At 44.2% G+C, this 127,500-nt stretch overlaps 3 protein-coding genes across 4 annotated transcripts in view; 2 read left to right on the forward strand and 1 right to left on the reverse strand.

The window, feature by feature from the left end:
* The window catches only part of LOC311245662 (CD81 antigen-like), a 30,953-nt gene extending 4,473 nt beyond the window's left edge, over window positions 1–26,480 (forward strand). Inside the window, exons 3-8 of the mRNA XM_084335596.1 lie at window positions 20,851–20,948; window positions 21,191–21,265; window positions 21,394–21,507; window positions 21,932–22,024; window positions 22,219–22,308; window positions 23,909–26,480. Coding sequence (XP_084191722.1) covers window positions 20,851–20,948; window positions 21,191–21,265; window positions 21,394–21,507; window positions 21,932–22,024; window positions 22,219–22,308; window positions 23,909–23,974 — 536 coding nt within the window. The 3' untranslated portion in view covers window positions 23,975–26,480. The remainder of the gene's footprint in view (window positions 1–20,850; window positions 20,949–21,190; window positions 21,266–21,393; window positions 21,508–21,931; window positions 22,025–22,218; window positions 22,309–23,908) is intronic.
* Window positions 26,481–40,738: 14,258 nt separating this feature from the next.
* Window positions 40,739–101,350, forward strand: pkp3a (plakophilin 3a). Its single transcript, XM_084335545.1, has 13 exons — window positions 40,739–41,223; window positions 59,565–59,659; window positions 67,353–68,101; window positions 69,190–69,313; window positions 69,982–70,186; window positions 82,336–82,507; window positions 83,091–83,208; window positions 83,570–83,734; window positions 83,944–84,126; window positions 90,216–90,369; window positions 91,093–91,288; window positions 96,421–96,508; window positions 98,180–101,350. Exons 1-13 carry the CDS (start codon window positions 40,992–40,994, stop codon window positions 98,219–98,221), a joined length of 2,523 nt encoding a protein of 840 aa, XP_084191671.1. The 5' UTR covers window positions 40,739–40,991; the 3' UTR covers window positions 98,222–101,350.
* A 7,284-nt stretch (window positions 101,351–108,634) lies between these two features.
* Window positions 108,635–127,500, reverse strand: part of sigirr (single immunoglobulin and toll-interleukin 1 receptor (TIR) domain) — a 44,528-nt gene continuing 25,662 nt past the window's right edge. For both annotated transcript variants that reach the window (XM_084334598.1, XM_084334597.1), the window contains exons 9-10: window positions 119,501–119,678; window positions 108,635–110,274 (exon numbers count right to left, since the gene is read on the reverse strand). In XM_084334598.1, the coding sequence (XP_084190724.1) occupies window positions 110,102–110,274; window positions 119,501–119,678 (351 nt within the window). In that variant the 3' untranslated portion in view covers window positions 108,635–110,101. The remainder of the gene's footprint in view (window positions 110,275–119,500; window positions 119,679–127,500) is intronic.

The following is a 127,500-nucleotide window of genomic DNA, read 5'->3' on the forward strand; positions in this document are numbered from 1 at the left end:
GTAATCCCCCTTATCCAGAGTGCCACAGTATCTAACCATCCACATTGTTGTGGTGTGATTTGCTTCGTTTTGGAGATATCTGCCGTAGAGAGATATCTACTGTCCCAATTTGAGCATGACATAAGAGCAAAATGGCCACCGTGTGAATATGGTCAATGGGATCTCCAGGGTCTTTCTTAGCGACAGCCCCTCTGCATTACCCTCCCAGCCCTCACTACAGGAAGCTCACGTATGACCGAGTGCTCCTGGTCAGCTACCTCCCAGCCCTCACTACAGGAAGCTCACGTATGACCGAGTGCTCCTGGTCAGCTACCTCCCAGCGCTCACTACAGGAAGCCCACGTATGACCGAGTGGTCCTGGTCAGCTACCTCCCAGCCCTCACTACAGGAAGCCCACGTATGACCGAGTGCTCCTGGTCAGCTACCTCCCAGCGCTCACTACAGGAAGCCCACGTATGACCGAGTGCTCCTGGTCAGCTACCTCCCAGCGCTCACTACAGGAAGCCCACGTATGACAGAGTGCTCCTGGTCAGCTACCTCCCAGCGCTCACTACAGGAAGCTCACGTATGACCGAGTGCTCCTGGTCAGCTACCTCGCACAGCGACGCAGCTTTTATGTCCGCCTGGGATGACGAGACCTCTAAGAAAAGAGCCAGGAAACAGGACCTACGTAAATCCGCAGCGTGGCTTAAGAGCGGCCCTGCAAGAGGCCGTTCTGCACAATGACTGAGTGGTTACCCCGAGTGTTGTTCAGACACCGCTGACCGCACGTGTGGTATTCTCAGACTAACACACAGGGGCCGAGGAGTCGTCCCCACCTTGCTCTCGGAGGAGCGAGGCCAGATGTTTGGGACAGATGCAGAGGCGTCTGCGTGGGCACCGGGGATACTAACCTCAATGCTTCCTCTACACAACTCTGTGTGCCGTCAGTATCTGATTTAGAGCATAATTCACGTGTGTTGAATGAATATCATCCGGCATTCTGTTTTCCTCTGAAATAATAATAATTAACCCTATTTGTACAGCACCTTTCATACAAGAATTGCAGCCCAAAGTGCTTCACAGCAGTAAAACTATTCATAAAAATAGAAATGTAGACGTAGATTGCAGTAAAAATAGACGTAAAATCTGCATAGAATAGACAGAATAATCACAGTGTGGATGTAATGAGTCTAAGTGGCAGAATGTATTAAAAAGGCTAAATTAAATCACGTTTAACCAAACGTTAGGCTCCAGCAACGTGTGTTCATCCACTGCGTACAGTTAGTCCAGCAGGCGTCCAGCAGGCGTCCACAGCCTGGGGGCCCCAGAACCTACACTCTGTGATACGATTGGCACATTTCAAAGGTCCCGTCTACTCCGTTTGTTGTGGCGGAAAACCACACCGTGCCCATTAATTTACATGCGGGCTGCTCCACTCCCAAACCTACCCTCGGTAAGTATACGGAGCGCCGAGGATCCCGCGCAGAAGCCCGTGCTTTTTATAGAGAAAAGCGTCCAGTTGATTTTAGAGGCGAGGCTGTAGGAGGGGCCCACCCAAGGGAGATGAAGGGGGAATGTTCCTCCATCTCTCCCCCCTCAAACACACGCCCTTGCATAATTCAAATAACCCTAGTACATCTGCTCATTACCCCTCAAATTAGAGTGTGTAGTGGATGTTTTTAGCGTGCTGGCACACCAAAGTGGTGTTTATGTAAAGCTGAGAATAGACGCAGTCCTACTACCTCCGACCAGCGGTTGAAATCATCGCTGCTGGCAGTTGTCACCGGTCCAGTCCGTTCATCCCAGCCTCTTAAAATATACATTACATGCAGTCGTTTTTTGACCGACTATTTGGGTAAGATAACAAAATATTAAGATAACTTCACGCTCTGCTCTGAATTAGAAATGTGCCCTAACCTTTGCGTTTTTGGCGATTGAAATAGATAAATAAAGTAAAGACAATAGAGGCGTCCTGAGGGGAACCTGGTGCCCTTGGAGAAGGAGACAACAGTGGCAACGTGACAAATGTGTCTGGTTTTGAACTACAGGAGACGGCCATCTCTTGCCACGTCTCACTCCGCCTCTCATTTCTACTCATCTGGTAGTTACAGTACATCTGTATCGTGTTGGAAACCTGTACTGTAGAAGATGTCAGACCTCATCGTCTAAACGACAAATCTTATAAGTTGTACTTTATGTTGGCAATGACCAAAAAAAAGAAATGCTTCTTCTTTATTGCTTTATTGCGATGGACTGTTTCTTTGCTCTCCAGCTATTCATAGCCAAAGCCAAAGCCAGTGGTTCCAGTAAAGAGCAATATATTTCTTTTTTTTAATAGATTTACAAACTTAAAAAAATTATATAATGATTGTTTCAATGTGGTTTTTACCTCACACACCATTGTCAACACACACATGTTACATAACACAAGTACTGTACATTTTTCTTTTTTTTTTTTTAACTTTGGCCATTTCCCTGGCTCTTTTATACGTTTATCGCATTTATACTTGGTCAAGTTCGACCGACAGAAGCAGGCTGAAAGGGTTCAGATGGGGGGGAAGACACTCTGGGAAAGGCACGGCTGCAGTCCGGGATTCGAACTCGCTCAGCCCCAGATCCGTGACGAGCACGGTTGTCCACGGCGCTGAAATAGCACTCGCGGTACGTGGTGAGCTACTGGAGCTCCCCAAGTACTGTACATCTTACACAACACAAATATATTTTACCACCAAGTCAGGGATCCAAACATGAACAAATGGGTAGAAAATAAGAATTAAGACATGTTTTCATTCTCTAGTTGATTGAGCTCCAGTAATTATGACATTTTAATTATATTTGCTGTGTTTTATGCCTATAAGAGGTTTGTTTACACTGACAATGCTAGTAAACTAAATCAGGAATAACCGAATTACCGCTTTCTTACCGCTTTTTGTTTGACGAGTTCTGGTAGAGATAGTTTGATTGTGCTCTATACCTGTAACTGAGGGGTACAATTCCCTGACTGTATTGAATAAGTATGGTATCATTAAACCACTACTGAGTTATGTACATTACTACTGGCCATACAGTACACATGTATATGAGATGAACACCCCCACAATAACACGGCTTCACAAGAAATACTGTTTAGAATAATATTTATTAGAAGAGCACCAAGATTATCTTACATTACTTATCAAGATTGAGAGTTGCGCTTGTAAGGCGAATAATGTGCATGAATAGGTCAAGAGCGTAAGTCCATGAGCATATTACGCAGGAGATAATTAATACCACCTGTATCATAAGAATTATATATGGTACACTAGTAGGTCAGCTGGAGATACTAAGGGGGTTCCCTCCGGTTGTAAGCCAGCAGGGGAGAGGATTTGTCGGTAGCAAAAGTCTGGATCAACGAGGAATAAGGAGACTCCAGGTACAGGAGACAGTGCAATAATCCCTTGATCCGTAGACAAAGCAACAGCTATTCTCCGGTGTGCAGTGCCGCATGGAGGAAAGCTAGCCAGCCTCAGAGTCCTAGAGGCGGGCTCGACGGTGCTCCTCACAGGGTAAATCCCACACGGTAGTGGGTGTAGACGATTCTCCGCTCCAACAGCCACAGGACCAAAGCAAATATAATCCAGCCGAAAAGGGCTCTGTAGTCGTCGGTGTAGGTTATCCAGTGTACATATCCACACGGTTCTCGTCTAGGGCTCCTCGGATGACGGCACAAGGTTAGGCCGCCCAGCCTGGATAAGCACACTAGCTCGGTACGATGAAACGTTGGTAATGCTGGTCACTGTAGAACGGTAGCCGCACGATACACTATACATAATAGACTATTACTTAATAATAGAATAGGTCGAACTCGACGATACAGCGTTAAACTCTGACACTTCAGCTATCAATTCGCACGCGGTCTCAAGGCTCTATTTCGGGGCAAAACGGGCCCACTTCACAGCACGTTGTATCGTGGTGTGAGGCTTCAACTTGTTACTAAGATTACTGCTGTATTCACCTGCGCCGTATTTATACGTAAGGTGAACAATCTAGTACCAGCCTTATTTCTGTCTCGTATTCCTGCGCAGAACCGGGCATGTCCAGGCATGTCTTAGCGGTGACTTTGAACTAGACATTGGGGGGTATGGCCGTGGCGCCTAGGGGATCGCTGTCCAATAGGAGAACGAATATTATGGTCTGGCCTGTACTAGGTAAAGGGATATTCTGTGTATATGTACAAAGAATATACAAGGGATATCAGACGATATACAAATACTATACAATATATCTCAAGTAATAAATATATATATTCGGTTTAATCTGACCCTTTGTAACAGCTGCCTCCTAATTAGTCCGCACCTAATTAGATAAGCAGAGACAGATTAACCGCACTGTCCACTACTCAATGTCCGTTGTGAGGAGTAGGGCAATTCACAAAGTCAGGGGGTCATGGTCGTCATCAAGAGAGTCGGGGAGCCTTGGCAACTCTATCAGCCTCGCCACGGGTCGGGTGTATGTCCGCCCTTGGACGAGCACTTCTGCCGCTCTGACCTTTCCGTCGGTACCAGTGATCACTTTGCTTACGCGGCCGGCCGGCCACATAGCTCGGGGTAGTGACTGGTCGATAATCATGACGACTGTGCCTTCTGTCAAATTGTCTCTTTCTTTTACCCATTTCTGGCGGGTCTGTAGAGACGGTAGATAGTGGAGAAGGAAACTGTTCCAAAACTTGTCAGCCAATACTTGACTGTACCTCCACATTCTTCGGCTGTTCGCTTCTTCAGGTCTGTACACTGTCTGTGGGAGCGCGGGGTCCAGCCGCCCCATCAAGAGAGTGTTGGGGGTGACTGGGTCGACATCTGCTACATCACTTGAGACGTAACCGAGGGGCTTTGAGTTCAATACTCCCTCGATCTCCGTGAGGACTGTCGTGAGGACTTCTTCCGCCACGGTCTGGGCCCCAAGCACGGCGTACAGGGCTGTCTTTATTGAACGTACTTCTCGTTCCCAAGTTCCACCGAAGTGAGGTGCATTCGGGGGGTTAAACTGGAAATCAATCTGAGAGGGAGCGAGGTGGGTCTTAAGTTCTGGGTGGGCCCATAGCTTGGAAGCTCTCTCTCAGCTCTCTTTCTCCGCCTTTGAAGTTTGTCCCGTGATCGGACAATAATATAGACGGTTTTCCTTTCCGCAATGTGAATCTCCGGAAGGCCATAAGGAATGAGTCCGTACTCATGGTTGGAAGGAGTTCTATGTGTATCGCTCGGGTGGTCATGCATTTGAATACAATACCCCACCGCTTCTCCGTCCCTCTTCCTTTCTTTACATACAGCGGGCCGAAACAGTCCATACCGGTGGAGTGAAAGGGCTTGTCGCCGAGTCGGAGGCGACAGGGGGGTAGGTCAGCCATCCGGGGTATACTGGGCTGTGCTCGCCACTTGCGACAGTCTAGACAGGTCCGCTGGAAGCGTCGTACTGCTTCTCTTCCTTGCAGTATCCAATAGCGACGTCTGATCTCCGCGAAGACTCTCTCTGCCCCGGCGTGGTGCACGTCCTCGTCGTATTTCTTTATGATGAGCTCTGTGACCTTGTGTCGGCTGTTTAAGACTATCGGGAACTTGACGTCATCCGTTAAGTCTGGGGCTCTCCTCAGACGACCACCCACTCTGATGAGATTATGGGCGTCGCTCTCAGGGGCCAAGTGGAGCAGTCTGCTGTCTGACGGGACTGGCTTTGATCCCTGCAGACAGTCTAGCTCGTCGGGGAACGAGTCTCTTTGGGCTCGCTGTAGCAGAAGGAGTTCTGCTTCTTCGTAGTTAGCTGCATTAATGTCAGTAGTGGACGGAACCTCAGGGTGGTGCCACAGGAATGTCTTTAACTGCGCACTCTCAAGGGTGGGGCAGTCGTCTATGTTGGGATCTGTGGGGACTAGTGTGTGTGTCAACCCACAGAACATAGATTTCTTCTCTGCCTCCTCTTCACTCGCCTCCCGTGGGGTGGGTGTAGGCCACTCTTCTTCCGGGAGCTTGAGGAACTCGGGACCGTCACTATAGAGATTGTGATGTGTGAGGTCATCCAGGGACATTCCCTGTGTGATGACGTCGGCTGGGTTATGCTTTGTGTCCACATACCTCCAGCATGCTGCTTCTGTTAAATCTTGGATCTCTGTGATTCTGACTCCCACGAAGACCTTGTATCTACACGAATCGGACTGGATCCATGTGAGTACGGTCATGGAGTCTGACCACAGGATTGTTCTTTGCACCGGGATGGTGAGTTCACGTTGGACTAACGTGGCGAGTTGCGCTCCTACTAGGGCTGCGCAGAGCTCTAGACGCGGGATAGATTGTTGCTTGCGGGGGGCTATTCTTGAGCGAGCCAGGATGAAGGCAGTATGTATTTCTCCTCCCTCCTCTCGGGCCCGTAAGTAGGCCACCGAACCGTAGGCTACTTCGGAGGCGTTGCTGAAGACGTGCAGGTCCATCTGACACGTCTCCGGCCTCACTGTGGGTGGGAAGTAGCTGCGGCGTATGTTGACACCTGGGAGCGAGCTGAGTTCTGTCTCCCACTCTCTCCATGTGGAAGCAAGGTGGTCGGGTATGGGATCGTCCCAGCCCTGGTCCTTGTCCCATAGCGCTCGTACAATCATCTTTGCCCTGGTGGTGTAAGGTAGAATACATCCCAACGGGTCATATTGTCTAGCGAGTGTTCTGTATACACTCCGTCTTGTGGTCGGTAGTGAAATCGACCTTCCCTGCTCTTTGGTCAGGGGTGTGTGTCTATAATGGAGCGAGTCTGTTTTGAAGCGCCAGACTAGTCCTAATGTCATTTCTTGGGCTTCTCCTGGGATGGTCACCATCCAGGTCTCGCTGCTTGCTGCCTCGTCCTCTGGGGAGAGGCTGCGCAATACTTGAGGGTCGCTGCTGGCCCACTGCCGGAGATCAAAGCCGCCTTTGATCAGAGAGGCGCGGAGCTTGAGTAGGAGGGCCTCGGCTTCTTCTGGCGTCGAGACGCTTTGCAGACAGTTGTCCACGTAGAAACTATTTCCTACACTTTGTCGGACCTCTTCATCAGCTGCTGGGTCCTCTGCGACGTGTTTTTGCAGTGCGAACGTAGCACAGCATGGGCTGCATGTGGTTCCGAAAGGGAGGACTTCCCATTGATAGATGGATGGTTGCTCATCCCCGATCCTCTCTCTCCATAAGAACCGCAGCAGGGGCTTGTCCTCTTCCACTAGTCGCACCTGCAGGAACATCCCTTTGATGTCGCCGCTGATGGCCACCTTGTTCTGGCGGAAACGTAGCAACACGCCTAGTAGAGAGGGGCCGAGTGTTGGGCCGGGCAAGAGCTCTTTATTCAGATTTTGTGATCCGATCTGGTAGCTGCAGTTAAACACAATACGATCTTTGCCGTTGTGGTGGACTTTGTGGTGCGGCACGTACCATGATTCGGTCGTCTGATCGGCCTCTTTAATGTCAATTCTCTTTATGTGTCCCGCTGTGATTAGCTTGTCAATCTCAGCGCGGTACAAAGTAGCTTGAGCGGGGTCTCTGGCTAGGCGCCGCTCTGTGTTCGATAGATACCGCTCCGTCGCTTCTTTTGGGGCGTGGAAGGTAGGCATACCCTCTCGCCTCAGGAGTGGAGTTGCGTATCTCATCACTCCGTTGACTTTGACTCTCTTTGTCCCCTGCTCGAGGAGGGCTATGGCATAAATGTCTTCCTTGGAACGAATGTGTTTCTTTTCGTTCTTAAAGGGCATTGTCTCTAGTGTCCATAGCCTCTCGACGTGCTGTAAGAGGGCGGTGTCTTCTTCTGTCACTCTAGAGTGGAGGCAGCGAGTGGCTGCTGTTCGGTTGGGAGACCTGGAGAGGGGGCCTTGTAGTGTCCATCCTAGGCGGGTCTCGACTGCTGCTGGACAGCCTCTGGGCCCAGTGTGGACCCGGTCCATCGGGACGATGAGGTGTGCGTGGTCGGATCCTATCAGCAGGGTCGGGGTGGCGCCGTCTATGAGCGGTATAGGTAGTTGACGCAGGTGCACGTATTTGTCCATCAGCTTGGCGATGGGGTAGGTGTACTGCGACAGGCCTATGTCTTGGCTGGTGAAAGCGTTAGTGATCCTATACCGTCTCTCTGGCTGCCCGCTTGCTGCGATAGTGAAGGAGACGTTCTCACCCTTGATCGTCTTCAGGTCTCTTCTTATAGTCCGAATCGTCATCGTTTCTTCGCTCCCCCGCAGCCCCAGCTGGGCCGCAGCGGACGCGACCATTGACTCACCTCGTCGGCGGTCATCTTCTTGAACGTGTCACAGTGTGACAGCCAGTGTTCCTTTTCGCAGTACTGGCATACAATCTTCCACTTCTCTTTCGTCGAGGGGGTGCTGTGGTTCTTGTTGCGCGGTACTGATTCGGCTTGGTGCATGACGGTCACCAGCCTGCGGTTATCGTTTGATCTCCTAGGTCCCTCTCTGGAGCTTGGTACGCTCCGCACGAACGTATCCAGTCGTAGGCTGCTGACTTCTCTCGCCAGGAAGTCGGCCAGGTCTAGGAGGGATGGCTCGGGACCGTTGGGATCACGGTGGTCTTTTTGCCGCCTGAAGCGCTCTTGTCGGGCGGGCGGAAGCTTCTCTAATATTCTTTCAACATTAGAGTTTGCGTACAGTTCGTGCCTACCCTTTTCCTTTTGCGCCCCCAGCATCCCTACCAGGGATTGTACCTTGATAGAGAGGTCATCTAATGAGCGATTGTCTGTGGCTGGGGGTAGACGGTCAATATTCCTTATCTCTTGTATTACGTAGTCCCATATGCGTCCATAACGTTGGTCGAGGGCTACTAGAGCCGCGGTGTATGGGGTACTTGAGTTGGAATATGCCAGCGCTATATTATGCGCTCTGGGCACCTTCAGGTGCTTGAGTAGGATAGCATACTTGTACGTCTCATCGGGGACATCGGACATCATTGTCTCTAAGCACATTCGTAGCTCTGTGTACTGTGCTCTGTTCTCGTGTGTGAAGTCCGGGAACATCGGTGTGCCAAGGTACGATGCCATGGATGGCTGGCACATCGGTGAACGTTGGGGGAGAGGCCTCCTAGGCGAGTCTCCTCTTACGTTTCGTGGTGGGCTGGTACCTGGTGGGTACCAAGGCCCGGGTACCCAGGTGCTGTTCCTCGGGGCTGGTCGTGCGTCAGCCTCACCCGTGAGTTGAGTCGGGGGTCTGTAACGCAGGGCCTCGGGGGTAAAGCCTGGGCTGTACTGGACCTCCTGGTCCTGTGGAGTACGATGCTGCTGTTGGGCTTGACTTTCCTCCTCTTCCTCTTCTTCTGTCAGGTCTTCTAGATCCTGTAATCGTCTATTTAGTCTCTCAGCGGCGTAGGCCGGTTCTTCCCTGTTGCTGGGTCTCGCATGGACCGGTCGGGGAGGGGGTTCGGAGACGTGTATAGGCTCTTTCTGTTGGCCGGGCTCCGGGTCGCTTGATCGGGTAGGGGAGGGTGCCCTAGACCCTTGTCTTGACGAGGCCCTGGAGCTCCGTGCAGAGGGAGGGGGGGTTGCCCTGGCAATCAGTTGCTCCATTATCTGCGCTTGTAATCGGTCGCGCTCGGCTTCGCGCTTGATGTGAGCGAGGTCGCGCTCTGCTTCGCGCTGGGCTTGGGCTGTGTCGCGCTGTGCATTGGCGGCTCCGCGCTGTGCATCGGCGGCGGCGCGCTGGGCTTCGGCGCGGTCTCTTTCCATATTCTCTTCCGTCTGGAGGCGTCTGGTCTCCAGGCGTATGCGGTCGTCTTCACTCCTTTGCTGCGCCTGGAAGCGCTCTCGCTGGGTCGCAGAGTGTTCGCGTTCACTAAGGGCTTGCGTTTGGAGTTGCGCGTGGAAGTGTTCTCTTTGGTCTGCAGATTGTTCACGCTCATTCAGTTGTTGAGCCTGCAGGCGGTCTCTTTCCATGGTAGAGTGTTCGCGCTCACTTTGGTGTTGCGCGCGGAGGCGCTCTTGTTCCATGGAAGAATGTTTGCGCTCGCTAAGCGTCTGTGCTTGGAGTCGATCGCGTTCAGTGGAGGCTGCCAGGGTGGCGATAAATGCCTGCGCCAGCATCTTGTCCGCCTCGCTGGGGGAAGACACTGATGGAGGTGATCGGCTTCTGGCAGTGCTCGTTGGAGATCCGTTCTCCTGTCGCGCTCCGAGGAGGTCCATCTCCTGGGTGCGCGTCTCTTCTGGTGGTGGGTCGGGTTCCGTCCCTGGAGGGCTTTCTTTATCCTGGAGCTCTCCGGGGACTATCCCGTTGACGTTGGCGGGGGGTAAAGTCATGTCATGTCCCTCCTGGTCCCCCCCGTGAGCTTGGTCAGTTACGTTAGAACCCACTAGGGTCTCTACTGGCAGGGTCGCCTGGTCGGTAGGGTTTGACATACTTTTACTATCCGCTTTTTCCGCGTTTAACGTCTGTATAAAGCTAGGTAGTAGACTGGTAGCGTAGTCCTCTAGGTAAAGAGGTGGCTGCCGTCTGCGCTCCGGGCGATCTAGCTTAGGAGAACCGTTTGTGGAGTGTTCATCGCTGGCCATGTCAATATTAATATTATATTAATATTACGCTAATTACCATCCGGCTCGAAGGACCAATTGTAACTGAGGGGTACAATTCCCTGACTGTATTGAATAAGTATGGTATCATTAAACCACTACTGAGTTATGTACATTACTACTGGCCATACAGTACACATGTATATGAGATGAACACCCCCACAATAACACGGCTTCACAAGAAATACTGTTTAGAATAATATTTATTAGAAGAGCACCAAGATTATCTTACATTACTTATCAAGATTGAGAGTTGCGCTTGTAAGGCGAAGTATGTGCATGAATAGGTCAAGAGCGTAAGTCCATGAGCATATTACGCAGGAGATAATTAATACCACCTGTATCATAAGAATTATATATGGTACACTAGTAGGTCAGCTGGAGATACTAAGGGGGTTCCCTCCGGTTGTAAGCCAGCAGGGGAGAGGATTTGTCGGTAGCAAAAGTCTGGATCAACGAGGAATAAGGAGACTCCAGGTACAGGAGACAGTGCAATAATCCCTTGATCCGTAGACAAAGCAACAGCTATTCTCCGGTGTGCAGTGCCGCATGGAGGAAAGCTAGCCAGCCTCAGAGTCCTAGAGGCGGGCTCGACGGTGCTCCTCACAGGGTAAATCCCACACGGTAGTGGGTGTAGACGATTCTCCGCTCCAACAGCCACAGGACCAAAGCAAATATAATCCAGCCGAAAAGGGCTCTGTAGTCGTCGGTGTAGGTTATCCAGTGTACATATCCACACGGTTCTCGCCTAGGGCTCCTCGGATGACGGCACAAGGTTAGGCCGCCCAGCCTGGATAAGCACACTAGCTCGGTACGATGAAACGTTGGTAATGCTGGTCACTGTAGAACGGTAGCCGCACGATACACTATACATAATAGACTATTACTTAATAATAGAATAGGTCGAACTCGACGATACAGCGTTAAACTCTGACACTTCAGCTATCAATTCGCACACGGTCTCAAGGCTCTATTTCGGGGCAAAACGGGCCCACTTCACAGCACGTTGTATCGTGGTGTGAGGCTTCAACTTGTTACTAAGATTACTGCTGTATTCACCTGCGCCGTATTTATACATAAGGTGAACAATCTAGTACCAGCCTTATTTCTGTCTCGTATTCCTGCGCAGAACCGGGCATGTCCAGGCATGTCTTAGCGGTGACTTTGAACTAGACATTGGGGGGTATGGCCGTGGCGCCTAGGGGATCGCTGTCCAATAGGAGAACGAATATTATGGTCTGGCCTGTACTAGGTAAAGGGATATTCCGTGTATATGTACAAAGAATATACAAGGGATATCAGACGATATACAAATACTATACAATATATCTCAAGTAATAAATATATATATTCGGTTTAATCTGACCCTTTGTAACAATACCCCTATTTCTAACAGTAGTGGAAGAAGCATACAATTCCTTTACTTAAGTAAAAGTAGAAATACCCAGATCAAATAGTACTCTGGTAAAAGTAAAAGTCCTCCATTTAAAATTATACTTAAATATTTGATATTGAATGTAAGTAAAAGTAACTTTATAACTTTGTGTATGGGAGCGTTACATCTTTGAACCATTGGCCTCTAAAGGTTATGTTAAAGTGGTATGTGGTCCAGTTATGCTGACTTTGATTACATACTCTTGAAGTTGGCAGGCTTAAACGAGTGCTACACTCTGAGTGCATAGGAGTATAGACATATTTGCATAGTAGATATAGTAATATATATAATATATAATATAGTAATAAGGTTAGTCGTTTTTTAAATTTCAGATATTGATTGAAGAAGTGTGTTTTTAGTCGACGGCGGAAAATCTGGTTTCAGCTGTCATGACTGTGGTGGGAACTTTGGGAAGTTCATTCCACACCATTTCGGAGCAAGGACCGAGAATAGCCTGCTTTGATGAACCCCCCCCCCCCCCCCCGGAGCTCGGATAGGAGTGGGTCTGAGGCGGCCAGAAGATGCAGAGCGTAGAGGTCTTGAGGGTGTGTAGTTAGAGACCATTGACCGTAGCCGTTCCCCTCGCTGCACGGTGTGCCAGGTCAAGAACCTTGACATGGATTCTTGCGGCAATGGGAAGCCAGTGCAGCTCTCTAAGAAGTGGAGTGACGTTAAACATTATCTCATCACTTATCACTTTTTTTTTTTTATTTCTTTTTTATCTGAGAGATTTCTTTTCATGTCAAAGTCTGACAATGTGTAGCTGGATTGACAGTGTGTTCTTCTAACAGTGAGTGGGATTTAAAGGGTGATGTATCGCGTGGTCATACCCCCCTAGGAGATTATACACTAAGGGATGAGAAGTAAATTAACTTCCCTGGTGGTATAACACTGCCCGCCCCTCTTTAAACATCTCAATACCCTTCAAGCCTTAATGGCTGTTGTCATAGTGATGGAAGGTAGTGGAAATAATGCTGCTTTACTGCATTGCCTAGTTACTGGCCCCAGCAACAGCCCCTCCTCCGCTACAACAAAACACATGGAGTCCTGAAAGAGAGAGAGAGAGGGGGGGGGGGGGGGTGAATGAGGAGGGACTCAGGCAGCTGGAGAGGAAAAGTGTGTGTGTGTTTGTGTGTTTAGGGCGGGTAGTAACAGCAGAGCAGTGGTGGTAGTTGAGAAAATAGGAATACAGCTGAGGAGAGGAGGTATGGGAGGATATAGGAAGCCAGCTGAGGAGAGGAGGTAGTGGAGGATATAGGAAGCCAGCTGAGGAGAGGAGGTAGTGGAGGATATAGGAAGCCAGCTGAGGAGAGGAGGTAGTGGAGGATATAGGAAGCCAGCTGAGGAGAGGTGGTAGGGGAGGATATAGGAAGCCAGCTGAGGAGAGGAGGTAGTGGAGGATATAGGAAGCCAGCTGAGGAGAGGTGGTAGGGGAGGATATGGAAGCCAGCTGAGGAGAGGAGGTAGTGGAGGATATAGGAAGCCAGCTGAGGAGAGGAGGTAGGGGAGGATATAGGAAGCCAGCTGAGGAGAGGTGGTAGTGGAGGATATATCTATTGGCTATATTTATTGTAATGTATAATATAACTGATAGGGCATACAGACCCACACCTTCTTGATTACACTGTTTACTTTTCTCTTGTTCTTATATTCATATTGTTTACACTGTTTATTATTTCCCCCTCATATTCTTTATATTCAAATTCACTAGAGCGCCACCAAAACAATGTGTGTTTATATGTTTGTATGAGTCTATTAAGGCTGTCCCCGACTAAGGATTTGGATGGTCGACTATGATTGGCCAAAATTTGCTGTTAGTCGACTATTGGTAAAAAAAATATATATATATATAATATTTTTAATATTATTATTATTATTATTATTATTATTATTATTATTATTATTATTATTATTATTATTATTATTATTATTATTATTATTATTATTATTATTATTATTATTATATATATATTTTTTTATCATCATTCCATTTGGGCTGTGGGGGGTGCTTAATGTCTGAAGGAGTCGACTGAAGGCTTCTTGTCCTCTGCAAAGGCATGCAATTGGTCCACTGATACATCTTGATATTTGTCTAGTCTAGTGTGTTCATTAGATGGGTGAAATCCTCTTTCAGTGCCTCTGTGCCTGTTTTCGTAGGCAGTTAGCCTCTGGTATGTGTGCCATTAGCGTTAGCCACGCTTCTAGGCCTCTTTTCTTTTGGAAAGAATGATAAAAAAATATATACAAATAAAAATAAATTATAATGATTTTTTTTCGACTAAGAGGTTGGCCAGTCGAGTACGGCTCCTTTCGACCGATTAGTCGACTAATCGACTAATAGGGGTCAGCCCTAGAGTCTATACATTGTCTTAAATGTCCTTTCTACACTCATTGGTTTTGCACACAACATCCACATGCACACACTCAATTTAAACATTCACCTTTAACATTCACTTTATACACTTTTTAACACTAAACCATATTTGTATCTATTTATTACTAAAAGATTTGGGAGGATTATACACTGAGGGATTATGTTTGTATGAGTCTATACATTCTCTTAAATGATCTCTCTCTCTCTCTGGCGTATGTCCTTAGACCTAGCTCCGTTGAGGCAAGCCAGTCCAACGTGTCTTAAATTATGATTAAGAGGATTATGTTTGTATGAGTCTTAACATTGTTTTAAGTGATGCTTGAGATGATTATGTTTGTATGAGTCTATACATTGTCTTAAGTGATGATTGAGAGTATTATGTTTGTATGAGTCTATACATTGTCTTATGTGATGATTGAGAGGGATTATGTTTGTATGAGTTTAAACATAGTTATTTTTTTTATTTTTTATCTACTTTTTCTCCCATTTTTCTATTTTTCTCCCATCCCAATTTCGTATCGTCCAATTCTACCCTCCCCTGTCTCGAACGCTGTTAGGCCATGCCTCCCACAAGCCGGCTGCAATGTGGACGAAGCCTTACATCACGTGTCCCCTCCGGTACTCGAGGAAGCAGCCGTCGCATATTTTCACCTGCACAGCGCGATCTCTCAGCGGCGGGGGTCTGCGTGGGAGGGACACACCGCCCCCGTCGCTTCCTGATTCTGCTGCGCAGGCGCACCAACCGACCTGTAGGAGTCGCTGTCCACAACGTCCGATCCCCACCCACCAGCTTCCCACCCCCTAATACTGCCAATTGTGTTAGTATGAACAACCAGCCAAGCTGATAGCAATGCGGAGAGCTGGGCTCGAACCCAGCGTCTCCTGCATTGGTGGCGAGCGCCTTGCCCACTACACCACCTAGCCGCCCACATAGTTTTTCTTTTAATAATTATATCATTGTGTCTTTAATCTAAATACAACCCTAAAAGAGGTGGAAAGGGTATACATAACTCCATACACGTGGATGTGTATAGTAGGGAAGCAACATAATACTGTATGTTTGTATCGGTGCATCCTTAGTGTACACACACTTGACTGTAGTTTCCACTATCTAGGATAGTAACAGCAGACAATTCCCACACAAAATAATTATACTAATACCTGTCAATCATTCAGGGAGAATGCAAACATTTAGGCCCTGGGCCGTTGTCAGTGTCATACAAAACAGTAGATGGAGGTTTATGACACAGACTCACCCCCAACATTTACATTTTGCCATTTAGCTGAACGCTTTTATCCAAAGTGACTTACAAGTTCTGTACAACAAGTCAGCAGGAAGGGTACAACTCTTACAGCTGAGTAACAATGTTCATCAAAGTGTTGAAACTTGAGTGTTGCATTGTTGAGTGCATAGTAGTAGAGACATATTAGTATAATTTAGGAAGAGTGCATGATAGAAGTCTCTTTCAGGACTCCATGTGTTTTGTTGTATATATATATATTTTCAGATCTGTCTTATAATCCTGCCACCTGTGTGTGTGTGTGTGTGTGTGTGTGTGTGTGTGTGTGTGTGTGTGTGTGTGTGTGTGTGTGTGTGTGTGTGTCTGTGTACATCTGTTGTACACACATAACACACACATGTGGGAACATCTGTTTGATGTATGAATTGAAAACCCAGAAAAGCGCTCGCTGGAGGAGAGTTTTCCGGATCTCATTATTATCAGAGTTATTATTAGAGTTATTTTTAGGATCTACGGCCAGGCTTAATTTTAGATCTATTGTTCCAATGGGTTAAGATTAGGATAAGGGTTATTCTTAAAGGTGAGGGGTTTGGCAGGTCACTGCTGCCTGTCACGTTTGTATTCCCACTTCCTGTATGTGCACAACACTAATTCTATGAAGGGATACAGTACAGCCTTTGATGTTTTGTCAGTCTTGAATGAAAAACAAGCAGCTCCCTTGTTCCTCTTTACAGATGCCGTTGTTACCAGGAGAAAGAGCTACAGTCGCCAAGCAGTTTCATATAGAAACATTATTTATTCCATTTGGGAATTTCCACATGGAACAGAGAGGTTCAGCACGGGAAATTAAAAAGTCTCAAAAGTGGTCCAGGTCAGACAACACGGACCAGACGGCATGGAGTCTGACCCCCTACTTCTGTGTTATGTCACGTACAGTAGAAGCCACCTATCGTCCTGTTTACCCTCACCTACAACACCACATCACCCAAGTTACACTTCAGGGAATCAATGTATTCAACTACACAAAGATGGGGTTGTCTTTGTCTGTGCGTGTGTGTGCGTGCACGTGTGTGCGTGCGTGCATGTGTGTGTGTGCGTGTGTCACAGAATAATAATAATATTAATAATAATAATAATAATTAATAATAATAATAATAATAATAATAATAATAATAATAATAATAATAATAATAATAATAATAATAATAATAATAATAATAATAATAATAATAATAATAATAATAATAATAATTGTAGCTAAGGGGCTACACAACCCGGACTGTATTAAAGATTGTTTAGATTAAACCACTACTAAAGAATATTAATAGCCAGACAGTATAGTTAGACAAAATGGCAGACACTCAATTGACTGCGCGGGGACAAGGATACCAAGTTTACAGTATTTTAATAGTCATAGCAACATACATATTATTGATTATCACGGTTCGCCTTTAATAATAGAATGTCAGGGTATCAAAGTCAGCGGTAATGAATAGTTCCTAGGTTACGGATACTCGACCGGAGCTCTGCAGGGAGTGAGAAGAAACGAGGCGATACTGGGAAAAGCAAATGGTACTGTAGCTGGAGACGATGGTTTCCCTCTGGAGCTCCAAGCTCCGGAGGAACTGTAGACCGGTCGGATAATCCTGTCGTCGCTGGAAGAAAAGGGGTCTCGTACGGAACCGGTCCTTGTAATCCTAGCGCCCGATGGCAGGGTTAATAGCTATTAATCCAAAAGCCCGTTGGCATAGATGGTAGCTAGCTAGCTTCGTTTGTACTGGAAGCTAACCCGCAGACGGTCTCCAATGAGTAGTTATATCCAAACGGCGCTGGGTTTAACTATAAGTCTCTCCACTTTACTTCGCTTACACGAGTCACTATACTGTGCCAATAATGGCTCTACAATATTATAGTCGTATCTAAGTAGCCAAGTTCAAGTTCTTTAATAGTTGTCATACAGAAGTACAGAATACTTTCATACAAAATGCTTCTTACTGTTACGCTCCAGAGACTGTGCTAGACAAGATAGTATCAAATAACATAATAACATAATATAGCATGAATTTAGAAGAAGAATGAGGTCACAGTTGTTCGGTATAGACATATGTACAATGTTCTGAGTTACCATATAATATACAATACACAATACTATGCAGTGTACTAATGTACAGTACTATCTAGTGCAAAGCAGAAGTGGGATGAGGTACAATTTTAGGTACAATTTACAGTAAGGTGTACGAGTTGTAGTGCAATCCTTCATCCATAAATATAAAGTGTGGGGAGTGGGTGCTACAGTGTGTTTGTTTAAAGTGGGTGTGTGCTATAAAGTGTGTGTAGTGGGTGCTACAGTGTGTTTGTTTAAAGTGAGTGTGTGCGTGTGGATGTGTGTGCTATGTGTGTTTGGTGGTTGTTGTTGTGTAGTGTTCATTCATTGTTCGTTTAGCAGCCTGATGGCCTGGGGATAGAAGCTACTTCTGAGTCTTTCTGTGCTCGCCTTGAGACTCCTGTGTCGCTTGCCTGACGGCAGCAGTTCAAAGAGGCAGTTGTTCGGGTGGCTCGAGTCCTTAATAATTCTCTTAGCCTTCCCCTTGCAACGCTTGTTGTAAATGTTCTGGAGAGTGGGGAGCCCCCCTCCAATTGTGCGTTCGGCTGAACGTGTCACTCTTTGTAGTCTGCTTTGGTCTTTTGCAGTGCTATTCCCAAACCAGGAGGTGATGTTGCCGGTCAAGATGCTCTCTATTGTACATGAGTAGAAGTTCTTAAGGATCTTCTGGCTGACTTGGAACTTCCTTAGGCGCCTGAGGAAGTAGAGGCGTTGTCGTGCCTTCTTCACCACACTGTTAATGTGTATGGTCCATTTCAAGTCCTCGGATATGTGGGCTCCGAGGTACTTGAAGCTGTTGACTCTCTCAACCGGTGCCCCGTCGATGCTGAGGGGGCTGTAGTCCTTGACCCCCGACCTCCTGAAGTCCACAATCATCTCTTTTGTTTTGCTGACGTTCAGGGAGAGGCTGTTTTCCTGGCACCATCCCGCCAGGACCTTGACCTCTTCCAGGTAGGCCCTCTCGTCGTTGGCAGAGATCAGGCCCACCACCACTGTGTCGTCAGCAAATTTGACGATTGTATTGCTACTCCGCTGAGCCACACAGTCGTGTGTGTACAGGGAGTAGAGGAGGGGACTCAGAACACAGCCCTGGGGGGCCCCTATGTTGAGGGTGATGGATGAGGAGGTGCAGTTGCCTGCTCTCACCACCTGGGGTCTGCCAGTCAGGAAGTCCAAGACCCACTGGCAGAGGTCATAGCCCAAGCCCAGGTCCCTGAGCTTGGCTATGAGTATGGAGGGGACTATGGTATTGAATGCCGAGCTGTAGTCGATGAATAGCATTCTCACATAGTTCCCCTGCCTCTTGTCCAGGTGTGATGCTGCTGTGTGCAGCACATGGGATATGGCGTCCTCCGTGGACCTGTTGGGGCGGTATGCAAATTGCAGGGGGTCCATGTTGATGGGGAGGGAGGAGCAGATGTAGCCCTTTACTAGCTTCTCAAAGCACTTCATGGCTATGGAGGTGAGAGCTACAGGGCGGTAGTCGTTGAGGCAAGCAGGCTTGGATTTTTTGGGTACAGGGATAATAGTGGACTTCTTCAGGCAGGTGGGGATGACAGCCTGTTCTAAGGACAGGTTAAATATGTCAGTGAATACTGGGGCCAGTTGGTCGGCACAGACTTTTAGGACGCGGCCGGGGATGCCATTAGCTCTCTGTAACGATACACTGCTTGTAGGTCTGTGTACAACTGTACCGGACGTATCACGCTCTTGCTCTGCTACTTCTCCTGTTATTTTACTGCCGCCCGGCTGCTTGCACCATCTACAATATATACTCAAACTGATCCCTATGGGGCTCAGCCGATTTACCTGTACCGAATCAATGCGCTTGCTCTGGGCAAGTCTGAACTTGTCTGAACATGTCTAGAAACCATGTCTAGGGGGGCTCGTCTCTGGCGCCTACAACGTCAAGGATGGGACCCAATGAGGCCAGCGAAGAATACTATTATGCAAACAGATGGCGTAAAGATATATATCTTATATATATAAACAATATACAAGTTATACAAAATAATAAATGCAGACTTTCAGTGTTAATCTGGACCTTCAGAACAATAATAATAATAATAATAATAATAATAATAATAATAATAATAATAATAATAATAATAATAATAATAATAATAATAATAATAATAATAATATTAATAATAATAATAATAATAATAATAATAATAATAATAATAATAATAATAATAATAATAATAATAATAATAATAATAATAATAACTTTATTTGTATAGCACCTTTCAGTTTGCAGTTCAAGGTGCTTTACATCAGTAATAAATAAGACATAAAATCTGTGTAAAACAAGCAGCAAGAGCAAAGCATGAAGTGGGAATCATATAGAATACCCATGTGTGTTTGTCCTCCTGCTTCCTGGGGAAGGATAGTGTCGGGGGTCAGAGCAGGAGGGGGTAGTGGGGGGTGGGGTCTCTGCTAGAGGTATTTCCTGGCCTGGCCACCAGTTTGTACAGCTTCTCTCTTCCTGGAAGTCGAGCATGACATGTCATCTCACCAGGAGAATGCATCCAGGAAGTCCCGTTACCTAGCGACCTACGGGCACCGGGTGACCGTGGGTGTGACATCACTAAGTCGTTTTGTAGTATTTCACTTGAGTAGCTCTATTTCTGGGAACTTCATACTTTTATCCGCTACGTTTCAAAGGAAACAGCCCACTGTCTGCTCCCCTTTCATTTCATCACAGTATCTGAAACCCTGCAGTTGCTAGTTACCTAGAAGGGAAATGATTTGCGTACAAAATGTGCTCAAAATTACATACTTTCAAAGTTCAAGCCTGAGAGGAAATAACCAGAGCCAACCGCTTTAACGTCATATTCACAGGTCAATGAATTGGGGGGTTGAGGAGCATTAAAAATACAATATGTAATAGAATGTACATCACTTTGACTTTTGCTACATAACTACATTTACATATCAAGTGCTTTTATACTTCTACCTAAGTATAATTTTGAACAGAGGCCTTGTACTTATACCAGAGTACAATTCTGTCTGGATATTTCTATCTTTTACTAAAGTAAAGGATCAGTGTACTTTATCCACTACCACAAGGATTACAATGCCCCCTAGTGGTGTTATACACACAATACACACTGTTTTCGACAGATTATTTTTAAAGCTTGTATTTGAAATCCCCCCTTTCCCTTTCTCTTTGTAGGTGTGTATATTCTGATAGCAGTGGGGGCCGTGATGATGTTCGTAGGTTTCCTAGGTTGCTACGGTGCCATCCAGGAATCTCAGTGCCTCCTGGGAACGGTAGGTTCCTAACAATTTATTACCACATCAAATGTGTAACTTGCAACTTGTTATTTATTAATTATTTGATTTATTAGTTTGTCAGGGACATTGCAAAAGAAAATATTGTAGCAATATAATAACAATAACAAGATACAGATGCATTGCATGTAGGATTTCTAGCCATGGCTAATTTGCAACCCCTGACCTTGGTTAGGCTTTTCTACTTAAAAGTGGTCATTTCATGCTTATTTCTTGTCCAGTTCTTCTTCTTCTTGGTCGTCCTCTTTGCGTGTGAAGTGGCTGCAGGAATCTGGGGATTCATGAACCGAGACACAGTAAGCAAACCACACAAGCCACTGGAGCATTGAACAACCTTTGCACCTGTGCCACTGTTTCAATGATCCTAAGTCTTCTGTTTGTTGTGTCAATGAACCAGCATACTGTACCAACTCTATCCACACAGATCTCAAAAGAACTCATCAACTTCTATGACTCAGCGTACATCAAAGCAGTGGATGTCTCAGGGGCCCCCAGCAAGGACGCAGCCATCAAGATTCTGGAGGTGTTCCACAATACAGTAAGTCATGCTGGGGTCATTTCTCCACTTCTTTTGGCTCTTTCGTGTGGTATGACGTGGTATAAAATAGCATTTTGTGTTATGTGTGTATGAAGCAGTATTGTCTGTGTATTAGTTTATACAATTGGGGAGTCAGGATGGGCCCTAGAGGTAGAACAGTAACTGAATGTTTGCTGGTTTGATACCCGGCTGGTATTGCATATACCGTCCCCCACCGACCCAGCCATGGTGCCCTCTAGCAAGGCACTTAATGTCTAACTGGTCCAGCGGGCCCCCACTGTGGGCAATCTTAGAGCGATATGCAGAAAGACAACTTTCAATCACCTCACTGACTACAATAATAGTGTTGCTGTAGTCAGCCACAGAGGGTTGTCCTCACTGGCTGACATGTTGTTGCTGTTCTCGTTGCTCTTGCTCTCCGCAGCTCGACTGCTGTGGTAAAGGGGACGACGGCCTTCTCTTCACTCAAGTCGCCAGCTCCTTGTGTCCCAACAAGTCTCCAGATGACTTGCTGAAGGTTCGCACTAAATCGGCCCGTCTTCACATCATCTATAGTAGCTATATTCACGTAATCACATAGCGATCCTTTGTTTGATTAAATGGTGACTTGTCACAGGAAATGTGATCTAGCAGCAATGGAGAACATTAGAACAGTTGTATGTTTATTTGTCACGCTGGTGTGTCTGACTTCAGTCTTCACTCCCTTTCCAGTCACAGAGCTGTCATGTTAAACTGATCGACCTGTTCTCTGAGAAGCTGCACCTGATTGGCCTGGCAGCGCTGGTGGTCGCTGTTATCATGGTGAGTGACGGAGAGGGGCCTGCGGGACAAGAAGGAATATATTCCACTGTGTGCACAAGCTCACTACCGTTACATTCTCATCAGCTCCTCTCAGTCAAGGCACTTTTATTTACAGTATATAGCACATTTAAAAACAACAAGAGTTGGGCCAAAGTGCTTTCCAGTCATTACAATAGAATACATAGCAATAACAAAGAATGAAATGACACAGCACCACAGTGTAACATTTGTCGACAAAACAGTACGAAGCCAATAGAATACAGTACAGATGTACAATAAAATTATTAAATAAGATAGGAATAAAACAAGGCCACCTCAAACTGCACTAAAAGCAAGAGAAAAAAGGTCTTTAGACGTGATTTAAATGTTTCAACAGTGGGACAGGACTTTATGTGAGACGGGAGACTGGTCCAATGTCTGGGGGCAGGGGTCTCCTTTGGTTATGAGATGCGAGTGAGGGACTGAGAGGAGCTGTTGTGAGGGTGACGACCTAAGTGACCTGGGAGCAGAATCAGGAGTCAGCAGGTCAATAATGTACTGTGATGCTAATCCACGGAGGGCTTTAAAAACAAATTATATAATTTTCAAATAAATTCTATATTTCACAGGCAGCCAGTGCAAGTGAGCAAGAACCAGCAGTAATAAGCTGCAATGTCCTGGTTCCAGTTAAAAGTGTAGGAACCATCTGGCGTAGATGCAGCGTTCCCAAACTCGTAGTGCCATCAGTTGTCAAATTTTATATACAAACATAATAGGCCTTGTTCAGACTGCCAGCCCACATCGGGTTTTTTGGCACATCCTGTTTGATTGACTCAATTCGGATTTCAAAGTGTCTTTTGTGTCACTTGCAACATGACACGCGGCGACGACGTCAAATCCAGAGTGACGGAAGTGCATCAGAGCGGCTGAGCAACAGGTCGTTATAGACTGTATGGACATGGGGGACAATAGGAAGAACAATAGTCCACGGTTAGACGCTGACATAAATTGTCTGCTGACACTTTGGGAGGAGGGCGAGATGATGGATCTCCATTTCTCATGCTTCCGCGTTGGAAAGTGGAGCCACCAGCGTACGTAGTTACAGATGCCTACATCGTTACCACAGCAACCCATGCACATAGGTTGGTGATATCTGGACACACAGATCCAATCCGATCACTGGCAAATAGCAGTGCGGACAGTCTGTCCTAAAGATGAGAAACAAATCAGATTTGCCTGCAGTCTGAACAAAGCCATAGAATTTCATTATTATTAACTTTATTGAAATAATATACAGTATATATAACAATATACAGTACAAATCAATCAAAATATGCAACTCTGAAAGTAAACAGGATATAGGATGCTCCAGAAGAAATATATTTCTAAAAGAAATTACAATTTAAAAATAAAATTAATTATATGCAGTAGATGGGTATTCTTACACAGAATAAACTAATATAACCCCCCCACACACTTAGTTCATATACATTTGTGTATGACATTTCACCAGAATAAAATGTTTATTAAAAAGAAAGAATGCTTTCTCGTCACTATTGAAGAAGTTACTCATCACAACCAACTGACACACCTCTGAATGTCCCATTGTTTTCCTCTGTAGATCTTCGAGATGATCTTCACGATGGTGCTCTGCTGTGGAATCCGCAACAGCGTACCAGTGTACTAAGAGCCTGTGAGCTGCAGGAGCCCAGAGCAGCCTGCATAAAGGATGGTGTTATATGTTTTGTGTGTTAGTTCCTCTCTCTTTGTGATTATGATACAGCACAATGGACATTTCTCTCAGTATTATTGAATAGAAAATAGAGAAATTTCTTTAAAGGGGAACTATCTTATAAATGGCCTTTTCCAGTGTTTAGCATTATTTTCTAGCTATGTGGACTTATATTAATAGGATCTATGTCTCTAATTCTCAATTTGGCGCATTCTTCCAATTATCATCTCACAATATTGTCCTTCACTCAAGTGAGTCATCTGAAATTTAGCGTATCTGTGACGTCAGAGGTTTCTCATCTGCATAATAACGCCCGCCCCGTCTACCAGGGTTTCCGTTAGAAAAAATTGTTGCCGGTCTCCGTGACCTGCAAGATTTCAACTACCGGACAAATGAGATTAATTCCGGTCATAGTTTATTGAGCTTTAAAACAATTGAGATAGGCAGGCTATATAAAGAATGTCATCCTCAAGGCATGTAGATTTATAATATTATTACTTAAAACTAGGCTACTTTTGCGTATACAGTCATTAATATATTCCAAATAAAATAAGTCCCTCGATACTCCGTCTCCGTGCTGCTGCTGACTTGAAATAAAATAGACCGCGTCTGTGGGCAGTCGGCCCGACAATAAACAGCAGTCTGTTATAATCACATTTTTATGAGCTAACGAATTCCGTTATATTGGACATTTGTATTAATTATATCAAGCGAAGAACTGAGAAAGCAGAGACACGGCAACATTATCGTGGTTTGCGTGACTACTCTCTCCACCTCAATGTCACGCGGTCGAAAAGGGCGCTTGTCTATTGGACAGTGGAAATGTGTGTGTGGCTGCGATCCTGTGTGTGCGCGCGCGCGTGTGTGTGTGTCTGTGTGTGTACTGCGGAGCCCAGATCAGCGGAGCCGAGTTTTGACATGGCATTGATCCATTGTTCTATTGAAGGACATTATTACCACCATCCTCTCGCTAAACAACTTGTAGACCACGGTGTTTTTATGAGTGCCCACAAGTAGCCGTTTTAATAATATAATAAGCCGCGCGCCTCGGTAATAATAATAAGCCGCGTTTTTTCTTCCTTCTTCCCAAGATGCACAGACATAGATAGATAGATAGAGATAGATAGATAGATAGAGAGATAGATAGAGAGATAGATAGATAGATAGATAGATAGAGAGATTAGATGCAGTGTGCTTGTTTTGCAGTGAGTGCTGCGAGCAGTGGTAATAATAATCACTTCCTATATTTGGTTCGCGTTTGGTCCGATGAAGCGAACCGAGACCTACGTTTTTAAAGCTCTCGCTGACAACGTCGTTGTCATTATTAGAAGCAACGAGGAAACAAATGTAATGATCGTTTCGTTCATCGCATAGGCTATTTAATTTTAGCCTATTTTAATACAATTCAAATAATCAAATTGTGCTTAGACTCAGGGAATTATTAAGACCGGACATTAAGACCGGAGAAATTAAATATGTCGGACTTCAAGAGATTTTGCCGGACAAATACCGGTAATTACCGGCTAACGGAAACGCTGCCGTCTACGCTTGTAGCCTACTGCCAGCCACCTCTCTCTCTCTCTCTCTCTCTCTCTCTGTCACTCAAATCGCATTCTCGTCCTTCACCTCGGCTCCGCGTATCAAAACGGCTTAACATTTTGAGGTAGAAAAATGCTGTTTTTGAGTACTTGATTAAAAATACAAAACAATGAATTGTTTTGAAAAAATACTTACAGATGTGTTCCATAAACTCACAGGAATTGTGTAGAATTGCCCAAATAGTGAAAGAAATAGTAAAATAGTTCCCCTTTGGTTTTTCTTTATTATTTTTTTTTTTTTTTCATTATTATTCTAATAATGCTAACCATAATAGTGTCACATTCAGTGATTCTTTTTGTCTTTTCTACACATCCAGATGTTGTCTTGACAGATGTATGATGTTTCATGCAAGATTTTCTTCTGAGCCTTTTTCTATATTTTGTGAAATATATTTCTCCGAAGTCACTGAGATAATGGCTCTTTTTACAGCTGTATAAACTGTACATATTTATCATATTTGCATAACTCTTAGTCAGGTGAGTTCATATATTCCCTAATTGATTGATTGGTTGGTTGGTTGATTGATTAATTGATTGGTTGACTGTGGTGTACACATCACTGTAGTGTGCCAATCTTGTATAATTTAAACAGTAGGGTTTCAGTTGTATAATATACTGCCTTATGGTGATGGTAATCAGGGGGAGATGGTGTTCTATGGGTATCTCTTTACCTGGGCCTCATACTGCCTTATGGTGATGATAATCAGGGGGAGCTGGTGTTCTATGGGGATCTCTTTACCTGGGTCTCATGAGCTGCCATACTGTCATGTTGTCTCCTACATTCACTTGTGAATCCCCTCCCTGAAATAATGAATCTGTATGTCAAGTCATTTTAATGATGCTAATAAATTATGTCTCTTGTACTTTCTGTATCTATAACCATTGGCAGATACACACCAGGGACGTGCACAGGACTTTAGAGGGGCAGGTGCTCAAAGGCTGAAAAGGGCACTGGGCTTGTGCGCGTGTGAAGCGAGCGGTATCACACGGTATCAACCTGTTAAGCTGTAGCCCTATTTTCAGAAATTTCGCCTAAAGGTACATGCCCAAGTAAATGGAAGATTGTTCCACTTCTACAAGCTCAATTTGCATGTTCTTGGTATCTAGGAACATCTAGGGACCTGGGGGTATGTATTCCCATTGTGTCTGTTACTAGGCTTGAGTAAATTGTGATGAAACAAAGGAGAACATAAATTATGATTTATTTTTGTTGCATTTTTGCCAGTGAATAACAACATGTTATAATTAGGGATGTCCGATATTATCGGCCGACCGATATTATCGGCCGATATCGGCAGTAAAATGTGATATCGGAAAATATCGGTATCGGTTTAAAAACAAAAAAAAACAATAACAATATTTGTTATATATATATCCAGTGAAATTATTAGTTACCTGAAATTATTCAGTTTTTTGGACGGGGAAACCCTGCATATATCGGTATCGGTTGATATCGGTATCGGAAATTAAGAGTTGGACAATATCGGAATATCGGTATCGGTAAAAAAGCCAATATCGAGCATCCCTAGTTATAATTGTGCCGCATGAATAATGAATAAAGGGAAGATGATTAAACAGAAGGATTTGTAGATACAGTAATAAATTATAATCCATTTTAATTATACATTCAAAATTGAATTATGAACTATAAATGACATTATGGCCAAATCATACATCTATGGATAGGGAAAAAGCTCCTCTTTTCAATGGCAGTGGTCAATTTGGATTTAGACATTTCCTCTCGGTTTTACGATATAAGAGAGATAGAATTAGCATTTCTCAGATCAATTCTATTTTCGGAAAATCTTAAAAACATCGGTAAACAAACATAGTGCTGAACATATACACTTTGACTGCTGTTTTGATAGCGTTATGGTCTTTACTCTTGGCTACATTTGAAAAAGAAACAACATTAAAGGGGTTATGCACTGCTATTCCTAGCACTATTTGGGCAACTTTACACACTTCCTGTGAGTCTATGTAACACATCTGTAATTTTTATTCCAAAAATAATCATTGTTTTATATTTCTAATCTTGTACTCAAAACCAGCATTTTTCAGCCTCATGAAAGCAGGCTATTATTGGCTTGGCTCCAACCATACTAGCAGAATGCTTTGAGTGACAGCCACCCACCAAATAGCTCCGCCCATCTCCCCGTCAGAGATTAGGTTTCAGGTTACATACAAATATGGTATGTCATAAATATAGAGATGTAGCAGTACTGTCTATCTATATATATGTTACCACTATTTGTAAAAGCCACAACCACGTTACCATATTTGTAATAATGTAAATCATTGTGTCGTTAACTCGTTGTACATATTGTGTATACACCGTTAGAAGCTAACATAGCTTAGCTTGGTAGCTATTGTGCTAACAACATATCCCGACGTCCGGCTCGCTGGCCGGCATGCACGCCCGACACAAAATGGTTCTCTCCTCTCTGTACACCCCCGTCCCCACGGGTACCCTGCCGGGGAGCCCATGGACGCGACAACGGCGGCAGCCGTAGGGTGCTCGAGCCCGCCGTAACGCTAGTGGTACACAATAGCTATGAGCTAACTAACGCTACGGCCGCCGCTGTTGTCGCGTCCACAAGCTCCCCGGCAGGACACCCGCGAGAACGGGGGCACACAAGGAGGAGAGAACCACCCCAAATCGAGCACTCATGCCGGCCGACAAGCCGGACACCGCGGTTGTTGTTAGCACAATAGTAGCCCACTGTGATGCACCGAGTGGGCCACCATTGATCAACATGCAGCGATGTGTAGCTTGCATGATGCGTGTGCAGTGCTTTGCCACACAGGTCTGAGAAGAGGACCTGCACATAAATCAAATCAAATCAAATTTATTTATAGGGCCCGACAACACACGTTAATGTCCCCATGGGCCGTACAGGTCTTCTTTAAACAAGTCAAGAAGACAACATAACAATAAGTCAAGAACAGAACAAGAACACCATAGGGTCCAAACATTTTTTAGATGAATGCAAATAAATGAAAGAATGCAAGCACTCCCAGACATACCCCACGCGAAGGTAAGGAAAAACTCACTAAAACCTAACAATAGGGAAAAAAAAGCTCCACAGGCAATGTGGAGGAGAGAAACCTTAGAAGGGCCGTTCAAGGGGGGATCTCCCTTCTTAGATGTCGGTGATAGTAGTGTTGCAGACGGACAGTTGGTAAGCATGCACTCATGTGTGTGGTGAAACACAGATGAGTGCATGCAATAGCAACTGTACATTTTGAAAAATTAAAGATAGAGCTAATAGCGATAGCAACTGAACATTTTGAAAGATTAAAGATAGAGTTGATAGCGGATCTATTTGAGGCACAGGGGCGGCGCAAGAGGGTCACGTCCTCCCCGTCTTAGTCACGGGACATTCAACACTCCGGTCGTTGCTCAGGGACAGCCGGAGACAGGGGGAAGGGGGGTGGCGCAGAGAGGGTCGCGAACTCCCGGACATCATCGCGGGACATCCGGCACTCCGGTCACCACTACGAGACCTCCGAAGACAGGGGGGCACGCAGAGGGGGTCGCAATCTCCCGGCCTTCGTCACGGGACGTCCAACACTCCGGTCAACACTCCAGGACAGCAAGTCATAGGAAGACAGGGAGACGGGACAGGCGTTAGACAGCTCATGAGATTGTAGTAGGCGGACGTAGCAATAGATACAAGTGGTAGGCATATATGTGAATGGAGTAGATATATGAAGTAAGCGTATTATGTGAATAGAATAGAAGTACTTAACCCAGCAATGAAACCGCGTTGACTGTTAATCTGTTAACAGTCTGTTAATCAGTTGACAGGACCACGGACAGACGGCGGTGAATAACTGATCCAATGCCTCGGAGGTGCATGTAGAGCAGTCACTACAAGCTTGGCCAAGACCCCGAGGCATCCGACCATCACCTTGGTCAGCACCAGGAGACGGGTACTCAGAGAGAAGGGGGAGGGAGGGGGGGGGGGGGGGAGGGGGGGGAGGGAGAAGAGTTAGAGAGTTCCCATGTTTGTGGTGCTGCAAAGGAGCAGACATGTAGTACCCTGTAGTGCCATGTAGTACCCCGTAGTGCCATGTAGTACCCTATAGTACCCCATAGTGCCATGTAGTACCCCGTAGTATCCTGTAGTACCCTGTAGTGCCATGTAGTACCCTGTGGTGCCTTGTAGTTCCATGTAGTGCCATGTAGAGCTATGTAAGCCATGTAGTACCCTGTAATGCCATGCAGTACCAAGTAGTACTCTGTGGTACCATGTAGTACCCTGTACCCTAACTAAACTACCCTATAGTAAACTACCCAGTGGTACCATGTAGTACCCTGTACCATAACTAAACTACACAGATTAATCTAAAGGTCAGTCCCCGACCAGGTGAGATCAAGGTAGGTTGAAGGAGAGAGAGAAAAGTCTTAAGCAGGGATTTAAAAGCTTCGACAGAGCAGGCGCCCCTGATGACGGCAGGTAATTTGTTTGTAATTTGAGCGGGCGAGTATCGGGAGATGAGATCAGATAGATAGAGCGGTGCAAGCCCATTTAAAATTTTGTAGGTGAGGAGTAGCACTTTAAAGTCAGAGCGGGCTTGGATAGGAAGCCAATGTAGGGCGGACAAAACTGGTGTGATGTGATCAAATTTTCTAGTTCTAGTTAGTATCCGTGCAGCCGCATTTTGCACGAGTTGAAGATTTTTGATGCTTGAATTAGGTAAGCCTGAAAAAAGTGCATTACAGTAGTCCAGACGTGATGAGACAAAAGCATGAATCAGGGTTTCAGCATCAGCCAGAGTTAAAATGGGGCGTATTTTTGCGATATTACGAAGATGGAAGAATGCAATTTTGGTGAAATTTTTTATATGTGCATTAAATGAGAGGGAGGAATCAAAAATGACTCCGAGGTTTTTTATGGTGGAGCTCTGGGATACATGACAGGTATCAAAGTTGAGGGAGATGTCCTGAAACAGGCCTCTGTGGTTTGGGGGGCCAACAATTAACATCTCAGTTTTATCTGCATTAAGGAGTAGAAAGTTTTGCGACATCCATTTTTTGACGGCAAGCAAGCAGGCTTCAAGGTTTTGTAGTTGGGAGGAATCATTTGGCTTAATAGGTATATATAATTGGGTGTCATCAGCGTAAAAATGAAAGTTTATGCCAAATTTGCGTATGATATCGCCGAGGGGTAGCATGTAAATCGAAAATAGCAAAGGGCCCAGGACAGAGCCTTGTGGGACACCACATTGCACTGGGAGGGTCTCAGATGTTAAATCATTATAGACCACGCAGTGTGTTCTATCAGTTAAATAGGATTTAAACCAAGCTAGTGCGAGACCCCGAATGCCAACGTGGTTCTCAAGCCGACCTAGAAGAATCGAGTGATCGATAGTGTCAAAGGCTGCACTGAGATCAAGCAATAAGAGCACAGAGGTGAGGTTTGAGTCAAGAGAGAGCAGTAAGTCATTTGTGACTTTGGTAACCGCCGTTTCGGTGGAGTGTAAGGCTCTAAAGCCAGATTGAAATGATTCATTAAGATTATTGTTTGATAAATGGTCAGTAAGTTGCGTTGCGACGATCCGTTCTAACACTTTGGATAGGAATGGGAGATTGGAGATAGGTCTGTAATTTTTCAAGATTAGAGGGTCGAGGTTCGGTTTTTTAAGTAATGGTTTAATGACGGCTGATTTAAAGGCCAGGGGCACCACGCCAGTAGACAAAGAGGTGTTGAAGATATTGAGTAGGGCAGGGCCTAGAGTTGGGAAGAGTTTTTTGATGAGAGTTGCTGGGAGAGGGTCAAACAGACAGGTTGAAGGTTTAGCCGCGCCAACCAGTTTAGAGAGGGCACTAAGTGAGACGTTTTCAAGGCAGCATAGCGTATGACTGGAATCAAAGTCAGGGGGAATGCCCGTCAAAGGTTGGGAGGGACTCTGATTGTTGAGTAAAGCAACAATTTCATCTCTAATGAGGTCAATTTTCTTGGTAAAAAATGTCATGAATTCGTTAGCCGAGAACGCATGGTTTAGGGCACTTGGTTGTTTCTGCGTAAGTTTTGCAACTGTGTCAAACAGAAACTTTGAGTTGTTTTTGTTTTCATTTATGAGCCTGGAAAAATAAGAGGTTTTGGCAAGTGAGAGTGCCTTTTTGTAGTTACGTAAACTACGTAAACTATCATTCCATGATAGCAACCGGGAGCGTCGCGGAGCATTCAGCCTGCTGGCTACCTAGATCCACTTCAACCAGCCGAGCGTCGGGAGCTCCAGCAGCTTGTCGATGTGCTAATAGCCTGGAGCCAGCTACCGTTAGCTTGCAGAGGCTATTAGCACACCGACAAGCTGTGTAGCCAGCAGGCTGAATGCTCCGCGACGCTGGTTGAAGTGGATCTAGGTAGCCAGCAGGCTGAATGCTCAACGACGCTCCCGGTTGCTAACGCCGGCCCCGGCTGGTGCTAAGTAGCTAGCGATCGCTCCCGAGTCCCGAGAGCTAACGCCGGTCTGTCTGTCGAAGACCGAGGGAACCGCATCAGGCTTCAGCTGATTAGTGATCTTCTGGACAAGCCTTCCACCCTGCAGGTAGCAAGAATGGAGGCGGGCATTACTAAAACCACAGAGCCAATCACATCACCGTGCGCTATAAACAGCGCCCTGTGACGTGCACCAGGTCGTCAAATCAACATGACCTGATTTACTAGAGGCAAAGAGGGGATGGGCTGTAGCTGAGGAATTCGCCAATATAGTATTTAGGCCCAAAAACACATTGATACGAACTCCTATTACTATAATACAATGCTAAATGACATTTATAATGCATAGCACCTTTAATTAATACAGTCTGTATTGATCGATGCAATTCTAGTATATTAATCTTTTAAATAGTTTACAGACATGGATTAAGCAGAGTCCTGGGGCTACAAGTCTAGTCTTTTTTAGGCTTAATCCATGTCTTTGACATGAGCTCTACCTGAACCCTCCAGTTTACTGTAAACAACAACATTTGCCTACATGTTGTCCTGCTCTGGCTGCTTTAATTTCACTTCACCACTAGAGGGCAGAGTCATATCACTAACTCTCTTGCTCAATCTGCACTATCCACTTACATTGTTACTGTCTCCAGAGCTCTACAATAATGTCATGAATGAATGAATGAATGAATGAATGAATGAATGAATGAAAACTTTATTTAACAGATTGCAGAATGGGTACAATACAGTACGGCTCAATACATACAATTGTTAAGGGGATGCAGACCTGAGAAAGACGTTTGTCTTGTTTCCATCAGGGTCCCCCATTTTCAATTCATATAGTCAACGTCATAATCACAGCGTACTGGGTGGCCCACATCCTGGGCACCGATACCTTTTATGGCAAGAGCCACGCCTGGCTTAAAATTGTTCCTCAAACAGGTTTAGTTCCGTGTCAGAACATAGGGTTTACATAATAATGTCACGTGTAATGAAACAATTAAATAAAGCCTAATTTGATGACATGACATGTTTGTCCACAACATTCCCAGTGGAAAATAGATATCCTGATCCCCTCCAGTGGTTCCCCGATGAGGTGAACAAAATACATGCCAGTTTCCAAACGTCGACAAAGCCATTATTTTTTGTTGCTTAATTGCAAATCTAGTGTCAGATGATCTAGCATGCAAATCTAGTGTCAAAATAATGTGTTTGTTACTTAAAATTAATATTCTCCCAAAATGTTTGTTTTTGTTCCAAACGATTCCCATATTAATTTGTAAATCCTATTTTTGCATGTAGGCTATTGATGAAATCATTTCGAGTTTCATTTGGGACAAAAAAAATACCCAGAATCGGTAAAGCTTACTTGCAGCGACCAAAGCCAGGTGGGAGGATGGGACGACCAAATATTCAGGTATATTATTTATCGGAAAACACAGAACATTTGAAATGGAACACATGCATGTCATGTGATGTGACATCATCTCTGAATGCTCTGTTGTTCCCCAATGCCCCTAGTGTGGCAGTATGCTAAGAACAATCCTATTGTTAACACAGTCTTTGAAGAGACAAACTATAGAAGCCCGACATGATGAAACAGCTTTTTCTTTTCTTTCAAATGTTTTAGTTGTCTGTGTTGTTGTTTGCAATATAACGTTAAAAGTTTAATGAAAACATTGTGAAAAACAGATGTGTTTGTTACTTTAGTCCCTCACGTGACAAGTCACCTTACATAATAATTAGTTGGGCCATCTACAGTACACTGGGTGGATGTCTCAAACTTGGGGGGACTATTTAGCAAAGTGGTATTGTGTGACATGAAAACCATCTAATTTCACATGTACTCCTGTGGCACTACAGTCAATTCAGTCAGTACAATAGGAGGAGACAGGGCCGGACTGTGATAATCATTCAGGCAGGGTAATATACCCAGTCAGGCCACTTTTTCAGCAGGGAAAGAAATGTTTTCAAGTTCAAGTTCTTTATTTGTCAAATACACAACAATACAGGGGCATTGCAGGTAATGACATTTTTGTGTTTCGAGCTCAGACTCAACAGTGCACAATTAAGAAACAACAATGAATACAAGAATGGTAACAATAAGTAGTAGTAAGATAACATAAAATATAAAATGAGTTAAGGGTTCAAATAAAATAGTCAATTATTTACAGAAAGTGTCTGTTCATATTAAGGTGCAGTGCAGGATGTTTGTGTGTGTGTTCAAGAGTTTTTAAGAGGTGTGTGTGTTCAAGAGTTTTTAATAGGGCTATCTCCTGTTCTTGTTCTTGTCCTTGTTCAGGTGTCTTGTGGCTTGTGGGGAAAAAGCTGTCCCTGAACCTGCTGGTTCTTGTGCGGATGCTCCGGTACCGTTTGCCAGACGGTAGCAGAGTGAACAGTTTGTGACTGGGGTGACTGTGGTCTCTGATAATGTTCCGGGTTTTCCTTCTGCACCTCTGTGTGTAGAGGTCGTCCATGGCTGGCAGCTCAGTCCTGGTTTGAACGTGACATTTTTTTTGCTGCAGGCCATTTAGCAGGTCAGGCCACCAGTCCAATGGCCAGTATGGGCCTGGAAGGAGATACCCAACCCTACTGCTCTCTGTCACTGCTGCTGAGCCTCCACTCATCTTCCCTGACAGTACATTCTAGTAAAATGGTTTATTTGGATGCATCAGGTTGTATTTGTAGGCCCCCAGTGAATTTTTTTTTTGCCAATTTTTTATTGATGAAAACGCATAATATGATTTTTACCTATACATTCGGATCAGCAGTTCAGCACCTGCACTGTTGGTGGGTGAGCCTAGTAAAGGATGTCGCATTGCGTTCATCTTCAATGAATGGACCAATGCAATAGTCTACCAAAGCCCCCCCTCTCTCTCTATATATCTCTCACACACACCACACACACACACACACACACACACACACACACACACACACACACACACACACACACACACACACAAACAGTATCAATGAGAGCATCAATAATACACCTGAGTGATGTCTAACATTTTTTTTTTCAGAGCCTCTACAGACAGACGGTCTTATCAGACAGCCGGAGGGGAAACAATCACACCTGCGCAAGAGCAGTGATAATAAATAATAATAATAAATTGGATTTTAAGAGAGAAGCGCCTTTCTCAGACTCAAGGACACTGTACAAGGAAAGGGTGGGAAATTTTTTTCTTTTGAAAAAATAAAAGATAAAAATAAAAATGATGAATATATGTGTAGTAACAACAGGAAAAAACAAATAAGATAAAAAAAGGAAGCAAGGTGCTGTCCAATTTGATGAAGTGGTTGAAATTAACAAAAAACAAAAAAACAGAAAACAAAACAAAAACAAACAACAAAATAAAACAACAGGATCTGTGGCTTAAAAGAAAAGAGTCAGGGTGGGCTACTTGGGAGCGGGCCGTGTTGCGTGAAGGCAAGTGTGAACAGGTGGGTTTTTAGGTTGGTTTTGAAGAGGTTGATGGTGTCAGAGCCTCGGATGGAGGGGGAGAGGAGTTCCACAGCCTGGGGGCAGCTACAGCGAAAGCTCGGTCTCCCAGTGTGGAACGCCTCTCTCTCTCTACTCTGTCACTCTGCTCTCACTCTTTTCTGTCATGCACCCCTCCTAGTCACCACCCCTTGCGTGTGGGTGTCTGCCAGCCTAATGTACCTGTCACCTAATTGATACACCTGATATGGTACAACTCCCACTGAGTCATAGGACGCTGGTCTGGATTAAATATTGCTCAATACTGAAACCCAGTGTTATTGATGTGTGTATGCACACAAATTCTTTCACTGTGTGTGACGGTTGATGGAGGAGATGAGAAAGAGAGAGAGATGAGAATGGGGGCAGGGATGGTTATGGTTGGAGAGATTGGAGGCGTGGCTCTGGTCATAGGGAGTGTGAAGACATAATGGCTGCCTCAGTGTTTTCATTTGTGTTGCATGTCCATTTCCATTGTTTAGCTCTGTTTGTATTAGCTGTTTTGTGTCTTTTCTTTTGTGTCTAGTGTGATTCTTTGTCATACTGTATTCTGAATCCGTCTCTGTTCTGTCAGACCAGTCAGAATTGTGAGGATCCATGTATTGTTCTGTAAGCAGTGTGATGCAGCCATATGTTGGATCTGGTTTTCAGAGGCAGGTCAGAGGTAACAGAGAGAGTTACAGATAAGGCTCTGACAGAAGAAGAGATGACATTCACCAGGTTTAAACTGGTGATTTGTAGGGATGCACAGATGGCCGATAGGGGAGACAGTAGCTCAGGACCTAGATCAGTCGTCTGGTGATCGAAGGTTCCTGGTTCAATTCCCCCCCCCCCCCCCCCCCCCCTGGCAGCATGTCGAAGTGTCCTTGAGCAAGACGCTTAAGCCCTAACTGCTCCCGGTGAGCAGGTTGGCACCTTGCATGGTTGCCTCTGCCGTCGGTGTGTGAATGTGTGAATTTGAGGCAAAAATTGTAAAGCGCTTTGGATAAAGATTGATTGATTGAAAACTTTATTAACAGATTGCAGAATGGGTACAGTACAGTACAGCTCAATACATACAATTGTTAAGGGATGCAGAGAAAGACTTTCGTCTTGTTTACATCAGGGTCCCCCATTTTCAATTCATCATAACATTTATGACATACATGACATACAGATAGACAGTACTGCTACATCTATACATTTATGACATACCAGACTTGCAAATACAGTACTGTTTGTGATACAAAAAGAGTCCAGAAAAGAGAGTATATACATTTGACATAGAAACTGTACATTGGAGGAGGTTGGGTAGGTGGGGGGGACTGTACATTGGAGGTGGTTGGTGGGGTGGGGGGAGGGGGTGGGTGGGTGGGGGACACACACTGTACAACTGTCCAAGCAAAACTGTACATTGGAATATTGACAAAACCATACTGGTAATTTACTGTACATTGGAGGGGGTTGTGTTAGGACATTTACAGGGGCCAGTTTCGAATTGCAGTCTTCCGTAGGTGTTCTTGAGAGTGGTTTTGAAAGTGGGTAGTGATTCACATTCCTATATATATAAGTATATAAATCCAGTCCTTTTACCGTTTACTGATACCGATAACCAATATTAACATTTCGCTCATGGCCGAGAACCAATATTATGTCGATATGATCTGTATAAATAAAACTAATTCTGATAATCAAATTTTGTACATATTATTTTTTTTACTAAATGTACTTATCTACTGCCTCAACCCTTATCTACTGCCTATACTCAATCCATACTTATCTACTGCCTATACTTAATACATACGTATCTACTGTCTATACTTAATACTTATCTACTGTCTATACTTAATACTTATCTACTGCCTATACTTACAGTAATGCATACTTATCTACTGCCTATACTTAATACATACTTATCTACTGCCTATACTCAATCGATACTTATCTACTGCTATACTCAATACATACTTATCTACTGCCTATACTAAATCCATACTTATCTACTGCCTATACTCAATCCATACTTATCTACTGCCTATACTCAATCCATACTTATCTACTGCCTATACTCAAACCATACTTGTTTCCTATACTCAATCCATACTTATCTACTGCCTATACTCAAACCATACTTATGTTTCCTATACTCATTCCATACATATCTGTTGCCTATACTCAATCCATACTTATAATAATAATAATTCATTTAATTTATAAAGCGCTTCTCAGTAACCCGAAGTCACTGACAGTAGGCAGAAAGAAAAGACAAACAAAAAACAAAAGAAACAAAGAACCACAGGGGAAACAGGGAACAATATGAAATACACAGGAACAGAGAGCCACAATAACAAAACAATAACAACAGGTTGGAGGAGGGTGGTTATGGGTAGGGAAGGTTAAATGTTAGGGAGAACAGGTGGGTTTTGAGACAGGATTTGAAGGTGAGAGTGAGGGAGAGTCTCTGATGGTCTGAGGGAGGGTGTTCCAGAGTCGGGGTGCAGCACGTGAGAAGGCCTGATCACCAAAACGTTTGAGTTTGGATGATGGGACAGTGAGGGAGGCAGTGGAAGAGGACCGGAGGAAACGGGTGGGGCGGTAAGGTAGAAGGAGGTCAGTCAGGTAGGGGGGGCCAGGCTATGGAGGGCTTTGAAGGTGAGGAGTAATATTTTGAAGTTTATGCGTTCCTTGATCGGGGGCCAGTGGAGAGAGTGGAAGACAGGAGTGATGTGGTCACGGGACCGGGTGTTTGTATCTGTTTCCTATACTTAATCCATACGCAGGGGCGTAGCTGGGGGGGGGGGGGTAGCTTAGGATGATTCCAAGGGCCCAGCACTGGGGGGGGGCCCAAAAACACAAAACAGGCTCGCCGACAGAAAAAGGGATTGTTAAATACTCAGGGTAGTTGTCCGGTCCAGGGTCAGTACACAATGAACACCTACTCGCTTTCACCTCTCCTCTCACTACCTCACCTTCACTACTCCGTATAACACAATCTCTCTCTCTCTCTCAATAACAACAACTCCAACCTCACCTCCGCTCAACTTACTCCTCACTAACCTAGTGGCTTTGTAGTGTGTGGGTCTGGGCGTGTGCACGTGAGATGTGGGTGGACTAATGATGCGCAGGTGTATTCTACCAGTACTACTATCAGCTACCTAATTGTCTCTACTCCTTCCGTGGCAAAAGTATCACTATCTCCCATCCTTCACATATCCATGAGAGGGGGGGGTGAGATCTGCCACAATATATACCTACTCCTATTAGTTAAAACCACTGGTTAGACTGGTTTACTACCATAGTATATTCATACTCGTACCACTGTATATAATAATACTGTACACATTAGCTTAGCATATTACCAGCGTATTACCACCATGTGACTCAGTTAGTATGGCAACAAACAGGTAAGGTGTCGGCACACAGGGTGGACTGGTCAACCTACCTGGTAAATTACTCACATGACAATCATTTCCAAATTCACAGCATTTTTCATGTGAAAAGATTTTTTATTTTATTTTTTTTACAAAATCCATCTTGAGGCAGTGTCATCATAATAAAACAAGAGAAACAGCTACACTGAACACGTTTCCTCTTTTCAGCAGAAACAGAGGACTGAGTTAAGATTGGTTGATGATGAAAGATGATGTATTAGGAGCAACCCCCCCCCCCCCCCATCACTACATGGATACACCCCCCCTCTCCACTACATCAATAGACACACACCCCTCTGCCTCATAATTTCCTTCTTGTGTCATCACTTTCTCTTCTACCCATATGTTTGTGTCTGTGTGTGCGTGTGTCACTGTGTGTCACCCCTACTCCAGTTAATTCAAGGAATTAATTAAGGGCGGTGGCTGTTTCTATAACTTCATCTCATCCAACTGCTCCAGCAGATCAGATCACACGGTCATTACACAGCTCAGAAAGGAGAACCTTCAGAATCCCCCCCCCCCCACAACTTAATGGTAAGTCAAAACAGTTAATGATTCACTTTTGCTGTTCACTCCTAAATCTAGCAAAGATTCACTGATATCCATCTGGATTGTAAAACTCTAGCGTGTCTGAGGATGACATTATCTGCTGAATGGCAATGAGGACTTGAGTGCTGTCAACTGGAACGTGTGTCAGTTGGGTGATTTGGTCGTTTGATTGTGAAATTCCTGTGATATTTTGATAGTGGAGAGAGTACACAGAAAACAGTGCAAGACAGATACACAGACAGACAGACAGACAGACAGACAGACAGACAGACAGACAGACAGACAGACAGACAGACAGACAGACAGACAGACAGACAGACAGACAGACAGACAGACAGACAGACAGACAGACAGACAGACAGACAGACAGACAGACAGACAGACAGACAGACAGACAGACAGACAGACAGACAGACAGACAGACAGACAGACAGATAGATGTTGGTGGGTTGGGTAGGAAGAAATGGTCATGGTTGAATAGATCATTTCTCCTCCCCACTAAACTACACCCTGTTCAACCCAAACCTGGCGTTAATGGAGCTTTTTATCTGGTTGGGTAAAGGAAACACTGTGGTCCTCGAGGGGAACGACTGGTTGACATATGCTACTCTGTGGATATTGTTATTTCGTGAATCAAATGGAGAAAAATAGGGTTTGTTCCACTTTGGTCAAACACTGAACTGGAGGGTTTTGTGAGACTTGGGAGCGAGACATAATTCGAGCACACAGACAGTGTCTCTCACTGTTGCATTAAAACAACCTGCAATGACTCACAGCAGGTGAAAGGTGAAATACAGATAAAAACCCAGGTGTGGCACCAACTTAATCGCAGGGTTGGGTCGGTTTATAGCCTGCTGCCTTCCACACCTTTATTTCCGTTTGTACTTAATGTATCCATTAAAAAACACACTTTATCAAATACATTTAGGGGAAAACGTGAGAAATATAATGTATAAATAATAGATTTGACCAATACAGTAGGCTACACTAAATTTGCCATATTGAAGGCCAGGCCTTAGTGCTGTATTGCTGGTTCCTGGGGGTATGCGTATAATGTACAGTACAGCCGAGAACCAGCAGAGTGCTGAATAGCTACATAATAAAGATAATACTAGATAACAATATTAACAATGTAATTCATGCTAATAATAACAACTATATGTTGTCGTTGTTTGTGTGGAGAAATTGTTCACCTGCGTGACCTGCGTCAGGTAGTCTTTTGAATCATAGACTCCACCCCACTGTCAGTATGAAGTTGAGGGAGCCGCACTTCCAAGTCTCTCGGCAGAACGAGATCGGCTGCAATTTGCCACGAGGCCAAGGCTATTATTTATCCTAATAAGAATTACCATTATTATTATTATTATTATTTCTCGACAAACTCCTGTCAGGACGACTTTTAGTGCTATCAGCGCGTCAGTGATCCACCCCTAGTCCGTCTGGGACTGACCTCGCCCGCGCGTCTTGTCCCGAGAAACCCTCGCAATGAGTATCCTGGCCTCAGAGACCGTCTTCTTGTCCGCCTTGCAGCCCAACAACCCGGTCACCACCTACGCTCTCCCCTCCGAGATACACCTCGGACATGGGGGCACTAGCTCGGATGATTTCGCGAAGAACAAGAGGGTTCAGCAGCAGGTCCAGATGCGCCTGGCGGAGAAGTCCACCCTGCCGCGACACAACGGCACGTCTCAGGGACAGACTCAGTACCCGTCGTCAGGTGAGCAGCTCGGGCTATTCTTTCACTTCACACACGACACGGACCACAGGCTTTATAGAGAACGGCGACAGACGTGCCTTAGTGCAAGTTGTTTGAACAGGCTATAATAATTTACTAGTAGCTGACTAGTAGTGATTCGGTGACCCAGTGCTATGACACATAGGTCTACTGACCAAGTAAAACATTATACAATTATGGTGACTGACGGTAATCGTTTTTGTTAAGTGTGAAAAAGTAAACTGTGTGTGTGTGTGTGTGTGTGTGTGTGTGTGTTCACGCTACATTCTTGCCTCTAATCATTAATGTGTCTGACTTTTCAGTCTACCAGGTACTGAATAACTTGAAGGGAATAATGTGCATTATCCTCAGGCAGTCTGATGGCGTATAATGTACATGAATACCTGAGTACAAGGCAGACTGATGGCGTATCTGCCGTATCATGTACATTAATACCTGAGTACAAGGTAGTCTGATCTGATGGTGTATAAATACATGAATACCTGAGTACAAGGCAGTCTGATGGCGTATAATGTACATGAATACCTGATTACAAGGCAGTCTGATGGCGTATAATGTACAATAGCTGAGTACAAGGTAGTTAGGTGGTGAATAATGTACATGAATACCTGAGTACAAGGCAGTCTGATGGCATATATAAAGTACTTGAATACCTGAGTACAAGGTAGTTTGATGGTGTATAAAACATGAATACCTGAGTTCAAGGCAGTCTGATGGGGTATAATGTATGAATACCATAGTTTGATGGGGTATAATTCACATGAATACCTGAGTACAAGGCAGTCTGATGGTGTATAAAACATGAATACCTGAGTGTCTGATGGGGTATAATGTACATGAATACCTGAGTACAAGGCAGCCTGATGGTGTATAATGCACAAGAAAGGGGTTAATGTGTAACAGGCCCAGACAAGCGTGGCTTTCATGAACTCCCAGATAGTGAACTCGGGTGAAAGCCCCTCTCTGTGCGATTGGGTTTCAGCTCTTAGTCAGCTTTAAGGGGTGAGGGTTCAAGGGACGCCAGACAGACAGTGTGTGAGAACCAGCCTCTGGGAGAACCGTAGATCTTTTAACCGTAGATCTTTTAGTGGCCCCTTGCCACAGGGTGAAGCAGAATGTCAAGGTGAGCCCGTTACGTAAACTGTTTGGGCAGAGACTCCCCCGGTGGTACATGAAGGGTTTCCCGGACCCGGAGTGGTTGGCATTCATTCCTCAGCCGTTTTCCAGTATACTATTGTACCACTGAACTGAGGCAGTCAAGGGTTAAGCACCTGTCACAGGTATCAAAACAGGCTATAGGCTTGTGTTCTGCCCTTATTAGGAATGCAGTGTCTTGCTTTACGACATTTGATGAATCTGACTGACAGTGCCAAAACGTTACTCATACAGGTTAATGCAGCGGAGTAATGTGTCTGTATTGGGCAGCGCTCTCTAGACTAGTGCTTCTCAACAGGTGGGGCTGGGCCCAAAAAGAGGCCCTCGGGGAGGCTGCCAGGAAATGCAGGCCCCCGAAATGATAGGAAATGATTATTAATTACAGAACGCTTCGAGCTGAAAACATCAAGACAAGAGTAACTAAATAAATAGCGCATAGCAACATCTTGATATTATTTATATATAACAATTCTTTTTTCTGAAGATTGTCATAGGTTTACTATGAATTGGGGAAAAGGAAACGAAGAAGGGCTTTCGCTTTGTAAATATTTGAGGATTAAGGCAACAGTCATTTTCGAGTCACTTGTGCTTTCATGAGGTTAAATGGGATAGGCTGGACTGACTGCATTGCTGTGTGTGTGTATGTGTGTGTACAGGCAGAGCCGCGATGATGACAGACAGACAGGTCAATTATGTCTCCTGTTGGGGGCCCTGGAATAATGCGTTGGCCACAGTGGGGGCCTTGGGGCCAGAGAGGTTGAGAACCACTGCTCTGTATGACATACAGTAGTCTACAGACAGTCACACAGTATGATTCACAGTGTTTACTCCAAGCAGAACGGCAGGTGTTAAAACCTCCGGTGTGCCTGGTGCAGTTTATGACCTATAATTGTGAGTGGTGCGACGGCGTGCGGAGCCTTCCGTTCTCACTGGTCCAGTTTGGGTATGTCCCCCGGGGGGCCGCCGCTGCTCTACCTGCCTGCTTGAGAGACCCACATACCTGCTGTTTTTAACTTAGTGGAATTCACACAAACACGCAAGATGTCTGCTAACTGGGTCAACATCCCCCTGCCATCAATCTGTTTTTCACTTGTTTGCTCTTTCCACAAAACATCTATTTTTATTTATTTTTTTAAATTTTTTACACGTGGTCGGCCCTGTACGCGTCGTTGCTTTTGTGGGGTTGCCGTCGCAAACCTCGCCCCGCCCTCGGAATCACCAGGAAGTCGATCGCACCCAGCGGGGCTTTTGGAACGGTACACTGTATGACAGGGAGAAATTAATTCCCTAACGATGCAATATGCAGTTCTAACTATTTGTTTTGCGGTTGCAGACGATGTTGCCAATTCGTATGCATTGTTCACAGGAAAACACACCCTCTCCACTCTACTGTACGTCCTGAATACTGCCGCCAACTGTGGATCTATGCACATGATTAACCGCAGTCCGTACACTTTCAGACAAGTCAAAACAGAGAGTGAGAGAGGAAGTCAGGTGCAGCATGTTGGGTGTTTGTTTGGTCTCTGGGTGTTGTCAGGGTAGGACTGCTGGGGCTGGGCCAGTGGGCCAGGGAGGGGCCTTTTTTACTGCCTCTGCTTGGCTTAGCTAAACCAAACCAACCGGTTTGGTGCCTGTCCCCTGCAGCTCTGCTGCAGTCAAGCATTACAGTATAGTCTGCCCCTCCCGTCTTTTTACCTGGGAACACACACAGGCACACGCTGGCACACATACAGTACACCGCTATGGGCTGCTAGATTATGGCAAACATCATAATCATGATTATTTTGATTGATATTACGATTACTCATTCACTAAAGAGATTTCAAAATAACTGGAGAAATTAGCCGTGGCCCCCTCCTCCCTCTCAACATGAGATCTCAATTATCTTATTTTCATGATTAGTCAAAACACACACACACACACACACACACACACACACACACACACACACACACACACACACACACACACACACACACACACACACACACACACACACACACACACACACACACACACACACACACACACACACACACACACACACACACACACACACACACACACACACACACCAGCGTTTCCGTTAGCCGGTAATTACCGGTATTTGACCGGCAAAATATGTTGAAGTCCGAATATTTAAATATCTCCGGTCATAATGTCCGGTGAAAATAATTTCTCTAAGCACAATTTTATTATTTGAATTGTATTAAAATAGGCTCAAATTAAATAGCCTATGCGATGAACGAAACAATCATTACATGTTGCTTCACGCTGATAAAGCGCGGATGGCGCCGCTCGGATGTGAATCTTTTTTTCTTTCTTTTTTTGAGCCTGTCTGGCCACCATAACGACAAACGGGTATACGAGCGAGAGAGAGAGATGGCCAAACAAGCTAAGCTTAACAAATATTTCATGAAACCAAGCACAAGCAGGTCTAATAATAATGACAACGAAGATGAGTCTTCTGAACTTGAAGTCACAGAGACCGCTGATGCCGTGGTGAAAGAAAACAGAAACAGAAATGTCGAGCGTTCAGGCCCGAGTGGAAAGTTTAATTCTCCTGGCTGAGGTGCGACATTATATCCACATTTTCCAGTTCACTGATCCAGCCAGGGTTACCAGTGACACAGTTCATTCTGGAACCTCAGATCCCCGCTGATCATGGAGTTCTACAGTATCGCGTTGGATCCATACACGTATCGATTTTTTCGAATGGTGATCAGGAATTGGAATATACCAGTTGGATACCATCTGATGTCAGGTAAGGACTCTATGTTATCAGTGTTAGGATAATCAGAGTAAGTTTGATGAAGTTATAAGCTGTTTTGTGAAATGTCTTCTTTCGGTTTCACTAAAAGTCAGAGAGGAAATCAACGGGGCGATTATCCGCGCGCGGCCGTAATGTGCTTGCGTGCACGTATAATATTGATCATCTAGCGTTTATTTGAAAACGATTCATAAAAAGGCCGACGAATATCAACGTTGTGGAATATTCCACTAAAAGACGATTTTCATAGAATGCTCCAGAATGAGCTGTTTTTTATCTGAAAACGGGGGCTTTTCTAAATGCTCTGAAACGGAAACGACGCGATAAACAGCCTTGACAGCACTGGCTGGAAAATAGTATTTGATAATGCGATGGGCAGATTAGACACATAGCCATAATTTAAAACATAGATTAGGCGATATTAACGTTAACATTGGCGCCGATGGTGGCATTCAGCCGGTAAAAAGGAAAACCAGGCTGACCGGCATTTCTCGAATATGTCCGGGGATAGAAATCTTGCAGGACACCCAGACCAGCACGAATATGTTCTAACGGAAACGCTGACACACACACACACACACACACACACACACACACACACACACACACACACACACACACACACACACACACACACACACACACACACACTTGTTAATTATTCTGTTCATGTTTCCACCATTGGTTATTAAGTTTTACATTTTGGTTAATTGAGTCTAACAGCGTGGCTGGCTTGTACCAGTGCTAGACAATAGTGTTAGTTGTGACGGTGTATATGGCGGTATTGAGTTGAATTCTCTTTGTCTTTTATCTTTTAATACAACTGCTATGGTGCCATTTCACTCTAAATGTATATTTAATACTGCTACAAGGAGCAATTTTTTATTAACTTAAATATATACAGTATGCACTCACTGTGTATTTTATAATCTATATATATATATATATATATATATATATATATATATATATATATATATAATATATATATATATATATATATATATATATCATGGATGACAGTATAGTAAAAAGCCATACCTTTGCATAGATCCATATCTCGGTCTGTTGAAGTTGGCAATGCTGTTTGGGGGGCGTTATGGGCCACGTAATACATTTGTAATGTGTAATTCTATAGTATAATTATTTAGTATAATATAGGTATGCTAGACTTTCTTTTGGCAATGGGAGTGGGTTTATTCATTGAGCACTTATCCCTATCATTAGGGCACAAGTATCACATGTTTTATTATAAATTATTCAGTATACCTACCTACCAGCCCTAGCTTGTACATAATATTTTGTCTCCACCTCTCACTCAAGGCAAGGGGTCAGTCAATTTTGAAGTGATGGACTGGGCCAGTCTTTTCAGTTCACTCAAGGTAAAGGGTGTTAGAATACATTTTATCTACATTCTTTTTTAAGTCTACCAGTAACTTTTTGATCGCAAACCTGGACTACTTTGCATACTACTGCATATTAAAAAAAATTAATTCGTTTTTTTTTATCCACTTTTTTCTCCTTTTTCTATTTTTCTCCCATCCCAATTACCCGCTGTGCCAATTCTCCCCTCCCCTGTCTTGAACGTTTCTCGCATATGCCCCCCACTGGCCGGTTGTAGGGAGGATAGAAGCCTTGCATCACGTGTCCCCTCCGGTACATGAGGAGGCAGCCTGTCACATCTTTTCACCTGCCAGCGCGGACTCTCATTGGCAAGGTGTAACGTGTAGGAGGCTCACACTACCCCCGCCATTTCCTGTCTCTGCTGTGCAGGCGTCCCCAACTGACCTGTAGGAGTCGCTGTCCACAACGTCCAGATTACCACCCATCGACTTCCACCCGCTAACTCTGCCAATTGCGTTAGTATAACGTCTGGCCCAAGCCGGAGGCAACGCCGACAGCCGGAGTCGAACCCGGTGTCTCTTACGTTGGTGACGAGCGCAATGTCAGCTGCGCCACCCAGCCGCCCAATTATTAATTATAGTTGTAATCTTATGAGAAATTGGCAGCCAGCAGCCTTACTTTAGCATTTATTAGTACTGCTGATGGCTCAGTTAACCCACAAACAAGCTCTGAAACCAAACAATTCAGTTCTTAGTTTTACTCCTCTGTGTATTGGTGTCAGGTATCAGTGTCAGGTATCAGTGTCAGGTATCGGTGTCAGGTATCCATGTCGGGTATCGGTGTCAGGTATCCGTGTCGGGTATCCGTGTCGGGTATCAGTGTCAGGTATCGCGTCAGGTATCGATGTCAGGTATCGGTGTCAGGTATCGGTATCAGGTATCGGTATCAGTGTCAGGTATCATGTCAGGTATCGGTGTCAGGTATCGGTATCAGTGTCAGGTATCAGTGTCAGGTATCGTGTCAGGTATCAGTGTCTGGTATCAATGTCGGCTATCGGTGCTTGAGCTACAAAGTGGTTTGTTGACAGACATCAATCACACTTTCTAACACAGAGCACCTTCTGCTACATGACTGGCCTATCAGGCCCACGGCTGCACCTCTAAGGTCATGGCTCTCTCTCCCCTGGACACATTATGTAATAGATAAGAGATGCCACTCCCACACACTCTTTACTGAGAGTACTGGGCTAGTAGCCAAATGCATACATACTGTATATGCTGCTCCTCTTCCTCGTGTGTAGAGTAACCAGTGAGTTCATACTCTTGGCTTGTAAAGATGCACCCTTACCACTGTGTCACTGCAAAGTACAAAACGAGTATGAGTCACTGAATAGTATACACTTAGATCATTAGTTCGGGGTCATTGGACAAAAATTATTGATATAATCCATTTTCTCCATCATTGACATCTTTCTATGTGTAAAAAAAATTTAAAAGGCAGAAAATCACATAGTTTTCTTTGTTAACTGACATAGTGCACATGGATCTTCTTGGTATTGGGTTTTCATATTGAGGAAATCCTCCTGATGTGCTATTTTAGCTTGGTATCGACTCAGTATCCTATACCAGTAACTAGGTCCCCTCCTGGTATGGTGTTATGCTGCTGACACAGACTAGCATGTGAAGGGTAAACATATCTTGTTCAGTACAGCGGGAAACCTACACGTATAACTTGTACGAGTGTACAAGATATTAGAAAGAGACCAGGCGGCGGCTAGGTGGTGCAGTGGGCAAGGCGCTCACCACCAATGCAGGAGACGCTGGGTTCAAGCCCAGCTCTCCGCATTGCTATCAGCTTGGCTGGTCGTTCATACTAATACAATTGGCAGTATTAGGGGGTGGGAAGCTGATGGGTGGGGATCGGACGTTGTGGACAGCGACTCCTACAGGTCGGTTGGTGCGCCTGCGCAGCAGAATCAGGAAGCGACGGGGGCGGCGTGCCGTCCAAACGCAGACCCCCGACTAGGGATGGGTACCGAATTCGGTACTTTTGAGGTACCGAACCGAAACACGTCGGTACTACAGAGTATCGAATCAAGTGAGAAACCAAAAAAAAAAAAAAAAAAAAATTATTTCTTTTTCTTTTTATAATTTTTTTAAATTTTTTTTACTTTTTTCTTTTCATGTCAACGTTCACACGCACAATATATGCTTACCTAGGATTTGACTTGATTCAACAACAAAGCAGTCGGAGCAATGACAAGCCGAAAACTGTCGAAAATTGTAGTTATTTGAAGTTTGGATTTTTTTTTACGACTGAGGTAAGTAAATTAAATTTCTTGAGACTAAAGTACAGAAACATTTAAATGTTTATGTTCATATTAGTACATTTTTATTAGTAAATAAAAATAGGCCCTCCTGGCTGCCTGCACTGCAAGACAGTTGCTATGCAACATACACACTAACAGTTAGGCATGGTGGTGTTGGTGGTGGGACCCAAATGCAGACAGGCAGTGAGGAAACAGGCAGGACACGGCGGATAGATTCAAAAGGACTTTACTAGAAACAGGGTAACTTAAAGCACTACAAACAAAACCTCTCAGTGAAAACTGGAAGAGGGAAAAACGAAACTAGGGAATACACGAAAGAACCTAACATAAACTGGAACAAGACTTACTAGAACAAGGTATAGAGCAACAACGGGAAACAGGACTGGAAACACGACAGGAACAAAGTACAGCAAGGACACCGGAACAGTAGACAATGAACGTGCATGGGAGACAGGGCAGACTAGACATATATACACCGGTTGATTGACACATGAGGGCTGATTAATAACAAGGAACACCTGGGAGGGGAAACAGACTGACAGACTAGGGTACAAGACTAAGGCCATGTCCTCACGTATATGGATCTTTTGCCAAACGCACATTTTCTTCCACGTTTGGGCCTTTCATCCACACATAAACAGTGTTTTCAGAAACATAAACAGAGATTTTCGAAAACGCATTTTAAAGTGAAGATTTTCCAAAATATCGGTTTAGTGGATCAGTGTAGCCACTGTAAACGCATAGTCTAGAGATAAACGATGACGCCACAGCTCACTACGCATGCTCAGACTGTTGTTCTATCTATGGCAATAGGCGCCCTTAGCCTTGAAGCGCATGCAGGTAATAAGATGGACAGCGCCTGGTGCTGAAATGACAGACAGAAATAGCAGTTAGGCCTACTGGACATAAATAGATTTTGAATTTTTTGGTTTATTTATGAAGTTAAAGGGGAACTATTTGACTATTTCTTTCACTATTTGAGCACTTTTACACAATTCCTGTGAGTCTCTGGAACACCTCTGTAAGTTTTTTTTTTTTTTTTTAATTCACTGTTTTGTATTTCTAATCAAGTACTCAAAAACAGCATTTTTCTACCTCCAGATCTTAAGCCGTTTTGAGGCTGGGCTCCAACCACTGTGTGGCCTGGTGCCAACTGCCACACCAACTGCCACATTATTATGCAGCTGAGAAATCTCTGACATCACAGATATGCAAATTTTCAGATGACTCAGTTCAGTGAGGGTGAATATTGTGAGAGGAGAATTGGAAGAATGCGCCAATATGAGAATTAGAGACATAGATCCTATTAATATACGTCCACATAGCTAGGAAACAATGCTAAACACTGAAAAAGGCCATTTATAAGATAGTTCCCTTTAATATAAAGCATGTTTCAAACGTTTTTGAGGTTGTTAAATACACGCTTTTGATTTATTTAAGTGGCGAGTGATGTCTTTTTCATTGTCCGCTTACTTCTCGCCAGAGAGATACAATGTTGATCACAATATCCCGATTCCGAAACAAGGCGAGTCCTTATCACAAACTGTCCCAAAGATATTTAATGTTTTGCTAAACATGTCTAGTGTTGTGCCCGACTTCAGTTAAAAGCCAAATTGCATTATAAATTTAGTTAATAGACGCCAGACAGAAGAGGTCTGCACCTGATGCAGATTGTTTAGAGAATATTACTTTACTATTTCTCTAATATATATCAGACCGACTATAGGTTAGCTATGATATATATTTCAGCTATAATGTCCTAACAGAGAAACTACCAGTCCACCACCTAAAGAAAATCCTTATTATACCTTGTTTTATCCATGTTTAGGCAGTAGCGCTTTGAAGTAACTTCAGTGGACAGCGCCTTCGCCTTGGTGCTGAAATGTCATTACTATCCTTACTTATGACTGTGACCGGCGAAGACGACACTACACATGTAAACGGTAACAATGCAATTAATGAATGTCTTGTTGTAATTAGTATATACCCAATGTCATGCGTCTTCTTGAAGCGGATTCAGCTTGTTTTGCTCCGATTTGACGTCAGTTTAACCCTTTATACTCCTAGGCATATTTAATTCCGCCTGGATCTTTTCTTTTTATTGTGCACTGTAGCATTGTCAAAGAGTAATTGCGTTTGCCCTTTTCCCTTTGTAACTTCATCCTTTATCTTTCAATATCTTATTTGACGTTACTGTATGATATATAAGGGCTTGTGTCCATAGCCAACGTTTTATGAGTTGTCAGCTCCTTTCTGTCATTCATTTCTATGCTGGAGACGCGACAGGCGCGCGCTCCTCTTCCCAGCACCGCGCCTCGCGTTTTATGAGCTCTCTGCGGCAGCGTTTTTGGTCGGAGCGCTCCCAGCCCATAAAGTTGAAACTAGTTAAACTTTTGGGAAAGGAGCATGCTCATCAATGTAACTCATCGAGGAAGGGGCGGGGCCGCGGCTGGCGCGAGCCTCAGAAAAACGCTCTGAGCTTTTTTTTCTTCTTTTTTCAAAGCGGTCCGCCTTGAAAAAAAGGTTTTTAGTGGACACATAGCCTAAGTGTGTATTAAAAGACGGAGCTGTTAATGCGTATGCAGGTTTGTGTCCACGGAAGCTATATTCACATATTCACGTAACTTGCATATATTCAAATTAGGGATGCCCCGATCACGTTTTTTGCCACAGATACCGATCACCAATCGTCTTGAGCCATATCGGCCGATACCGATCCGATATCGATCGTTTTTGGTATAAAAGAAATATATAAATTTAATATTTTTTTTTTATAAAAAAAAAAATTATATAATCATACTTGTAGTTGTATTATCTGCGAGACATCGCCACCACGCAACAAGTCAAAATGCTCGCTATCTGCAAACGGCTCCACTGTCTGTGTGTACTCGAGTAGCCTCCAGCTACGGCCAGGATTCACCGACGCTGCAGCTGGACCCTATTGGTATAAATCACATTCAGCATGCCTTCAGCTCGAATACGCATCGAATCAATGTTATAAGACATTGATATCAGGAGCTATCTGTAGCTACTGCTAGCCGGCTAGATAACGTTAAGACAACGCCTCAGTGAACTATTTAGTTTAGAGCTAACGTGAGCTAACGTGAGCTACCGAGTCAACGGAGGTAACTTATCATGCACTCGACTATTCAGGGCTGTACACTGCGATGATATCGTCACGAATTGCCCCTTTAATTGGCCGTTGCGATTGGTAAATATTATCTGGGGGCGGGCTTGCGAGTAGTGCTTTCAAGCCTTGCATTCGCATTTCACTCCTAAATTATCCAAGGCGTGTGATGACGCGATGACGTCACTCACGCGAGCTGAGCAGTGAGCACTCAGCAGGTATGATCAGCGGGAACAATCGACTGAGCACTCACTCTGATAGACTGTCTGATTTAGCTATGAAGAAAAGTAAAGTTAGTATTGCTTCATATTTTCGACGCGTTCGACCTCCTATAGTGAGCCGAACTGAACTGAACTCAGACACACGGAGAGAGCTGCAGCGTCTGCTGCTCCTCCTCCCTCCCGCACCCGTGGCTGTTGTAAACACTAGTCTCTAGTGGGACACTGGGACCTCGGTGAGCCTGCCAGCCGGCTAGCTACTGATAGCTATCAACAAATGCTCCAGTAAGTCTAGTAGTGCATGATAGCTCGCGTTAGCTTACTGTTCAAAACGAAACGTCCCATTAAACTAAATAGTTCAGATAGCTCCTGATATCAATGTCTTATAACACTGAGTCGATGCGTATTCGAGCTGAGGGCACGCTGAATATAGTCAATAGGGTCCAGCTGCAGCGCCGGAGAATCCTGGCCGTAGCTGGAGGCTACAGTATAGGGTCCAGCTGCAGATCCGGGGAATCCTGGCCGTAGCTGGAGGCTACTCGAGTACACACAGACAGTGGAGCTGGTTGCATATAGCGAGCATTTAGACTTGTTGCGTGGTGGCTATGTCTCGCAGATAATACAACTACAAGTATGATTATATAATATATATATTTTATTAAAAAAAAATGATATAAAATATATTTTTTTTAAATCAAAAACAATCTATATAAATAATGGTAAAATTGTTATTAAAAAAATTGCCCCTAAAAAAAATTCTTTGCCCCTAAATTTCTCATTTAGGGGCAAGTGTGCCCCTAGTGAAAAAGCTTAGCGTACAGCCCTGCTATTTCTGGAGCATTTGTTGATATCAGCAGCTATCAGTAGCTAGCCAGCTAGATAACGTTAGACAATGCCTCATGTAGTCACTGGGTCATTTAGTTTAAACAGTAACGTTAGCTCGGTAGGTAGCCAACGTTAGCTCACGTCGCATGCACCAGACTATAGCAGACTGCGAGGCATAGGAGCCTCTTGTTTACACGAGTGCGGGAGGGGCTGGGGAGGAGGAGGGGCCGTACGCTGCAGGTAGGGTGACCAGATGCAAAAAGTCCAAAAGCAGGACAACAGTAAGATTTTGGTGGGACAAAGTGGGACAGATAGATAATGTAATTTTTTTTATTAGAATAACATGGTCTTCACCGAGACCAATGTTTTTTTTTTGCTTCAAAAAGAGGGACATCCTCTCAATATGTGGGACGTTCGGTCAAATGGTGGGACAGTACAACCAAAAGGGGGACACCTGGTCACCCTAGCTGCAGGCAGCTGTGTGTCTGAGAGAGAAGTCAGCAGTGAGATCTCCGCTAAGAATTGGATCATGTTTTTCTATCGGTTTTGACGATCGGCGAAAATAAAGCATTATCACCGATCACCGATCTCATATTTATACTGAATATCGGCCGATACCGATCGCTGGCCGATCGATCGGGGCATCCCTAATTCAAATGATTTTTGTAATTCCTGTACAGTAACCATTCAACTAATAATGTTATTAGGTCATCCTGGGACCACTCACGTCACGCATAATGCCAACATCCTCATAACTATCCATAACATCAGAGCGCATCAGGTGCAGACGCTCTTCTGTCTGGCGTCTATTAACACAATTTAGAATTAGCTATTTTGTCTAAAGGGGCGCACCACTAGACATGTTTAGCAAAACATTAAATATCTTTGGAACAGTTTGTTTAAGGACTCGCTGTATTTTGTTTCAGAATCGGGAGATTGTGATCTCAACATTGACAGATTGTATCTGTCAATCGTCCTGTCCGCTCGGCACCGCTATGGTATTTGAGATATCGCGTATCGCCACCTACTGGCCCGGCATGCTTGTTGGAGCAATTTATATGCGTTTATGTGTTTGTGTCTGGATCGAGTTTTTCTTTTAACACTGTCGTGTGGACAAGGATCTTTTTTTAAATGGAGCCTGAAAATATCCGTTTGGCAAAAGATCCAGATACGTGGGGACATGGCCTAAATAACAAATACAAGACTAAACACACTGGGGACATAATACTAAAGACAAGAATACTAACCTAAACCAGACATGGGAATACAACGGGTAACAGGCATACTGGGAGAGACAACAAGATGGGGAGAACACAGAGGAACATGGATAAACTAATTAGACACAAGTGAATGAGGAGACCCAGAGGTAGTGAGGTGTATTGTCCAGAAGGTGGGGGAAGAGGACTATGAATGAGTGGAGGATATGAGGGGAATTGTCCATGAGAAGGCGGGAGGGTTGGACCATGCATAGGTGGGGGGAAGTGAGGTGGAGGGAAAAGTCCAGGAATAGGAGGGGGGAAGAGGGCAGGACCGGGTGGAACATAACACTAACAACTAGCTGGCATTCTTTTTTTCATATGACGACTATTTACCAAGGCCGAACACTGTTTTAACATACAACCTAGGACCATTATTGTAAATGTTTTATATTTTTTCAGGCCAGAATGTTCCCATTTAGATTCCAAATATGTAGTCAGTTCGTCCAAATAACGCCTGTTTGGAAATTTGCTCCAACGGTTTGAAGATTGAGCGGCTGCGACAGGACTGGATAGGTATTCCTTTATCTGTAATTTATCAATCTAGTTTATTTGGATCCCCATTAGCTGTTACAAATGGCAACAGTTACTCTTACTGGGGTCCACACAAAGCAATAAATACAAACAAACAACATAATAAAAAATAAAAACAAAAAACATATCATAGAGACAATATACATAACATAATCAAACATAATTCACCCCCCCACACCCATCCAACCCAACCCACCTCAATATATTAGCATTATACCAAAATATTACAAAATGATGAAAAAAAGTATATATCAAGCATTGTGCCTGTACCCAAAAGTAACCTTTTTACTTGCTTTTTAAAGCTTTCTTTGCTTGTTGCTTGAGTAATTTCATATGTTTCAAGTTTCAAGTTCAAGTTTCAAGTTTCTTTAATAGTTGTCATACAGAAGTACAGAATACTTTTATACAAAATGCTTCTTACTGTTACGCTCCAGAGACTGTGCTAGACAAGATAAGTGTGAAATAAAATAGTATATCATGTAAAAATAGAAGTAAAAATAGAAGTCACAGTGTTCAGTATATACATATGTACAATGTTCGATGCAGAATAGAAGTAACTGAGTTACCATACAATATACAATATACTATGCAATGTACTAATATACAATACTATATAGTAGGGCTGCAACGATTAGTCGACATAATCGACGATGTCGATTATAAAAAATCGTCGACGAGAAATTGTTGCGTCGATTAGTCATTAAATTTTTTTTTTTTTTTTTTTTTTTGTGCACTACCTATCTTTGTGAGAGTGGCTTCTCAGGGTTCCAGACAACATCATAACATGATGATCCCATAGCAAATTTTGGACATTGAAAACATTGTTCCCCTGCAGGAGATGATGATCAGACTAGACACACAATACATTACACACGTACTCCTCTCACTCACACACAGCGATCAGAGTAAGACACACACATACACACTCCTCTCACTCACACACAGCGATCAGAGTAAGACACACACACATACACACTCCTCTCACTCACACACAGCGATCAGAGTAAGACACACACACATTCACACTCCTCTCTCTCACACACAGCGATCAGAGTAAGACACACACACATTCACACTCCTCTCACTCACACACAGCGATCAGAGTAAGACACACACACATACACAAATTACACAGTACACACCTCTCACTCACACAGCGATCAGAGTAAGACACACACACAACTTACACAGTACACACACTCCTCTCACTCACACAGCGATCAGAGTAAGACACACACACATACACACACACGGACTCCTCTCACACACAGCAAACAAAAGTTATTTAAAGTACACTTCCACTTTAATTTGTATTATTTAATTTATTTATCTTGTTATGAGTGATTGCTGTATTGTTCTTCAAATACATTTTCATTTAAAGTGGCTTAAAGATCCAAATTCAAATGTTTCATGAGTCATTATTTTAATTTGCTATGGGATCATCATGTTATGATGTTGTTGTTTGGTCCTGACAAGAGTCTCAAAGTCTGGGGTGATGGTAGACAAGCAACTCTGAGGTCATGCTCAATGTCCAATCTGTTCCTCTGCTCTGTCTTCAGCTGGACCAGAGCTGAGAAGCCACTTTCACAAAGATAGGTAATAAAAAAAAAAAAAAAATCATTTTTTTGTTTTTTGTTTGTTTGTTGTTGTTTACATTGGTTTTCGATTAGTCGACTAATCGAAAAAATAATCGGCAGATTAGTCGACTACCAAATTAGTCATTAGTTGCAGCCCTACTATATAGTGCAAAGCAGAAATGCGATGAGGTACAATTTAGGTACAATTTACAGTAAGGTGTACGGGTTGTAGTGCAAATCTTTTACCAATAAATATAAAGTGTGTTTAGGTGTTCTAAAGTGTGGAGAGTGGGTGCTGCAGTGTGTTGTTTGTTTAAAGTGAGTGTGTGCGTGTGGATGTGTGTGCTGTATGCATTTGATGGTTGTTGCATAGTGTTTATTGTTCGTTGAGCAGCCTGATGGCCTGGGGATATGGCAACATATTCTACTGTGAGATGGCCCTATACATAGCAGTTATTTTCATTGCATTTGATCTCAGTAGAGGAATTGAAACATGACCCCTGGTAACTTGCCTTGTCCTGTGCTCATTGGAAAAGGTTATTCTTGAGTACAGGCAGTTTGTAGGGATGCCCCGATCACGTTTTTTGCCACCGATACCGATCACCGATCGTCGTGAGCCATATTGGCCGATACCGATCCGATACCGATTGTTTTTGATTAAAAAGAAATTAAAAATTATTTTATATAAAAAGTTTTTTTTTTTTTTTTTTTTATAAAATATATATATTATATAATTAGACTTGTACTTGTATTATCTGCGACTGCGGGACATCGCCACCATGCAACAAGTCAAAATGCTCACTATCTGCAAACAGCTCCACTGTCTGTGTGTACTCTAGTAGCCCAGCTCCAAAAAGGATTCTCCGGCGCTGCAGCGGGACCCCATTGGTAACGTTAAGTGCTTTGGTCATTTCACATTCAGCAAGCCCTCAGCTCGAATACGCATTAAATCAATGTTATAAGACATTGATATCAAGAGCTATCTGTAGCTACTGCTAGCCGGCTAGATGACGTTAAGACAGAACTTTAGTTCAATGGGACATTTCGTTTTGAACAGTAAACGAACGTCAGCTAACGCAAGCTAACTGAGGTATGAACATGAACTACTAGACTTTCTGGATCATTTGTTGATATCAGGAGCTATCGGTAGCTAGTCGGCTAAATACCGTTAGACAATGCCTACTAAACGTGAATAGTTGACTGGGTAATTTTGTTTAAACAGTAACGATAGCTAGGTAGCTAACGTTAGCGCAGGTCGAATGCAGTGCACTACAGACTCGAGCAGAGGAGCCGCACCTCTTTGTTTACAAACTCTACACGGGGGCGGGCGAGGCTAGGGAGGAGGAGCAGCGGCAGTTTGCAGGTCGTGTGTGTCTGAGACAGACAGCGAGTGAGAGCTTCGCTTGATCGGTTTCCGCTATCGGCGAATATGACTAATTATCGGAATTCACAGATTGCATATTTATACTGAGTATCGGCCGATAACGATCGGTGGCCGATCGATCGGGGCATCCCTAGCAGTTTGGTTTAACAGGCACCCCCAAAATTGGCCATTTTAGTTTTAGTTTTTGCATGAGCCTGGTCTCTTTTGAAAGATGACATTCTGAAGTTTCTGATACCATAAGGAAAACTCACCTTTAGTGGTAATTAAATAGAGTAACATAGGTCTGAACTTGAGTTGTAGAAAAACTTGTTACTCAAGTTTTTCTGTAGTAGTTAGTAGTCCAGAAGTAGTATTTCCCCAGAAATTCGTATTGCTTAAAAAACTCCCGAGATCCATAGCCTGAATTCTTATGTAGTACATGTCCACATTTTATAAAGATCAGTTCAGAAATGAGTGATTAGGAGTGATTTAGGTAAACTGTGTAAAAGAAAAGCTCTGTTTTCTCATAGACTTCAATTCATTCTGCGTTTTTTCTCTTCCTGTTTTCGCTCATAACTTCTCACCTAGATCCCTGATCCATCGCCAGGTGGGGATCATTGGAAAGCCACACTCATTGGCTACAACTCTGTCCAATAATTTCTGAGATTGCCAAATGATTGATGGAACTAGAGCCCCAAGAGTCGGGAGTAGTATTTGCGCAATACCGTGTACTTTGCGCAAGCCTCAAATATCGGCATTTATTACATGGCGTTTTCACATTCGCCGAAATGCTTGCTTGTGATTGGTCAACAGCCCCCCGACAGCGGTCATTATTTTTCAATAATGACCGCTGTTTTTTCAATAATGACCGCAGTGCGCAGCTGTTGGCAATCAAGCCCACATCAGTGCAGCAAATCAGACACACCTGCCACGCTGCACTGACAGCGGAGTGTCAGCGGAGCCAGAACAGAGGCTGCCCCGCCCGCGATAATAATAATCACTTTATTTGGGCTGACAGAGCCACAGAACAACTGCGATTTGTCAAATGAATTAGGTATATTGTTAGTAAGTTAGCCATGTAATAAGCGGGATAATGTATAGCCTACTCGGTCATTGTCGCAAAATAATTGACCTTCACTACGTTTAAAACACCTCGGCGCGGCGCCTCGGTATTTTAAACTCCGTGTCGGTCAATTATTTTGCGACAATGACCTCGTAGCCATACATTATCCCTTACGTAACAAACATTTGCACACCGAGCCACTAGTGGTCGCCAAAGTGCCGGTGGGAAAATCGTCCTAGTCAAGTCTATTTAATGGAAAGAGGTGGTGTTCTTATTAATGTTTGGTACACTCAGTGTAGCTGTGGAGTCTGTATAATTCAAACATAGTTTATGACCTAACATTTTTTGTCCGAGCTCACAGGGCTGAGGTGAAACTTCCTTTTTCATTATGTACATACTGTACTCACAGACAATGAATTTTGAGGAAAGACTCATAGCCTTTATTCACAAAGCCCTTCATCAACCTTCCTTTAACATCTTGCCTTATTTTACAGTGTCACAAAATAATGCTTATTTACGGGGTTGGGCCCCGATTGTCCACTGTGTCCTATTCATTATCTCTCTCTCTCTCTCTCTCTCTCTCTCTCTCTCTCTCTCTCTCTCTCTCTCTCTCTCTCTCTCTCTCTCTCTCTCTCTCTCTCTCTCTCTCTCTCTCTCTCTCTCTCTCTCTCTCTCTCTCTCTCTCTCTCTCTCTCTCTCTCTCTCTCTCTCTCTCTCTCTCTCTCTCTCTCTCTCTCTCTCTCTCTCTCTCTTTGATTCCAGATTATGCCGGCTTTTCATCAATGAAATACCAGACCTATAACCCAGGGTTCAGCTCCAAGTCCCACCATATGTATGCAACGGGCAGACCGGCCATGGTGAGCTCATCAGAGTTATCTCCTTTCTATATTTAGTAGGGCTGTCAGTTTATCGCGTTAATTAGATTAATTAATTACACAGCAAATTATCGCATTATGAAAATTAACTCAAAATTAATTACAAAAAGAAAAAAAGAAAAATTATAATTTTTTTTTTATATAATTTCTTTTTGTATCTCATTCATTCCATGAGAATGTAGAATAAACATTACAGACTTTTTTTTAATATTGTCCATTTGCATGTTCTTGGTATCTGATTCTAGGGACATCTATGAATCTCAGGGAATGTATTCCCAGTGTCAGAAATACTGTGGGCTAGATCCACAAAGAATGGATTGCATGGTGCAAGTTGCACCCTTACTTACAATTCATTATGAATTGAAAATGGGGGACTCTGATGTAAACAAGACAAAAGTTTTTCTCTGGTCTGCATGCCCTTAACAATTGTGTGTATTGAGCCGTACTGTATTGTACCCATTCTGCAATCTGTTAATAACATTTTCATTCAATCAATCAATCTGCGTGGTGATTGATTGAATGAAAATTTTATTTTGAGTCAATTGTAATGAACCAAATGAGAATATCAATACATTTATTTTTATCTTTGACTGTGAATAACACCATGCTCAAATTGACCAGACCTGAAAAATCTAAGCAAATTAATAGATGGAAGATGATTAAACAGAAGGTTTTGTAGATACAGTACTGAATTCTGCCATCTGGACACATGCAATTTGAAATATGATTATAGAATATAGAATATCAGGCATAAAATGGTTATGTGATTAAAATGTGATTAATTAGATTAATTAATTACAAATCCTGTAATTAATTAGATAAATTTTTTTAATCGCCTGACAGCACTAATATTTAGTTATCTCTGCCTCAGCGTGAGGCGTTCACACACATCCTGGACATACTTGTCACTTGCGTGAGTCAGTCGACCTGGTTTCCCAATAGAGGAACAAGCGGCTCATCGTTTGCTTTCACAGCAGGCCACCCTGGGCTCAGCGCAAGTGGTATTTCACAGCAGGTCACCCTGGGCTCAGCGCGAGTGGTATTTCACAGGAGGCCGCGGTGGTATCGACTCAGGGCCTCGAGTCTACGCTCTAGATTCCTCCCCTTTACTTGTAGCGCTGGGAGACATCAGCATCGCGAGACAAGGCGTGGCACCTTTTAGAAATGGTTTGAAATAATCACGAACGGTGTTGTTTTGGACGGGTTCCCGTTCCCACGGCGACGCTCTCTTCTACGACTGCCCTCCACCATTCGTTGTGATATTTACAAAATGACATGCAACATGCATTCTTTTTACCTGATATTTGAAAGGATTTGGATTTCATAATCATATTGAATACTGGATTCATATTCATTAATGTTTTCAAACCCCAAACCAATCAATCATACTCTCTACTGCACATCCAATCCTAGGGCTCACATCAATGTTGCCAGATGTATGATAATTACTGAACTGGGTCCAGTGTAGGGCTGGGCGATATGGCCAAAAATTATATCACGATAACGATATGATAATGTTATCATATCACTCGATATCAATAATTATCGATATTGTTATTTTAGTATTTAAGTATTAAAAAAAATATATATATATTACGGCTGACCCCCATTAGTCGAATAGTCGACTAATCGATCAAAAGGAGCCGTAGTCGACTGCCAACCTATTAGTCGAATGCATTATTTTTTTTATTATAATATTATTATTATAATTATTATTTTTTATCATTCTTTCCAAAAGCAAAGAGGCCTAGAAGCGTGGCTAACGCTAATGGCGTGCATGCCAGAGGCTAACTGCCTAAGAAAACAGGCACAGAGGCACTGAAAGAGGATTTCACCCATCTAATGAACACACTAGACTGTCACTAGACAAATATCAAGATGTATCCACCAGTGGACCAATTGCATGCTTTCGTAGAGAACAAGAAGCCTTCCGTCGACTCCTTCAGACATTAAGCACAAATGGAATGATGATAAACAAATTAAAAAAAATTAATTATACTTTTTTTTCCTCCATTTTTTATTATTATTATTTTTTTATAGTCGACTAATAGTCGACTATCGGCTAATTCCGGCGACTACAAGTCGACTATACAAATCCTTAGTTGGGGACAGCCCTAATATATATATTTCTTTTTTTCTTCTTTTTTTTTAACAACAGATGTATGTTTATTTTGCAGCAATTCTTTGTCGTTGCCGCCATCTTTAGTGTTACAGCCCCTCACACTCCAGTTCTCAGGCTGCAGCTGGTTTGAAAGCGAATGTAAACAGGCTTCTCTGCTGGCTGTGGCTCCAGGGGAGTTGAATAGTTCTGGCTCTGCTAGTTTCTTTTCTATCTTTTGGCGCTTTTTTTGTGGACAAACCACCGCACATGTGCACCGTGACTCTGAGACTAACTCTGCTAGCACACATAGCCTACTGTGTACAGACGGTTTCAAACTGTATTTTAAATTAGAAAGCAAACAAAATAAATGGACAAGAGAAAAATAAATCTCAATTTGGTCAGTATTGTCATTTGGACAAGCAAAGCCATTACTTTAAGTTGCAGGCAAGAAAGACAAGTCTGTCCATTGTCTCTGGTTTTAAAACTGCCCTTTTTATAAAAAAAATATTTTATTGATATTTTTTTTTAATCGATCAATATTGATTATTAAAATATATTGCGATAATTATCCTTATCGTTTTATCGCCCAGCCCTAGTCCAGTGTGAGAAGAGGGTAGAGCAGGCTGGGGCAGAATCCTCCCTTCTACTTCTAGCGTAGGAAGACATTATTATGGTCCATATCTTTAGACTCTAATGACATTGGTCCTCATTCTTTAACATGTTTGTTAAACCTTTGTAAATATCTTGGTGAAAATTTCGTACCAACAGATTTACGGAAATCCTCCTCCGGATTCCTGAACACTTGAAACGGTCTCCGTAACTCATCAAAATCTTCGCAACTGGGTTCCGATGAATTAAATACGGCACTCATTCTTAAACTGAAATGCGCGTTATCGTTCATTGACGTCGTTTCTGATTATTGATTACCAATAACGGCATTAGCCTCAGTAGCCTCATTCGCTGACCGGGTGGTTGGCTATCAAAGCAAGGCCCGATCGGGCTGTAATTTACGTGAAAAAGCTCTTACCGTGGGCCGGTTGGATCCCAAACAGGATTTCCCAGTTATCGATCGCCATCTGGTAGATCAATATGTCCATTGGCTGATGCTATATTCCTTTACTGCATACTGAATTCAGCGTCCCAAAAAGTATTCCAAGCTACATGCTACAGGCATAGCTTTAGGCTAACAAAAAAGTCCACCCATGATAAAAAAAAAAAAAAAACGGTCTGTAACAGGGAACACTGCATTATCGAGACAGCGCCCCTACGAGGATCTGGCCGGTAATGCACTTTTCCGAATTCCAAGAGTAGGGTAAATCTGCAGTGCCGCTCTGTGACATTGAGTAGGATATTACAATGGAATAAAAGCCAAAACAACCATACCACGTATATATACGTGGTTGGCCCTCAAGCATTGGATCCGAAACACGTATATATACGTGGTTGGCCACGAATGTGTTAACACATTGGGTGCCACGCCCCTTTGCCCAGATAACCCCTTCCGTGCCAGCGCTTTTAGTCAATGGGAGGTCGGGGATATTTGCGAACGCTTAAACTATATCTTAAATTATGGCTATGGGTCTAAAACACCCCTCGCTTATCAATGACTTGCTTGCAGTCAACATGTACAAAAATCTATTATCCATGACCTGGTCAGCGCTAACGTCATACACGCACACACACAGACACGTTGTGATCGCTATGAAAAAAACATCTGATTAACCCAATACTGGTAAAATAGAGTCCTTACCTCACATCAGATGTTCTGCAAAAAGATTAATCCAATTCCTGATCGCCATTCCAAATATTGATCGCGTTTATTGATCCAACGTTATAGTCCGAAACACATAATCGACGCTGCTCTGAGGGTCCTCAGTCAATGTGGTAACACGACACTGCTTGCCAGAGATGGGAAAACCCTGGACCGGACTTTTTCTTCTGATGCACATGGCCACCCAATCTAATCCAATGATGTGCATTACCATCCGGGAGACGATAGGCGGCGGTATTTGCCCTTTTCGAGCTCAGAGCCATTCCCAATGATAACGTCAGGCTGGATGGATGAAAAATGAATGGATATTGCTAATAAAAGAAATAACGAGAAAATAACGAGAAAACTTGTCATTGGCACTCAACGCATGGCGAGTTAAGACGCCTAATCTCGTCGTTGGCACTCAATGTGTTAACGATGCAGCAGCTGATACTGTAAACTGTACACACACACACACACACACACACACTCAGTAGCGCAACAGCGATTTGCGACTCCAAATTATAATAATAATCTTTAAATAATCTCCCAAAATGAGATTAGATTAGATTAGATTAAATGTATTGTCATCATACAGCACAAGTACAATACAACGAAAATAAGTTTGGCATCCAACCAGAGTGCAAATGTAAGTACAATAGTAACATACAATCAAGCCGTTTCGACACTGGCTCTTAGATGTGCGCAAGCAATGTAATAAATAAATAAAACCAACAATAAATAATATAATAACAAGACCGTATATGGAATATTAATAGTCTATTCCACTATAGCTAAATCCATGGCGATCGGTTTAGTTCTTTTTTTTTTGCCTACTTTTTCTCCTCCTTTTTTCTGTGATTTTTCTCCCATCCCAATTTCCTCTCGTGCCAATTCTCCCTCCCCTGTCCTGATCGTTGCTCGCATGTGCCCCCCACTGGCCGGTCGTAGGGAGGATAGAAGCCCATCACATGTCCCCTCCGATACATGTGGAGGCAGCCAGTCACTTCTTTTCACCTGCCAGCGCGGACTCTCATTGGCGAGGTGTAACGTGTGGGAGGCTCACACTGCCCCCGCCATCTCCTGTCTTTGCTGTGCAGGCGCCCTGACCGACCTGTAGGAGTCGCTGTTTACAACGACCAGACTACCACCCATCGACTCCCCTCCTGCTGACTCTGCCAATTGAGTCAGTATGACGGCTGGCCCAGGCCGGAGGCAACGCTGACAGCCGGATTCGAGACCGGTGTCTCTTGCGTTGGTGACAAGCGCAATGTCCGCTGCGCCACCCAGCCGCCCCGCGATCGGTTTAGTTCTTATTTATTTATTTATTTATTTTCGAACATGGTTTATTGAGTCATGGCTTTTTTTTTTTATCCACTTTTTCTCCCATTTTTCTATATTTTCTCCCATCCCAATTTCGTATCATCCAATTCAACCCTCCCCTGTCACGAACGCTGTTTCTTGCCTCCCACAAGCCGGCTGCAATGTGGACTAAGTCATACATAGCACAAGTCCCCTCCGGTACTTGAGGTAACAGCAGTCGCATCTTTTCACCTGCGCAGCTCGATCTCTCAGTGGCGAGGAGTAACGCGTGGGAGGCTCACGCTGCCCCCGACACTTCCTGATTCTACTGCGCAGGCGCACCAACCGACCTGTAGGAGTCGCTGTTCACAACGCCCGATCCCCACCCATCAGTTTCCCACCCCCTAATACGGCCAATGTGTAATAGTACGGACGACCAGCTAAACTGAAAGCAAATGTGGAGCGCTGGTCTCGAACAGGCAAGCCCAGCGTCTCCAGATTTCGTGGCGAGCGCCTTGCCCACTACGCCACGTAGCCGCCCGTTTATTGAGTCATGGCTATAAATGTAAAACATAATTGTTAGTATAGTGTCGTATTTATTATGATTGTAATTATTTAATTCCATGGATGTCCGTCATATCGAAGTGATATTGGCATAACATATTTAGCATGACATCTCATTTAGTAATGTCAATACTGAACGACTGTGCACTATTCAAGAGCCAATCGCACAATCGTTCAGTATTGACATTACTAAATGAGATGTCATGCTAATATGTCATGTTCTACAGTAGGACTTACTACTATAATACCTAATAAAACAAGTCATTAGAATAATAGAAGCCTACTTTGCTGGAACAATTTATTTCACACGCGCGAGTGTGTGTGTGCTGTCAAAAGAGACTCTTTTTCTTTTTCTTAGAAACAATGTTTTTTGGTTGTTGCTTTGTTTGTGTTAATAAAATTGCATTTATAATAGTCCTAATTCTGTCACTGTTTGATGTCACAAAGAAGGGTGGATCCGAAAGCTGTCTACAACATTTGTAACAGGTGATGAAAAAGTCAACAAATAATTAACAAACTGTATTAGACATTTGTTAATGATGAATAGTCTTCACTTTAGATTAGGGCATGCAATAGCATCTGCAAATGATTTATAGATGTTTTATGAATATCTAACAAATGATTTGTTAAACATGAAAAGACAAGTCTGGTAATTGCTTCGTGTCTATTCATAAAAGCCAGATCATTCATAACAGGTGAGTAAAAAGTCCACAAATAATAAACAAACTGTATTACACATTTGTTAATGATGAATAGTCTTCACTTTAGATTAGGGCACACAATAACATCTGCAAATGATTTATAGATCATTTAAGAATGTTTTACAAATCATCTGTTGAACATGAAAAAATAAATGGAGGTATAGTCGTTTTTTCATATCCATTTTTCAAAGCATCTACAAATGTGTTACTACACATTAAATAACATTATTTAATGATGAACAAATCAAGTACAAACAATGTTGATAATGAGTTATAAATAAATAATTTGTAAATGTTATACAAATATAGTTATAAAATGATTTAATAATAATTTATGAATGTATATAAATGGTTTGTTCATGATTAGTTCATTATCTACAAATACCTTATAAATGTCTTATAACAGAGTGTTATTATAAAGTGTTACCGAATTTACAATACGAAGCCATTCGAGAATGCCGAATACGTACGTAAATCGAGTTATGAAGGAATTCCTTGGTAACTTTTACAAATGTCCGTTCGAGAATGAGGACCATTGTTTGGATTTCATCATACTTTGATTTTGATTTGATTTTGACATGATGAAGAACAGATGGCACAAGCCCCACCCACTAGTGACAGAACCCTTGCACTGATGTTTTTACATTTTCTGGAAGTCCCATGTATTTGCAGTTATGTAAAGTCAATCCAAATCACTTGGAGTGTGAATGTGGCATATCACATCTACTGTCTTTAACTATGAACACAACACTCTAACTTGCCATCTTTAGATAATAAAGTACTAAAACTCTACTGTCTTTAACTATGAATGAACACAACACTCTAACTTGCCATCTTTAGATAATAAAGCATTCAACCTCTACTGTCTTTAACTATGAATGAACACAACACTCTAACTTACCATCTTTAGATAATACAGTACTCAACCTCTACTATCTTTAAACTAAGAATGAACACAACACTCTAACTTGCCATCTTTAGATAATAAAGTTTGAAAACATTGTTCCTCTGAAAACATAAAACAGAGTACTCTGTTATTTAGAAAGACTCATGTCATTGGTTCTTAGGAATTCCACCACTCCCCTATGAAGACACTGTGCAACACAATGATTCAATCCAAAACGATGACCAAGATAATGATGGCTCAGCGCTAAGGGGACAATACCAATTAACACTTAGTAAAAGCAGGTCAATTCCATGACTCACTCTGCTTGTCGGTGTCACTGTAGTAACTCCTCTTCCTCTCCTGCACCTCAGGCTCCGCGGATGTCCCAGTACTCTGGCGGCATGTCTGGGGGCTACTCCTCCCGCTCGGCAGTGGACCTGGGTCAGCTCCAGAGGATGAGTGTGGTGGGTGGCGGTGGTGGTGGCGGCAGCGTGTACCACGAGGACATGCGCCTGGGGGGTGGCTACCAGGGGAACAGCAGGCAGCACCAGGTGTCCACGTTAACCCGCACTATGACCCGACCCGAGCCGGACACCATCTCTCTGCACTCCATGCGGCAGCAGGTCCCCCAGGTGAACGCCTGGATGGCAGATGTCAGCGACGGCGGCAGCTTGGCTTCTGAGCGCGACGCCTACAACCGCTCGTTGTATGTCCAGAAAACATCGAACGGCTACACCAGCAGCAACCAGATGAGGCAGGGAGGGGGCGCCATGGGCTTCCAGGGCTCCCTGCAGCGCTCTCTCAGCGGCACCCTGGCCGGCGATGGTGGGATGATGATGACAGAGATAGTCCCGCAGCCCTCCTTCAAAGGCCCGGCCTACCGCACCATCAACAGGATTAACAACCGGAACCGCCTGAGTTCCACTATGTCTGTGCAGCAGCAGCAGCAGCAGATGTCCTCGGGGGGCAGCAACTACGGAGGCGGGTTCATCGTGGCGGGTGGGACGCTCCAGCGGCCCGTGTCCCGCGCCATGTCAACCAAGAGCATGCACAGTGTGGGCAAGGGCATGGACATCTACGATGGGCAGGACATGACCGGCAGCATGGGCAACCTTAGCGGGTGAGAAGGCTACATGACCTTTGACCTTTGTTTCTTCTCCTTAACCAGAACACAATGTCTCCAAATTTCACTATTGGTGACATGCAACAGTAAACCTCCAATGTTTCCGTATCACTATGCATGGTCTGCAATACTGAACCATCTGAATTCTGAAACACAAACTTATTATTACATACAATTTCACACAATATTTAGATACAATTTCCCTATGTATTTGAGTTTATTAGTCAGAGTGAGTGACATTCTTGTTTCTTGTCTCCTCTGCCTCCAAGCAGCAACATCAACACAGTAGTACAGACAATAAGAACAGTGTAAACAATATAAACGATTTAAAATAGCAACATAACAATTTTAAATAGCAGCATAATAACAAATAACAATAATAAATATAGCAAATATCAATTATACGTGTACTGTATGTAAATCAGTGGTAGTGTAAGTCAGTATTGTGTGCAAGTCAGTAATGTGTGCAAATCAGTAACATGGACAGATATAAGGTACAGTAGCACTATTTCTTTATCAGTTATGGGTTGTAAGTGCTATTTGTTCATGAGTCTGACTGGAAAAAAACTGTCCCGGAGTCTGCTGGTCCGGGCCCTGAGGCTGAGGTACGCTTTGTCAGACGGTAGCAGCTGAAACAGTTTGTGGTTGGGATGGCTGGGGTCCTTAATAATCCCACGGGCTTTGCTGATGTAGTGCACTGAAAGACATGGGTGTCAGGCAACGTTCATGTTATTACAGACGAACACCCCTTGGCTCTGAATGCGAGGCGTGGATGGTGATGCGGCTCCAGAGTGGCAGGACTGGTTTTGGGCGTGACATTGCGTTTCACACACCAACAGCTTGTGGTTCACCAAGAGGATGGGAAAGACCATAGTGTGAATGTGTGAAAAACGATTCCCACAGATTGAAATCTGCTTGCTAAGAAAGAAAGGCCCAGAACTGGGAATAAGCACTATGGTCTGCTATCATTGTGTTTATCAAAACATGCGATTACCAAAACATTCTAAAGTAATTGTTTTGGCCTACCATGCACAGCTTTTTGAGGTAACTGAATATTTTATGTTCCTTGTTTCTTTTGTTCCTAGAATCCAGGGTTTGGACATGGCGACAGCAGTCCAGTACCTGCAAGAGCCCGACCCAAGTATACAGGTGCTGGGGGCCGCCTACATCCAGCACGAGTGTTACAACAACAACGAGGCCAAAGTGGAGGTAGCGGATCCATTGCATTTGTGGTCAGAAAGCCACCACATCTCCATTTTCTGTGACTCGTGGTTAAGAGCCTCAAGCATGTGACTTATCTCACTTCAACTTTATGTCACACTAGATATGTTGTTACATAGTTTTATAACAGCTATATTAGTACCGTTCTGGCACGCTTAGGTTTGGCACAAAGCTGTCTTATGTTTAGGAGTCATACAGAACACCGGAAGACAATACAGATCAAATACAGTAACAATGTATTATGTGACAAGGAAGTTGTTTGTCACCGGTCCTTAAAGGGATAGTTCAGATTTTTGGACTACCGATCAACAACATCATTGGTAAGCAGCAAATAAGGCCAGGGTTCCAAAAACCTGAACTATCCTTTTAATGTTGTTCGAGTCAAACCTGACACTTTGTCCATAACTATGTCTCTATGTACAAAATGTAATGCCTACATGGTTCATTTCCACATTGCTGGCCCGATTGAAAACCTTACTGAGTGCATCTAGAAATCGACGACGTGTCAGTTCAGTGGTTGCATGTGGCTTTGATATACAGAAACAAAAGGCGCCGGAAGGGAAGTGAACCCAGGAAATCTTACCTAGACATATTCAAACAAAATTGACGACGCAGCCTTTGACACGACGTTCCCCGCTGCTGTGCCCGTCCCGCAGGTGCGTCGCTATAAGGGCGTGGGCGAGCTGGTGAAGCTGTTCAACTGCGACAACGTGGAGGTGCAGCGCTATGCAACCGGTGCCACGCGCAACCTCATCTATGAGAACATGGACAACAAGGTGGCGCTGATCGACGAGGGCGGCATCTCACAACTCGTTGAGGCCCTGAAGGAGAGCGATGAGGAGCTTCGCAAGAACATCACTGGTAGGCCGAGTCTCTAGTCACTCTAACTATTCATCACTGGTAGGCCAGGCGGAGTCTCTAGTCACTCTAACTATTCATCACTGGTAGGCCAGGCGGAGTCTCTAGTCACTCTAACTATTCATCACTGGTAGGCCAGGCGGAGTCTCTAGTCACTCTAACTATTCATCACTGGTAGGCCAGGCGGAGTCTCTAGTCACTAACTATTCATCACTGGTAGGCCAGGCTGAGTCTCTAGTCACTCTAACTATTCATCACTGGTAGGCCGAGTCTCTAGTCACTCTAACTATTCATCACTGGTAGGCCAGGCCGAGTCTCTAGTCACTCTAACTATTCATCACTGGTAGGCCAGGCGGAGTCTCTAGTCACTCTAACTATTCATCACTGGTAGGACAGACTGTGGGCTAGATCCACAAAGAATGAATTGCACGGAGCAAGTTGCACCCTTACTTACAATTCATTATGAATTGAAAATGGGGGACCCTGATGTAAACAAGACGAAAGTCTTTCTCTGGTCTGCATCCCCTTAACAATTGTGTGTATTGAGCCGTACTGTATTGTACCCATTCTGCAATATGTTAATAAAATGTTCATTCAATCAATCAATCTGCACGGTGATTGATTGCATGAACATTTTATTAACAGATTCTTTGTGGATCTAGCCCTGAGTCTCTTGTCACTCTTCCTATTCATCACTGGTAGGACAGACCAAGTCTAGTCACTAATCATAATTCTTCCTGCACAAGCTTGACACGGTCAGAATGTCAAAGATGTCCTTACAATTCTTAGAGCAAACAATACTAGTACTGTCCTCTCTGGGAATGATGTCATTGTATTACCAAAAAGAACAGGTGTAGATTATGGCAGCCAGAGAGGCTACTTAGTATCCTTCTCTCAGAGAGAAGATATTGAAGAGAGTCAGGGGCCTTATGACTTATAGTCATAGGAATTGTGTCAAATTGTGTTTCCCACACATAGTCACGATGAAGGGTCTCTTTAAAACTAGTGCACTTCGATTAGGTTAGTTCTCCTTAAGATTTATAAGTTTATGAACGGACCCAGTATTTTCGTCGTCTTAGACTTAAAGAAGTGTATTCTCTCCATTTTTACAACTGTAAGCCTCTCATTGAGCCACCTCTGACAGCAGAGAGGGGGAGGGGGATTTCATTTTCTTGGCCCGCAACCATTCCAAACATTAAGACCAGTTGTTCCTCATACCTGGTTCACATAGCAGCCGCTGAGCATCCAGAGAGAGCTGGTTCCGAGTCAGATGGAATGTCCTTTTCAGGGACTTTAGAAAACCATTTAAATATACTTGATCAAAAGATGTGTAGAAGAGGACATAACCAGAAAATATGTACTAATGAGCCGTCTGCCATTCTAGACCATCATCACATAATGGAGAGACTGTAGGATTCATTTTAGTTTTCAGTTTAGTTTTTGAGTAGTGAAGAAGCCTGTGCAGGATTTTATATTGAATATCTAGCATTCTTTTCCTGCTACCTTCAAATCACAGACTATGTCAAAGATAACATCCTGAATTTCCACTATTATTACTATTATTCATTTCCACTATTATTAATATGTTCTACTCTATCCACTCCACTATTATTACTATGTTCTAATCTATCCATTCCACTATTATTACTATGTTCTACTCTATCATTCCACTATTATTAATATGTTCTACTTTATCCATTCCACTATTATTAATATGTTCTACTCTATCCATTCCACTATTATTACTATGTTCTACTCTATCCATGCCACTATTATTACTATGTTTTACTCTATCCATTTCATTATTATTACTATGTTCTATTCTGTCCATTCCACTATTATTATGTTCTACTCTATCCATTCCACTATTATTATGTTCCACTCTATCCATTTAACTATTATTACTATGTTCTACTAATCTACTCTATCCATTCCACTATTATTACTATGTTCTACTCTATTATTATTACTATTTCAATTATTATCTTTTCTGCCTGTACAGAAATGACACCTGCATTTCCCCAAGGGGTTACTTGACTTGATCTAACTTTAATCTATTCTAGATAATCTAGATAATCCTTCAATTTCATTGTCGTTTGGAGGGCATTCCAGGTGTTGGAAGCTGTTTTTCCTAGTTCAGAGCATACTCAATGAACCCTAAAAAGTAATTTGAACAAGAATAGGTTCCAAGATTCCAGTGTTGTGATCTAAGGGGGAAGCTTACCAATAAGAGCTTTACAAATAAACAAATACCAATGATAGTTACACCTTTCAACTAGAGAAGGCCATCCATCCTTTTCATAAAGGACACAGTGGTGGGTATCATATCTGTCACCAGTAATACATCTGAGGGCAGAATGATGGACTGAATCCAGAGGTTTAAGAGTTGAAGTGAAGCCGCTTTGTGCCTATAAATCACATCACCATAGTCCCAAATGTATAAGCTTCAACATGATTAACTTGGAATGTAACAGAGTGCACCCATGGACAAAGAGCCACTGAATGTTTTAGAAAAGTTTTGATAACATACAGTATATAAACAGCTGACACATTTTTATTCAGGGGATAGCTAAGTGGGTGTTGTTGAATGAGTTGTGTGTATGTACGGTAAGTATACTTGAAGACTTGGATATACTTGGATTAAGATAGCCTACCTACGTATATGTTCAATGTAGGCTTTATTATGGTGAAGAAATTGATGCCAAGTTAAGGTTGATTTTATAGTTTAGTCATTAATTGTCAGTGTACAATTGGCGCACCTGGAAGCTCACTGCTTCACATAAGAATATGTGATGCTTCACGATTAGGCCTGTGGTTTAGAAACCACCATGTACCATGATGAAACCACGTGAGTCAAATGTATTGTCATTACATCGAACAAGTACAGTACAACTAAAATAAGTTTGACATCCAACCAGAGTGCAAATGTAACAGTAAAGTGTAACAGTAATATAGTGAACACATTGTGTTTGATATCCTAATCTAGTAAACTAAAGTTTAGTTCCTGAAATATGAAACGTGGGAGCGAATTATATCTTGTGCTCATGAATTAACCAAAAGGGTTGGAACGGATTGAATCTTGTGCACACAATATAGTAAAACGTGGCCTCAATATATATAAATATACTGTATGTATTTCCTCTCTATCAAACTCCGGGGCTGTAGTTGTGTGTAGCTCTGTAGTTGTCAGCTCCAGTGTTAATGTTCTGTAGTTGTCAGCTCCAGTGTTAATGCTCTGTAGTTGTCAGCTCCAGTGTTAATGCTCTGTAGTTGTCAGCTCCAGTGTTAATGCTCTGTAGTTGTCAGCTCCAGTGTTAATGCTCTGTAGTTGTCAGCTGCAGTGTTAATGCTCTGTAGTTGTCAGCTCCAGTGTTAATGCTCTGTAGTTGTCAGCTCCAGTGTTAATGCTCTGTAGTTGTCAGCTCCAGTGTGCAGGCTCTGCAGTTGTCAGCTCCAGTGTTAATGCTCTGTAGTTGTCAGCTCCAGTGTTAATGCTCTGTAGTTGTCAGCTCCAGTGTTAATGCTCTGTAGTTGTCAGCTCCAGTGTTAATGCTCTGTAGTTGTCAGCTCCAGTGTTAATGCTCTGTAGTTGTCAGCTGCAGTGTTAATGCTCTGTAGTTGTCAGCTCCAGTGTTAATGCTCTGTAGTTGTCAGCTCCAGTGTTAATGCTCTGTAGTTGTCAGCTCCAGTGTGCAGGCTCTGTAGTTGTCAGCTGCAGTGTTAATGCTCTGTAGTTGTCAGCTGCAGTGTTAATGCTCTGTAGTTGTCAGCTGCAGTGTTAATGCTCTGTAGTTGTCAGCTCCAGTGTGCAGGCTCTGTAGTTGTCAGCTCCAGTGTGCAGGCTCTGTACTTGTCAGCTCCAGTGGATTTTTTTGCAAACAGGTAAAATTACTTCCTGAAAACTGTGAAAATGTAATTGTATTAGGGTCCTTCTCACCATAGATCTATGTATAATTAGTATGATTTATAGACAAAAATGCAGTCTTCCCTGAATGATGCCACTGCTGGTCGTGGTTGACTATTTATATATATACAAGGTGTGTACTACAAAGTAAGATTAATAAGAGAAAATCAATATCAAATATCACTAAAATATGCATAGCTGTATTGTGTTGATTGGACTAAAGCCCAGTCCGGAATCAATGTGCAGTGAAGAACCTTCTCCTCTGTTTATCGCTACTGGTATTTCTTTATTTCTTTATTTCAGATCCCCATTAGTCACTGCCTCAGCAGCGACTATTCTTCCTGGGGTCTGGATACAAACATATAAAAATTAAACAAGAATAATCAATAAAACAACATTGTTATGGTTTGACACCGACCCCAAACGCTAACGACACAAAGAGAGTTGTTTCAGAGTTGCCAAAAACTAGGGCTTGTTTTATTTCACAAAATAGCAGCAAGAACTTGGTTGAAAACAGACAAAGACTGGGATACAAGCATTAGAAGAATGTTGCTGCTCTGCAGCTTCTCCCGGGAAGGTCCGTCTGAGGAATCTGACAGTGACGTCAGAGCCGCTCTGCAGAATCCTCTCGGCAGCTCTCCGAGGTGGTAACGGGACCGAGAGAGAGAGAGAGTGGGTTAGCTCAGAGTACAGTTGGGAACAGACAGGTGACAGGAGAAGTGACTTGTCCCAAACAGATAATCCAAGTGACTGAATCTTCGGTGTAAATACACTGTGAGCAATGTTCCAACAACAATCCCAGTGCTAGAATCTTCGGTGCGAATACACACAGTGAGCGATGTCCCAATAATAATCCAAGTGATAATATCTTCGGTGTGAATACACACAGTGAGCGATGTCCCAATAATAATCCAAGTGATAATATCTTCCCAAAGAACAATCCAAAAAGCAGGCACAGGGTGAGTGACAGACTGAACAAAAAGCAGGATCTCTTCAGTGTTTACACACACGAAAAATGATAGGGTCAAAAGACTGTCTTGCAAAACTCACCCAGGCGCTGTGCGTAAAGAGAGCAGAATCAAACAGGGCGAGCGCGTCGCCACGGGGAACGGGTTGTCCAAGCGGAATACTTCTTGAGTGTCCTGGGAGGCAAAGCACAGGGAACAACAGGCAAGGAAGGAACGGCAAATGCTGATAATATATCAAAACGATCCAACAACACTTGATGGGGAATCGGGGTATATATAATCAAAAGGAATGCTTAATGACAAGCTGTGACAGCTGCGGGATGAGATTGACAAGCGTGTGGTTGGGGAAGCACCAATCAAACGGCGTCTACAGGAAGAAGCGTGTGAAGAGGAGAATGCAATTAATTAACAGAAAACCTAAAGGAACAGAGCGAGTAGGCTTAAAGGAACAGAGCGAGTAGGTGAGCAGCGGACAAAAACCTCACAGTACCCCCCCCTCCACGGGAGCCACCCGGCGACCAGGCCGACCTGGCTCGTCCGGATGGGCACGATGGAAGTCCGTGATCAGGCCGGGATCCACGATGAGCTGTCGGGAGACCCAGCTCCGCTCCTCCGGGCCGTAACCCTCCCAGTCCACCAGGTACTGGAAACCCCGACCCCGCCGTCGAACGCCCATCAACCGGCGGACCTGCCACTGGGGGTGACCATCCACCATCTCGGGAGGTGGAGGATCAGGAGCTGGAGGCATCAGGGGACTGAGGGAGACAGGCTTAACCCGGGAGACATGGAAAACGGGGTGAATGTGCATGGACGCAGGAAGTTTCAGACGCAGAGCCGCCGGACTGAGTACCTTCAGAACCTCGAAAGGTCCGACGAAACGGGGGTTAAGCTTCTTGGCCGAGGACCGAAGCGGGAGGTCCTTCGCGGAAAGCCACACCCTCTGCCCAGGGTGGTACGTCGGCGCAGGAACCCGGCGCCGGTCGGCCCCACGACAGGCGCGCTCAGATGTCCGGAGCAGCGCGGTCCTGGTGATCTCCCAGACCCGTCGGCAGCGGTCGAGGTGGACCTGCACGGAGGGAACTGCCACCTCCGTCTCCTGTGCGGGGAAAAGAGGGGGTTGGTAGCCCAGGGAAACCTCAAAAGGTGAGAGGCCGGTGGCGGAACTGACCATGGATTTGATGGAGTACTCGACCCAGGGAAGGAAACGGCTCCAGGAAGCTGGTCTCTCGGCTGCCACACACCGAAGAGCAGACTCCACGCTCTGGTTCATCCTCTCCGTTTGTCCGTTAGTCTGGGGATGATAACCAGAGGAAAGACTGACCGTCGCCCCCAATCCCTTGCAAAAGGCCCGCCATACCTGGGAGGTGAACTGGGGCCCCCGGTCAGAGACGATGTCCTGGGGAAAACCATGAAGGCGGAACACGTGGTGAGTCAGGAGGTCCGCCGTCTCGGCCGCCGAGGGAAGCTTGGAAAGGGCCACGAGGTGAACCCCCTTGCTGAATCGATCCACCACGGTCAGAAGGCAAGTGTTCCCCTGGGAGGAGGGAAGACCTGTGACAAAGTCTAGCGCCACATGTGACCAGGGACGGCTCGGAACGGGAAGTGGCTGTAACAGCCCGGAGGGGGCCTGGTGCGAGGCCTTGCTGCGGGCACAGACCGCGCAGGCCAATACAAACTCCTTGACGTCGTTCCGCATGGTGGGCCACCAGAAACGACGAGCCAGGAAGGAGAACGTGCGATGAACGCCCGGGTGGCAGGCGAACCGGCTGGTATGGCCCCACAGCAGCACCCGGGACCGGACAGAGTCGGGGACGAAGAGACGATGAATCGGTACGTTGCCTGGAGCACGCTGGAAGCGTAGGGCACGTCTAACCACCCCCTCGATGCCCAAGGTGATGGCTCCTACCACCCTGGCCTCCGGGAGGATGGGAGTCGGGTCCTCAGAGGGTGGAGCCCCCTTGGAGTGTAACCGGGACAGGGAGTCGGCCTTCGTGTTGCGGGAACCAGGACGAAAAGTCAGCGAGAAGTCGAACCGACTGAGGAAGCTGGCCCATCTCGCCTGCCGACCGTTGAGGCGCTTGGAAGCGCGGATGTACGTCAGGTTCTTGTGGTCCGTCCAGATGGTAAATGGCTCCTCGGCCCCCTCAAGCCAATGACGCCACTCCTCCAAAGCAGCCACGACCGCCAGCAGCTCCCGATTGCCGATGTCGTAGTTCCTCTCGGCAGGGAGGAACCGACGCGAGTAGAAGGCGCACGGATGTACCTTCTGGTCCGTTACCGAACGCTGGGATAAGACAGCCCCCAGTCCAGTATCCGAGGCGTCCACCTCAACGATGAACTGTCTCTTGGGGTCAGGGTGGAGCAAGATCGGGGCGGAAGTGAACCTCTTCTTGAGGGAGCGGAACGCAGCACATGCCGCTGGGGACCAGTCGAACGGCAGGGCGGGAGAGGTCAGTCTGGTAAGTGGCTCCGCCACTTGACTGTAGTTCCGGATGAACCTTCGGTAGAAGTTGGCGAACCCGAGGAAACTCTGTAACTCCTTCCGAGAGGTGGGTTCAGGCCATTCCTCCACAGCTTGGATCTTGCGAGGATCCGCTCGGGTCAAGCCCTTCTCCACGATGAAGCCCAGGTAGTCGACGGAGTCGGAGTGGAAACGGCACTTCTCCGCCTTGACGAAGAGCCGATTGTGGAGGAGGCGCTCCAGCACACGGCGGACATGCTGGATGTGCTCCTCGAGGGTCTTGGAGAAGATGAGGATGTCATCCAGGTACACCACCACAAACTCCTCCAGCATGTCACGAAGGACATCGTTCATGAGCGCCTGGAATACCGCCGGGGCGTTGGTGAGGCCGAACGGCATCACCAGGTACTCGTAGTGGCCCCTGGGGGTCTTGAAGGCGGTCTTCCATTCATCGCCCTCACGGATACGGACAAGATGGTAGGCACTCCGGAGGTCCAGCTTGGTAAAGACGGTAGCCTGGGTGAGAGGCTCGAAGGTGGAGTTCATGAGAGGAAGAGGGTACTTGTTCTTGATAGTGATCTCGTTGAGCTGGCGATAGTCGATGCAGGGTCGAAGGTCCCCGTCCTTCTTCCCAACAAAGAAGAAACCGGCCGCCACCGGGGAGGAGGAAGGCCGAATGAGTCCTGCTTCCAAGGACTCAGAGATGTACTGATCCATCGCCTTCTTCTCCGGAACGGTCAGACTGTAGAGGCGGCTGCCGGGAAGGGGAGCCCCTTGGCGGAGGTCGATGGTGCAGTCGTAAGGACGGTGGGGTGGAAGGGCCTGAGCCCTGGACTTACTGAAAACCTCCATGAGGTCGTGGTACTCGGGGGGTATGGTTGAAGAGTCTGGAGGCGACTCACCAACGGGTCTCCGGGGCGGGGGACAGGACGCCGCCTGTAGACACTGGGCGTGACAGGAGGAGCTCCAGCCCTTGATGGTACCGGAGGACCAGGCGATGTGGGGCTCGTGCAGCGCGAGCCAGGGCCTACCCAGGACCACCGGGACAAGAGGGGATCGGGTGATAAGGAACTGGATTCTCTCAACGTGGTTCCCAGCGATGGTCAGCACGACAGGGCAGGTGCGTTGAGAGATGTCGGCCAGGCGGTGTTGGTCCAATGCGAAGATCTCCAAAGGCCTCACTAGGTCCTCAAGTGGAATGTTGGCCCGGGTAGCAAACTCGAAGTCGAGGAAACTCTCGTCTGCCCCAGAGTCGATGAGTGCCTCCACCGTGGCCCGTTGGTCCGCCCAGGCCAGGGTGACGCTCATCAGATGGCCAGGTGGTGCACGGCTCTGGGAATGAGAAAAACGGCTCACCAGGATTTCCCGGGGTCTCGGCGAGCCTGATCTTTTGGCCGGGTGGGGCAGTTGGCGATTCGGTGTCCCTCCCGACCGCAGTAGAGGCAGAGACCGGACCTGAACCTCGCCTCACGTTCAGCCTGGCTCAGATGAGAGCGTCCCAGCTGCATGGGTTCCTCCTCGCGAACCGAACGGGAGGGTAAGCTACCACCAGTCGTGTTGAGGGCAGGGCGACCAGCAGTAACGTCATGAGTACGGGGGGTCCGGAGTCCCTCAGGAGGTACCTGTCGGGTCCTCTCACGCCTTCTCTCCTGGAGGCGTCCGTCGATGCGAATGGCGAGGCTGAACAGGTCCTCGAGGGAGTCAGGCTCCTCCCGGGTCGCGAGCTGGTCCCTGACTGCGTCACTGAGCCCCCTCATGAAGGTTAGACGAAGTGCTGGGTCGTTCCAACCGCTCTCCAACGCCGCCAGTCGAAACTCCAGGACGTAGTCTGTTACCCCGCCGCTCCCCTGCCGGAAGGTACCCAACCGGGCTCCAGGGTCCAGACCACGGGCTGGATGGTGGAACACCCTGCGGAGCTCAGCCACGAAGTCTGGATAGGAGAAACAAAAGTCTGCATCCATTGCCCAGGAGGAAGTGACCCACTGGGCTGCCCGGCCTGAGAGCAAGTTTGTCATATAGGCCACTCGGGCTCCTTCTGAAGTGAATCGACTGGGTTGATGACGGAAAACCAACTCACATTGCATGATGAATGTGGCACACTCCTCGGGGTTGCCGTCGAACAGCCGTGGGACGGAGAGACGGGGTTCCCGAGGTGCGGGATCGTGAAGCGCGGGGCCTGCTGGGGCTGCGGGGGATGCTCCTGCCAATGTTCCTGAAGGAAGTGGGGGTACAAGTAAAGCATTAACGGTGTCGCTCAGCGTGTGAAGATGAAGGAGTATACTTGACTGTTGTCCTGCCAGAGCGGCCAGGGACCCTTGAATAGGCTGGACCTGTTCCCTGAGTTCATGCACCGCAGCCGCAGCCCTCTCTAGTTGGTGACTGTGATCCTTGGTCAACTCGATCTGACCAGCTAGTGCTGTTCTGACTCTCTCTGTGTCGGCTGGGGTCGTCATATTGGTTGGATCGTAATGTTATGGTTTGACACCGACCCCAAACGCTAACGACACAAAGAGAGTTGTTTCAGAGTTGCCAAAAACTAGGGCTTGTTTTATTTCACAAAATAGCAGCAAGAACTTGGTTGAAAACAGACAAAGACTGGGATACAAGCATTAGAAGAATGTTGCTGCTCTGCAGCTTCTCCCGGGAAGGTCCGTCTGAGGAATCTGACAGTGACGTCAGAGCCGCTCTGCAGAATCCTCTCGGCAGCTCTCCGAGGTGGTAACGGGACCGAGAGAGAGAGAGAGCGGGTTAGCTCAGAGTACAGTTGGGAACAGACAGGTGACAGGAGAAGTGACTTGTCCCAAACAGATAATCCAAGTGACTGAATCTTCGGTGTAAATACACTGTGAGCAATGTTCCAACAACAATCCCAGTGCTAGAATCTTCGGTGCGAATACACACAGTGAGCGATGTCCCAATAATAATCCAAGTGATAATATCTTCGGTGTGAATACACACAGTGAGCGATGTCCCAATAATAATCCAAGTGATAATATCTTCCCAAAGAACAATCCAAAAAGCAGGCACAGGGTGAGTGACAGACTGAACAAAAAGCAGGATCTCTTCAGTGTTTACACACACGAAAAATGATAGGGTCAAAAGACTGTCTTGCAAAACTCACCCAGGCGCTGTGCGTAAAGAGAGCAGAATCAAACAAGGCGAGCGCGTCGCCACGGGGAACGGGTTGTCCAAGCGGAATACTTCTTGAGTGTCCTGGGAGGCAAAGCACAGGGAACAACAGGCAAGGAAGGAACGGCAAATGCTGATAATATATCAAAACGATCCAACAACACTTGATGGGGAATCGGGGTATATATAATCAAAAGGAATGCTTAATGACAAGCTGTGACAGCTGCGGGATGAGATTGACAAGCGTGTGGTTGGGGAAGCACCAATCAAACGGCGTCTACAGGAAGAAGCGTGTGAAGAGGAGAATGCAATTAATTAACAGAAAACCTAAAGGAACAGAGCGAGTAGGCTTAAAGGAACAGAGCGAGTAGGTGAGCAGCGGACAAAAACCTCACAAACATAAAAAACAAAACAAATATCAATAAAACACCAATCAAATATACAAACAATTATAGAACATTAAACCAATCAAAATCAGACATACAAACAAATATGTATGCCAAATTTTCTAATATAGAACAATAACAAATATACATCTATGGTCTATGGTACATCTATTACATTGGATTGAAGGTATTTTTCACTGTTCACTGACTGAGCTATTGACACAAAACTGAGAATATATGACTACTAAATATGAGCTTTACATTTATTTTCCTGTTGCAAATAATATATTCATGTTTTTATTGTTCGCTACATTGGTGGAAAATGGACTTGTATTTTGAGTTGCACAGTTCAAAGAAGAAACATAGTCGTCACTGGTATAAAAAAAAGTATACCAAAATACACTCGTAATTACTGGTTATCAAGACATTATCAAGCTGTGATTTTTGACTGAGGTTAGAATGATTGTCAAGTCCCTTTAATGAACAAGTTCACAAGTTGTGTGTGAGTGCCTGTCGGGCAGGCAGGCGGAGGTCTTTCCTGAGGGTGGGTGGTGGTGGAGGAGGGAGTGTGTGTAGTGAGCTGTCTGGGCCTGTACACCTACAGTACGTCTGCCGCTCCCTTTATGAGTGACTTTATGAGTAACTGTAGCAAACTGTTACGACATGATCTTTGTCTGTCTGAGTCTCCGTGGTTCAGGTTCTTGGCACGTGTTCCCTAACGAGCTGTGGGAGAGCTGTCTGTTCTCAGACCTGTTGTGACTGTGAATTGGTCATAATGTGACACAAAATCCTGTTATGCTGATGCTAATACCCACTATGTGGCTGCAGGGTCTTCAAGTATATATTCAAACAGATATATACTCACACTCTAAACTTCAAAGACTACCCAGGTGCAGACCCTGATGCTTGTAGAGGAGTGGTGTGGGCCCCCTCCCCTTTCCTCTTTTTTTCTTATGTATTTTCTTGTTTGTTTTTGCTTTGTTTGTTCATACTGTGTGTGTGTGGTGCTGTTTGTTGGTATGTGATTTTCTTTTTTTCATGATCAGTGTTGTTTTCTTTTTTCATGTCCTGGGGATGTGGGGATGGTGGGTGTCCTGGGATTGGGAGGGGCTAGGTAGGGAGGGCGGTTGAGCTGGCAGTGGGATTGGGGGGGGGGGGGGATGGGGGGGGTGTTTAATTATCTATACATTTTTTGTGGAGTTTGTACGTTTGAAAAAAGTGAAAATAAATCAAAAACAATTAAAAAAGGTGTAGCCTAAAGGGAAATGGGGATGTTTCTGACGGCACCTTGGTGTGTTTGTTAGGCATCCTGTGGAACCTGTCCTCCAAAGACAACCTGAAGGAGAAGCTGGCCAGGGAGACTCTGTCTGAACTCACCGAGAGGATCCTCGTCCCTCTGTCGGGCAGCGAGGGCGGAGAGATCGAGCAGAGTCCCTCTGAGACGGACATCTACTACAACACCACAGGATGTCTCAGGTACAGATGACACCCCTGGCTTGCACATTTAATGTATTTGTCCCCACTGTCTATTGGAAAATGATGATATTTACTGTTAAGAAGAATAGTTGTCAATAGATATGGCCTAGTTCATATTCTACATTAGTTGTCTTATTGCCCAGCCAATAAAGACATGCATTATACCAAACACCAACCAAAATGTTCTAATTCAGCCAGGAAATCATGATCTGGAAAAAGTATTATTTGTATTATTAATTATTATTATTATTATTATTATTATTATTATTATTATTATTATTATTATTATTATTATTATTATTATTATTATTATTATTATTATTATTATTATTATTATTATTATTATTATTATTATTATTATTATTATTATTATTATTATTATTATTATTATTAATAATATATTATTATTATTATTATTATTATTATTATTATTATTATTATTATTATTATTATTATTATTATTATTATTATTATTATTATTATCCACGTCTCTCATATCCCCCATGGTGGCCTTTCCTGTTGGCATTGATTAACATAGTTCTCTCTCTATATATATATATATTGTCTCTCTACTGGCACCCAGGAACCTCAGCTCAGTGAATGAGAAGACCCGTCTGCAAATGAGGGAGACCCCCGGACTGGTGGATTCTCTGGTCACCTACATCAAGGCCATGCTGGAGAGCAACAAGGCAGAGGACAAGGTGAGACTGAGTGACAACTGGAAGAGTAGTTGAAGTCGCATGTATCGTTTTCATAGATTAGTAGAATCCGTGTTGCACAGCAGTGTGTCGCTCCCAGGGCGCTGGTTAGAGCAGGAACCCTGTAAGGAACCTTCAGATTATGTTCCGTCCCTTGCACTCTGTAACTCTGTGCAGCAGCAACAAGTACGTCCACAAGCACACTTCCTCCCACACACTTCCTCCTGAAAACGGTGGAACGTTAGGTGAAAGGTCAGAAGCCTCTCGGTGGGCGTTATAGAAATGTTCACCTCGCATGTTTACTGTCTCGAGTTCAACCCGTGAGTGAGTCCCATCCTCACTCGGAATGCGCTTGTGTCCTCAGGGGGTGGAGAATGCAGTGTGTGTCCTGAGGAACCTCTCCTACCAGCTCTACAGTGAGATCCCTCCCTCCTTCCAGCTCCGGCTGGAAGGACCGACCAGAGCGCAGGCCAAAGAGGGCGGCGAGGCCATCGGCTGTTTCACTGTCAAAAGCAGAAAAGCCAAAGATGTAGGACTCTTTACTTTCACCAGTTTTATTAGTAATTGAGGTCCTCTTTGCCAGACAGTGTGGAATAAGGACTGTGTAGACTCAACCACTAAATGATGTGCTTATCCATATAATTGTGTCTGTGATTGAATCTACCTGGCCCTCAAATTGGAGATGCAAGGTTTTTGGTTTGTTTTTGACAGCAGCAAATTATGTTTTCCCACTCTCAGAGAAGGGGCCAGGACCTGTCCACCTTCACCGAGGTGGCCAGGGTGCCCAAGGAGCAGGAGTGGCTGTGGCACCCCCAAGTGGTAGGGCTGTACAACCGTGTGCTGCAGAAGTGTGAGATCAACACCACCACCCGCGAGGCTGCAGCTGGAGCTCTGCAGAACATCACTGCCGGAGACAAGAGGGTGAGAAACAGCACTCTCAACAGTGGCTCAGGAGGTAGAGCGCTCATCTGGTTTCCGGTTAGATTCCGGCTCCTCCCGGCAGCGTGTCGATGTGTCCTTGAGCAAGACACTGAACCCCTAACTGCTCCGGATAAGCAGCTTGGCACCTTGCATGGTTGCCTCCACCGTCGGTGTGTGAATGTGTGAGTGAATGGGTGATAATTGAATCCATTTACTAAAAAACTCTAGACACATTTAAATTGATTGCTCTAAGCAGGGTTCCCACATTCATGGGAAAACGTGGAAAAGTTATGTACCGTAAATAAGGTGAATTCTGTGAAAAACTATGATGCAATGGTGAATTATATGGGCCGAAACAAACAGTACGACTCTATGACTTGTTTTAACATGATGAATTATACTGACCAAAACAAACAGCACAGCTCTGTGACTTCTTTTTACATGATGAATTATACCAACCAAAACAACAGTACAGCTCTGTGACTTGTTTTAACATGATGAATTATACTGACCAAAACAAACAGTACAGCTCTGTGACTTGTTTTAACATGATGTTATACTGACCAAAACAAACAGCACAGCTCTGTAACTTGTTTTAACATTGATTGATTGAAAACTTTATTAACAGATTGCAGAATGGGTACATTACAGTATGGCTCAATACACACAATTGTTAACACATTCGGGGCCATTTGGGGCCGTCTAATATCACTCTAGACGGCCATCATTTCAAAACAGACTTGCATAGTTTGTGAGGCTGTTTGTAGAGCTAAATCTATACTTTATAGTATTGCTATCTGTCTATTCTCATTGTCAATTGAGACCATAAACCGTCCCTTCAAAATGGCTTAAAGAAAAAAAAAATGTCATCAATACATTCTCATTTTATAGCATCTTGAATATAAGTGTTATATGGGGTTTGGTCTAGTATATTTCCTGGAAGGCGAGATATAAGGCGCTAAGCTAGTAACGTTAAATCCAATGGCATTTCGGCTATAGAGAAGCTAAGCTAGAGTTAAAAATCAAACTGCATATGATCGATATGATGGTCCACCATGAATGCATGAAAGGGGGGGGGGGGGGGGGGGGGGCGGGGGACGTCGTTTCTGATTATTGATTACCAATAACGGCATTAGCCTCAGTAGCCTCATTCGCTGACCGGGTGGATGGCTATCAAAGCAAGGCCCGACCAAGCTGAAATTGACGTCAAATCGATCTTACCTGTGACCGGTTGGACTGCAAAAAGGATTTCCCAGTTATCGATCGCCATCTGGTAGATCGATATGTCCATTGGCTGATCATATATTCCTTTACTGCACACTGAAATCCGCGTCCCAAAACGTATTTCCGTGCTACATGCTACAGGCATAGCTTCAGGTTAGCAGAAAACTACATTGAAGATCCAGAAAAAACAAGACAACTTCTGCCACAGGGAACACTGCATTATCGAGACAGCGCCCCTACGAGGATCTGGCCAGTAATGCACTTTTTCGAATTCAAAGAGTAGGGTACTTCTGCAGTGCCGCTCGGTGACATTGAGTAGGTATTAAAATGGAATAAAAGCCAAAACAACCTAGCCACGGACATGTCCGTGGATGGCCCTCTAGCGTTAGATTCGAAACACGGACATCTCCGTGGCTGGGCGCCAATGTGTTAAGGGGATGCAGACCAGAGAAAGACTTTCGTCTTGTTTACATCAGGGTCCCCCATTTTCAATTAATCATAACATATATGACATACATGACATACAGATAGACAAGTTTTAAGAGTACAACGCCTGTACTGTGTGCTGTGGCTATTCTTCCTGGGGTCCATAACACATAAAATACACAGACTTTATACACTCACAACATTCACATGTCATACAGACAATTAAAACAACAATAAATACTCCTAATCAATTCATAATACAATACAACAATACCTACTCATAATTAATGCATAATCCAATACAGCATAATATACTATTTAGCTTTTACATACATTATCTATGTTCATATCAACCAATTATACAATCTTTTAATAATATCTCCATATCAGACACATACCTTTTCATTTACGTATATCCCAGTCTCTTTATCAGACACATACATTTTCATTTACATACACACTATCTATTAGGGAATGTCAATTTCTTTGGTTGAAAATGTTGTTTTACCAAGATTTTTAAACGACATTTACTATTCTCCTGCTTAACATGTCTGGGAAGAGTGTTCCATTCCTGCATACCACAGAACATGACAGTTCGCTTCATTGCATTCAACCTCACTTTTGGAAGTGTAAAACCTTGTGCAGAAGCATGTCTGGTGGAATGGTTGTCTGTCAAGACTTATAGATAAATTGTTATATAAAATTGAGGGGATCTTTGTAACAATATTCCTAGTGAATACAAGGAGTGAGCAGAGTAACTTATATTTTGACAAGTAACCAAGTTAAACAACTGTGCATCGCTGCAACATTAGTTCTGTACTCACAGCGAAGTGCTATACGTGCTGCTTTGTTTTGTACCATTTGCAATATTTTCAGTTTATTCGTCGTTACATTCTACCATACTGCAGGACAATAGTCAAGATTTGACAAAACCAGAGCTTGAATGACCTGGGCCCCGTTCCATGTACCGGGATAACCGAGTTAGCCGGATAACTTTATCAGGCTAACTGTGTTAGCCTGACTTTCCGATTTCATGTACCTGGATTTCCCAAATCACCATGACAACATATCCAAAAGTTTGAGCCTGCTCGAAAGCAGAGTTCAAGTTCAAGTTAGCCTGAACTATCGCCACGCCCCCGCAAAGAAGTGACAGCCCGTTTCCTGAAACTATTCCCACAGTCTACGATCTGCATTATACCATTCTGAATTACGTTTTTGTGCTCCATTCTTCCAGAGGGGGCTTTTGAAATGTAAAATAGACCCAAAATGCTGATATTAAATTCACTTTGTCCTAAATAATGCACGTTATATATACCGTGGCGACGGTGGCGCTCGCTCGTGCGATGTACACATGATGTGGTTATTTTAATTGTAACTGGGATTAAGATGTCTGATGAGATGCGCTGTTTGACGGATTTGAGAAATTGAATGAGCCGTTGACGTCACATTAATGAATGAGGATAGAGAGATAAACTTCATTCAAAACAACGGATATTCTAAACACGGGTCTCTCGTTCATTAATGTATAAACAATGAATTTATCCCATCTGGCCCAGTGGCCCAGCGGTAGTGCTCATCCCTGCCAGTTCAGCGACCGGGGTTCAAATCCCCGTGTTTCCAATATGATTTTTTTGAATATAATATTAATGATTATACGCCAAAGTAGCCTGGTTTTAAGTTAAAATATTATAAATCTACATGCATTGAGGATGTCATTCTTTATATAGCTCTCAACGTGCACCAAATTGAATTATTCCTATATTGCAAAAAGAAGGAAAAGACTAGGGCCTTGAACCCCGGTCGTCCGTGTGAAAGTCAAAAGAAGAACCCGTTACACCACAGAGAAGATAAGTAAAAGATTGACTATACATCAATCAATGGGTAAGAGAGCCGTATCGTAATTCTGTATAACAGTTAACTAATAATTTTCGCTAGCAAGATCTCATTTGATTATTCAATCCAGCAGGCAAGTTTAAAGAAATATAATCTGATTGATTGAGGTAATGAGGGACTTAGAATTAGCCTATAGATAACGCATTTAACTTGTCGGCGAGGCGATTGAGCCTATTGCAATCTGTCAATAAAGTCTTAAATCAATTAATCAATCAATGCCGTTGAGAATCAGGGTCTCTGCCATCGATACGTGCTGGCTTTCCACCTAAAACGGGAGCGCGCATCTAGCCTGACTTGAGCCTGACTCTCAAGTCTGGCTTGAGTTAACGAGACTGAATCCTCCTTTGTGAAACAGGAAAATCCCGGCTTTGAACATCGGGTTAACTGAAGCTGGATAATGGACATGTTGATCGACTTAGTTGAACCACGTACATGGAACGGGGCCCTGTTTGATAGAATTTAGTGGTAACAAATGAGCACATCTTTTAACAACAGAAATCCCTCTTCCCATTTTCACTACTATATTGTTTATGGTGTGACCATGACAATTTACTGTCTAATGTTACTCCTAGGAGTTTAGTTTCCTGGACTTGATTAATTACCACATCACTTATCAAAAGTTTCAAGACTGGGTTCATTCTTAGAGTATGGTTTGAACCGAAAATGATGCTACTTGTCTTTGATATGTTTAGAACTAGTTTGTTATTCTTTATCCATTCCATCACTGATTGCAACTCTGCCTTTAGGACCGTATTTAATTAATTGGCTGTAGAGGCTGATGTGTAAATCGTTGAATCATCCGCATACATTGAAATATAGGACTTATTTAGGACAAGAGGCATGTCATTTGTTTTTTAAGTACGAATTTGTGATCAATGATGTCGAATGCTGCAGTAAAATCAAGCAAGACAGCGCCAACCATTTTCTTTTTATCCATCTCTTTCAGCCAATCATCCGTCATTTGGGTTAAAGCAGTTGATGTTGAATGTCCTTCACGATATGCATGTTGAAAATCAGTGGTTAATGTGTTCAAAGAAAAGTAGCATTTAATCTGTTCACTTACTATTCTTTCCATCAGTTTACTTAAAACTGGCAGTAAACTTATGGGATGACTATTAGATCCTGAGAATGGCAATTTCAAATGTTTTGGCAGTGGTATTACTTTGGCAGTTTTCCACTGTTGTGGATACAAACATTCACTAAAGGATTGATTTATAATTAGGGCTGTCAAAATTAATGCTTTAACTTTGGAGATTCATTCAAATGATTTAAAGCGTTAAAATAAATTAATCTAGATTAATCTATGGAGTGAAAAATCTTCAATCTTAGCGCCGCGGATATAAGAAAGAGGTCTAGCTGAGTCAATGTTGATGATTTTGTTGAACATTTGTATTTCACAGGAGAGAAAGTGTATTCAAAGAAAGCTATTAAAATAGTCTTTGAATCTAAATATACTTTCTTTGTGTTGATTTTACATTAATTCCATGATTTTACTCAAGTACATATCTGTTACAAGCTTCGGTCTTAAATAGAAAAATGCTATTTTTAATCTAGATTAATCTAGATTAATTACAGAAAATTGTGAGATTAATTAGTAAAAAAAAATTAAATCTATTGACAGCACTATTTATAATATGACAGATAGCAGGGGCAATTAAATCAGGGACCAATTTCAGAAGTTTCCCGTCAAGACCATCAACACCTGGTGGTTTGTTTTTAGTGGTACACTACTTAACATAATGTTCTACATTACTTATAGTCACACTATCACACAGCTCTGTGGCTTGTAAAACCTTCATTATCTGTTTGTTTCTAAACTTTTAAACCATTCATGTGGATAATGTCAAGTTAACCTAGTAGATGCAGTTACTGTTTGAAGGAAAGAGTAACCAAATAACACATTTCCTGATTACATGAAACCCCAGTGATGGGTATAGCTAGTCAAAACAAAACTAGATATTCAAATCAGCTATTAAAAAAAATTAATGGAGCTGGAATACACGTTGGAACCCTGTCAAAGGGATGTCCTTTTATTCTCTGTCTTTTTTGGTTTTAGGACAACATTTATTAGTCACAGCCCTGTCCTTTTAGTAGAGGAGTGACATCCTTGTTTCTTGTCTCCTCTGCCTCCAAGCAGCAACATCAACACAGTAGTACAGACAATAAGAACAGTATAAACAATAACACTATTTAAAATAGCAGCATAACAATTTAAAATAGCAGCATAATATGCTATTATCGATTATACGTGTACTGTGTGTGAATCAGTGATATGTGCGAGTCAGTAACGCGTGCACATCAGTAGCAGTGACAGCTAGATTTTCATTTTATCTTCCGTTTCGTATCTATTTCTTTTTACCTTTGTCACTGTGTTGTTTTATAGTGTCCTCGTCTATTTCTGTAATGACATGTACATTTGATATTTTTTGTTTCGTGTGAATCGTAGAGTGGCTGTTACAAGGGTGACAGCTAATGGGGATCCTAACCAAAAAAAATGCAACCTAAGCTAAGCTAAATGTAAAGGAGATGAACCTCTCTGCCTGCAGTGGGCGTCAGTGCTGAGCCGCGTGGCTCTGGAACAGGAGCGGATGCTGCCAGTGCTGCTGGATCTCTTGCGGACCAACTCTGACCTGGAGCTGCGCTCCCTCACCGGTTTCCTCAGGAACCTATCCCGCCACTCCAGGGACAAGAGCGACCTGGGTCAGTCCCTCTCCTCCCCTTCTCCTGACTGAAGCACTACGCTAGATGTACAGATGTAACCGAGGAAGGAAGATTCACTCCTCATCTTCCATAATTCATACATGTTTGCCTAATATGAGAAATATAATCAAAATGTTTTTTTCCCTCTACTGTTTCAATAGATAGAATATATACACTCATACATAATGTATCAACATAAATATATACATACATAATCCAAAGGGACATTCCAGTGTCTACAGCAGCATTTGTAACCAAATACACACAAAAAAGAAGATACAAAGAAATACTGGTATTCCTAGCAGTATAGGGTAACTTTGGAGAATGTACATGACTATTTGCAAATAAACATATTGACATAAAGTATTCAACAACATAAAGTATCCAACAACCGCCCGATGTAAGAATATATTTTATTCCTATAGTCTAGGACAGTACAAGTACTTATGAACATTCTTGTATGTTCTCCCAAAGCGTACATACAGTACAATAGATCAAAACTAATTTTGGTATAAAAACCTAAGACAGACATTCTATGGGTCTACAAAATCAGTCTCCCAGTCAGTCTAATGAGCTGCTCCAGGCGTTCTACCCGATGACATCACAAGTCTTGAGTTTAGGCTTTGGGAAAGAGTCCACGTACACACATTGATTGGACTGTCCTAAACAATAGGAACAACACATTATTTCTTAATTGCCTGTTTATTCTCTTTGTTCCCTCAGCCACAAAGGTTGTGAACAACCTGGTGACTAAGCTGCCCAGCGACGGGCAACAGAAGGAGCCGTCCAGCGACGTGGTGGTGAACATCTGTGGGATTCTCAACAACCTGGTGACCAGCAGCTCCGTCGCCGCCAGAGACATCACCTTCTTCGAAGGCCTGCAAAAACTAGTGGCCATTAAGACCTGCCATGACAACAGGTACGTGGTCAACAGCTCCCCGAAGTCCCTGCACTGGTTAGTTATTTTTATAATCAATTTGAAGATCCTTTCATTGGCTTTTAAGGCACCTGCCTGTTCATCTGAAATGCTTTTTTAGGTATGTGCCCGGCAGAACCCTTAGATCCTCTGGCATTGGTCTCCAAACTGTTCCACAGGCTAGAACAATGAGGCCTGGAGAAGCAGCGTTTAGCTATAGTGATCCTATAGCCTTTGGAACAACAAGGCCTGAGAAGCAGTGTTTAGCTATAGTGATCCTATAGCCTTTGGAACAACAAGGCCTGAGAAGCAGTGTTTAGCTATAGTGATCCTATAGCCTTTTGAACAACAAGGCCTGAGAAGCAGTGTTTAGCTACATTTACATTTTACATTTAGTCATTTAGCTGACGCTTTTATCCAAAGCGACTTACAAGTTCTGTGCGACAAGACAGCAAGAAGGGTATAACTCTATCAGCTGAGTAACAATGTTCATCAAAGTGTTGCGTGTTACAGTGTAGGTTAGTTTATTAGGACAAGTGCATGACATTAAGGTTAGTCGGGGTTAGATTTTTTTTTTTTTTTTTTTTTTTTTTTTTATCATTTCAGATAATGGTTGAAGAAGTGAGTCTTTAGTCGACGGCGAAAGATTGGACGGGATTCGGCTGTCCTAACTGGGATGGGTAGTTCATTCCACCATTGTGGGGCAAGGACTGAGAATAGGCGGCTTCTCTTTGATGACCCTCCGGGAGCTTGGATAGGAGTAGATCTGAGGCGGCCAGAAGACGCAGAGCGTAGGGGTCTTGAGGGTGTGTAGTTAGAGACCATTGACCGGAGGTAGGCGGGAGCGGTTCCCTTTGCCGCACGGTATGCTAGGTCGAGGGCCTTGAAGCGGATACGTGCAGCAATGGGGAGCCAGTGCAGGTCCCTAAGAAGTGGGGTGACATGGGCTGACTTCGGTAGGTTTGAGATCAGGCGGGCCGCTGCATTTTGAATGAGTTGAAGAGGCTTGGTGGCAGTGGCCGGGAGGCCAGCTAGCAGTGCGTTGCAGTAGTCGAGGCGGGAGATGACTGTTGATTGGACGAGGAGTTGGGTGGCTTCTTTTGTCAGGAAGGGGCGTATCCTTCTGACGTTGCTCAGGAGGAATCTGCAGGTTCTGGTTGTCGCTGCGATGTGAGCAGAGAAGTTCAACTGGTCGTCGAGGACAACACCAAGGTTCTTGGCGGTCGGCGACGCGGTCACAGCTGCATTCTCGACTGTGATGGAGAGGTCGGTCAGGGGGGAGGATTTGGCCGGCAGGTGGAGCAATTCTGTTTTGCTTAGGTTCAGTTTGAGGTGGTTGGTCGTCATCCAGGCGGAGATGTCGGACAGACAGGCCGAGATCCGCTCAGAGACGTGGATATCTGAGGGAGGGAAGGAGAGGAAGAGTTGAGTATCATCGGCATAACAATGATATGAGAAGCCATGAGATGTGATAATGTTACCCAGTGATTTAGTGTAGAGGGAGAAGAGAAGGGGTCCTAGGACCGAGCCCTGGGGGACACCCGTCCGGAGGGGGCGGGTGGCCGACAGAGTCCCTCTCCATGACACTTGGTAGGAGCGGTCATTGAGGTATGATGTCAGCCATGTCAGCGCAGATCCAGCCACTCCCATTCCTGCGAGGGCCGCGAGGAGGATCTGATGGTTGACTGTGTCGAAGGCTGCAGATAGATCTAGGAGAATCAGGACAGAGGAGAGGCCTTTCGCTTTTGCTAAGTGAAGTGCCTCTGTGACCGCAATGAGGGCCGTTTCTGTGGAGTGGCCAGTCCGGAAGCCAGACTGATTGGGGTCTAGGAGGTCATTCTGTAAGAGATAAGCAGTAAGTTGGTTGGATACAGCACGTTCAAGTGTTTTAGAAAGGAAGGAGAGAAGAGAGACAGGGCGATAGTTGGCTATGACGGTGGGGTTCAGGGTTGGTTTTTTTATGAGGGGCGTGACTCTGGCTTGTTTTAGGGAGGTGGGGACCACCCCCGAGTTGAGTGAGGAGTTGATGGTTGCAGTTAGGAATGGGAGGATGTCCGGTGCTATGGTCTGGAGGAGTGGGGAGGGTAGCTGGTCCAGCTGGCATGTAGTCGGACGGTTCGACGTTACCAGTGTCAGGGTCTCGGCTTCTGTAATGGGAGAGAAAGATGACAGAGTGAAGGATGAGGTTCTCGATTCAGCGTTTGGAATGGGTGGGGGTTGGGAGAAGGAGCTGCGGATGTTCTCCACTTTTTCCTCAAAGAAGATCGCAAAGTCTTCGGCAGAAAAAGATGAGGGAGGAGGAGGTGGGGGGGGATCCTATAGCCTTTTGAACAACAAGGCCTGAGAAGCAGTGTTTAGCTATAGTGATCCTATAGCCTTTGGAACAGCCTGGAGGAGGATCTACGGGTTTCTGAATCTGTGGACATTTTTTAAAGAAATCTTAATACACACCTTTTTAGCATTTAGTGTTTTGCATTTCTTCTAATAATTTGTATTTGTTTGTTTCCTGCCTTTTTAATAATTCTTATTATTCTTTGCAATGACTTTCCGTGAAGCACATTGAGTTGCACTTACTGTATAAAATGTGCTATACAAATAAAGTTTGATTGATTGATTGATTGATTGATTGATTAAGCCACAAACATGGTAGTTTAGAGAGTGAATACCATGACCTCTCAAGTCACTCACGGGTGTAGGGGAGAACGGGGATTAGGGCTGGGCGATATGGCCAAAAATTATATCATGTTAACGATATGATAATGTTATCATATCACTCGATATCGATAATTATCGATGTTGTTATAAGTATTAAAAAAATATATAAAATGTTTGTATTTATTTTTTTAAACAACAGATTTTGCAGCGATTCTTTGTCGTTGCCGCCATCTTTAGTGTTACAGCCCCTCACACTCTAGTTCTCAGGCTGCAGCTGGTTTGAAAGCGAAAGTAAACAGGCTTATTTTCTCTGCTGGATGTGGCTCCAGGGGAGTTGAATAGTTCTGGCTCTGCTAGTTTCTTTTCTATCTTTTGGTGCTTTTTTGGTGGACAAACCACCACACATGTGCACCGTGACTCGCGACTGGAGACTAGCTCTGCTAGCACACATAGCCTACTAGTGTGTACAGACGGTTTCAAACTGTATTTTAAATTAGAAAGCAAACTAAATAAATGGACAAGAGAAAAAGAAATCTCAATTTGGTCAGTAGTCATTTGGACAAGCAAAGCCATTACTTTAAGTTGCAGGCAAGAAGGACAAGTCTGTCCACTGTCTCTGGTTTTAAAACTGCCCTGTTGCAGGCCAAAAAAAAAAAAAAAAAAAATATATATATATATATATATATATATATATACGGAAGCATATTGCTGCCACACCAGAAACAGAAAAAAATATCCGTATCACGTTATAACGTGATCACTTCTTGTTTTAACATAAAACGTTTCACGTTATATAGGGCTGACCTTCGAAAAAAAATATTGGAATTCAAAGCTTCGGGGCCGAGATTCGATTTTAATTCGAAGCTTCGAAATAAAAAGATTTTTTTTTATGCTGTGGGACTTGTACAGCACTTTGTTTGACTTTGTCAGTGCTGTAAAGTTTAAACCTTTTAAAATCTTAGACAAACGAAACACTTTGCTTTCATGAAATATTGTAAGCCGTCATTTGAGGCTTTATAAAAGCAGCACAATGAACACAAATCTGTCAGTGCCGAGTCTGACCTCATCTTAAATAACAAACAGCATTGCTTGTTGTAGTTAACAAAGAGAGGCAGAGTTGATTTTGCACCAAAAAGAATAATAGGCATATTATTATTATTATTATTATTATTATTATTATTATTATTATTATTATTATTATTATTATTATTATTATTATTATTATTATTATTATTATTATTATTATTATTATTATTATTATTATTATTATTATTATTATTATTATAATTTATTTTATAATCGAATTTTATTTTCATATTCGAATCCCATGCCCATCGAACGAAGCTTCGAAGTATTTAAGACAGCCCTACGTTATAACGTGATAACTTCTTGTTTTAACATAAAACGTTTCACATTATAACGTGAAAATCATGTTTGAATAAGGAAACGATGTGCGCCGTCTGCATGATTTTTTTTTTCATAGCTGTAGTTTGCGAAGACGCTCTCTGATTGGCTAGCCCGCGTACAGCGAAGACCCTCTCTGATTGGTTTAGCTCCGACGGGCTCTGGGATAGAAATGTCCGCCTTGTACACACAAGATTGTTCGCACATTACCTTACATATATATTCTCCTAGAATACATATTTATGGACCACCAGCCCTGATTCCAAACTCTAAGCATAACCCACTTCGAAGCAGAGAATATGTGCGTCGGACATTTCTATCCCAGAGCCAGATTCATTCTTCCTTCTGTACAGCCCCATGCATTTTAACACCCTTCTAGTGTACGCATACTCATCACAATATCATCCACCGTGCTCAATAATAGCATAATCTCGCCATGTCTCAACCCAAGCATGAAGTATAATTTAATCAAATCATGTACACGAGCCATAATTCCTAAATGTTCCGGTCTCGCAGACGGCGCACATAATTTCCTTATTCAAACATGATTTTCACCTTATAACGTGAAACGTTTTATGTTAAAACAAGAAGTTATCATGTTATAACGTGAAACTTTATGTTAAAACAAGAAGTTATCACGTTATAACGTGATACGGATATTCTTTTTCTGGTGTGGCAGCAATACACTTCCATATATATAAAATAATAATAAAAAATAAAAAATGTATTGATATCTTTTTTTATTATCGATCGATATCGATTATTAAAATATATCATGGTAATTATTGTTATCGTTTTATCGCCCAGCCCTAACAGGGATGGTTGTCACACGGGTAGGTTGTCACATTCATTATATTTCGCTACCAAAAGGCGCTTTCTCCCATATTTTGGTACGGAAATGTGCAGAATGTCTAGTGTGTTCGTACACTCTCCTTCCTTCAGATGTTGTATTATGACCATTGATATAGAATATTGCGTTGTTGTTGTTTAACTGATCTTCTCAAAGATTTTGTCTCCCCCCCCCCGTTACAACATCTTTGTTCGTCAGGTCTAACCTTGAATGTGTCTCTCTCCAGCGCTGGGAAGCTGAAAGCAGCCAAGGCGGCCGCCACAGTTCTCTGCAACATGTTCCAGTACAAGAAGTTGCACAAAGACTACAAAGCGGTGAGCGATCAGAGAGTCGAGTTCAAGTTTCAAGTTTGTTTATTATTTGTCATAATAAAATACGGAATACTTTATGATAAAATGCCTTTTTCCTTTCCAGCTAAATGGCAGGCGTGTGAATATGGTCAATAAGGAACAGTGTATGTTTGTCAGTACTGTAAGAATTGATGAAAAGCTATTAATGATCAACCGATTTTATGGGTATTATTGACATTTAAAAACAAATCACACAACAGGTTGAAGATCCAATCAGACAGTGCCTACCTCAAGTAGTGTCTTTAAAGGCAAGGTTGTTGAATACTGATGTAAACCAAACCAGGAGCCTTCAAATTCCATAACGATCAAATCACACCCAAGGATGTTTTGATGAGTGGATACAGACAATCCGTCAGATACTGTAGATCCAAACTTTCAAAGCATGGTTCCTACTGTTGAATGCTCAGTAAATGAAGATGTAATTTAAGTCTCGAAAATAGATTGCATGATTAATGTGTCGCTGGTAAATACTGTGCTTTGGGAGTTGTCTATTTTAAATGAGCACAGGATTCCCCAGAGGACTCCCTCTTCTTTTTATAGATGCTCTACTTGTTCCCTGACGTTTGCAACAGCAGTAACTTCCTCTCATCCTACCATTGTTTTATTATTATGTATATGAATCTTCAACTACAACACAAACACAACACAACGACACCACAACACAATACACAACACAACCACAACACAGAGACACAAAAGAGCTGCATTAGTTGTACAAACTGTCACACACCAACACAACACAAATACAAACACAACACAAACAAAATACAACACAACACAAACACAACACAACCACAACACAACACAGATACACAAAAGAGCTGCATTAGTTGTACAAACTGTCACACAGGTTGAAGCTCAGTGCCAAACCTTTCACTTACTTGAGAATGTTGATCCACACCCTCATACATATATTGTCTGTATGTGTGTGTGCGTGCATACTGTGTGTGTGTGTGTGTGTGTGTGTGTGTGTGTGTGTGTGTGTGTGTGTGTGTGTGTGTGTGTGTGTGTGTGTGTGTGTGTGTGTGTGTGTGTGTGTGTGTGTGTGTGCATGTGTGTGTATACGCAGATACATGTATCAGCTTGAATTCCATACCCTCTGCAATACGCTTGCGGATTGGGTGGCTCATGGTGAAGAACATACATCTGTAACTGTTCACACGTATTGTAATCCCAGTCAGTCAGTCAGTCACAGACCCTTGGGAGGGGCTAGGTCGGGTTTATTGCCTTTGCAGATGGCGGCTTGCCCCTCCCAAGGGTGCAGCGTTCAGGTAGCTTCCTGATCGGCAAGTCCTGACAGAACAAAAATACCTCTGGAACCGTTTCCTTTTTTCTTTACAGTTTCAAACGAAAACACAGATTTCTGTACAAATGTCTTGTGAGGGGAAAATATCTCAGTTGTTGGAGCGGTAAATTAGTCTTGACTTTTTGGCTGCATGGATTTCAATGTGTCATGTCAGTAGAGATCCAACAGCATGTACAATAACACTGAAAGGCACTCCAGGGTAGTACATTCTATTTTTGTTACAGTGTACAATAGAATGTCATATTATTATAGACTTCTTAGACTTTACAGTATGTTCAGACAGTGTGGTATTTTTTAACAAGTATGTACTTTGTTTTTGTCTTTTACAGAAAGGGTTCACGCGACCAGACTTTGCGGACATGACAATCTAGAGAGGAATCAACATGCTGTGTCTTTGTGGCGTGTTGTTGTATAAAGTACACGGGACACATACGTGATTGAGGACCTGCTCAAAACAAAACCCCTTGGCAATACTTCCTATGCATCATGGAACTAGATGGACATCAACGCAGTGCAAGTGACCAGATCAGTGGTTCCCAAAGTGGCTGCCATGGCCCCCTGGTGTGATGACCGTCCAGGGGTACCGCGCACAATCTGCTCATTTCACCTTCTAATCCTACAATCTGCTCATTTCACCTTCTAATCCTACAATCTGCTCATTTCACCTTCTAATCCTACAATCTGCCCATTTAATTTTATAATCCTACAATCTGCTCATTTCACTTTATAATCCTACAATCTGCTAATTTCACCTTCTAATCCTACATGGCCTAATAGGCTACATTTAACTACATGTCAAAATGAGTTTGAAAGCTGATTAAAACATATAAATGGTAAATGGCTGCATTTATATAGCGCTTTTATCCAAAGCGCTTTACAATTTGTTCCTCACATTTTTACACATTCACACACCGCCGGTGGAGGCAACCATGCAAGGTGCCAACCTGCTCATCGGGAGCAACTGGGGGTTAAATATCTTGCTCAAGGACACATCGACACGTTGCCCCGGAGGAGCGGGAATCGAACCACGAATCTCCGGATTGCCAGACGACTGCTCTACTGTACCTCCCGAGCCACTGTCGTTCATATTTTAAAATTGCATATGAAATTCTATAGGCTATGCTTGCTACTGAATGCATATTTATGTTGCAACAATGGTTTTTCTCAATTTTCAACAAGTGCCAATAGTGTTTCCTGCTTTTGGTCTCATTTGTTCTAAATGAACAAAGAACTATCATCACACTGTGTTGTAGTGCGGTGCCGGCACACACACGGTGAACTGAGACAAATGTCCCTCCTGCTCAAAGAGCTCCGTCAGCCTGCGTATGTCGAGGGGGAACAGAAAGAGATAGAGAGTGAGAGAGATGAAAAGTGCTTCGGACAAAGGCTTGTTTCATAATCTCTCTCTGAAGCAGGCACAAGTCATTGGTCCTCATTCTCGAACGGACATATGTAAAAGTTACCAAGGACGATTTTCATAAATCTGTTGGTACGACATTTTTACCAAGATATTTACAAAGGCACTTAGGAACACGTTCGAGAATGAGGACCATTGGTTTTAAATATTATCATAGCCCATACCTGTCATTTTATGTTTAATCTCTTAGTATTTTATCTATTAATTATTGCCATTGCAATTTTGTTTTTATAGGCTCATTCTTCTTTGCTCACAAGGACCAGGAATTGTAACAATTAGTTCAATGTAATTTAATACTGAAAATGGTGTGACTCATCAATCAGCTTTAAATATGCTACAAACAAAACAATGGTGTGTTGTAGCTTAAGTTCTGACATGTTAACAAACATGTAGAGGAGTTGGGGTGCCGTGGGGGGGGAATATATATTTTCAGGGCCTTGGTAAAAAAAAATTTGGGAACCACTGGACTAGATACATGGATTCATACTCATCTGGACTAGCAGCGGACTCTGGGGAACGCAGATGTGTGCACCTTAATTACTTGTCTTTCTTTGTCTGAATGCTGAATGTTTTGGTGGAATCTGGGAATTTCTCTTTTCTCTCAGTGCAATGTTTATCAAGTTGAAATTGCTGTAACCAGTTGTCTCTTAAGCGTTTCTCCGCTATGTGGGACCGGTCTCAGAGGGCCGTTTATGGCCCAGATAAGGTGAAGACTTTGTGCCTGGTCTCATCGCAGCATCACCTTTTCAGCATGGATACTACCGTTATGGTTCCAACGCGGTTGTATAAAAGGTCCAACTATGCCTTCCTTGGTTAATTATCAACCAATTCTTGTGTGTAATCTTTTGTATGCAAGTTGTGCCTTCCTTTTTGCAAAATAATAGATTCTGAAATGTTATATATATATTTTGTCATTTGTATCTGCAGTAGTGTAGTTTTGGATAGATAAATGCATCCAGTCTAGAACGCATTTTTCACAAGTTAGAACGTTAACTAAGTTGTAACTGAATGTTGATTTTTTTTATTTGATATTTTTTATTTTCGTGTCTTACATACAGATGTATGCCCAGCCCATATGGGCTTACAAGACACATAACAATAAGTATATAATAATATACTTTACCAATTACTTAACAAATGACATAGACCAAGATGGCCATAAAAAAATACAAGAAAATACAATAAAACGTAATATAACACAAGCTGTACTCAATGTAAATAAACAGAAAAACAAGGTGAATTCAAATACAATTATATAGGATACAGTGTGTTTTGTCTCAGGTGCCATGCCTTCTCCAAAAATCCTGCAAAACCGAAGATGTCCTCCACAAAAAAACAATTCAACATACAACTCTCAGACTGCCAAAACAAATCTGGGTTTACAATTTGAATTTTCTCAAATAAAGCCCTCCTCAAAGTGGTGTACAAAGTGAATGTACAGTATAATGACGTTTGTCTGAAAAAGAAAGAGAAAAAAAGGTACTATTATTTTGATGTGTACTACTGAAAGGTTGAATATAATTCAAAAAGATGGGAGTAACGACCATGCTTCCAACGCTGTACAAAGTATGGTATATCAATTTTCCCTTTTCGCAATCCTCAATCCTTTTGTCCACAAATGACATTCTTGTTTGACGTTTCAAACAAATGAGTCAAACAAAACTGTCACATTGTGTTTATTTTTTATTGTTTATATCTATGTTGCCATTGTGACTGTTGTTTGCTAATGTTGAGATGAATTAAGTAGGGGAACAGGTAAGGCTGGGGTCAAAGCATGCAGTCGTTCATTCACTTCCAGAGCATGCTGCAATATTTGTTTTTGAAAAGTATTTTGTAATGTTTCTATGGCACATTGTTGAAAGGAACTCATTACACTGTTAAATGGTTTTTATCAAAAGCAATTTGGACACCATTCCTGTAGTAAAAAAAAATGGGGGTAAGATGTTGATATGGTTGGAATACAATCAGCGCTTGAGTTTATATTTTTCAAATTCAATGTACGCTTTCGCCGTTACTACTTTTGTCAAGGTGCAATTTGTAACAATGTGCTACTGTATGTACTTTATAAAAAATATGAACTATTTCAATGTGTTTTTGAGTTTTATACAAGTGGATAAGTCGGTACAAGGAGGAGACGGTGTCTTGTAACTAATTAAGTGACCGATCTTGTTATGAAAAGTACTTTTCACAGCCAAGCTTCAAGTTTCAAGTTCGTTTTTTATTTCACATATAAGGTACATGTACTTTAGCCCGAGAATGTGCTTCATACAGTAGATAAGTAAGTAAAAGAGGAATAACAATATACAATACAATATACAAACTAAAGTACAATCTAAGTACGCTGAAGTAAAAATCCAGACAATGAGGTATAGATGCAGACAATGTGGTACAAAAACAGCCTTGTGCTCCGTAGTACGCAGCAACAACAGGAGCTTGATAGTACAAATATGAATTGCCAGCCCCGCCCTGTTTACATAGTTGCTCCTGCTCAGACAGGACCAGGACCGGTCTGTCTTGATGTACCCTCATGTCAGCTGCACCCTGGCCAGCTCCATGTGTTCCGCTAGGACAGAAGTAACCAATCCGCTTCAGGGAACATGTAGGGTACAGCCAGATCAATTGTCATCAAGTGTTATTTTACTTTAAACTATTGCTGTGTGGTTACAGTCACAGTTTATATTGCACGTGGTGGAGCTCCCACTTGGAGAGGCCAAGTAATGAAAGTACTCTTCCTTCACGTCTGATATGAGAACCTTCTGCATTCACTTCTGCTGGAGAACAGACCCCATTGCTTTACACTAGCATTTCCATTGATTTACACTAGCATTTCCATTGCCTTACACTAGCATTTCCAACAAATGCTAACAATTTACGACTTCCAATATCTCAAAAACCAAAACACCTTTGTGTCAATACATTTTTTTTTATATATTTTTTTATTTAACCTTTATTTATCCAGGCAAGCAATTAAGAACAAATTCTTATATACAAAAGCAGCCTGTCCAAAAAGCAAAGGCCTTTTGTGGGAGGCTGTAACAAAAACAAGGTTATGTACATGCATACAAGTAAATAAAATACAAAATGACAGTAGCAATAGTATACAAGGACAACAATAAATAAGGGAGAGAGAATGAAAGGGAAAAAGAGAAAGGAAGAGTGAGAACCAGAGGGAGAGAGAGGGAGAGCGAGAACCAGAGGGAGAGAGAGAGAAGAAAGGGGGAGAGGGAGGGGGGGAGGAGAGAATAGTCTGAGAGTTATGCGTGCGATTGGGATGCAGTCAGCAGGTGCAACAGTCGGTTAAGATCTGTTGCAGATTTTGTTTAAAAGCAGTGTTATGTACTAGAGGCCTGGTCACTCCTGTTTCACCAGGGCAGGCAGGTGAGGGCTGCCAATTAGCCAATTAGTGCTGATTGGTTACCTGCTGGGGAGCTTCAAAGGCAGACCCAGAAACACACATGCACGGTCTGTGCCTAGTGAAAGAGCTGTCAGGTTCTTACAGTCCTTGTCCGTTGGGTTACCAGTACATTAGTTTATAGTTATATTAGTAGTTCCTTGGTTTAGTAGCATTTTTGAGTTAGAGCACAGGGTTTTGGTGTTGATTACACATAGGTTGCGTACCCATGAGCCAGGGTCGTAACAATTGGGCGCTCATCCGGGATCTTTTACCCCTAGAACTTTGTTTGGTGATTTTTTTTTTTTTTTTTTTTTTGTTGCACGGGGTGTCATCATGTTATGGTTTGGGTGGTGTTCGTTACACATGGTGTAACGTGGGGGCTGAGCCATTTTCATCAAACAGGTGAGTATGCCGTATTTGTTTGTAATTTGATGTGACTACTTATGCTGTTAAAATATATAGTTTAGTAGGCACCACATGTAGATAGGGACATTATTTTCTGGTTGTGGGTTAGCGTCCGGTGCACCACGTACTCCTGGGGCGGTCAATGAAATGATTGTATATGATCTTTGACTGGTAGCAGGTGTGGTTGAAGAAAGTTAGGTCTACAGGGCATTAGTTTAAGGGTAGGTAGGTTAGGGCGGCCAGGAAACACAGGTAGTGTGGTAGGGCTTGATTTAGTGTTTCTTAGGGTAGACATGTGGTAGGCCGGGGTTTTCTGCAGTTTAGACGTAGAAGCATATGTGGTCACATCAGGTTAGAAGGCGCACCTGTTTGGAAAATTTTGTTGGATTTATTTTGTTTTAAGTGTTTGGTGAGCATACCTGGTAGCACCTAACACCCTGTGTGTATGACACGTCTATTTAGGGTGGGTGTGTTTTTTTTAAATTTTTTTTTTTTTTTTTGGTTGTTTGTGCAACCTGGAAAGGTGCGCTCCGTAGAGCTCACATTTCCACCGTGTTCCATTCTGGTTGTTATTGTTGGCAATTAGCATTATTCATGGTTCTTCAGTGGTTCTTCGTTGTTCTTCAGTGGTTCGTTAGTGGTTCTTCGTGTCTGTGAGGTTGGGTGTGTAGCTTGGGGTGTCTAGTTCAGTGACAATGGCTTCCATCAGGGACTTTGTTGATCGCCCGTCTCATGACTTATTAGACAAATTTTCCAAAGAACAACTGCTCGAGCTTGCTGTGCACTACAAGGTCGAGCTTACTCCCAGTGAGAAACGTTTGAAACCATCTGCCTTGGGTGCTTTGCGGGTTTTGCTCATTAGGGGACAGGTGCTTGAGGAGAGGGTGGAGGAGCCTCCATCGTCTGGCGCGTCTCCGCTATTACCTGGTGTAGAGGGTGAGTGGAGGATTAGGGAGTTGGAGTTTAAGGAGAGGCAGCTAGAGCGAGAGCGTGAGGAGAGGAGAGAGGAGCGTGAGCTTAAGGAGAGAGAGAGTAAAGAGGAGCGTGAGCTTAAGGAGAGAGAGAGGAAAGAGGAGTGTGAGCATGAGCGTGAGTTTAAGGAGAAACAACTGTTGCTGGAGCACGAGCGTGCACAGAAGGAGCTTGAATATAAGTATGCTGCCTTGCAGGCGGGTGCTCTGCATCCAGAGTCACGTTCCGGGTTTGATGTAGGCAGGAATATTAGGATGGTGCCACCATTTTTTGAGAAAGACGTGGAAAGATATTTTCCCCTTTTCGAAAGGGTGGCAACCACATTGAAGTGGCCTGATACCGCCTGGACACTGCTGCTACAATGTGTTTTGGTTGGTAGGGCACAAGAAGCCTACACTGCTCTGTCCCTTGAACAGAGCGCTGATTATGAACTTGTTAAAGCTTCCATATTGAGGGCTTATGAGTTGGTCCCCGAGGCCTATCGTCAGCGTTTTAGAGGTTATCGTAGGCAGGAGGGGCAGTCTTATGTTGAATTTGGAAAAGAGAAGGAGAACCTGTTTGACCGGTGGTGCACCTCGCAAAAAGCAGAGTCAAGGGAGCAGCTCAGACAGTTGGTTCTCCTAGAGGAATTTAAGAGGTGTGTTCCTGATAACGTTTCCACACATCTAAATGAGCATAAGGTATCGAAGATAGCCGACGCTGCTGTCTTGGCTGATGAGTTTGTGTTAACACACAAGTCTGTCTTTGTAGAGGAGGGCCGTGTGGAGTCCAGGGGTAGTAGGCGTCCTTCTCAGGGGAGCCGGTTCCCGGCACCCGTGTCTGCTGGTCGGTTTACTTCGACTCCTAGGCAAGGTGGCTCTGCTAGTGCATTCCCAGAGGGGGTTATCTGTTTTTACTGTAAGGAGCCTGGTCATATCGTTGCTGGATGCCCTGTGCTTAAGCAGAAAAATGTAAAAACTGTGGCTCTGGTAGAAATCATAGACAGGACACCTATGCCGACATTAGAGGGTGGGGTGCGAAGTATCAAAGGTGCAGACAGGGAGCTAGAGGGCTCCTCAACATTTAGGATGGAGGGATTTGTTTCACTGGTTGGTGAATTAGGATCAAGGCAGGCTATTACAATATGGAGAGATACAGGAGCTTTCCAGTCTCTCATTCTGGATGGGATTTTGCCATTTTCGGAAGATTCTTCATTGCATTCCGGTGCCATTGTTCAGGGCTTTGGAGGAGGCTTTGTGAATACTCCTTTGCATGAGGTCTCGCTAAACTCTCCCTTAGTATCAGGCAATGTTGTCGTAGGAGTGTGTTCTCACATTCCCATAAAGGGGGTGTCCTTCATTCTAGGGAACGATTTGGCCGGTGGCAAAGTGCTGGCTACTCCAGTTGTAATTCCCGTCCCTGTAGTTTCTGAGGTTCCTGATGAGCTCGCACAGAAGCATCCAGGAGTGTTTCCTGTGTGTGCGGTAACACGTGCAATGTCAAAGGTCAAATGTGACACCCATGAGGTTGTTAACTTAGATAGTGATATGACACTTAGTGACACGTTCTTTGTTGAGTTGAAAAGTGGCCCTGATGAGGGTTTTGGTAAGGTGATACCGTCTCATGAGCAGTTGGTACTAGAGCAAAACAAGGATGTCTCCTTGTCGTCCCTCTTGGAAGAGGCGGTTTTAGAGGATGAAATGGTAGATACGTCTCAAGGATACTTTGTTAGCAATGACGTGCTCATGAGAAAGTGGACACCACCTAACCTGTCCAGTCTGGATGACTGGGGCAGTGTGTTTCAGATTGTTGTTCCAGCCGTGTATCGTCCTGATATACTGCATCTAGCACATGATCATGATCTTGCTGGTCACATGGGGGTCAGGAAGACTTATGACCGTGTGCTGAGACATTTTTGTTGGCCTGGTTTGAAGTCAGATGTGGCACGATATTGTCGCTCGTGCCATGTGTGTCAGGTGGTTGGTAAACCAAACCAGAAGATCCCTCAGGCTCCTCTGCAGCCTATCCCTGCCGTTGGGGAACCTTTTGAGCGGATCCTCATTGACTGTGTTGGTCCCCTCCCTCGAACTAAGACAGGGAACCAGTACCTTTTGACAATTATGTGTGCAGCGACCCGTTTTCCTGAAGCCATTCCTTTACGCAAGATCACAGCCCCAGCTATATCCAAAGCTCTGGTTAGGTTTTTTTTGACTTTTGGCCTACCAAAGGTCATTCAATCAGATCAAGGGTCTAACTTCATGTCCCGTCTCTTTGCTCAGGTCCTCCAGCAGTTGTCTATCCAACATTGCCCTTCCTCTGCCTATCATCCAGAGTCCCAGGGGGCGCTGGAGAGATTTCACCAGACTATCAAAACAATGCTGCGGGCATATTGTACGGAGTTCGACAAAGACTGGGATGATGGAATCCCTTTGCTTCTGTTTGCTGCTAGGGAGGTAACCCAGGAGTCTCTTGGATTCAGCCCGGCTGAGCTGGTGTTCGGCCACACAGTGAGGGGTCCTTTGAAACTGCTGAAGGAAAAGTGGTTGGCTGACCAGACTCCTTCCTCTACTAATTTGTTGGACTATGTGTGTGACTTCAGGCTTAAGCTTAGTAGAGCATGTGAACTAGCGAAAGAGAACCTAAAGGTAGCCCAAGGAAAAATGAAGGTGTGGTATGATAGGCGGGCCCGACATAGGGTGTTCTCACCGGGAGACAAGGTGTTGGTTCTCTCGCCTATTCTTGGGTCTGCATTACAGGCTAAATACAGTGGGCCATACTCCATTGAGCGCAAAGTTGGTGAGGTCGACTACTTGATTAAAACTCCCGACCGCAGGCGCAAGAGTAGATTATGTCACGTCAATATGTTGAAGGCGTACAATGATAGGGCTCAGGTTGACCAGTCAGGGGTCAAGCCTGTGGCTGTTCTAACAGTTTCTGCATCTCCTATTGTAGCCGACTGTTCTGTGTCGAAGGAGATTTCTCAGGGCCGGTTGCCAAACACCCAGATACTAGGTGACTTGGACTCACACCTGTCGTACTTACCACTTCCTGAGCGTACGGATGTGGTGCGCCTACTTAGACAGCATACACGTTTGTTTTCTGATGTCCCTAGTCGTACTAATGTACTCGAGCATGACATTGATGTTGGTAGTGCAGGACCAATTAAGCAACATGCCTATAGGGTGAATCCGGAAAAACGAAGGATCTTGAGTAAGGAAGTAGACTATATGCTGAGACATGGCATTGCGGAGCCCAGTTCTAGTGCGTGGAGCTCCCCCTGCCTGCTTGTTGATAAGCCAGACTGCACTCATCGGTTCTGTACTGATTTCCGTAAAGTTAATACAGTAACCAAGCCGGACTCGTACCCTCTGCCTCGGATGGACGACTGTATCGATCGGGTGGGTTCAGCAGCCTTTGTAAGTAAATTGGATTTGCTAAAGGGATACTGGCAGGTTCCGCTTACTCCGCGAGCACGTGAGATATCCGCTTTTGTCACACCAGAGAGTTTCTGCCAGTATACAGTGATGGCCTTTGGCATGCGAAATGCCCCAGCGACGTTTCAGCGGCTAGTGAACAAGGTCCTGGGCGGGGTAGCGTTCTGTGAGGCATATCTGGATGACCTGGTTATCCACAGTTCCTCTTGGTCACAACATGTGGAGCATCTGGCCAAAGTGTTCAAGCGGTTGGGTGATGCTAACTTGACAGTTAACCTTGCGAAATGTGAATTTGGACAGGCCACGGTTACCTACCTGGGTAAGGTGGTTGGACGTGGGCATGTGTGCCCCGTTACAGCTAAGGTGGAGGCTATAGTGGGCTTCCCTGCTCCCATCACCAGGCGGGAGTTAAAGCGCTTCCTAGGTATGGCAGGGTACTATAGGAGTTTCTGTAGGAACTTTGCTTCTGTTGTTGCCCCTTTGACCAATCTGCTCAGTCCTAAGGTACCTTTCGTGTGGACTGAGACTTGTCAACAGTCTTTTGAGAGCATCAAGGGTATTCTGATTAGCGCTCCCGTTCTGTCAGCTCCCGATTTTCAACTGCCATTCAAGTTGGCAGTGGATGCTAGTGACCTCGGTGCTGGAGCCGTCCTCCTGCAAGAGGATGCATTAGAGGTGGAGCACCCAGTGTGCTACTTTTCTAAAAAGTTTGACAGGCATCAACTGCACTACTCTACTATAGAGAAGGAGGCGCTCGCTTTGGTTCTTGCCTTGAACCATTTTGATGTTTACGTGGGATCCTCCAGTTTACCCCTTGTTGTGTATACAGACCATAACCCTTTGGTTTTTCTTCGCAGCATGGTGAATTCGAATCATCGTTTGATGCGATGGAGTTTGTTCCTCCAGGCGTATAACTTGGATATTCGCCACATTCGTGGGAGGGACAACGTGCTAGCAGACGCCCTCTCACGATCGTAGTACCGGTGTTTGTGGTACCCGTTATCGCTGTGGTGGTAGAGGCCCTGACAACTAAGGGGTCACAGTTGTTTTTTGTTTTGTTTATGGGTTGTTGTGTAGTGGTTGCCTCTTGGGCAACCAGTTTGGTGGGGGAGGTGTTATGTACTAGAGGCCTGGTCACTCCTGTTTCACCAGGGCAGGCAGGTGAGGGCTGCCAATTAGCCAATTAGTGCTGATTGGTTACCTGCTGGGGAGCTTCAAAGGCAGACCCAGAAACACACATGCACGGTCTGTGCCTAGTGAAAGAGCTGTCAGGTTCTTACAGTCCTTGTCCGTTGGGTTACCAGTACATTATTTTATAGTTATATTAGTAGTTCCTTGGTTTAGTAGCATTTTTGAGTTAGAGCACAGGGTTTTGGTGTTGATTACACATAGGTTGCGTACCCATGAGCCAGGGTCGTAACAAGCAGTGAGCGATGTGAGGGCAGTGCGTTTAAGGGTGTTTTGTAATGTGTTCCAGTCAGATGCTGCAGCAAATCGAAAGAGTTTTATGAAGTTGCTGGACCTTAGACTGTAGTTAGAAGTGGAGACGTGCAGAAGGGAGGAGAGGTAGAGAGGTGTTTTACCAAGTATGGTTTTGTAAATTATTTGAAACCAGTGAAGAAGCCTTCTGGTGTGAAGAGATGTCCAGTCCACCAGGTTATAAAGGTCACAATGGTGAGTGGTGAAGGGTGCACTAGTGGCAAAACGGATGGCGGAATGATGGAGTATGTCGAGTTTTCTGAGGGCACGCTGGGATGCCATTCTATAGATGGTGTTGCCATAATCAAATATAGGGAGGATGGTCATCTTGACAAGAGTGTGTTTGGCCGAGCGGGTGAAGGAAGCTTTGTTGCGGTACAGAAAGCTCAGACGAGCTTTGACTTTGGCCTGCAGGTGTTTTATGTGAGTAGAGAAGGAAAGGGATGGGTCTAGCCAGAGGCCATGGTATTTATAAGAGGTAACAAACTCCAGCTCTGAGCCGTCGGCACAGGTGATTTTAGGGGTGCTAGCAGTGTCATGCTTTCTGTCAAAGAGCATACATTTAGTCTTCTTGGAGTTGAGAAGAAGGTGGAGACTATGAAAGGACTGTTCAATAGAAGTAAGACTAATTTGAAGAGTGGATGCCGCAGAGTGGAGTGAAGGGCCTGCTGAGTACAAGATGGTGTTGTCTGCGTATAGATGGATCTGTGAATTTCCAGCAGCCTTGGCTACATCGTTGATGTAGATAGAGAACAGCAAGGGACCCAAGATGGAGCCCTGAGGCACCCCTTTAAAGATGTTGAGAGGGTCAGACAAGATGTTCTCCGTCTTCACCTGCTGAACACGATTAGCAAGGACAAGGAAATGAATCCCAGTTTGGGAGAAATCAAAAAAAAATCAAAAAGAAATTCGGCTCCTTAGTCAAAGTGAACTGTTCCTTTAACAACATCATCAAGTGTAATTATTTAGAAAATGTTCAATACAATTATCATTAGATTGCAATAAAATATTGATTGATACAGTACAAAATATACAAAAAAATAAAAAGAATCAAGCACTGGCAAATGGAAATAGTATAACATTGTAACACTATTATTTGGCCTGAATCTGGAAACAAAGATGGTCATAAAGCTTTGAACTTGGGTGCTTTAAGGTGTGAGGGGACAGTGGATCAGATGTCCTCCTTAGTGACCAGACAGTAGAAGTCGGTCCGGACTGCATAGCTGCGTGAGCCCAGGTCTGAGACGTCGATGTCCGAGGGTCTAGGTTCAGCCGCTGGCATCCGAGCAGCGGGGAGGACGGGAGCTCTGGACGTGACAGCCTTGTACACAGGCAGACGCAGGCCTGGAGCAGGGAGAGGTTGTACATGGAAGATTGATCAGGAATCTACATCAAATCTACATAAATGGATCCCAAGTGATATGGTCGTTAAGTTCTAGTGTTAAATATTTTGCTCATCCAAACAAAAAGAAGTGCTATTGCTGATCCAAATAAAATAAAGATTCTGTGTGAACTTTGTTAAAGTAACACTGCAATATTATGGGAAACCGTCGCTTACAGTCTTCTTCAGAGTCAGACAATAAGATGGATACCGATTTCCTCTCTGTGCGTTTAGTAGAAAGCTATCGGGCTGCAAGCATAGCCTAGCTTAGCACAAATTAATGGAAGCGGATATGGACCACTAGCCTAGCTGTTGATCAAAAACACCTCTCCCGGAGTTTAAAGGTAGGCTAGTGATCCGTATCCGAGTCCATTCTTTTGTGCTAAGCTAGGCTAGCTTGTAGCCTTGAATGCTACACTGTGTCAGTGAATGCAATCTTTCCTGTGACAAAATGGCATCCAATGTAATAAAAAAAGTCAACCAACGAACTCGATTCTTGTACCGGATCTCCTCTCTGGTAAACAAGAATACCCTGAAGACTCTGGCAGGAGCACTCATTCAAGGGTACTACGACTATGCTTGCACCTCATGGTACCAAAGCACCTCAAAGGCACTAAAAACTAAATTACAAACATCTCAAAACAAACTAGTCAGACTACTGCTTGACCTGAATCCTAGAATCCACCTCACCCCTGCACACTTTGCCAACCTAGGATAGAGTAGACGACAGAGTACAGCAACTTGCAATGGGCCTGGTCTACAAGATACACTACACGACCAAGGTACCCATGTACATGTCAAAATACTTCCCAAAGGTCAGTGAATACCACGATCACAACACCAGAGGGAGCTCCACAAATCATGTAAAACCCAGATTCGGCACAAACAAGGGACTAAACACGTTTCGCAATTATGCCACATCAATGTGGAACGCCCTACCCAAAGCTGTAAAGGAATGTGAATCACTACCCACCTTCAAAAACACTCTCAAAGAACACCTACGGGAGACTGCAATTCGAAACTGGCCCCTACAAATGTCCTAACCCAGTTGTACAATAAAGACCAAGCATGGCTTTGTCAGTATTCCAATGTACAGTGCCCCCCCCCTACCCAACCCCCCCCCCCCCCCCCACCTCCAATGTACAGCCCCACCCAACCCCACCCCACCTACCCAACCTCCTCCAATGTACAGTTTCTATGTCAAATGTATGTCAGTATTCCAATGTACAGTGTGTCCCCCCCCTACCCAACCCTATCCCCCCCCCCACCTCCAATGTACAGCCCCACCCCACCTACCCAACCTCCTCCAATGCACAGTTTCTATTTCAAATGTATATACACTCTTTTTCTGGATTTTTTTTTATCACAAACAGTACTGTATTTGAAAATCTGGTATGTCATAAATGTATAGATGTAGCAGTACTGTCTATCTGTATGTCGTGTGTGTCATATGATGAATTGAAAATGGGGGACCCTGATGGAAACAAGACGAAAGTCTTTCTCAGGTCTGCATCCTCTTAACAATTGTATGTATTGAGCTGTACTGTACTGTACCCATTCTGCAATCTGTTAATAAACTTTTCAATCAATCAATCAATACCAGATGGTAAATAAATGGATGGACTGCATTTATAAAGCGCTTTACAATTTGTTCACTCACACATTCACACACCGACGGCAGAGGCGACCATGGTATGTGCCAACCTGCTCATTGGGAGCAATTAGGAGTTAAGTGTCTTGCTCAAGGACACTTCGACACACTGCCGGGAGGAGCGGGAATCAAACCGGGAACCTTCCAATTACCAGACGACTGCTCTACCTTCCGAGCCACTGTTAATATCCCAGTTAGCGTCTTCATATCCTGATCACCAGTATCCCATATGCATGAGTAAACTGAATATTGCAAATATTACCATGGAAATGGAAAATGGAACTTACAGTACACAGGGCTGCAAATCCCAACAGTAGAAGGAATCGTGTGTCTATTTTTAAAACTGAATCAAACGATAAACAAGGTGGCCTGTTGGGATGTTAGATCCTAATGTGAAAAACTGTGATTTTATATGTCTGCACTTTATGTGCTTATTTTATGCGTGTCTTTTTTCTGTTGTGAAGCACTTTAAGCTGCAGTTTCTGTATGAAAGGTGCTATACAAATAAAGTTGTATTATTATTATTATTATTATTATTATTATTATTATTATTATTATTATTATTATATGGTAGGCTATACATGTCACACTGGCCTATCCCAACTCTGGGTTTGTCAGTCAGGATACATGCCTCATTGCTAACACTGACGTATCCCAACTATCTGGGTTTGTCATAGTCAGGATCCCTACCGGTATCAGAATGTGCATGGCCATGTCATTTAATATTTAACTTTAGTAGAACTTTAGTCTAAAATCATCTACAAGTAAAGCTAGCGACCACTGCTGTCCCTGTCGTCTACTGTCAACACCACCATTCCTCCCAGGTGTCAGGCTGCTCATTCATTTCCATTCATTTTGAGGACCAAGTCTATATATCATACTTCTGAAGTATAAACAAACTACCGTATACAGCAATGTTATTCAGTGTAATATATTTTTCTGTGTCAATGGTACTTTTTTTTGCCATTGTCAAAAAAAATTATCAGTAAAAGAAATATTTCTCACTTGAGGTGCACACTCCTACGCAGATCTGTCTCTCTGTATGTCACAGCCTGCTAAACACCTCTGCCAAAGAGAGACAAAATACTGTACTAAATCCGGACATCCACAACCAAATTAATTTGAAAGAAAATGCTATAACTTTGAATTGGATGTATCACAGAGTATCACTAATAACCACAAATGAAGCTTGTCTGAACATTTATGAGTCTTGCAGTGGTGTAGTTATCAGTAAAGTAAACAGACTATCTTTTCTGCGTAAGGAAACCGTACCTTTATGGCTGCGTTCATCGTTGTTTCCATGTACACATTAAATCGACAAGGCTGCACAGATGCTGTGAAATACTTTTTTTTTTCTTCAATACATTTCCGGTTCTTATTTATAAAAAAGACAAAAAATATGGGGGGGGGGGGGGGTAATATAATATTATTCATTCAATATGTTAGGGAAAATAATTCGACTAAAAGGTTCACCGGTTAGTTAACTTCCTGTTTGTCCAGAGATGTTTGACAGTGGAACGTTGTCCAACTCTCTATGTAGTAGCCTGAGGTGTAGTTTGGTCAATTGTCAAACTGTTCACAGAATGTTTGGAATCTTTCGTTCGGCAAGGCAGCAGGTATTGTGTAACCTCCACAAACATTCCATGCAAGGCAGAGATACCAGTATCCACTACACTTCAAAGGAAATATTGTACTTTTTTACTACATTTATCTGAACCCATTAGTTCCTAGTTACTTTGAAAACAAAAAAGATTTTACATACAAGACAAGATTAAGTACCAGCAATCCTAAAGAGGACATAAATCACAGCAGCATAACTGGAACACGTTCCCATAGCCTTCAGATGTCAATAGATTGTTAAGATAACCTTCAGAGTTCAATAGATCGAGGGTGGAATGCTCCCAAGTAGGGTTGGGTGATATAACGATAACGATAATTATCGCGATATATTTTAATATCTGATATACTGCAACAGGGCAGTTTTAAAACCAGAGACAGTGGACAGACTTGTCTTTCTTGCCTGCAACTTAACACTTTAACTGCCGGAAGACGCTTTTAGGCGTCCTTCCCCGCCATGCTCAAGTTGCCGAAGACGCCGTAACTCGTCTTTGATATCAATATTTAAAAAATCTGTGATCGGAATCATATTTCCTTTCCGGGGCCCTGAGACACAAGTGTGATCTCCTCTCAATCCTCTAGCGGTTCAAGACCGCCATCTGGTGGCCGATCGGCAGATCGAAAAAACGGATGTTACCTTTAACCCGGCAGGACTCACTCCATATGTGGTCCGGGCACTCGCTAATGTTAGAGAGACTCAGTCTTCACACAGTGAACATCGATCGCTGCAAATAACTCGAAAAAACAACATGATTTGGACGTATATATTATTATACAACCTGGAAATGGACCGGATATTTCTATATCCCATAATAGGAAAATGTCTGTTCCACGCTCATCGCCCAACGGCGCGAGGAAGATACGGTAAGATTCAGCGTTATTTTTCAATGTGTACGATACTAACTGCTATGATGAACATTTTACCCACATTAGATGAATGGTATAACGCTGCCCACGGAATTATAAACGCCCCCTCGGCCATCCGGTCAACATCAGATTACGTGTAGTAACTTCCAGAAGTCCCTCCAGTTGGATTTTTTTATATCGCGCCGATTGCTATCAAACTGTATTTGATCATCAATATAATGCATTTGGGGCTATAAATCACGTTCTGGAGAAAGCTGCAGAAAGAGATGAAAACATACTTATACTTTAGATCATATTTTAGTATGAATATGTGAATGAAAAAGTTTAACGTTCATACACCCTGAACAATACATATAGGACATTGAATGGGCCCTAATAATGGCAATTTAGCAATAGAATTTAAAAAGTTATAGCCCTGCAAAGAAGGGGAACTTCTACATAGACAAATAGAGCTGGCAACCTATGGTATATCATGAATTTAGCCTTAGGCAATCAAAGTGTTAAAGTAATGGCTTTGCTTGTCCAAATGACAATACTGACCAAATTGAGATTTATTTTTCTCACGGTGCACAAAAAAGCACCAAAAGAAACTAGCAGAGCCAGAACTGTTCAACTCTCCTGGAGCCACAGCCAGCAGAGAAGCCGGTTTACTTTCGCTTTCAAACCAGCTGCAGCCTGAGAACTGGAGTGTGAGGGGATGTAACACTAAAGATGGCGGCAACGACAAAGAATTGCTGCAAAATAAACATACAGTACATCTGTTGTTAAAAAAAAAAAATACTTATAACAATATCGATAATATCGAATATCGAGTGATATGATATTGTTATCGATATCGTTATCGCGATATTTTTGGCCATATCGCCCAGCCCTACTCCCAAGTACTGAAATACAAGAACTTGAGATAGGGAGGCATTATGGAACATGGATTTCAGATAAGGAGGTGTTGACCCAAAGAAGGTTGAGAACCCCTGCTTTAGTAGAACGTATCAGCAGTCTTACCTCTATGTAAGTGCAATCACTGCTGTCCATGTTGTTCCATGTTGTATCTGACATCCATGGTCCATAATGCCTCCATATCTGACATCCATGTTCCATAACGCGTCCCTATCTGACGTCCATGTTCCATAACGCCTCCCTATCTGACATCCATGTTCCATAATGCCTCCATATCTGACATCCATGTTCCATAACGCGTCCCTATCTGACGTCCATGTTCCATAACGCCTCCCTATCTGACGTCCATGTTCCATAACGCCTCCCTATCTGACATCCATGTTCCATAACGCCTCCCTATCTGACGTCCATGTTCCATAACGCCTCCCTATCTGACATCCATGTTCCATAACGCCTTCCTATCTGATGTCCATGTTCCATAACGCCTCCCTATCTGACGTCCATGTTCCATAACGCCTCCCTATCTGACATCCATGTTCCATAACGCCTCCCTATCTGACATCCATGTTCCATAACGCCTCCCTATCTGACGTCCATGTTCCATAACGCCTCCCTATCTGATGTCCATGTTCCATAATGCCACCCTATCTGACATCCATGTTCCATAATGTCCCCCTATCTGACGTCCATGTTTCATAACGCCCCCCCCCCCCCCCCCCCCCCCCCCATTTGACATCCATCTTCCATAACGCCAACCCCCTACATCCAATGGAATTTTGTGTTTATCATGGGTATCTATGATTAGCAGCCATTAATGTTTCTATTTGGCTCAGTTTGTTGGATCCATTAGTGTTGTGTGTCAAATGAAAGCTTCTAACCATGGGACCCAATAAAATCTTCATTATTGTTTTTTTTTTTCTGGATTCATATTTTTACTAATTTTACTTTTTACTACCAAGTGTGTATAAATTAAACATTAAAAAAAGAAAAAATAAGTGACACTTTCCCTGTTTCTGAAGTGGCATTTTGGATTTTCATTGTGCTCACTGCATGTAGGCTCCTCTCTGGTTCCAGTCAAGTTGTTGTCCTGATATTAAAACAATGATAAATAAATAAAATAAACTAGCATCCCCTTTGAGCATCTCAACACCCCCTTTTCAACAATTCTGCGCCCAGCACCCCCCTCTGAGAGCCCCCTGGGCGGTGTTACCATTGAGAGACCCTATACTGAAGTGAAATATCCCTTTAAGTGCAAAGAGTGGGTGAGTCAGTAGAGTTATCAAGTGAAATATCCCTTTAAGTGCAGAGAGTGGGTGAGTCAGTGGGCGTACAAACAGCTCAAGGCGGCTAATTCTAGAATTCCAGCACCCTTATCTCCAGTCACTCACAGTAACCATGTCAACAAATACAGCAACAATTATGTCCAGTATTGACAACTTCGACGGGCCTTTCTTTGTCCGGGAGAAGCAACAGTTGTGATGGGAGGATCAATAAATGAGGGCGGAGCTTGAGATAGGTCAATAGCCCATGAACGTAAAGTACAAAACGTGCACGTGAGTGTGTAATTATCTTTCTTCCAGGATGGCTGCCTGTAACCATTGTAGGGCTGACCCCTATTAGTCGAATAGTCGACTAATCGGTCGAAAGGAGCCGTAGTCGACTGCCAACCTCTTAGTCGAATACAAAAAAAATAAAACATTTATAAAGATTTTTTTTTTTTTTTTTTTTTTCCAAAAGAAAAGAGGCCTAGAAGCGTGGCTAACGCTAATGGCACGCATACCAGAGGCTAACTGCCTACGAAAACAGGCACAGAGGCACTGAAAGAGGATTTCACCCATCTAATGAACACACTAGACCAGTGGTTCTCAAACTGTGGTACGCGTACCACTAGTGGTACTTGGTGGTACTGCTGGTGGTACTTGAAAACATTTCCAAAAAAAACATTTGCAGTCAGGCCACTGAACTTAGAAGCAGGCCAGGCCAGTGTTTCTGGTTGCGGCAGCGCGATAGTTCGATAATCTAAGTGGGGAACAACCAGGAGATCACTGTGACAGAGAGTAATGCAGTCTAAGGGCCCGCGTCCACCTAGCGCATATTTAGGACCGCAAGCGTCTGTTTTCAATGTATTACAATGGGGAGGGAGCGCATGCGGCCCCATGCGGCCGCCTCTAGGAAGTGCGCTGCCGTCGGCTTCTTTTTTCAGCGCCTTTATGCGGCCGCACAAGCCAGAGAGTTGAAACTGGCTGAACTTTTCTAGAGCGGTGCGCCGAGCGCATATTCAAACAACCAATCACAGCCAGTCATCTACCACTCTGCTTGTAACCTGACACCGGAGCTGCCAGCCTGTCTGGCTGTCTCCACACAGACCATTGAGATCCGCGACAAAACTAATAATAATAACTACACGAATACACTACTAAAAAGCTAATAAAAAGCAAAGGGCAAACTGTGGTGTCAGGCAATAACTATATATATAATTAATATACAATAAAGTTATTCAAATATGCTATAATATGTGCAAAACCGCGGCATGGCTGTAGATTTCTTTCTGTCATCTACAAGATGCGCGTCAAGCCAGCTCTGCCGGCGCACTCCCAGCATGTTTCACGGAGAAATATGCGCTAGGTGGACGCGGGCCCTAAACAGTCATAAATCTTTAATTCAACTTCAGCCCTGATCATAACCATTTATTTTTAGATTTCTTGTAATGTCAGATAAAAAATGAAATACTCCCACTTTTCTGAAAAGACTTGGTGTTAAATCTGACATTACAAAAAATCCATCAAAATATGTGTTGCTGCTAATCATTGACACATGCCTAGCCTGTAATAATCCCCCCCAGAAGAATGTACTTTGCATTTGATATATTGTAAATATTTTACTTTTTGTGTGTTTTTTTTAACAATAATTTGTGATGCCATCACACAAACTGGCATTTAAAGGGTAAACATTCAAAAATGTATTGAATATGTGTTTTCTTTTCTTTTTTACAATAATTTGTGATGCCCATCACGAACACTGGCATTTAAAGGGTACAAATTCAAAAATGCCTGCACCAGAATGCAAGAAATTAAGTTTTTGTAACAAAATAATTGTGTGTGTGTGTGTGTGTGTGTGTGTGTGTGTGTGTGTGTGTGTGTGTGTGTGTGTGTGTGTGTGTGTGTGTGTGTGTGTGTGTGTGTGTGTGTGTGTGTGTGTGTGTGTGTGTGTGTGTGTGTGTGTGTGTGTGTGTGTGTGTGTGTGTGTGTGTGAGTGTGAGAGAGAATGACGGACAATTGCTTGCTGTGTGAGAGAGAGAGAGGGAGAGTGAGAGAGAGAGAGAGAGAGATAGAGAGAGAATTAAGTACATTTGCTGAAATACAGTTGTTCTTCATTTTCTCACTTGCTATGTGAGAATGTTATTATGTTCTCAATGCCCCTTGCATTGTATGAGTTGTGTGGAAGCGTTTGCTAGTTCTAGTGCTATCCCTTTGTACATTGTGGCTGTGTCTGACAAAAGTTAACAATAAATAATGGTATTAGGAATACATTTGCCTCCTGCGTGAACTGTGCATAGCTGAATAGACTGTATTTTAACACCGGTCATATGGTGGTACTTGGAGAGCCAGCTACGTTCTCAGGTGGTACTTGGTGTAAAAAGTTTGAGAACCACTGCACTAGACAAATATCAAGATGTATCCATCAGTGGACCAATTGCATGCTTTTGCAGAGGACAAGAAGCCTTCAGTCGACTCCTTCAGACATTAAGCACCCCCCACAGCCCAAATGGAATGATAAAAAAAAAATTATACTTTTTTTCTTTTTTTTACTAACGGCAAATTTTGGCCAATCATAGTCGACTATCCAAATCCTTAGTCAGGGACAGCCCTAAACCATTGGTAACCACTTTCAAAAGAAAATGCCTCATTTCTGTGCAGTGGTAGAGTAGGTAAAACACTGGAAAAGCATGATATTACAATTCTACTGTGACTTGTTTACAAGATCCAGTAATAAGACACCAAATTATTATGTTTTTGTTATTTTGTTATTCGTTATTTCTTATGTATCAACACATAGCAACCGTTGTTTTGCACATAGCAACCGTTGTCTCTTCCATTGCCATGTACAAAACAATGGTTGCTATGTTGGAAGACATTATTAAACGCAGTGCTCCTCACCCAGGTCTCCAGCGGGGTCAACATCCGAGCGGCAGTCTAAGTAGTCGGGGTTGAGGCTGAGCATGGGGTCCTTGTCGTCTTGCAGCAAGGTCTGAGGGTCTCCTGCAGACTCTGTGCAGAAGACCACCCTGCGGGGCATGGCTAGAGCCAGCTCTTTCCAGAAGGCTGAGGACGGGGCCTGTAGATACAGACAGTAATCAAAATAATCACACACATACAGTAAGAGCATGCGTTCATCATGACGAATGACATGCATTTTTCTATGGAATTCGTTTTTCTTTAGTTAGTCCATTCTATTTATTTTTGTATACATTTTCTTTCAATTCTGTTTTATTTATTCTCATTTTCTAATTTATATATTATAATGCTTGAGGTGTAATTTGACAAACTGTCAAACGTTTCACAGAATGTTTGGAATCTTTCTTCCAGCAAGGCAGCAGGTAATGTTGTGTAACCTCCCCAAACATTCCATGCAAGGCAAAGACACAAGAAAATAAACAAATAGAAGTACTGCACCTAAGTAAAATGGCAAGGTATTTTTCTACTTTACTTGAGTATTTTCATTTTAGGGAACTTTGTACTTTTACTCCACTACATTTCAAAGTAAATATTGAACCCTACATTTATCTGAACTCATTAGTTATAGTTACTTTGGGGGGGGAAAGATTGAGCATACAAGACATAAATTGATGAAGATTAAGTACTTTAACATGTTAAACCAGCAATCCTACAGAGGACATAATCACATCATCATAACTGGACCACTTTAGCTGACACCATTGGCATGCATGTGGGGCCCTTTGAATTTTTTCACACATTCTTTCACATTCTTCTAATAACAACATGTGTTAACTTGTACCTGTTAAGGGTATACAACATACAGTACTTACATTTACATTTAATCATTTAGCTGATGCTTTTATCCAAAGCTGTCACGGTCCCAGGCTGAGCTCTGCCTGGGGCTGTGAGGACAATGTGAACAGTGGTCTCCTACCGCCATCTCGCGGGCACCGCCAGATGGTGCAGTCCATTATTTTGTGTTGGTTAAATGTAATTGATTTGATTTCCTCATTTATGTTGTCCTGGGCTCTTCCTTCCCTTGTTTAATTGTCATCCTCCTGTCTGGTTGTTGTGTGTTATATTGCTTTTTGTGTTTAGTTTGGTGTTTAAACCAAATTAAACTGTATCAAGTCAACTGAAAATGTGAATAGTATGAAAACAAATTTAAATGTTAAATTTTTTTGTAATTCTCCTGCGAAATAAGCTGTGACCTGCACCTCAAAGAATCGGAATCGAGAATCGTTCAGAACAGGAATCGATATGGAGAATCGGAATCGGAACCGGAATCGTTAAAATCCAAATGATGCCCAACCCTACTTATGAGCAACTTATATAACAAGTCAGCAGGAAGGGTACAACTCTGGCAGCTAAGGGTCAGTGATATTGTTCGTCAAATAGTGTCAAACTAGAGTGCTACACTCTGTGTGCTTAGTAGTATAGATATATTAGTATAGTAGGTAGTAGTATAAGGATAGTAACATAGTGGTAAGGTACATAACTGTTACGATTCTGGTTCTTGACTACGGTCGGGAACCACCCACCTTCTCTGTCATCTGTCACCTGATTGCTGTCACTTGTTTTTCCCTGTCATTTAGTGCTGTCACTTAGGGGTTGGCTTCTGATTGGCTGTCACGGGGGTGTGTGTGGAATGTTGGTATTTGGTGGCTATGTAACATTCCTTTCCTCTGCTTGTCATTCATCAGGTCTTCACTATAGGCATTCGGAGATAACGCGGCCGGTTCCAGTTCTGGACCACCACTAAGCTCCATTTTCTATTCTCTCGTTCCCTTGCCTTGGCATAGTATCCTAGTATTACTCTTTGTGTTCTTTACTATTAAAGTCGAACCTGTTCTCCGTCTCTATGATTGCCTACAACAATTGTAACTCACCTACCTCCATCCTGACAGAAGACCTGACCATCAGAGTTCCATGGAGGCAATCATGGAGATGCTCCGGGCACAGAAAAGTGCACAGGAGCGCATGGAGGAACACCAACATCTGGTCAGCGCCGAGTTGGTTCGGCTGGGCGGGATCGTCAGCGCGTCGCAGGAGACGGTGCAGTCGGCGCTCCTCACAGCCCAGCAGGCACAAGTCGAGGTGGCGGGGGTAAGAACGACGGTGGGAGAGACGGCGGCAGGAGAGACGAGGAGAGTCGGGGAGCTCTTGGGCACCAGGATCGGAACCAGGAGCCACGGCTACCCGCACCAGGCCGCTACGCGGGAGCACCGGAGGGATGAAGGGAGTTCATCACCCAGTGCTCACTCGTGTTCCAGCTGCAGCCACGCTCATTTCCCTCTTCCAGAGCACAAGTCGCATATATTATCACCCTCCTCACCGGTCAAGAACTCTCCTGGGCTACGGCCGAATTAGAGAGCGGTTCGTCTATCTGCGACTGTGTGGACGACTTCACCGGGGAGTTGAGAAGGGTATTCGACACTTCCCGAGTACTCTCGATCTTCGAGGCCGGTGGGCGGCTTCTCGCCTGCCGGCAGGGCCTCCGCACGGTCTCAGAATACGCCATCGAATTTCGGATCGTGGCTCGGGAGGCAGCTTGGCCGGAGATTCCTTGTGTGGTCCTGTTCCTCAAGGGACTCTCCGCACGGATGAGGGACGAGTTCTCCATGCGTGAGATCCCTGAGCAGATGGAAACGCTCATCAACACCGCCATACGGATGGACAATTGACATCGGGAGAGAGAGAGAGGGAGCGTGAAGATACTACCCAGGTACGTGTCCTTTCTCCTCCCGTTGTTGATATCTTCCCGCATTACACGAGTGGGCCACTGGGTGATGAATCCATGCAGCTTGGGGCGCTGTTGCTCTCAGACGACGAGCGGTGGCGCTTCATCGAGGAGCGACGCTGCTTCCGGTGCGGCCGCACCGGTCATCGTTTCGGCAGCTGTCGGGAACAGGCTGGCTCAACAAGGCGCCAGTCGGGAAGAGGAGGTGCTCCGCCGGGCCTCGAGAGGGCGCCAGCAGGTGGGCTCACCCCAGCACTACCATCTGACTCACGTACATTTCTGGAGGTGGCGGTTAACTGTGGGGGTAACGTTAGGGGAACGAAGGCTCTCATTGACTCAGGGGCGGCGGGCAATTTCATTCACTTGGGGTTGGTGAGAGAATGGGGAATCCCGGTAGAAGAGTTGGGGGTTCCCATTCCGGTCTACGCCCTGGACGGTCAGCCCCTGGGCAGTGGGAGCGTCACTCAACGCACTGTTCCTATACACATCCGGGTGGCGGGTGGGGGGTGGGAGTGGGTTCAATTATTTGTCATTGTCTCCCCCTATTCTGTAATGGTGTTGGGTCATCCCTGGTTGTCTTCATGTGTACGTAATATTAATTGGAGCACGGGCAAGCTCTCAACGGAGGTCGACGTGAAGTCGGTCGTCGGCGAGAGTTTGTCCACTCCCTTGTCTCCCTTCCCCTCTTCTCTTTTTTCTCCTTCTTCTCTCTCCAGGATGGTGGGGAGCGTTGCAGATTCTGTTCCACCCTCTAATCCCGATTTGATAGGGGTTCCTGAGATCTATTGGGACCTGGCGGACGTTTTTAGCAAGACGCGTGCTAAAGCACTACCGCCTCATAGATCATACGACTGTCCCATTAATCTCCTACCCGGTACCTCCCCGCCTCACGGGCGAATGTTCTCTCTCTCACGCCCCGAGACCTTGGCCATGAACACCTACATTGAGGAGGCATTGCTTGCGGGGCACATACGTCCCTCCACATCCCCGGCCGGCGCTGGTTTCTTCTTTGTTGATAAAAAAGATGGGGATCAGCGTCCGTGCATTGATTATAGGGGATTGAATGACGTTTCCATCAAGAACCGATATCCTTTACCTCTCATGGACACGGCCTTTGAGTGCTTACAGGGGGCGCAGGTCATTTCTAAACTTGACTTACGTAATGCATACAATCTGGTCAGGATTAGAGAAGGAGACGAGTGGAAGACTGCATTTAATATGCCCAATGGTCACTATGAGTATTTGGTCATGCCCTTTGGTTTGGCTAATGCTCCGGCAGTCTTCCAAGCCCTGGTTAACGACGTGCTGCGAGACTTGATTGGGGTGTCGGTGTTTGTTTACCTAGATGATATCCTAATTTTTTCTCGCGATATGGTGCAACACCAACTGCATGTTCGGGAGCTGCTAGACCGTCTCCTCAAGCATCAACTATTCGTTAAGGCCGAGAAGTGTGTGTTTCACACTGATACCGTTTCCTTCCTGGGCTTTGTGTTGACGAAGGGTGATCTACGCATGGATTCGGCCAAGGTGAGTGCAGTCTTGGACTGGCCACGGCCTTCGTCGCTCAAGGGGTTACAACGGTTTTTGGGCTTTGCACATTTTTACAGGCGCTTTATTCGCAACATTAGCGCCTTAGCCAATCCGTTAACAGCTCTCACTAAAGCCTCTCTCCCTGGCTTTGAATGGTCGCCTAGGGCAGAGTCGGCCTTCTACGATCTCAAACGTCGGTTTACATCCGCTCCTGTATTGATCCGCCACGATGCGGAGGTTCTGTTCATTGTGGAGGTGGATGCCTCTGACATCGCAGTGGGGGGGGTGCTCTCTCAGAGGTGCTTAAAGGATGGGAAAGTGCACCCGTGTGCTTTTTTTTCTCGCCGTCTGTCACCAGCCGAGCGCAACTACGACGTGGGTAATCGGGAGTTGTTGGCTATCAAATTGGCACTGGAGGAATGGAGACATTGGTTGGAGGGGGCGGCACATCCTTTCATTGTTTGGACCGATCATAAGAACTTGGCTTACATCCAAGGGGCTAAACGCTTTAACACTCGCCAGGCCAGGTGGACGTTGTTCTTCACACGATTTCGATTTACCATCTCCTATAGGCCCGGGTCCAAGAATATCAAACCCGACGCATTATCGCGCCAGTTTGATCTTCCTGGCCGGGAGAAGCAGCCCCATCCCATTATTCCACCGGCCTTGATTTTGGCACCCGTGTCTTGGCGCATAGATAAGGTGGTAAGGTCGGCGCTAACGCGGGAGCCCGACCCTGGCGGGGGCCCTCCGGGGCGGTTGTATGTGCCCAAGGCGGCACGCTCACGTTTGCTGCAGTGGGCACATGCCTCATCCCTCACCAGCCACCCTGGGGCCACCAGGACCCTGGAATTTATCCGTAGGAGGTTCTGGTGGCCGACAGTGGAGGGGGATACGCGTTCCTTTGTGGCGGCCTGCCCGATGTGCGCGCGCAGTAAGACCTCTCGCCGTGCACCGGCAGGTCTCCTCCGGCCACTTCCTATTCCTAAACGGCCCTGGTCGCACATATCCCTGGACTTTATTTCTGGCCTCCCCCTTTCGGACGGGTTCACCGCCATTTTGGTGGTGGTGGACCGGTTCTCGAAGGCGGCTCACTTTGTTCCTCTCCCCAAGCTTCCATCGGCCCGAGAGACTGCTGATCTGGTGATACAGCATGTCTTTCTGGTCCACGGGCTTCCGGTGGATATCGTGTCGGAACGGGGTCCTCAGTTCGCTTCCAGGTTCTGGAAGGCGTTTGCCGCCGGTCTCGGCGCCTCCGTCAGCCTTTCGTCTGGGTTTCATCCGCAGTCGAACGGGCAGACGGAGCGTGTCAACCAGGACCTGGAGGGGGTCTTGAGATGTTACGTTGCCGGTTGCCCGGCAACGTGGAGTAGGAGGTTGGCATGGGCTGAGTATGCGCATAATACCCTCCTCTCCTCCTCTACCGGTATGTCTCCCTTTCAGTGTCAGTATGGTTTTCAACCTCCTCTGTTTCCTGAGCAGGAGCAGGAGGCGGAGGTGCCCTCGGCCCAGGCACATGTGGCTCGCTGCCGCAGGACGTGGAAGCGGGTCCGGGCGGCGCTGCAGAAGGTTTCGGTTAGTACCCAGCGGCAGGCTAACCGCAAGCGTCGTCCGGCTCCGGTTTACCGTCCTGGGCAGTGGGTTTGGCTTTCCACCCGGGATCTCCCTCTCCGGGTGGAATCCTGGAAGCTGGCTCCTCGCTTTATAGGGCCCTTTAAAGTGGTACGTCGGGTGAATCCTGTGGCTTACAGGCTACGGCTTCCGAGCTCTATGAGGGTTCATCCGACCTTTCATGTGTCCCTGTTGAAGCCGCTCCTCTCATCGCCCTTGGCCCCGCCACTGCCTACGGTTCCTCCGCCTCGGTTTATGGGTGGTCAACCCATTTACACGGTGCAGAGGATACTGGGTTGTAGGCGGAGGGGTAGGGGGTTTCAGTTCTTGGTGGATTGGAAGGGGTACGGGATAGAAGAGCGTTCTTGGGTGCCTCAAAGGGATATTTTAGATCCCAGCCTGATCGTTGATTTCCGGCGGCTGAATCCCGAGGCCCCCAGGTGAACGTCTGGTGCCGTTCGTCGGGGGAGGGTACTGTTACGATTCTGGTTCTTGACTACGGTCGGGAACCACCCACCTTCTCTGTCATCTGTCACCTGATTGCTGTCACTTGTTTTTCCCTGTCATTTAGTGCTGTCACTTAGGGGTTGGCTTCTGATTGGCTGTCACGGGGGTGTGTGTGGAATGTTGGTATTTGGTGGCTATGTAACATTCCTTTCCTCTGCTTGTCATTCGTCAGGTCTTCACTATAGGCGTTCGGAGATAACGCGGCCGGTTCCAGTTCTGGACCACCACTAAGCTCCGTTTTCTATTCTCTCGTTCCCTTGCCTTGGCATAGTATCCTAGTATTACTCTTTGTGTTCTTTACTATTAAAGTCGAACCTGTTCAAGAGTATATCTTCTCCGTCTCTGTGATTGCCTACAACAATTGGAACTCACCTACCTCCATCCTGACACAACGTTTTTTGTTATAAATCTTTTTAATTAAATTTCAGATTTTGATTGAAGGTGTGTTTTCAGTCAACGGCAAAAAGTTTAGCAGGATTCGGCTGTCCTGCCTCTGGTGGGAAGTTCATTCCAATATCGTGGAGCGAGAACAGAGAATAGCCTGCTTTGCTTTGATGACCCCCCCCAGGAGCCCCCTGGAGCGTCAGTTGTTGGTTTAGCAAGCATTTATTGATAATTTATTGAGATCACAAACTTTGTTTGTCCGAGGGAAGCAGTTGTGCTTGTAGGATCAAGAGAAGAGGACAGGCATTTGAGTCACCGGTGAACGCCGCCTTGTGTGGCTGATAAACGTTCATGGTTGTCATCATCACTCCAGACTTGAACTAAATCAAAGGGTAGGTGATACTAGGGATGCCCCGATCGATCGGCCACCGATCGTTATCGGCCGATAATCAGTATAAATATGCGATCGGTGATCGGTGATAATGCTTTATTTTCGCCGATCGTCAAAGCCGATCTCATTCGCTGAGTTCTGTCTCAGACACCGGGTGGTGCGGGGGGCTGCTCCTCCCTCCCGCATGCATGTAAACACGGGTCTAGTCTAGTGAGACGGGACACGGGAGGACGGCGTCGGCGTCTCCCTGAGCTAACGTTAGCTTAGCTACCGTTACAAAATGACCCAGTCAACTATTCACTTTTAGTTTAATACATGATGAGGCATTGTCTAACCGAACGGTATCTAGCCGGCTAGCTACCGATAGCTCCTGACATCAACAAACGCTCCACAAAGTCTAGTAGAGTGTATGATACCTGTTAGCTGTTAGCTGTTAGCTCACGTTAGCGCAAGCTAGTTCACTGTTCAAAACGAAATGTCCCATTGTACTAAATAATTCACTGAGGCGTTGTATTAACGTTATATATCCGGCTAGCAGTAGCTACAGATAGCTCCTGATATCAATGTCTTATAACACTGATTCGATGTGTATTCGAGCTGAGGGCTTGTGAATGTGATTTAACGTTATACCAATACTAGGGTCCAGCTGCAGCGCCGGAGAATCCTTGCCGTAGCTCGAGGCAGTATAGGGTCCAGGTGCAGCTCCGGAGAATCCTGGCCATAGCTGGAGGCTACTAGAGTACACACAGACAGTGGAGCTTGTTGCATGGTGGCGAT

Source organism: Notolepis coatsorum (genome assembly GCF_963971535.1).
Source record: "Notolepis coatsorum genome assembly, chromosome: 18".
Lineage (NCBI taxonomy): Eukaryota > Metazoa > Chordata > Actinopteri > Aulopiformes > Paralepididae > Notolepis > Notolepis coatsorum.

Coding starts and splice junctions, on each gene's coding strand:
- pkp3a (XM_084335545.1), top strand. CDS start 40,992: ATGAGTATCCTGGCCTCAGAGACCGTCTTCTTGTCCGCCTTGCAGCCC. Junction 41,224..59,564: donor GACTCAGTACCCGTCGTCAG/GTGAGCAGCTCG, acceptor CTTTGATTCCAG/ATTATGCCGGCTTTTCATCA. Junction 90,370..91,092: donor CAGGGACAAGAGCGACCTGG/GTCAGTCCCTCT, acceptor TTGTTCCCTCAG/CCACAAAGGTTGTGAACAAC.